We start from the raw sequence: 144,179 nt of genomic DNA, 5'->3' as shown, positions 1-144,179 counted from the left end.
TCCTGAAATGTGCAATATGAATGGATAAATTGTGTTTTCTACTTTAAAAAGGTGAAATGGTCAAGTTTGTAGACATAGAATGTAAATGTGAAATCTAATGTGATATTGATCCTGTGCGTAATCTGGATTAAGTAATTTACACCCTGCCTCAGTTTCTCCATCTATAAAATGGAGATAATATTTCAGGGAGCTGTTGTGAGACTTTATTAACTGATGCATATATAATGTGCTTTGAGATTTTTCAGAAGGGAACTGCTGTGGAAGGGCAAGTTAATTATTATAATAATTAATTTTATTAGGAGTTTAAAAAAAAACTGACAATATTTGTCACTCTAGAGTTTGGGTGCCTGTAACAATGCAGTTATAGTGGTGATTATTCCTTATTCAAGTCAATGACTGAACCCTAAAACCCCTGTGAAAATTTTCCAGATGGTATCAGGCAGCCACACTGCACATGTTATTCTTTATTTATTTATTTGGGTTGGTTTTTTTTTTGCTGTGACTAAATATACTAGGTGCATTCCATTTTACAACACTTGGTGTTCAGTTGTACCAAATTGCTCTCTTTTACAGCTACATTTATTTCAAGAGTTTAACAGAAATATATTAAATGATAAAGCCTGAGATTACTAGCTACTCTCTCAGTAAAGAGGTCTCCCTCATCTTTTTTTGGCACTCCAGTATATATGACTCTTATGGGAAAGCATGGGTCTGACTGTTGGGCCTTTGTTTTGGGATTATTTTATTTTGTTGAAATAACTAGGACTGTTAGATATTTTTAGCTTCCGCCTGCTATCATGGTGGGTATCAAGTGCTTTCGCTGCTATCAAATTAGCAGAATCCCATCCTTATTGGTATTTGCTCCTTGGAGGTGAAAAAAATACATGTTTTATAAAGCTTAAACTGGCTTTAGCAAACAAAACATCTGCTAGATTTGAGAATGACGTGATAGCAGGAGACATCACTGCTGGCCTCACCAATAAAAGTCACTGCAGTTAATGGAAGCTATTATGAAAGAATTCTGGCAAGAATTTTTTTTCAAGCAGATTAAAAAAATTTAAAGAAAAATATATTTGGTTGCTATGGCAACTGTGGTTTGAAAAATATTGTAACAAAAGGGGAGTTGCATATCGAACTACCAAACTGTTAATCTGACTGGATTTTCTTGAAGAGTAACTAATTTAAAGAGATTTCCCCCCTCCTGATCTAATCATACTTTGTGTCTGTGCATGTGAGAGAGAGATTGAGAGAGAGAGAGAGCGCTCAATTGCAAATAATTTTCATTTGGAGAGGTTCACTTACAGAGCTTCAAAGCCCTGGGTATCATACCCTTCTCCTACCCCTCACAAGTTCCTATACATACTATCTTGGAATAATATCTAGGTTTATATGATTAGGTACTCTCACACATACAAATAAACATTGGCCCATGGATTCCACTGGCCAACGTAAGCACATGTTAAAGTAAATAGGGTGTGTTGTATTCCCAGTCTGCACTTTTGGCACACTGAAAACTGAATATTTTGAAGGTTTTATTACTTCCCAGAAGATCCTTGTTTATTTGCAAATGTTTTATCTAGTTAATGAAATAGTTTTGCTTTTGTGTAAACTGAAAAACAAACTGTTGTGTGATAAATATGGTTCCCAAATTATCACAATTGAGCATTAGTACTAAAGAAAATGTGATTGTATACTTTTCCATACCGTCCCAATATTTAGTAATTGATGACTATTTAAACTCCTCTCACCCTTTCAAACATTGCTCACGTCTACTCTTGATCCTCCCCACATTTCAAAAGTTAATCACTGGATTGAAAATTTTAGTGTAGGCCCTAAACAGATATTTGGCCAAGACTCTTAAAAAGGTGCGTTGCTCTTAGGTTGCCTCCTAGGGATAGCAAACATTTGTGTCTCTCCTCACTTAGAATTTATAATCATTTTAGTCAACCCCATTAAAACAGGACTAAAATTCAAGTATAGATTGTGTTGAGCACTCTAAATAAGAGCACGCTCCAGGGAACTGAAAGCAGTGGAAACCAAAGTGTCATTTAAAGACCTAAAGTCATATCATTCTACAGAAGGAAACATCAGATGTTTACAGCATCAGTAATGTTATTCTCAACCCCAATTATGTAGCTCAGAGTAAAATTTGGCATTCCTTCTTAGGCTAGTTCAGATGGAGACAGCAAATTACACATAACCACAAAAAAAGGACATTTTTGACAAGACATTTCACAAAAATAGTTCCATACAGGAGGATTAGCTGTTTCGTGTTAGCCACTGGGTAACAACAACAAATGGCCAGATTTTGCCATCCTTATCCAAATAAAACTCCCATTGTCTTCAATGGGACTTTTACCTGGGTAAGGATGACAGGATCCAACTCTCAGTAATAAAGTAGGAGCACCATAGACATGACATCCCCTCCTGTCCATTCCACAAGCCTTGTTTGAAAAGCCTATTTTACTTCATTTTGCAAAAAGTGAAAACCAGCTAGTTCCCATCTGACTTCCTGACTCAATCTCATCTCGCAGTTAGGATCTGCTGACACTACAGTATAACCAAAAAGAACTAGGAGTACTTGTGGCATCTTAGAGACTTACACATTTATTTGGGCATAAGCTTCATGGGCTAAAACCCACTTCATTTTCTGAATTTGGAAACTGAGTGCAAAGGGTGGAATTTCTCAAAAGCGCCCAAGAACACATCTCACTAAAAGTCCATAGGACTCGTGCTCCTAAATCACTTAGAAGTTTGAGAAATCCCACTGAAAGTGATCCTTTAAGGGGGAACCCACTAACCCCATCTGTCTTATGTTACATAATGTTCTATTGATTGTTTAAGTCTGAAATAGCCAGTGGGGAGACATTTATGTAAATAACCTGAAAGAAGGGTTGCACTGATAGAGAACAGAGAGAAGTTTATAATATTTCCAAAGCAAATATAGTTAAGAGTTGACAATCAGCATTCATGCCTCAGTTCTGTCCTAAAAAGGACCAATTCTCCCTCAATACTGTTTCAGCTAGGTTTTCAGCTGCAGTGGGAAATTCTTCAGTTCACCGCTTTCTTAAGCATAATCAAACAAAAAAGATGATTTCCTGGATGGTCCCAGACCAAGTTCAGCTATGTAGAGAACTGAAACTGTTAGCGAACGCCTAAAAGCCCAGACATGTTCAATATCTGGTGTAGCTGTAAATTATCACCTTTTCCAGGTCAGAAAGGCCAAAATAATTTCCAGCTCTATTTTTCTAAAAGCCATTTTCATTTAATCTGTCCTTTGCAAATGGTAAATTTAATGAGAACTTCAGGCATAACTCAGACTAAAATGTTTTTTTAAAACCTCAGTGTATATTCAAATATATTTCTGTAAGCAACAACTTGCCCTATTGAAACAGTTCTTGAGTACTGTTGAAATAATAGGTGTATTCGCAAAGGAAACCTGCTTTCTTTTAAAATGACTGTATGCATTATTTCAGCTTCTTCTGATAAAAGCACATTTAATGCCAGGGCAAGATGCAGTCAATCTTTTGTGTGGGAAGAAAGTGTTGAGTTGCACTCAGACGCTTACACTCACCTAGCTGTTTCGATCTGTTAAGCAACCTGAAAGTTCAGCTGGGCTGCTGCTTGGCCTCTGTGGCTTTTTCTTTTTTCCTTTTCTCCTCCCTACCCCTCCCATTCCCGTCCTTCCCCCCACCTCCCAGTACAGAGACATTGAATTAGATTGTAGTGAATAGTTGACGTCCTCTGTAATTATACACACATTGAACTCTTTACAGTTGACTTAAGTTACTTTGAGTTGCATTGGTGTGGCCCTCCATATTGATTAAAAGCAGCATCTATTTACCTAAACAATAAATGTGGAGATTAGTAAAAGTTCACTTGATCACAATAAGAAGACTGATCATTACAGGGCAATGCAACCCAGATGTAATATAACTGCCTCAAGAAGCACTTTATGAAGGCATAGGTTGTTTTTTCGCAAGCGAGCATTCAAGTCTGGGTTTAGGCTTGAGCAAAGCACTTTAAGGAGCTATACTTTTTGCACAGAGACAAAGTAAGGGAACGATAGGACCTGTCCAGAGAAGTTGGCACAGTAACTCTCCCGGGAGAGGTATCCAGTACAAAGCTTTGGAGGAAAAAGGAGAGAGAGAGAGAGAGAGAAAGCGCGAGGGGAAAAAACCAAACATTAAAGCTGAATGACTAAATGGACGGTGTGTGGAAAGTCTTTGAACAGGGCCTCCATGTCCTTTATTCTTCTTTCTCCTCTTTTCTAGAAGAAAGGACAACTTTAAGGTAAGCAGGACACTCTGCGGCTTGTGTGTGTTAAGCTCTTGATGGTGTAGGCTCTGTAAGAAAGGGGAAGAACCTAGTTTGGTATTTGTCAGACTCAGCAGAAACACTCCCTCTCTCATTATAGGATCTCCTATTGAGAAGGACAGTTCGCGTCGTCCTATTGCCTCTATTGCTCGGTTTACATGGTAGATGATGCATTTTACTGATCTTTTCTTAAATCAAGAAGAGAAGCCAGTTGATAACTAGATTGGTAAATAAATAGGCTTGAATCTTATAGGAACAAATTGGAAAAACAGATTCTAAACTGATGGTATACAGTCCCTGATTTAAAAAAAAAAAAAGGCTCACATCTCTTGATGGGATTTGACACTCTGTCTCTTTGTACCGATGCTGTTGCACTGTGCTTACCTCCTGCTCGTTCTCATCCAATGATGTGATAAAGGGTTACTTTTGACAAGCTCTGAAGGAATTGCTAGCGATTAGAATGTAGAAAACAACAGACCAGACGGTAACTGGCACATGACAAATTAATGCTTAGAATCTCGTGCTAGTTAACATCGTCACTCCTGTGAGATGTTGGCTTAAATGTCCAGCCGAAGGGCACATACATTGCAATTGCAATTCTTGTGCACACTTTAACAAATATTTCCACTGGTTACGTTGTCCCCAGCGGGGATAACTTGGGATATTTAAAAGAAAAGCTTAGTTAGTTCTTTCTTCTTCCCAGTGTTTTAAATTCAAAGCACTTCATTCAGAGAACTGTGAAAACAACTCATCCAATCACGGTGTGATTAAAATAGAAACATGTCCCCTTGCGCCGAGTTCAGAAGCTAGTTCCGTAAACCAGCTTCTGATCGTTTCGACCTGAATGTAGGCAAAGCCTAACCAGAAGTGTGTTAGCAAGCGTGAAGTGGGTCAGTCCTTTCTCTCAGCCCCCTGGTTTGCAGGCTGTCAGAAACTGGAATGAATTTCCTTGTCGTGAGAAGTTCACTGTGTCTTGTGTTGAACTGCAAACAGACTCAGGCCTATGGGGGGAGGGGGGCTGGGCTGGACTGGCTTTGATCGCCGCAGATATTTAGTCATTTCTTCGTTTTAGGTTAGTTGGAATATTTAGCCATTGTAGGGAACGCTGTGGCATAGCCCTTCCTTCATCTGGTTGGGTCTCAGCTCCTTTACCGTTTTAGAACTTCAATGGCTAATGGGTCTGTGTCCCCGCAGTAATTAAAAGGCTACAAAGCTACCCAAACACTTCGTTAAACAAACATGTAACCCAGTGCTTTTCTCGTTGCATTGCCTCTACACAGCAGATGAGGGGATTGCTTAGGAAGCAGTCAGGAATCTCTTTGTTTCCTTCTTTCAGGTACAAGGTGAATTAACCCGTCTGGAACCCAGCAAATCTCTTCCTCCCACCCACCAATTCTTCTAGCCTACGTCTCTTTACCAATAAAGAGAAAAACAGACAAAGCTCGAATACCTCTCAAGACGAACGAACCGAGCCTGTTTCTTTGCATGTAAGTTTTCTAAATAAATAGCTTTTCTTGTTTAAAGCTATGATGGATAGACTCACGGGGCCAGGTTGGTCTCTGGAACAGTACAACGGATGTAAGAAGGTTTTTTCTTCGCCATATAAATCATTCACATTGTTTAAGGTACATTGATCAATCTAATGGCTTGTAATAGGCTCCTAATTGCCACTAGGAAAGTACTGCAAGCTTGCATTTGAACGTGAAATGGTTCATGATCTCAGCTGAAATTCACCTTAAGCTTGAGATCCAATAATTATAGCACACATAGGAGCACAATGAACGGCTCTCCGTCTTTCATAGTCCTAATACCAGGACAAGGGGAAAGGAGAAAAGGGGAATATCGAGATGGGAGAGAGTCAGTGTATTTTTCCTGATCGAAATCAGCAAATTAATTAATGGGCAAAACCTCCTGTAGGATGTATTGGTCTTTGTGGACTGAAGCGCACTTGGTAATGCCAGTCATCTTGCTTATTACATTCCCATATACCTATCGCTACAGCTAGTTTCCTTAGTCACAACCCAACATACTGAGTCATACCTTGCCATAGATGTTAATAAAAAACTAGTCCAATATCAGAAAAACTGTACATGAAAAGATCAGAGATAAAAAAAGAAGCCTTCCCTTTTCACGTGCACTGTTTGAGCAAACGTGTCTAAATGTCGCGTTTACCTACCTACTTGTGCAAATGCTTGCCCTCACATCTAATGAGCCCTACTAAAGGAAGAAGTGGAAGTTAAGAAATCTGAAAGTAAAGTAATGCTACCGCTGGTATTTAGGCTTGTATATTTAGAAAGCAAAACTAATAAACATGGCCAATCTTTCTCAACTTCGGAAATTTGGTAGCATTTTAAGTAATCAGAGCTTCTTCTTTAACCGACTTATATGCAAAAGGTAGCTATATGCTCTGTAAATATGGATCCAATCGTTTGCTAATTCAATTCCCTTTACTAGAAACCCATTAATTTCAATACAGATAGCGCTAAGAACGCTAGCATTGGCTGAGTTTCAAACCTGCTGCGGTCTGATCTTGTCACGTCTAATCTATATACCATAACAGTATAGTAAGGAATGTGAATCAAGAAGATAATATCCTCATAAAATGTTCCTGAAGCTTTTCTATCGATGCAGTAAACAAATCTATGAAGCTTGTTGAATAATCTTCCAATAATTGTAGTAATTAAAATCATCATGCAGTCTACAGTCACCTTCCTTCCTCTGACACTGCAGTCTTCCCTTTAATTGTTAAGGTGTCTTCGTTTGAGATAAACAGAACGGGGAAGGGGGTTAAAATACATGGGTCAAATAAATTTCGCGGAAGAAAATTAGTTTTATAGGCAAATATTTGCAGAGCACTTAACAGACAATGATTTTTTTCAGTGTATCCTGCAGATTTCACAACTGCAGAGTATATGTGTGTCCCGTTACCTCTAAATAGTGGCACCTGAAAGATAGAGGAAAGATTAAAGCTTCGTCTATCAATTGCTCCATCTTGGGATCTTTATTTATCTGGGTAAGGGTGGGAGTGGGAGTGAGTGAGTTATGTAACAAATATAAAATGAAAGTTCAAGTACAAACTGTCGGAGAGTTCCATAATTTTCACTTAATTTCCATGATCTATTTGATCCCTGTGCTCATTCCCTTTTTATCCAAAAGATGTTCTTCTAATTAAAAGCTACACTTCATCTTTGCCCACGAATGGAAAACTCTACAGCGGAAATAATTCAGGGACTCAACAGGCACCATGGGCTCTCTAGATAGCTTCCCTCCCTTGTTTTAATATATACTCTTGCATAGAATAGTGGGGAAGCCTTTTCTTAACTAAAGTTATTAATTTATCACCTGGTCCCCCTCGGCGCTGCTCTCATAATCAGTAATGGAGTCTGTATCATATAAATGGAAAGTATAATTGAGAGATGTTCCTATAGAAGCACTGATGCTAAAAAATGGCAGCAAGCAATTATTTGTATAAGCGATGGGCATTTTTGCGGGTTTCCCCCCACATGTTTCTTGTTTGGCAGAGAATCTGATTGCTTCTCCTAAACTTGGAAAGGTTTACACCTTCCTCCCTCCCCGCCTCTGTAACATCCGTGTGTAAATTCCGTGTCCGTCCTAGGATTCCCGGGAAATTGTCCAGCAACCTCACATTTTACTGCTGTTAAATCGATGTATTTGGAAAATATTTGGCAGCTCTTTCCCAGAGCCCTGTTTGAACAGAAGAACCATTTCATCTGACGCTCTTGAATGTGAACCCATGAGCCTTCCAATCAGCTTTAATGAACGAATTGTTTCCCAGCTTTACCTCCTGAAGACAGCAACTTCAGTAGTCGCACAGATCAAAAGATCTATGTTAAAGGGAAGGTGGGAAACAATATTTGTTCAAAGGAAGTGAACTGTTTCATTTAATTAGACCATTCTTCTTTATTAGTACTCACACTGAGACTTAAAAAAGATTTATGTTGATTTAGCCATAGTGTATTTATGATGTAAATATATTCCGAGATGAAAACGTCACGGATCAATTGTAAAGGACCCGGATACATAATTCAAAAAAATCAGTTTCAGTTTGTATGAGGTTCTCACCCCACTTTCGCTTCTTAGTCAGATTTGTTTATGCAGAATCGACATTTAATAGTGCTAATTGCACTTCAGTTAAATTGCCCTGATTGCAGAAAGGGAAGCAATTTTCGTGCTCTCTGTCTGGGTTTGGAAGAAATTGTTTTATATTCACCTCTTTATAAAGAAGTGGAGATAAGGCACCGAGCCTTTGCACAAATTGCACTTATGGGCTGACTGGCAGCATTCAGGCGCTATAATAGAGCATTATTTGGCCGTTTTGAATAATGTAAAGCGTTTGCTGAAAGCTATTCTCCTGAAAATTGCTCTAACTTTTAAAAGGGTGGTGATTCACTCCAAACCAGGCCTTTGTTACATTGTCATTATCCCCCCAAATGTTTTAACAGTCAGCTCAACACTTTAGCATAACACATTGATCTTTGTTTAAAAACTAGATTTTTGGCGTATTAAAAAAATCTGTCAGAAAATTCTTGACCCCTTACAGATTTTAGGAGCGTTTCCTATTTCACTGCAATTCGTTTATTTTCTTAAGTATGTCTTCTTTTAGTAGATTTCAGTTAGTTTTGTCATTATCAAATTGATTAAAACTATATGTAACACTCAACCCATGCGTGTATAAAAACAGGGTAAAAAATGTGACTGGATTTGGACACACAAAATGTGAAAAGGCCAGTCGTATGCAGGTGCCTTTACCCTCTGGGTTAAATGGCTGGGTTTTGAACATAATCCCTTTGCAGATTATTTTATTCATTACTTTGTCAGCTTTCCTTACGGGGGGAAGCCTCGCCAGTTCTCCCTGTGCTGCCCCGGGGTTGCTCAGAAACGCCTCGCTGCCACTGAACAATCCCCCCTATTAGTAAATCAACGGCAGATCGTCTAAACAAACAGGAGCGCTGGCTCCCCCCGTAGGAAAGAGTCACCTGTTGGGCGATTGCTCCCGGGTGCCCCTGTCGGACTCCCAGTCTTTCCTGTGCTCCAGGGCTCCCTCCCAGCCCCACCATCGCTTTTCAATCGCCTCCACCCGAGGAGCGCTACAGCCCCCCCGGGTAAAACTGCCGTTTATGATCTGCTCCAGGCAGACCTCTTGGAGATAGGGATTGCAATTCACTCGCTGGCTCTCTGTGTTCAGCGTAAGTCAACGTGCAAAGTATTAGGGGCAGAGCAGTATTTCCCCTGACTTCCACTATTTTAAATATTCACAGCGCTAAAAAGGCAAACACCCTTTGAAAATAGCCGTACATGTTTAAATGAAAGAAAATCTGCACTGACATCCCTGCCCGTTGTGGTATAGTTATTGCAGACTGGATCATGCTTACAATGTACAGCAACGTGCTATCTTGTCTCGTTGGAACATTTAGAAATGAAATAAAGACAAGCGAAAAAGAACCTTAATCCAGCGTTTTCTCCACCTCGTCCTTTCACAATGTGTATTTTTGCATCTAGTGCTGGGGTTTGAGGAAAAGAATATTACTGCAATCCGGAAAAGTAGCTAGGGTTGCCTGAATGCACTCAGATTTCTGGTTCAGAACCGTAACTAGCTGCACCCAGCAAGACAGAGAAAGAGGACACCGTAATAATCTCAGCGCTACAGATACAATCGCAATATTTAAAAAGTTGTCCGTCTACTGATCTTTCGCTACACCGTGCGGGTGAGTTCAATGCAATTACTTAAGACGCTTCTAATAATTACAATCAAAGGGACTAGCCTGCAATACATTTAGGAGCCAAGGTTTGGACTTACATTTCGCACATGCAGAGAGCAGGTAAAGTCTGTCGCTCACTGGGCGTGTGGAGTGTGCACAGCGCAGAGGCCACAGGCGAGTGCTGGGGAGGCTTATTCCAGCGGCGCCCTAGCACTGCTAGGAGGAAGCACGGTTGCTGCCATTAGCAGCTCTTATAGTTTTCATGCCTTTCTATAAAGCTTGAAAAAATGTGCTCCAGGTTGCAAACTTGACATTCAAAGTCTTTAACCAGGGATTGTTATTAAGATAAAAACCCTTCTTCTCCAGCAAAAAAATAAAATTAAATTAATAATAAAAAAATCGCTCATCGGGCTTCTTTTGGCAGTTATCTGAATATAAAAAGAAAGATACATGTCAGTTTAATATCTGGTTTTTTGGGGGGCATATGAAACTAAAAAGCTTCATGTTCTTTCCCCAAAGAAACTAGCAAATATATGTTGCCTCAACATGACGAATCACTTAGTACTTTGACAAAAATATAGAGGAGTAAAATACACTTTGGAATGTGGTTCCTGTTCTCAGACAGAAATTTGTGTAATCACTTTTAGGCATGCATGATGTGCACTGTCTGTGCCTCACCTGCCCAATTTGCCTGATGGGCCAGATTCTAGAATGGCAGTGAAAGGAAGGGCCTGTTGAGCAAATAAACCCTCTTTTTACAAGAAACAGAAATTCATATTTCCTGGATCCAGCTAGTATGTTGGATTGGCTAAGTAATTATGGAGACTATATAATACAGTCGAATAATTTGAATCTAGGGTTAAGCTGGCAAAAGTCAAAGTGAATGCTGACATCCAGCTCCTGCCCTTTTGTGGCTTTCCCCCTTTTCCCACAACCCGTTAGTTACGGAGGAAGTGTCAGCCCTAATTTGGAATTTCCTGGCTTTTGTTGGTTTATGTCACAACCTTAAGGATATTTAAACCCAGGTTTTTTAAAGTTAATTACAGTATAATTTCTTTAGTCCAAAGCACGGAGTTTATCCCTGTGCCTTTGACTGGCACGCGCCCCGAGCCCTGGTTCTTGCACCTCCAAGTGTCTGATTGGCTGAGGGCAGCTCCTGCCTGCTCTTTCTCCGCCCTCATTGGGTGAGAGACCCAACCAGCGGTACTTCAAAGCAGGCGCGCCCCACACTTAGGCTGAGTTTAGCCCTCCAGAGCCAGGAGTGTACTTAGTGCAACTGGAGTAAAGCGGGGAGCTAGGAGGAAACTGAGCAATCTCTCCGGGCTGCGCGCAAGGCAGAGCCCCCCGTTCGACCCCATCACCCAGCCAAGGGACGTGCTATGGCTACGTCTATACTTGGGGTAAGTCAGAGAAACATCTCTATACAAACGGCACGTTTTTCGTTGTGGTTTCTCGGTGGCAGGTTTGTTACCCTGAAAAACTGTTGCTGTTGTACTGCAGTTTCTCGTTATATAAATGACGATGTGCTGCAATTGAAGGACAAACTCGATTAATGTTTCCGAGGCGTGGGGGGCTGATTTTTCAATCGTACCGTTCACATGCAAGACGACATTAATATCAAGTTTATTTTGTTGTGAAAGAAATTAAGTTTTTTTAAAATAAACTTGAGGAGGGTTACGCCTAATTGGAATGGATTTTCCGGACCCAGCTTGGTGCGTGATGCTTGCACCAAAGCCATGTAGCAATATAATTGTTTATGTTTCTGCTGGCTCATTTTGTAAGCTGTAACCCTTGTGCCTTTAGAGCACATCGTTTTTTCGTTTCCCTGGGGATTTTTGCCTTTACAGTCGCACGTCGAAAGAGGAAAGCATTGCCATAAAGTCTCAAACCGCTACAGAACTCTTTTAAGAAATGACGTCTGTGCTATTTTAGAACATCATTGTCGGTCGTCCCCATTATGACTATGGAGAAGTGTATCATTAAATTAAATCGGTTTGTAGCGTTTATTCAAGCACTATAGGTCCCTGAAAACAAGATAGAAATTGCATCAAGTTGGGCAGGGTGGCGTTTTCATCCAAAACGAAGGACAGTGTTACTTTTCGGGCAGAGAGTATTTAGCCACGTTGCTGTGTTTGCGTGTGCGCCTCTCCAGGGCTCCCCGAGGCTCACGGGCTTGCTTTGTGTCTCCCTTAGGAAGAGCCAAGATTTGGAACAACTCCCCTGGCCATGCTGGCTGCGACCTGCAATAAGATCGGGAACACCAGCCCTCTGACCACTTTACCCGAGTCCAGCGCCTTTGCCAAGGGAGGCTTTCACCCCTGGAAACGCTCCACCTCCAGCTGTAACCTGGGCTCCAGTCTCTCGGGCTTCACAGTGGCCACTAGCCGGGGCTCCAACGGACTGGCCAGTGGCACGGGCACCGCCAACAGTGCCTTCTGCCTGGCCTCCACCTCGCCCACCTCCTCGGCCTTCAGCAGCGACTACAGCGGCCTCTTCTCCAACTCGGCGGCGGCGGGCGTGTCCCCGCAGGAGCCCGGCGGCCAGTCGGCCTTCATCTCCAAAGTGCACAGCTCTGCGGCCGAGAGCCTGTATCCACGGGTGGGCATGGCGCACCCCTACGAATCGTGGTACAAGTCGGGCTTCCACTCTACTCTGGCCGCTGGGGAGGTGGCCAACGGAGCGGCCTCTTCGTGGTGGGACGTGCACACCAACCCGGGCTCCTGGCTGGAGGTGCAGAACCCCGCCGGGGGACTCCAGAGCTCGCTGCACTCGGGCGCCCCCCAGGCCTCGCTGCACTCCCAGCTGGGCACCTACAACCCCGATTTCAGCTCGCTCACCCACTCCGCCTTCAGCTCCACGGGCCTGGGCTCCACGGCCGCCTCGCATCTGCTTTCCACCAGCCAGCATCTGCTGACCCAGGAGGGCTTCAAGCCCGTGCTGCCCTCCTACACGGACTCCAGCGCGGCGGTGGCCGCAGCCAGCGCCATGATCACGGGCGCCGCGGCCGCCGCGGCCGCGGGAGGCTCAGCCCGCTCCGCCCGCAGGTACTCGGGCCGAGCCACCTGCGATTGCCCCAACTGCCAAGAGGCAGAGAGGCTGGGGCCGGCCGGGGCCAGCCTGCGGCGCAAGGGGCTGCACAGCTGCCACATCCCGGGCTGCGGCAAGGTCTACGGCAAGACCTCGCACCTGAAGGCGCATCTGCGCTGGCACACGGGCGAGCGGCCCTTCGTCTGCAACTGGCTCTTCTGCGGGAAGCGCTTCACGCGCTCGGACGAGCTGCAGCGGCACCTGCGGACTCACACGGGTGAGAAGCGCTTCGCCTGCCCCGTGTGCAACAAGCGCTTCATGCGCAGCGACCACCTGAGCAAACACATTAAAACGCACAACGGGGGCGGCGGGGGCAAAAAGGGCAGCGACAGCGACACGGACGCCAGCAACCTGGAGACCCCCCGCTCTGAGTCCCCCGATCTCATCCTGCACGAGGGGGTGACCGCTACCCGGGGAGGCGGCGGCAAGGAATCCACCGCGGGGCCAAACGACTCGTAGGGAGCTCGGACGGAACAGCCGCCCTCTTCCCCTGCAAATCCCAGGCCGGGGAGAGGCGAAGGAGCTGCCCCCCCACACTGCGCTCAGACTGCAGGAGCGACTGGACTAAAGCGCAGGGTCCAGGGCCAAGCCCTAGAGACACAGCCCAACCCCTCAGCCCCGCAGGACACTGACACTGACCCAGCTTCCTGATGCAGAGCAATAGCGAGACCCAAACCCGCACAGACTGAGCAGTGGAAACCAACGGGACCTAAAATCGCCCTTGGTGTGGATTACTAGTCTCTAGCTACAGCAGGTTTTGCCTGACGAAATCTAGTTACAGTGACGCTTTTTTTATTTAAAAACAAAAAAGAGCATCCTAAAAGAGGCTTAAGGTGAGACATTAAAGTGGAAGTCTGAGACAGTTCCTCTGTAGTCCATAAACATCTGTATAAATAGGGTTCAAAAAAGATTGTGTTCTTATTTTTCTTGTAAGCGTTGATTCTCATAGGGGGTTTATTTTTGTCTCTCTTTTGTCCTTTTTGGTGAATTCCTGAAATTCAGGAAGGTTTGTTTTTTTTTTAAATTTCTGATGCACTTTGTGGAAGTCGGTATATATGTAAAAGCTATTTAAAATGTTGAGTTAACATTTCACTCAAACACACGTAAGTTAAGGTCATTTAAAGAAATTAAATGCGTTTATCTGTATGAAAAAATCTTGGCTTAATATTTTCATTTTGGTATTATTAAAGAATTCTGAACACTATACTTACGGTTTTTGTTCTTTTCTTCCGAGCCCTTATATGGAGCAGCTTTTAATGCAAACCCTTAGTTCCTCTCCCAACGCTAGTACAGTAATACAAGTGAATGGGATTTAAAAACAAGAAATGCATTTGATGTCAGGGATCCAAATTAATCAAATATTTTAAGGCAAATTTCAGTCGGGTTGTGTCCTATAACTGTGTTTCCTCATTCAAACCCTCATTCCCCGGCCCCCAAGATCTGACCCCACATAAAAATTGTTTAAAACCTATCCACATTTGGAAACGCAATTTATGAAAATGCCCCCCAAATAGATTTAACAAACTGTGCAAAGAAACTGTTTTTAAAAAAGCCTTTAGCCCCACAAGGCTTCCTAGGTTGGGAGATGATCTCAGGGGAATAAACAGCTAGAGTCAATACTCCGGAAAAGACATTTCATGCCTAAATGAAAATCTTGTTAAATGTTATTAATTTTGACTTCGAGCACATAGCAGCCCCCAGTGCCTTGTATTCCCTTATTAGGGATTCATGTCTTATCAAATATCTAATTAATCTCCTAGACATCATTTGTTCTGGCCAACTTTATCTCAGCTGGTCCACGGGGACAACTCCGAATATTCTCGGTGACAAAGCTCCCTTGAAGATCCTTTTAATTGTCTAAATTAACTGCACCAAATTTGCATGTCAAACGGTAAAGGGCAACCTGAGATAAAATGTAAACGTTTTAAAAGCCCCAAACTAAGCACTTGATTTGATAACTAGGCTTTTTAATGTTATGGAAGACAACTGCTCCTTTCCTTTTCAAAGACAGTTGATCTATGCAAATAGTGAATTGGAAATGCTTATGTCCCCATGCAGTCAAATGGTCCTTGCATGTTATTTGAATATCAGTGGCTCTGCTATTGAAAAGGTTCAAGGATGCTCTCTGACTTCTTTGTGATTACTCAGTGCAGCGTCTTATTCTGAAGAAAAAAAACCTCAGGAATAATTAAAGGCTGGGCTAAGGCCTGGGAACACATTTGGGACAGGAATCTCATTTAGACAGGCTCTTTCAAAATAAGGCACAGTTAAATTGACCAGAAGGCAATTATTGAAATGAAAATTATTTTCACTCCCTTTGTCTCCTGACCACCAACTTAACAGCCACAGTGTTGTTGTTTTTTTAAAGAAAATGGTTAAATGAGATAATTGTGCTATTTAAAAAGAAAAAAAGTTAATTTAGTGTAGAGTGGAGGAATAACATTCTAAACCAGTACAAGCTAGAGAGTGCAAATAAAAATCAGAAAAAGGATTGTGCTGTCAGTCACAAATCAAAGATTTGTTTTAATTAAAAAAATCTGTGAATGTTAATAGACAGTATTTCACTTTCCCCAACACTGCTACAAAACACTAGCAGAACGTGTTCCTACATCGGTTGTTTTAAATGCACACAAGTGTAGCTCAGCGGCGGCGCTGACGGAAGGAATCTTTCTGCACTTTCAATTCCTTTTAAAGACAATTTTGAGTTGATTTTTTTTTCCGGCTTAAATTATTCAAAAGCATCGACTATCTCCACTTTCTTTTCTCCTTTCCTGACCTATTTTTGTCTTCCTTATCCCCATGTTTTAAAGTGAGACCGCTCTGTAAGATGAAGGAAAATCCCTCTTGCTTTTCCACACCACTCTTTCCCCGGAGTGGCTAGAGGATCTGTATTAGATGTATTTTATTCTAGGGCAGGCGGGGAGAGAGAGACAATGGGAGCTGGCGAGGATGACACTGGCGGGCAGATGTAAAATAAACAGTGCGCTTGCTGGGCTGCAGGACATGAGTCCCCTGCTTGTCAGTTGTTGGGGTTTCCGAGGAATGCATTCTCCCTGGGTGTTGGGCAGAAGTCAGCTTTGTTTTCAATCCATAATAAAACACATCAAAGGAAGTCATCCAGGTCCAGTTTCTGCCAGGCCAGGGTTACAATTCTCAGCTCAATGATCAAGGACCTCTTTGCATTGCCTTTGCCCCTTGGGGTCAGAAAACGTCCATCATTTACAGACTCCCCAGAAATGAAGAAGGGAGCAACGCTGGGCCGCAGAGCCGGTTCGTTTAACCAAGAAAATAGAAAGCATGTAACCTTTTAAAAAATAAATGGCACCATTCTTTAGTACTTGTTGGTGATAATTATATGGTCTGGGGACTACAGAACTTTTGTAAGACTGGATAAAGAATAGACAGTGTGAGAACCGAAAAATAATTCTGATTCACTCTTTTCAATTACAGTTAAATGGCATTTCTATAGTGGGGGCCTGCAAACCCGGGAGCAAAAATAACATTGGGACATAGAGAAACTTTTTTTTTTTTTTTTTTTACGTGTCACCCTCTAATGGGAAGGGAGCCAGAGAAGTCGAATGATGATTTAGATTCGTTGCTGTTGCGGCCCCGTTCAAACGCGACTTTTATGACTGACTATAAAGTAATTTACATTTTGCCTGCACGGTTACTTCCAACTAGTACACGTTGTGGGACTTAGCTTCCATACACGATCTTGTAGCTAACCCCATGAAACAAGATTTAAAGAAGATTAAAGATAAAATATCAGAGAAAACTATTGCTAAATGTCATTTGATCACTCTGCTCCTGATTCACCGGAGATGTGGCTCCTGCCCCCCGCCCCCGAGTGTATGATAGTCCTTTAAATAAATAAATAAAAAATAATAATAGGAGTAAAGGTAGCATGAATATTTTTGTTTAAGGAGATAATATAGAACTCCATTTTTGCGCATGAACAGTTATTTTTTACCTTTGTTTAAATATTTCAATTGAGAGGGAAACTTTATTTATTGAAGAGCTAATTTATTTGCAGCCATTAGCTGATTTAAGAAGATTTTCTGCCACACTCCCAAAATGCAGATGAAAGAAATTTTACAGAAATCCCGCCCATTTGGGTAATTGGTACACTAAGTGTTTATTTTAAGTGAGAATAATTTAGCTACAAATTTTCTTAAGGAATAACATTCTTAACACATTAACAAAAAAAAAGGAAAACTGATTTGCGTTTATGTTTGACAGTCGCTCTTGATGCCTTTGAAGGACGCTTATAACTGTGGCTCTTTGGCGCCATCTAGAGCTTCAGGAGCACAGGGCGGCACTTGCTTCGCTTCCTATGGCACAAGCCCAGAACCGCTAAGACTTTTGTGCCGGTGCAAGAAAGATCCCTGCTCATTTCGCTTGCCAGGAGGACTCAGCGCCTCGCTACGTGGCGTTCGGGTGAGCCTGGCTGGAGTCAGTTTTTACCTGTGCAAGGCTGGAAATGTTAGACAGGTAAAGCTAAAATAGGCGGCCCTCTGGCAGATACCTGGATTTAAAATGTATTGGAACTTCCTACAAGGCAGATGGAGGTACCGCAGTAACCCTCCTGGCCCTTCATCCCCGAGAGCAAGGGTGAACCACCCCCAGCAGCCTTGGTTGCCGGCGCAGGTCCCTCAAGGCACACGCCCAGTCTTTCTTTAGCAGCCACGGAAGACACAAACGACGCGTGTTCAAGTTAGTCCTATTGTTTCATGAGCAAACTTACCAGATGAGGAGGAAAAAAAATCGAGCTAGGCTGCAGAGATCACCCACCTGAAAAAGGGACCTGGCTCGGGTCTGGGTCATCGCTCCCGCACCCTTCCACCCCCGAACTGGCCCGGCGCCCAAGCTAGGCAACCAACCGACTAGGGAACACAATAGAGCCGCTTGCTCTGATCTGTAGCCCTCCCTAATTCAGTGCAATTACTTTATGGACAGGAGCGGCCCTTTCCAATTAGTTCTAGCCTCAAGTCCATACAGGTGCGGTTTTTAAACGTCCACCTAATGTGCGGTTTGGGGCCTTAATCCCCAATGGGATCTGCACCTTGGTGCTACTCAGCCTTTGACTCAAGTGCAGAGCTAGGCTGGAGTTAGTATCTGGGAACTCGGTCATCCGTGACCAGGCAAGGAGCAAAATATGTTCCTCAGTAGCAGGCAACTACCTTTGCACTGGGTAATGCGGCTGAATTTGTGTTGGTGTTTTAATACAAATCCCCAGCCCTGCCTGTTTCAGAGATGTGCTAATTACTACTTGGATAGCAGGGCGCAAAGTCCTTGTCCATTTGCTAGTACAAAGTAGGTTGCTAGAAAATTTGAAATTGCCTTTCAGCCTAAAGCTGCCTTACCTGAATGTCATAATTACAGTAATTATGTACATCCAAATTACATGCTAATTAAATTAGAATCAAATCGTTCTAAATCGAAATCAAATGAGGTAGCGAGAATTAATCAATGACAACATAAATAGAGAGCTTCCTTCAGGGATATTTATTGTAACGATCCAAGCAGGAATTTGATCTGAGTCACCTGTTTATTTACTTTCCAATTAGTAATAATTTCTTTTCGTTCGCCATAAATTTCAGCGATCAGTTTTCCAAGCGCCAAGAGCTAAAGGAAAATTTGAGCAGCGTGAAAAATAAGATCTAGGTGTCGGTACTCTGAGTTACTCGAACACCAACAATGCGAACTCGATCGTCATCCTAAAATTACAACAAAAATCGACCCATACTAGAGGCTGCGGAGTAGCGCCCTTGCGCCTGTGACTACTTCCCAAGGGCGAGGGCCAATGCTCCATTTTGACCATAATATACATTGGCTAATGGGAGCACAATGGAAAACGCCCTGTTTTCCTGCTGATCACTGGTATTCCGCACCTAATTAACACGTTTCCATGACAAGTTAAGCTCTCCCTTGTTACAGCACAAACAGGAGGAAACGTGCCGAAATTAAAGCGGAAGGCGCCTTTCACCTGTGGAATCCGCCGGGCCGCTCACCTGTTCGCCACGCCCCGCGTGCGGGGCTACGTCTCCAGAATCAGGCCGCACCCCAGGGAAACTCCCCTCCCAGGAGCAAAGACTGTCCAGGGGCTTGAACCGTGGGGCCCGTCTCTGCCCCCGCCCGGCGACTAGGGCTTGCAGTTGACGGTGCGGACGGGGTTGCAGCCCGGGGGGCCTAGTAGGAGGAGACGATTATTCTCTTCCTGGGGCACTTTATTCCCACCTTGGCGGGGGTGCATGGGCCGAGGGGCCGGCCCCGGGCCCGCCTTCGAAGCACAGAGGTGGGCCCAGCAGCTCCAGCCTTGGCCGAGTTCCCTGGGGCGAGGGACTCAGGTCTGACACCCTCCCCCCCCCCACAGCGGCCCCTCCTCTGGCGGCACTGGGGCTGCCCCGCAGTGTTACAGCGGCCCGGGCTCCCGCTCTGGCTGCTGACAAAGGGGCTCCTGCCTGAGCACCGCAGCTCCCATTAGCACCGCGCCCTGCTGGCTCCCCAAGCAGTTCTCCGCTCTGGGGACCTTCCTCTGCACGGGGCCCTGCTGCCAGCAGAGGGGTCCCCCGGCAAGGACTCGCCTGTTCACAGCAGCGCCTCAAGCCGAACTTCCCACAACTTTCCCTGAGGCGTGTCAAGGCGCCGTCTGCTCGCAGCCTGCAGGGAGGGGCCCGGGCTCACCCCGCCCCAGAGATGGGATTTCGGGGGGGGGTCCCAGGCATGACGGGCCCGGCTAACACCCCGCCCCAGAGATGGGATTTCGGAGGGGGGGTCCCAGGCATGACGGGCCCGGCTATCACCCCGCCCCAGAGATGGGATTTCGGGGGGGGGTCCCAGGCATGACGGGCCCGGGCTCACCCCGCCCCAGAGATGGGATTTCGGAGGGGGGGTCCCAGGCATGACGGGCCCGGCTAACACCCCGCCCCAGAGATGGGATTTCGGGGGGGGGGTCCCAGGCATGACGGGCCCGGCTAACACCCCGCCCCAGAGATGGGATTTCGGGGGGGGGGTCCCAGGCATGACGGGCCCGGCTAACACCCCGCCCCAGAGATGGGATTTCGGAGGGGGGGGTCCCAGGCATGACGGGCTCGGCTAACACCCCGCCCCAGAGATGGGATTTCGGAGGGGGGGGGTCCCAGGCATGACGGGCCCGGCTAACACCCCGCCCCAGAGATGGGATTTCGGAGGGGGGGGTCCCAGGCATGACGGGCCCGGCTAACACCCCGCCCAGTCAGGGGCTGCAGAACGCGGGGCGGGGAGACAGCGGGAGACTCGCCCTTTGGCCCATTGCCTGACCTCGGGTCTGGCGAGCCCCCCGGACCCCTGCTCCTACCACGGAGCCGAGTTACTTCCAGCCCATAGTGCACGTGCAGCGGGAGCGGCCCGCAGGCTGCCTAGCCCCTGCCTCACAGGGAGCTGCCTTTCATGTGGCGGGTTAAGCGAATTCGCTGCGGGCTTCTGCACGGGTGGTTCCCGAGGCCTGGGGACTCACCGACCAGCCAGTCATCCGGCGCCAGGGTTAATCCTGTCCCGCGGCAAACGGGAGCTGACATCTCCGGCCATTCGTGAGCCAACAGCACCTCCTCCCGGAGCTGACTCGCTAGTGGCAAATCGGGCCGCTTCCACCAGCGCCTGCGCGCGCAGCAGCCGGGGCCCCCGCGCGGGCCAATGCGCTGCAGCGTTAGGGGCCCCCGCGCGGTGCCTGTCTGGAGCCCCGGGGCGGGAGCAGAAGGTGCTGTGGATGCCCAGGGCAGCCGCACGAGCCCGCTCCCTCCTCCCTCAGCACGAACAATGAAGGTCTCCTCGTGCCTCGCAGGGGTTGGAGGCCAAGCACAAGCTGCTGCCTCCACGCTTTCGGCAATAGGCCGCTCTGGAATCCTGGCCCCTTTGCGCTAGGCTTGAGGCACCCTGGCTGCCCTCCTGGAAAAGCTCCATATCCAGGGGTAAGCAAATCAGGCCCTTCCAAAGAGCAGCCCTGCCAAAGGGAGCTGGGGCTGCTCCCAGACCCTCCCTTGGGTTTTCAGTTCGGACTGGGCAACAAGGCTCTTCCCCTGACCCAGTGTGAATCCTTCCCCACTGCCTCTGCTCGCTGCTGAAGGCAGAAGAGCGGTTAAACTAACAAAAATACCGGATTTATCAGCCTGCCCTATGCTGCCTCTTACCCAGATATTTCCAAGATTGCATTGCTTGTTTCTGTCCCTTCCAGGTTGCAGACAAAACAGCCAGCCAGCAGAACAGATACACACTGCTTAACCACAAACTAATACCTGCTCCATGCATGGACAAAGACAGTGTCAGATGCTCAGGATACACTTTACCAACTGCCTGCAAACAGAAATCAAACACACATAGCATACACAAATGCCTACTACAAAGAGTGGCTGAGCCCGTCCTCGTTCTATCTTCACCAGAAAGTTAGTAGCTGTATTATAGCCAAGCTGCAAGGCTGATAAGCCACTAGTACAGATCCAAGGCACTGTCTGTCATGTGCAACAAAATACACTGTGCATTCATGGAGAGACAGACTGAGCTCTTCATCCTGCTCTTTGTTATTCCTTGTGCCCTTTCAAATTGGGTTCAAAACACACCATTTCAATGATGAATATGTGGTATATCAAAACAGGCCATTTCCCCAACCACCCAAACATTGGAGAGAGCGACCTTGGCTTCTACCTTGTATACAGGCGGCCATGTGTTTTTTTTTTCCAGTCTGGTGATCAGTGTTTTACACACCTTTTGAAACAAAGTAAATGCCACTTGGTAGCAAAGGTGCCCAGTTCTGTTGGTGCCTCACCTCCAATATTTAGGTGGATGTGCTTGAGAGTACTTTGTTAATATGCTGTGTGTCAAATGGAATATGCTTTAAAAGGTTACAACCAGGGCCGGCTTTAGGCCAATTCCACCAATTCCCCCGAATCGGGCTCCGCGCCTAAGAGGGCCCCGCGCCCAGTGGCAGGGCGGCTGGGGGGTGGGGCAAGTGGTCAAGAATCCCTTCCCTGGCTAGAGGCTCCTTTTTAATTTTTACTCACCCGGCAGCACTCTGGGTCTTTGCCAGTGGGTCCTTCACTCTCTCCGGGTCTTCAGCTGCAGTTCAGCGGCAGGTCTTTCAGTACCACCGAAGATCTGGAGCAAGTGAAGGACCCGCCACCAAAGACTAAGAGTGCTGCCCGGCGGGTACAAGCCCCATGTGTTTTTTTTTTTTTTTTTAGTCATCCCTGCTGGGACCCCGTCAAAACTGTTCGAATCGGACCCCGCACTTCCTAAAGCCGGCCCTGGTTACAACCTACCACTGGGCAGTCAGACTGAGTCCAAACATTTCTCCCAACAGTTTGTTTGGTTTATTTGTTAAAGATTCTCCCCTACATTTATCAAATCTTGCCTCTTGTCCCTTTTAAATGACAACTTTTACAAGCAAATACTATGGATTAGTTTAGGGCCTAATCCTTCCACGTGGCGAGTGCCCTCAATTCCCATTTATATCAGCACTGTCAAGGGCCTAAGGGGCAAGCTGGTTCAAAGTATTTAAAGAAGAAAAGCCTGACATGTTTTAAAGGGTGAAAACTTTCAAACCCCAGTGTTTAAAGGTCAAATCACTTTTATAGCATTTTAACTCCATATGATATTAAAAACTTCTGCCTGGCAGTTTTAAGATGTGCAGGTGAGACAGTTAAAGAACCACAACCCTCCATTTGTAGTCAAGAGGGGAAAAACTTGCTTGCCTGAGTCTGATTGCATCATTTTACCATTTCACTGCTAACTAAAGCATTTTCCATGTTCTTAAAAACTGTAAAGACACCATTCTCTTTGCAGCAAAAAAGCATGTGATTTTTTCCTGCCTATGCCTTGAAATGACTTAGGGCTCTGGAAAATTAGGCAATTCATACTGTTTATTGAAAGTAAGTTTATTAAGGTATAATAATTAATCCTCATGGCATATGAGGGGGAAAATCCCACAACTGTTAAGAAAAAATAAAAGTCAAACTGACAACATAAGAATGAGCATTTGCCTTAACTTTCTATTGCACGAGATATCTTGGAAACAGCTGAAAGGGTGAATATTCTTTTCATCTCTTGAGAAATTCTTGAACAATAACAACACTGTACTGGCACATACCTACAGGGGTTCAAGATGCTTAGATAGCCCTGATTAAGTTAGACACTGCAGGAGGTCAAAAAATGTTGGCTATACACTTATGTGGAACTATATCTGTGTTGTTTTAACACGTGAAATTGCCCTCATGTGAAACCTCTGAAAAAGTTTCAGTACAAAAATAGTCTAATCTGAGGTCTGAAGCAGTGATTTTTATCCTGAACTATGTCAAATAATGTTTGGCATCATTATGGAAATCCTGGGACTCTTCCAAAATTACCCCCTGCCCCTCCAAAATTGTTACATCTCATAAGCAAGAAGAAATAATACTCTACAGAATGGTAACACATCATGTACTGGTATTTTACAAATATTTCTGAACAAAGGAAGTATAATTTACAAATAGTCTAGGGCTTGTTACACAAATACAAGAAACCTTCACCAACAAAAATATTTCTACAAAAATACCATAATATTTATACATACAAATATCCCCAAATCATGAATGGAGTTGATGCTGTTTTGTAGGACATGACAATTTATAAGAAATGGAAAATAAAAAGTGACTTCTTAGAAAGAAAGCAATGCACGACTGAGCCTTGGTTAAAAGGTATTCAACGAAAAGGAAGATGTGTTTGCACCTGTCACCCACCACACTATCTATATTTTCTGTCTCTCTCTCTGCTTCTACTTCTGCTGTTTCTGCCTCTTTCCTTATGGTCCACTTTATTGCACTTGTCTCCACAGCTCTCTCTGCATTTCTTCTCTCTGTATACATCTGTGCTGTGGCTTCTGGTTTCATTTTTCCTGTGCCACTCTTCACTGGGGCTTCGACTTGGTTGTCTTCTTATCTGCCTTTGCCTGTAATTGCTGTGACTTGTGCAAGAGCTTCTCCCACTCCTCTCATCCTTGTTTTGGCTTCTGCTATCCCTCTCATTTCTTTCAGTTTCTTTCTTGTCTGTGCTCTGGTTTCTGCTTTGGGACTTTCTTTCACTCTCATAGGAGCTCCATTTGTTGTTCTCCCCCGAACTATCTTGTTTTAAAAGTCTATGCTTTTCCCTGTCTTTGTCCTTGTTACTGTGACTACTGGAGGGTTCATCATAAAGTTTTTCCTTCTTAGTCTTTGCCTTCCCTTCTGAATCACTGCTGTTAGCTTCTGAAAACTTGTCTTTTTTTCCTTTCTTAGAATACATTTTCTTTTGTATGGCTTTGCTGTCAGTCTCACTATCACTGCTGCTTACTGAAGTCTCACTGGAGGAGGAGGAAGAGGAGCTGATTTTATGTTTCTTGTGTTTACGTTTGCTTTTCTTCTTTTGCTGCTTTTTCTTCTTTCTATCTTTCTTCTTTTTCTTCTCCAGACGATCCAATTTCCTTTTATTTTGAAAATAAAAATGAATAATCAAGCATTTAAAAATGTAGCACCACTGCCTTTGTGGGCGGTCAATACTTAAGATGATATTACGCAGTAAACATGCAACAGTTTCTTACAAAGTGTGCTGAACTTTTAATTTTTAAATTTCTGATCTCAAACTAAACTGAGTATTTAAAATGTAGTTCCCCTGTAGCCCTCCCTCAGAATTACTGTACAAAGAAGTAATTTCTAATGGACCAAATTTAGGAAGGTGAGGGTAAGAAATGCGAACTGGGCCTTACAACTGGTAGTGCAACCAGTTTGATTCTGTAATATAACAAGAAAAATTTTCAGTGGCAGAAATAGCAGTTAGCTGCCCAACTGCCAATGACACTCAATGGAAGTTAGGAGCTATCTGCTATATGTGCCTTTAAAAATCTCCCCCAATGTTAACAGCTTTCTAGAGAACTCTATCATCTATTCAGTCATCAATGGAGGGGTAAAATGTCTAGTCAACAGTACACTGTTCTATCAGGCAAGCAAACACACTCATTTTCATTTCAACTGCTTTTGTCCAGTTTTGTAATTTTAAGCCCTTGGTCACTATTTTGCTAATTCTTATCCATGAGTCAGCCACTAAATTTTGACATGCTACCTAGACTGCCTTCATTGGATTTAAAACAAATTAAGAAGTTTAAAATCACTGAGGACATAAACACTTAGCTAAATTGGAGCATTTAAAAATATACGGTAATTTAAACAGTATGCTTGGGACTTTAGAAAACCAAACAAAATTATCCAAGGTTAAATTATTGAATCTCTCTCTCTCTCTCTCTCTATACACACACACACACACACACACACAATTATCCTTCATAAATAGCGTAAACTGTTTTCCTTCCTTAAAGTTAATTACATTTTTGGACCTCACAATGCTCACAGAGTGCTCTTTTAACTTTTCTTTAGATTATTATATTTAAATATGTGTGGTTTTATCAGCCAGTGATTCAAAATTGGTTAATAAGGACAGAGAAAATTAGAGAAGAAATGTAAAACCTCCTTTCCCCTTAAGCATATGAAAGCAACAAGGCAGCAGCAGAGAAAATACAGACTTTGTCTGGGAACCACAAAAATATCCTGCGCTCCCTCTGCTGGCTAACCCTAATCCTAGGGCTATGGTAAACTGTAACACCACCATTGATGCTGATGCACAGAAGACAGGTTAAGTGTAGCCCCTTAGAACAAAGGAAATATGTCAAGCTTTGCCAAGTGCAAAATCAACAAGTAAAGAATTTAATTTTCAATCCTGGAAGAGGGCATGGTAAACTATGGAATGTAAAATAATAATTTAAAATAGCAACTGACATTGTCCTCTATGATCCAATGCATATACAATGTTAGTGTGTGTGTCACAGCATTCACAGTTAAGTAAAATGAAAATGAAAACAAAGCCATTAAAACTGCATTACAATTGGATTACAAAACGATGGATAAACATGCTGCATAATACAAAGTGTAGTAGTCAAGTGTAGATTAATCTAAATTGATTTTTAGTAGATGGAAAACTGTAGTTAAAAGCTATTGGCTATATTGCTAAACTCATAGGAGTAGGTGCCATGCAACTGCAATAAAATTACCTCAGAAGTTTCTGTTTTTGTTTAGTTGACAGTGATTTTAAAAATTCAACTTCTGGGTCATCATCTCCTTCACTTGCGACAAATTCCTATGAAGAGAAAAAGTAATAAGATACCATATCCTTACATAAAAATAAGGTGACATTTCAAATTCATGATTCCTGTATTAAAATATTATGAACATTAAAAGGTGTGTAAGAATTTGATTTTATGTATATAAACACACACACATACACCCCCTATATAGCAACCTTGGGAAGATAAGCAGTTAGCTTGCTACAAAAAGGGAATCTATACTGGGTTTAAAAGGAGTTGGGTGCCAGAGTACAGGAACCATATAGCACCATAACGTGAACACTATAATGTTTCCACAGGCTAAGTCATTTAGGGAAAGCTTTCCTGAGTTCTGTCTAGTGTAAGAGATGGAAGCATTGGTTGGTGGATGGGAGACTGCAAGTCCCACTGAGTCACAAAGAAATTTAGGCAAGTGACTTAGCCTTTTTCTACATTAGCTTACTCATTAACTTACTATCTTGCTTATACCCATCCACCTCACAAGTGTGTCATGATGCTTAAATTATCATCTGTAAAGTGCTATACAAGTACAATATGTTGCAATTGTATTTTCTACCCACAACAACAACAATATTAAAAATTAGGTCAGATTTAAATTAAGAAATTTTAAGACCCCCCCCTTCCTTTCAAATTATATGCATCTGGAATACCCAATTTCTCACTCTTCACATTTTTAATTTTAATAACACATAAGCAATGACAGGGCAGAAACTAGGACAGAAGTTCTCCATATGTGACTTTTCTTAAAAAACTAGTGAGAACTTTGCAACACATTTAACACTAATCCCATAAACTAGACTGTCTCTTGAGTACATAATTTCCTGTAAAGGCAAAGAATGCTGCTTATGTGCATAAAAAAGGACATAAGCAATTGTCTGTTTACTCAGGCTTTTTAGGAAGGATTGCGAGGTAGGGCCCAGTCCCTGCCCTGCAAGTCCCGATCCCCAACCCCTGGTGGTCCAGTTATCTTGCTATATGAGTGAAGTTGCCTTATGGTGGGCTTGCTATTTTGGATAGTGTATATAAATTGCGTATTTTACATTTTTGTTAAAGCACCTACAAATCTGGAATAGGCACTATGTGAAAGTCTAAATAAATACAATTATATATTTAAAGTCTTGTAAATAAAATTATATAATACAAATAAATTAAGATAAAAAGCTTTAAACAGAGAGTTATTTTTTGCATGCTTTCCTCTGGTTTCATCCAAAGCCAGTTCCGGGGTAAGGCTGCAGGCAGCAAGTATCACATCAGACGTATGTTGCAGGTGCCCAAATCATCCCCTCTGAGATGATATTCAATTTCTAGTCATCCGGGGAAGATATTTAATTTATTAAACTGTGGCCTTAAAAAAAATAATTTCAGATTTGTCACTTTGGCTAAAACTAAGCAGCAAAACACAATAAGTTTCAAGATATTTTCCACTGCTGGATCTATCCAGCTTTCCTATGGATATGCATATTGGAAAAATGTTAAGTCGCAATTCACAAGCAATCACATTTAGATTTACAGACATTTTCAGCTTACTGATAAAAAGATCATTACCTGTGATGGATCATTTGCGGTCAAGTTTCTCCCCAGTACATTTTGTTTCAGTGCAAACCCACTGTTTCTCATCTCCGCTATTAGCTCTGAGGGGTGCATTGATGGCCCTGTTCACAAAAATCACAGTTTGAATGTATCATTTATATCTCTCTACCTTTTTTGGACTCCACAGTAGGAATTCAGTTGAAGCTTTGTTAAGTAAAATCACAGCTAAATCAACTCAATAATCTTCTGCTGAGCAAATAATCAGATAGGATTTTCTAAAACAGCAGTCTGGAGATTCAGAATAGAAAATAATTGCATTTTTCTTTAAGTGCAAGGGGATTCTCTTATGTAACTTTGTCATGTTGAAAATAATATATTTAGGTATTGTCTGGTTGTATGCTTTTGACTGTAGTACAAAAAATATAGGAAGCCTAGAACACCCATATTAACTTCAAGATTTTTTAATGCTTCCTCCCTCCAAAAACAATAAGAAACCACACTTTTAAGAGGACATTGTAGCATTTTTCATAATCGTACAATACACATTTTAAAACTTTCCCATATATTTTTATGATTTAGTAATTGGACTTCTCTGAAATAATTTTTAAGGAACGCCCTGTACCAAAGACTGTTTTTCTTCTAAAATATAATCAAGACCAGAGTTACATAATATGCATGTACTGATCACCTTGTTTACTTTTTCTTTGTTTTGTTTTTTAGTTTTAAATACTAACTGTGGAGAGGTGGGAAACATCAGTGTAAATTCTAACTCCTCAGCATTTCTGTGCATACTTGTCACTGTACAGATCAGAGCCAGGGCAACTATGCAATACTAAAAAGGCTATGTACATCCGCAAACAAAACATATAACTATTGCCTGTGAAAGAGCTGTTATAATTTATTTAGGTAAAAGGTAGGTGAATCATACTGATACAGGCCATTCACCAGTAATTCAACATATGTAGCATCTCAGTATGCCATCAAACCTTAAAGAAATTTACTAATAATGTAATATATTTTAATTATACAATCTATAATGCCAGATTAACGATTGGATGCAAAGAGGAAAGATATTACTCTTCAATTTTGTCTGAAATGCTGTCTATGCTGGATACCTTTTGACTGGCATTTTCAGAGAGATGTAATACCTGAAATGGCAGACATACTCTGCAGCATAATTAGGTGCCAGTGAGACAAATGGGCCAGCAGATGATGACCTCAGAGCCAGCCCTAGGAGGGGTAGATGTGAGCAGACCAGAGAGAGCATAATCTGGTCAAGATTCAGAAGGGATTTATAGGTCAAGAGCAGCATCTTGAGTCTAATTCTGAATGTGACAGGCAGGGAGAGTGTTACAGAGTCAAAACTGCTGCTGTAACCTTGCTCTGCTTATCCATATCTGCTTCTGATGCATTATCCTGGTACCTGCTTATACCAGATGGAAACCTAGCAACAGAATTTGGTACCAGCTGAAGTTTTAATGATGCATACAGGGAAACAAACAAAAAGGGCATTACAATAGCCTAAACGGGGCGAAACAGTGACCTCAGAATGAGGGAGAGAAAGGCAGACACACCAGGGCAACGGATGTGAAAAGACAGATGGCAAATTTCATCATAGCAGAGAAATCAAAATGTTTAATCAGACTAAAGCCCAGAAGGACACTTCTAAGCTAGCAAATATGAAATGTTGCTATGGAACAGATACACCAAGTGACAGAATAAAATAGTAAATCTAGAACTCCTGCCTTCTTCAGGATCTCACAACATTTTACACACATTAATGAATTAAAACCAATTATCCCCAGTCAGATGGGAGAAACTGAGGCACAGCAAATATAGGTAACGTGTGCAAATTTTCCCCAAAGGGGGGGTGGGGAGAGAATATATGCACGTGCTATTTTGTTTTTTATTATATAAAAAAGTCTGAAAGATTCTTAAGATTTTTTTCCGTTTCTCTTCTTTTGCTGTAGAAATGTCAGCAATTTCAAATCTTTGTCTTTCCTATTTTTGCTGGAGAACTAATGAGCTAGAGTGGGAGCTCTCTGAGCCATCCATTCATTCACAGGCTACATAGGGCTATTCAGCCTCTTGCAAAGAGCTCTCTTCTCTCAATTCCTCACCTGGTATTTGAAGTTAAATAGGTGTTAAGGGAAAAAAGAAAAAGGGCAAAAAATCCAGTTTTGAACAATCTGACTAAATATCACCGTAATTCTTTTGGTGCTTGTGATATCATGATTTTTTAATTACCTAGCCATCCATAAAGCAGCCTGCTATAGCTCTGTTTTTGTTGGCTCAGTTGCTGTGAAGTGGCCATAGAACTGGTTTACCTGACTCCTCCAAGGAATATCCTTCTTAAGCGGCTTTTCTGGCAGCAGAGACCTGGTAGCATGATGCCTATGGCACAGGGGCATGTCAGAGATGGGGGGCAGAGATGTGGCTGAGCTCAAAGCACTCCAACTATTCTCTAGACTGGCAGAGTGGCCCATAGGAGGTAGTTCAAAATTGTCATTAATCAGAGTAGTCTTTTGGGCGTAGCTATCTTATGCTACAGATATGTTCAGGATCTGAGAAGTGCAACAGAGAATTACAGCCCCCTTTCACTCTGATCTCCTTGATCTCTTTGCGTAGGTTGTGCCTTCTAAGTACTCCTCCTGGGGGACCTTCACACCATTGCACACATGCAGAATTCATGTCTGGTGCAAAAAAAAATTTCCAGCAAAAAATACATTGTGCCCAAGAAGTGCTGAAGTTCTACCTTTCACCCACCACAGGTCGCTGTGGCCCCAGAAGAGCCAGCAGCTGGCTGCTTTCATCACAGCATCCTGCCCGCGGAGCCAAGTTAGGACAGACAGAGTGGGGCACACAGGGCTGCTGGGGGATCCGAGGCTGGGTTTCAGAAGGACTAATGGGGGGGAACAGATGGGGAATGCACTCATGAGCTAATGGGGTGACAGCACTGAGTCAGGCACTGAATGGGAGGGGTGCGACAGGGCCAATAGAGGGTGCAGGGGTTCAGGGACATGTGCAGATGTGCCTGACTGAATGGGAGAGGCTTGGGATGGGGGGAGGCTCCCCAACTACCTAATAATTCCTCCTTTCTCCCCCCAAAAAATCCTGTTCCATACTTCTCCCACCCACACCAAGCAACTCTCCAGGTTCACTCCCACGGTCCTTCCCGCTCCCTCAGCTCCTTCATTACCCCCGACTCCTCCAAGCCTTTGCACTGCTTCTGAGGAGTGCAGGAAATATGTTTCTGTATTATAGTTCAAATGAATTACTCAAAGTCCTGTATTAATATGCCTAGCAAGGAATCTATTTGTCAAAAAAACATTACTTGCATCTTTTTTGTCTGTACTATAACAGACATACATGCTGACAGGTATTTTGAAATAAATTACCAAAATATTTGAAACCAGTGTGATTATATTGTGTTATTTTGCACATAAAAGTGGCAGAATTTTGCAGAGTTTTTCAAATATTGTGCACAGAATTTTGAATGTTTTGGTGCAGAATTCCCCAGGGTGTAGAGAGGTACAGCTGAGAACTGGGGCCAGAGTCTTCCAGGAATAAACTTCTTTAGTTTTAAAATATCTCTCTGGCCTTCTTTGCATATAATAATTGAAAAGAAAGCACACTATTTTCTTCTTCTTTCCATAAAAAGCTTATGGGAATGTATCTTACTACTGATTTTTGTACAAAGCTCCAATTGACTTTGGTTGAAATTTAAGGCCAGATTTGTTACTTCAGTGACTGCTCAGAATCGGACAAACCCCAAACTGTATTTGAACATCTCTGTTCTCCAAAAGCATGAGAAAACTAGTTGTATTCAGCAAGTTATGAAGTTTGCTGGGAAAAATAAGAACCAGCAGAAGGCAAACCTGAAAAGAAAATGAATTAAACTAGTAAGAGATTTAGACAATTTCTTTTTTTGGTTTTTAAAAAAAATTATGGAGACATGGTTATAGCTCCACCAATCTGTAATACTTTAGGTTGGAACCAGGTTTACTATAATTATAAGTGCTTAAAGGAGGTAAGCAACATTAGACCTATAGGTATGTTACATTGAAGTTACATCAAAGGTGCCTACAGCATACGGAAAGGTTCCCTTTTTTAGTCTGTATATATTGAAACATATAAAATAAACATGATCCTTATTTCGAGACGCCACATAATTCTGGTGAGCGAAACTGGTTTGACCTGAAATTGACATGTTTGCTCTGAAGACAAAGGAGAATCTTCTGCAAACTTTGAAGAAAACTGGTCAAATAGTTATAAGTCTGTAAAAAAATTATTCATTTGGAATTTTGACAAGCGTAACAGTGTTCTAGATTCCATTAGCTCAGAAATGTCTGGTTAGTACCCCTTGAAATTTCCCATATATTTAAATCTACTGCAAACTTGTGCTCAGCCTATATTTGAAGAAATTGCTCTAAAACTATAAAATGTTACTAACGATGGTTGTATTTCTAATGAAAGGTTACATAGCATGTGTATGACAGAGTGAAACAGGATGCCAGATGTTATGACCTTGGATGGAAATGCAGAACTATTTTGCTGATTTAGCCGTGTAGCTAGATGAGGTGAATTTCATTAGAACCAACTAAGGAAGAAAAAAAGAAAGCTGAGTTATTCTTAAAAATGACAGAGCTATGAAGAGGACAGGAAATCTTGTAGAGAGAAACCCTGGGGATAAAACAGTGAAAAGAAGCTTGAGTGAGGGTTAATGGAAAACTGTAATTAGCGTCCAGCCTTGAAGTTTTCTTACATATGTTAGGTTTCTAAAGCTGCAGAATAAAAGCATACCCCAGGAACAGGCATAAATTCTCAACAAGCCCCTGCTGTGCATGTTTACTATGTTGTGTGGGGGAATGGTGTAGGTACCTCACCCATTCACAATGAGTATGTCACCCAATAATGGCTGGTTAGAGTGAGTATAAGAATCCTCTCTGTAGTTGCCAGGTAATGGAGAGATTTTTCTGTCTTAAAAAAGGTAGAGACCTATGTTTTTTGGATCTGTAGACTTGGTTCTAGTTCAGGTGCTGGTGGTGTATTTATTTAGTAATTTGTAGCTGTGAGAACCAAAGGCTAATTAAGTGGAGCTTGTCAGGCTTTTGGGTTGACTGGCAGGTATCCAGCCAGGTCCTCAAAGGTTCTGGACACATGTTGCTAATTGAAAGAATTGAGAGACTCAGTATCAGTTTTATAAATTTTACTGAAAACACAAAAATAAAATGTAACCAAAACTAAACTACTATTAATAATATTAAATGAATTAGGACCTATGTTTTTACAGTGCCTAGCACAACGGAGTCCTGGTCCATGACTAGGGGGTTCCTGGGAGCTACAATAATACGTAAGAAAAAAAAAAGCAACACAACTATCAAATCAATATCAAAATCAACAAATTGGCCTCAATAATGGACTGCAATTAAACCATCAATCCTTACAAATTCTAAGACATAATCTGAGAAGGTGGCTGTTTATAGTTATAAATCCCAACTAAATAATTTAACCAATGTCTATCAGGTTTATAATTTGAATGGTTAAGAAGCTTAATGCTGAAAGCAAATTATTCTCTAGTGTCTGGAACACAATCCCAGAGTTAATTAAAAAGCTTCCTCCTTAGATTTTAAATTTCTGTGAGCTGGCTAACCCTTTCTGCCCTTCCCCCTCACACACTCCTGCCTGGAGATATTAGAATACAGACTTTAACAACACACTCTTGATAAGGAAAAGTTTGAAACTACCAGAAGTTACCAGTGACAATCTCAAGTCTCAGGATTTTTAAACTTCAACCACACTTTAATGAGTAATTTCATGAGACAAAAAGTTACGGCTGTTTCCAGACACCTTCCCCATGTGGACTTTATGGGATATCTGACTCTCTGAGTAGGAGCTGAATCTACAGTTAAGGAGCCAAACAGTGATATTTTGCTAGCACAGTGCTTCTCGCTAGGAGACCTTCTTTGGGTGCAGGGAGACTGATCAAAGGCTGGAGTGGCCTCTTTGTTGGTGCTTGTGACTTCCTCTCGTCAAAGTTGCTGGCCTTATAGGATCTGGAACATCACTCTTATCCCTCAGGTAGTTTGCTGACCTGAAAGACTAGGGGTGTCAGCTTTACCCTTGATTCTTATGGTTGGCGAGCTTCGCTCACTCCTCCTTGCAACATCTTCCCCCAAGATCTTTGGACAAGTCCAGTATAAAAGCTATTTTGGAGTCATGCAACTTGATCCAATTACATCTGAATTAGGCCATTCTTAGTGATCATCAACTTGGAAAAGTTGCATTTAAATCAGCAATTTAAAATATATTTGATGTTTGTGTACCAGAGACTGACATCAGCAACTCCTCAAACCACATAAAACAATCTGGATACAAATGAGCACTTTGGAGGAAGTTGGCATGGAAGTTGGGTGTAAAACGTCCTGTGTCACCAGTTTATGGAAAGTTAGACATAAAAATCCTTTTAAAACAGCTGCTTGCTAGGACCCCTTTTCAACAGTCACTCAACATTCATTCATCAGCAAAACTGAAAATAACATCAAACAATGATCTGTTTCATCATTGCCACTTTCTATTCTTCTTGAAACAAGGCAATTACAGTACCTAAACTATTACTGAACTGGGCAAACAGCCTGTTGTCTGGAATCTACATCTTAACAGAGATAAGTTACATACAAACTTTTGAAGACATCCATTTAAGAAATAAAAATTGCAAATTTCTATAAAGGTCTGTATAGCCATAAAGGCGGTTGTCCTCATATAGCAGCAGGTAATTGCAGAATGGTACCAGACTTTTTTCCCCTATATGATGACAATTGGCTAAACTGTTTAGCTTTATGCATAATTAAAATTACATTATGGAATCACACAGAAGAACCTCCATAGTTAAGGATGCATCCAGGGATCCAACACAAGACCCTTATTTTCATGGTCCTAATAAATGTGCAAGGAGAAGCTTTTTCCAGCCAAGTCTCCTGTCAGAGTGACCATGGACTCAGGTACCCAACAACTCTTCAGCGCAAGTCCGACTTATCTTCCATAAAACACCTGCTCTCTATTGCCCTTCTTCCACCTACATCTATTATCCCTCCACTGAATGTCACTGTCCACTTCTGGGATCCCCACAATGCTGTTGTATAAAGCAAAGGGAGACCGGAATAGGTAAAGGGTTACTTAGAGGGGGGAGACCTAGATTGTGAGCATGTCCTTAGATGGGCTCCAAAGCTACATTGACCCCGATAGCTCTGCTTTGCTCTCTGCCCCCGCCAGTGTACCTTAGAATACTTCCCTGGTTGCTCAGCCTGCCTAACTGGTGAATCACAGAGTCAGGCTAGCAGCATCAAAGAATGGAAATAGCTGGTGGAACTCGACAGTTCTATCAGCTTTTCCTTGTAGGGAATCAAGCAATCGGTTATGGCAAATAATAGAAATAATTCTAACATTTTAAATTAAAACATACAGTGTGGCCTACATCTGAGCTGTCATGTGAATGAATGTGCTAAGTTTGGGGCAATTGTGATAAAGTTAGTGCAGCCTGAAAACATTTCAGGTGAAATTTCAAAATGGGCTTATTCAGAAATGTTTCTTCTGCTAAAGTTACTATTTGAGAAAAAAAAAATACAGACATTCAGCTGGCCCAGAAAAAGTTAGAGTATTAAATATGGAAACTGAACTCACTTAATAAAGTGTGAAATGAGGGATTTTAGTCCTGTTTGAAGTACAATCTAAGTGCAACCGTAACAGAGCACTCAGATTTCTCAGGATATTTAATTGCATCAATCTGATGATCTCTATTAAACAAAGGTAAAAAAAATCCTATATTTTACTTGCTACAGGTCTAATTTACAAGTTCTCTCGTTCCTCTTTTAGGCCCCTCCCTTCTCATACACAAGACGACTGGAAGTTATGTCTGAAACTATTTCCTTTTAGGTCCTGTCCACACTCTGGCTGAAGTCACACAGCCAACAACTGTATTTAGCACATCGTAGTTGCTATCATGGTTTCCACTAACAAATGTGGGCAGGGATTTCTTTTTTATTAGAATAATGCTGACTAAAGTGTAAGCCTACATTAAAGTGGTCTAAAGCATGGTTTTCAAATTATCCCCAATGGCAGTGGAAAATTAAATTAAATATAGCTGTTGCTAGAGTAGTTCAAACTGTAGCATGGACAGAATCAGAATCAATCTTATGGTCACTAGTGACCACCAAAATGGCACTTTGTTATTTCTCCTATCTGCTCCTGATGCATTGTCCTGGTAATGCCTAGTTGGTTGATTGACAAAAGCTTTCATTCTGTCAGCACTGCAGAAGACCAAGCTGAGTTATTCTGCTGCATGCAATCAATTAAGTTACCAACTAAGTTTTGATTCTAGACTCCTATGGAAAGTGTTGAGGTAAGAGGCAGTGAAACCACAACTCATTCCCACCAGAGGCAGATTACAGTAACTGATTTTCAGACATCATGTTATGCTTGCATAGTAGCGGCATTTACTGAATCTTGTTTTGAATCATAACAGACAATTTGACAGAGAAGTCACTGATCATAGGCTAACAGGTGTCATTTTTACAGTCACTTTTCTAACATTAGCCACATTTTAGTCCACCCCAGTTGTTTGCATATATTGCAGATTTTACCAAAGCACAAATTGTTTAGATTAGAGATGGATCATGAAATTCAAGTTTGGGGAATGGAAGTTGCACAGATCCAGAGTGCTGAACTAGAAACAGACTGGTGTGGCAATGCTGACTTCACACAGGTGAAGGGAGCTGGAATGGGGGTTCTGGTTTGGGACAGTTTCTAGTTTAAATGTGTGTTATTTTTAATGTAAAAGGAACAACTCTAAGATCCATCATTATAGAGCCTTCATAGATGTATGCTGATAGATCTGATTAAGAACTAATCACCTGCGAAATGGTATTCTTTGAATAATCCACTGTTTTGGGAATAATGCTTGGCAAAAGCAAGCAGTCTACTCTCTCCTATCCAAAGAGTACCTGAGACTACATGCTACTGTAATATTTCCTAATTTGCATTTTTCAGATGGAATAAACCTACAGCACTGTTCTACTTTGCTTCCTATGCAGCAGTGATTCTAGGAACATGCTCTTATATTTCACAGAGGGAAATAGATGACTATCATCAGTCAAGCTTTAGACCTAGTCCCTCTAGCAACTTCTACAGAAAAGAGAAGGATTTACTAGATTACCTATTCAATGCGAACTCTGCAACTTATGTTTACAAACTAGACAATCCTATTGGTCAAAAACTACATAGGCAAGTGTAGGAGTCCCTGAACTGGATTGCAAAGGGAAGAAGTGTTGAGCCGTAGAGGTCACCTGAATGAGTTGTTCATATTATCGTCAGATCTGAAGTCACAAAGTCTTGCTGTTCTGGGTGACTTCATTGACTATGAAGACAAACTCTTCTAGATTGATTCAAGAGCTCTTAACAACTAAGGGCTGTTTCTCTGGTGGGCTTTTGCTGAGTTAGCCCCACACTGGATTTATTTTGGAGTTTGAATAAGAGATCCAGAACACTGCTTCCTATGGTTGGAGGTCAGGGCTCATGGTTTGAGGTGCAAGACCTGTTTTAATTGGTCTGTCCTTGGAGACTAAAGAAAACTAGCTAGACTTTAAAATTCTTGGAGGGAGTATACCGTAAAAACCAATGAATTATTCTACCCAGCAGCTTCTTGGAACACACTTTTTCAGTTTCTACCATTAAATACTCTCAAATGTCCCCCTCCCTTTGCGTCATTGGAGAAAAAAGAAAATTTATCACCAGTGGTGGAAATTACAACCTGAGCTTGATCACAGGACAGAATTTTTGAATTTAGATCATGGCTGTGATGGAGATAAAAGCCGAGCTCTTTTTCACTCCACCACAAGGACAATGAAGTTCCAGTCAGCAGAAACGTTCCAGGTCAAGACAATCTAATGAATCTGGGCTACCTCCACTAATACAGAGTTGAGCATTTCTCACTCAGAATTTTTCTACTACTTCACAGGGAAGACTGATTGAGTTCAGATGAGATATGCACTTTGATAGAGTAATTTTCATACCCACTGTGGGGGAAAATAGTAAGTGCAACATCTTCTATCCTTGACTTTAAATTAGTTTTATCCTTTGTGGTCCTGAAAGTGCTTCATGAACTTCAGTTTACAGCCTCTGTTTGGGTCAGTGTCTCTCATGGGTTGTTAAACTGAGTGGGATGATACTGACTCTATTATTGGTCAGTGCTTCTTTCGGGGAGAGCAGAAAGCCAAAAATTTCTTCAATAAGCAGTTATTAGATGGCTATTGTTTAAGAAACTGGCTCTTGATGCAGAGAATCTTGACAATAATTGCCCTGTATCTAATCTTCTTGTTTTGGGGAAGGTTACTGTGAAGGTTTTAGCCAAACAGCTTTGCCAATACCTTGAGTATTCTGATAACCAAATCTAAAACCAGTTTGAAAGGATTCCAGGGTAAGTTATGGAGGAAACTCTGAGGATTTTCCTCCTGGCAATGGACAAAGATGAAATATCTGTGGGGTCAAGTAGGGACAAGTCAATGGGACATATGTTTCTAACTCACTTCTGAAAATCCCATCCTCTATTCCATTCTCTCAGAGAAGACCCAGACAATACATCGGGCAATAGCTCCTCTGTCCTAAGCATTCTCTTGCATGTGGTGCTGAAGGTTCTAACCTGTTAGGTTTCCGGTTCAATGTGCAAGTAAAATCCCTCATATAGCAAGGACGTTTGGGCTGCGATGACACCAATCTGCTGATTACGCTCAGTTCTTCTTTTTAATATCAGACCTGGATAGGGGAGCGGCTGAGCTCTCCCAGTGTACATCTGAGATTGGGTCCTAGATAAGGCTCAATCCACAGAAGATGGCAGTTGACTGGGGGAATCATCCAGGAGATGATAGAGTTGATTTCTTGAAAGAGGGGATTTGCTCACCTTTTGTCATAAAGACACACAGACTAGGCAGGTGAAGCCCCGCTGGATCTCTGACTGCTTTTACAAGGCCAAGTAACAGCTATGGCCAGAAGTGCTAATTTTCATCTACTTTCTGAGACGGATTTTTCCATTCTGATGCAGACCTTTCCATGATGATCCATGTGTATGTCATCTCTAGAATCGATTACTTATCAGCAAAGCTTCCCTTAACTCCCTCTCTCAGATTTCATCCAATATGAAACATGGCTGCCCACTTAGTGGTTCTTCTCCCTGGCTTCAAATTTGCTTCTGGATGCAATAAACAGCAATAGTTTGGCTAGGAGGATCAATATTTGGTTGTTTTCAAACTGCGATCAGTGTATCACCAGTTATCCAGGGGGCTGACAAATGAAACAGTAACAGAATCAAGCAGTAGAGAATTGTTGGGCTTGGGGAGAGAGAACATTTGCTCTCTTACAAAACAGTAATGAAGATAATGAGAAGGTTAAACCAGTGGTCATGCTTGGCTTGGGTCGGAGTCCTGGTTACCTGAGTGACTACCCATCCTTACTTTATATTATGGCAACTGAGATCAGCTGAGGCACTTGAGCTAACAACCCCCTTGATTTAAATATGAGACAGCTAAAGACATGGTATTTTCAATGAGGGAACCTCTGCATTGCTCACTTCTCCCCCAAGTTGGTCTGACAAGACACAAGGCCAATATAATCAGTCGTGCTTTTGCCAAAGACTATATTTGGGAGGCTATTCAAGGTTTCTCTTTTTTGAGGGACAAGGAAGTGGTCTTACTGACATAAAGATAAACATGTCTTCAGTGAATTAATCCATGCTTTTATAAAATCTAAGTGTATTTAATGCCCATAAACCAAAATATTGAGAATTTTGAAGCATGAATTTGGGATTAATCTAAAATCTGACTGGTGCCGAGGCTAAGTGAAGATTCTGCTGGGATCCTACTGTTTACAATCAAAGTGCTCAACTCCAGATCTTTAAGGAGGGTTTTATTTTCTATGCATTTTCTGATGGTACCTAAATACAGATGACTATTTACATATGGTAGTCACATTAAACAACTTTTTCTTAATAAAAGACTATTCTAGATTAAGTAGAGCACAGAATTAAATTCTGCTTTCCTATTGCATGCTGATTTTTATCTGCTAGGAAACAAAAATTGGTATTAAAAGTACCATATTGTTCACTGTTTTCTGAAGCAATCAGAGCTTCACTTCTCTAGTGATGCTTCTAAGTTTTTAGAAGATATTGAGCCAGTTGTGATTCTTCTGACTATTGCTAACAATTTTCATTCCAAATTTAATATTATTACACTGTTGCAGGTGTGTGAAGGCATCCATTTTCTCCAATGGAATTAAATGCTCATTTATTTTACATGCCATGACCACAGCCTTGAAGTCATCCAAATATGAAACTAACTCTGGTGTTTTATTATAACCTCTTGTTCCTCTAAAAGTAAATTCCATTACCAAACTTATATGGCATATTTTAAATCTGTGTGTACCACTTTCTGTAAGTGACATTTTGGAATGAACAAATATCAAAACATTATGAAATAGTTCCAGGATTATGAACAGATCATTGATGTATTCAGATATTAAAAACTGCTGTTTGAACTCCATAAAGCATCAAAAGAACAAATAATTGACAGATGCTGGTAGCTAATTAGAAAAACAAGGGTTGTATAAAATCAAGCAAACTTTTGGCGGCTAGCTATACTTTTGGGTATAATTATTAAATATAAATACATATACACACAGAATACCAATTTGTAATCACAACTGATGTATAGTATTGCATATAATTTTTACCTTATCTTGATTATGAACCTTAGAAGTTATGCTTGTATCAGTAAAAAACCTTTTAAATCAGCCTAGCCTGAAGAAGCATTTTGATTGCCTAATTTAACTTTGTAAAGGAGTAGTAAATCTTATAGTTGGTCTTTGTAAACCTCACAGCTGGAACATTCTAACACTACCTTGCAGTTTCCAGTGATCAAAGTAAGTTATTTTATATATCAAACTAGGAATTTCATAATGGAAATAATGCAACATCAGGGGGTGCAGTTATCATGAAATAATTACACTCCTGGGAGATTACAGATAAGGCTGTACCCCAGGGGTGTGATTATCCCATGATAACCAACCACATCCACTGAAATTGCCTTATTGCAAAAATAACCTCTATTCACTGGTGAAATATTATTCAATAGGTGGGTTTTTTTAAAAGGTTTTTTTTGTTTTTTTTTAATCTTGAATCACCAACTGAATAAGTATACTGGTCTGCATGCAAAGAAAAATAAAACGAAACTAACGCTGTACTGGGTTGTTATTGTTTTCCTGTTTGCTGCAGCGTAGCCCTACATTTTGGATCTTGAGAAATTGTTGTCTCCTCTCACAGAACAGGACTCTGATTAGGAGACATGTGCTTTAATCTGTGAGGCCTAATCCTGCAGCAATTCCACATGTGGAATTCTCACTGAAGTCAATGGAAGGTCTGTACATGGAGCAGATACAGTATCCAGCCCTGTCATGGCATAATTCCCCAATCTGAACCTTAGAGTCCAAAAGATGGGGTACCAGCATGAATTCCTCTAAACTTAATTACCATCTTAGATCTGATAGGCTGCCACCACCCAAAAATATAGTGTTTTGGGGCACTCTGGTCCCCCCCAAAACCTTCCCTGTGGACCCCAAGACCCAAATTCCTTGAGTCTCACAACAAAGGGGAATTAACCATTTCCCTTCCCCCTCCTTTCTTCCTCCCAGATCTTTCCCGCCCTGGGTACACTAGGAGATCACCGTGATTCAAACTCCTTGAATCACAACACAGAGAAATCAGGTTTCTTCTCCCCCTTCTCTCCCCCTCCCAGGCTTTCCCTCCCTGGGCTATCCTGGAGAGATAGACAGGTTCAAGCTCCGTGAATCTAAAACACAGAGGAAATTCACCTTTCCTCCCCTACTCCTCCTTCCCTTCTCCCACCAATTTCCTGGTGAGTACAGACTCAGTTCCTTTGAGCCTTAATAAGGGGAACAAATTAATCAGGTCTTTTAAAGAGAAAAGCTTTTAATAAAAGAAAGAAAAAAGTAAGAAATCTCTGTAAAATCAAGATGGATTATTACAGGGTCTTCCAGCTTATAAACACTAGAAAGAAGTCTCCCCCCAGCACAAATATCAATTAAAATCCGTCCAGCAAAATACACATTTGCAAATACAGAAAACAATCAAAAGACTATAACCGCCTTTTCTACTTAATACTCACTATTCTGAATATATAGTGACTGTAGCAGGGAGATTGGCAAGAAACCTGGTTGCACGTCTGGTCTCTTTCAGGATCCTGAGAGAACAAAGCAAAACCCAAAAAACACAAACAAAGGCTTCCCTCCACTGAGATTTGAAAGTATTTTGTTTCCTGATTGGTCCTCTGGTCAGGTGTTTCAGGTTCACTGTTTGTTAACCCTTTACAGGTAAGAGAGACATTAACCCTTAACTATCTGTTTATGACAAGCCCGAAAGGGCAATGCAAGTCTGTTTGTATGTAAAGAGGAAGATAATTCCAATGCAGGTTCCTTAACATATCACTACCAAAAGGCCCAAATGCTTTTTTGTTAACTATTAAAACAATTTCAGTTTTTACAGGAATGATAGTTATTGTTGTTGAATTGCAACTTAATATGTCACACTTGCACGGTGCTTTTTATGTACAAAATGTTTTCCAAACATTATTGAATTAGTCCACACAACAACCCTATGAGCTAGGTAATAGGATCACAGTTTTACATAGATGGGGAAACTGAAACAGATTCTAAATGACTTGACCACACAGTCATAATCTCCTTCTCATTCACTTGCAACTCTTTGAGGCTGAAAATAGTTTCAGCTAGAGGAGCTGCATTTTGGGATTTTACTGTGAAGGGGCAGCTGGGGTGAAGGATTGGGGATGAGATGTGAAATTCCCATTCACCTATTTTGGGGATGGGGCTGAGGAAACAACTTTTCCTTTTTTTTTTTTCTTCTCCTTTTTAAACTCCCCTCCCCGAAATTTCTCATTAGTCTTTTTAGACATAAGAATATAAGAATGGCCATACTGGGTCAGACTAGTGGTCCATCTAGCTCAGCCTCTTGTCTTCTAACAGTGGCCGGCACCAGATGCTTGAGGGAATGAACGGAACATGGCAATCATCGAGTGATCCATTCCATCATACAGTCCCATCTAGAGCTCAACAAAAAGCAACATTCTAGAAGAGTTATTTATATACACACACACAATTCAATACAGGCAATTAAAAGTTAAGTGCACTGTTCTTAAACATCTAAAGAACAAAGTGAGTAGAATTTTAAAAAAACTTCTAGCAGTAGGCTACCCTAAAACTGTCAACAAGACATCAGAAATAGCTAAAATGTGAGAAATTATGCTTGACAGCAGATCATCATGAAGTATAGCATTTATAGTTCTGCTCATCCCCTGCCTTAGTCTCTTCAACAAGATCCACCCAGCACCGCCTGAATGAAAACTTTTGCCATATTTAAATTGTAAATAAATAATTTTGGCTTTCAGTGAGATTTAGGAGCCTTAGGACCTTTAAAAAATTTTACTCTTAGACTTTATCAGACATAGAACTAACATTTCAAACAACATGATATTTGAAACAAAAACAGACAGCCCTCCATTAATGCTATGGGGCATCTTAACATGGTAGTCTAGTCATCAAAGATTTGTCCTTACTGGGAAACAAATTAAAGAGGAATATTTGACTAAGTGCAATGTTCAAAATTTCTCTTAAATAAGGCAAGTACCTTCCCTATGTCCATACAGTAAAAGTTTGGTAGTGATAGGTTGCTACCACTTTATTTGACACAATTGGCCTGGAAAGGAAATATTTGTCCTGTGTTCAAGAGCCCTTCTACTCTACAGAACTTTAAAGAAAGACTTTAGAACTAGGTTATAATGGATTGATTCCATACACAGCAACATGGTTATCACATGGTTGCTAACTATATGGGTGTAATATGTTTCAATCCTTCTTCGGAGCAGGCTGCAAACAGGTTAACACTACTGATCTACTCTATAGACAGTACAAGGCAGGGCATTGCTTATCTTCCCATGAACCCAACATATGTTTACATTTGAGCTGGGAGGTGCATTTCCCAGCTCATGTAGATTTACCCAACCTAGCTCTGCTCAAGCTGCTGGAGAGAGGACTTAAACTGGGAGTTTCCTGCCTCCCATGTAACTGCAAAACCACCAGGCTACAGAGTCACTCTGGTATTTTCTCTTTTGCCCAATGATTCTTTCATTATTCATTCAAAGTGGAACAGCTTCAACATGGGGCCAGATAGCCAGCACGACAGTAACTCTAGCTTGGTGGTTAGAGCACTCAGCTGGGAGGTAGGCAACCCAGAATCCACTTTCCCTGCTGCAAATACTTATTTTATGTTTTTAATTATTTACCCAGAAGGGAACAGCTTCTCCAGAAGAGACTGAGAACACCTTATACCCCAGTGGCTAGGACACTCACCTGAGAGGCGGCAGATCCTTGTTCAAATCTCTCCTACCCTTCAGATGGAGGGCAAACTTGCACTGGGAGTCTCCCCATTCCAAGTGTGCACCCTAACCACTAAAAGTTGCGAAGGAGGTCCTCCAACTTCTCCTTCCCTGGCATTTTGTATAAGCTTCTCTGTAGAATCCAATCAGATAGACAAGGTCCGAGCACATTTACTGGATCAGGAATCGCAAGCACATTAGGAAAAGCAATGTGTATCTTCCCCTGGTTCACGTATCACTCTGAGTCCTAGGCACCTGGCATGGGGCTGCAGTGCGCATGCTCAGAGGCAGATGCACAGGTACTGAGGGAACTTTTATTGTAAAAATTTGGGCACCGGGTGAGTTCAGGTGCCTACAGAATTTGAAGGTAGGTAAGTGGAGGCTTTGCGAATCCCAGTGGGGCCTGATTCTAGATTTTAGGCACTTAAAGCAGCGGTTAGGTGTTTAAGTCCTTCTGTGAATCTAGTCCCTAGTGTCTAGAACAATGGTCCTCAACCTATTTACCACTGTGGGCCTGTAGAACTGATAAATGAAATTGTTTTCAACTGTTCACTTTATTAATGTAACTTCTGTTCACCATTCACTACACTTGCCTATACTGTAACTTCTGTTCCATATTGTAATTCAAACCCCATTTTAAAACATTCACTCCATTTTGTAAAAGCTTCCTCCAACCTTCATTTTTGCAAACCCTGCTGTAATCTTATTAGTTTAGTTTAGATGTGTGAATGAGGTATATATGAATGATGGAATCAACCTCCAGCCCCAGCCTGTCCTGATGAGATAAAGTTCAAATACCAGCGGCTGAAGACCTCGACAACAGCCCTAAACAAAGTAAGAAGCATTCACCCTAAAAAGAAAAGGACAACAGAACAACAGAAGGAAGATCAAAGCCAGGTCCAAGGCTGAAAGTCACGCCTGCAATTGATGGGTGATCAATCTAAACCCAGAGGCAGCGTGACACAGCAAGACCTATAGACTTTGAATCCAAACTAAAAGCCTATAAAAAAAGAAAGGTGAGATGAGAGACTCTGGGTAACATTCTGTTGCCAACATGGAAGAACATCGGTGCCTGCCCAACAGAGATCCAGCTCAGCCTTGTGCCCAGCTTTCCTGGCCAGTTAGCTGCCACAAGCTACGAACCCAAGCTGCAAAATCAAGCCATGAACTTAAGCTATCTTCAGGACTGGTAACTATGCAGCAGCTGCAGAACACCTGATGAATGTGGATGTGTGTGTGTGAATGTATGTGTGTGTGTATAGGTATTAGGTATAATGTGAATGTGTGTGTGTGTGTGTGTGTGTATAGGTAATAGGTATAATGTGTGTGTATAAGAATTAAGATATTAGTTATTAGTCATAAATTGTTATCATAATAAATGTGGCATCTTTGCCTTGTCCCCTTTAATAAGATCCTGCTGGTTTTTACTGGTCTAATATAATTGGTATAACAGGCCGCACATGCAGCTCTCTGTGTGTTATGCGGGCTGCATCCACACAATATTATATCTATATCTGTATACACACATAACCTGTATGGCCCTGAGGCTATCACATGTGCCACAGCTGTGTGCGGATTGGGCCGCAAGCAGCCCATGGGTTGAGGACCACTCATCTAGAACGTTACAAAATCTTGGTATTAATCCACCCCCCCCGAATCCCCCCCCCCCCAAAAAAAAACCACATTCCCATAATTCTCATTTAGGGCTTGGGTTAGCAGCCAAAACAATGGAAGTGCTTTGGACTATTTGTGTTTAATATAGATTTCTGCCAGCTTTCTAAAATTAAAGGGAGATAACATTTATTTGCTATGTACTGAAAAGTCACAAGCTCTCACTTGGATTTTTAACTAGTACTCTCTTAATTAATTGTTCAGGTATTATAAAGAAAGTAGTGACAGGATTTATTGAGCACCTGGATTTTGGAGAAGAGGAGTCAAAAATAACACCAAAGTTATGTGCCTGAGCAGCGGGAAAGACAGTACAATTGTCAATGGATGAGCCAGGACTAGCAAAGGGAAAAAAGCAAGCAAGCCAGCCAGCCAATGGGGAAAAACAGCAACTGTCATGGATTCCAGTTTAGCCCATGTGTGTACACTAATAATTAACCATTTAGAGTCTGTATTAAAGCTACAGAGCATATAACTAAAAGACAAGAACTCAAGAATCAGGAAATTCACTGATGCTCATGCACATCAACTAACTTAAGCCCCATTTGCACATGTAGGTGTAAAGCTTTGCTTCTCTATTATGGACAAGGAAAGCCCAGAATGCAGTAGAAACCAGGTGTATTCGTCTGTGGATAGGAGACGGACAAATGTTTCGGACACAGGGAAAAATGCAGGGAACCAATCAGGGGATCTGCAACCCGTGTGTTGCAAAAAATTATGGCTGTCAATTATTCACAGTTAACTTATGCGATTAATTTTTTGAGTTAATCACAATTAATTGCAGTTTTAATTGCACTGTTAAACAATAGAATACCAATTGAAATTTGTTAAATATTTTGGATGTTTTTGCTACATTTTCAAATATATTGAATTCTGTGTTGTAATTGAAATCAAAGTGTATATTACACTGGTCTACAATTTTTGAGAAGTTGTCTGCTTCAGAGATAAAATGTGATCTTGATTATGTATTTTGATGTGCTGAATTCAAATGTGACAATTAAAACAACTGATTGGCTACTGCTTCTAAGATATTTAAGTTTTTACATTTTATGTCTATGTATATTTTGTAGATAGTAGAGTTCTAATCATAAATTGTAAACCTAGGTCTTTTCATGTGTTTATGGTTGCTTTACATGATAATATTTCACCTGTCCTGTTTATGTAACATTTTAAAAATCAGCAAAAGGGTATATAAATAAAATTTATTATGAAACAAAAAGGCAAAAAACTATTATGTACATAGTTTAGTCCTATTCAGTGTCTACTCGGCGCTTCTTGGCTTGTCTCTTGTATTCATTAAATGGAGCATCTCTTGTCACTGTCCAGCAATAGTCTGCAAGCATTGATGGGCTCCATTTGCCCTGATAGCCTGCCAGGAGATTCCACTGCTGTAGTTTGGAGCCCAACAGCTCTGCCTTACTCTTGGGTAGTTACAAATCCCTGACAAGGTCATTCAGTTCACCTTGTGTTATGAGGTGTGCTTCAGAGGAGGAGGATGAGAGAAAATGTGGGTCCTGTGACATTGATGGTTCAGGACCAGAAGTTTCATCCTCTTCCTCGTCTGACTCAAGTGAGAATGATTCTGGTGCATCAGGAACTGGCAGTCCTTCTCCGTGGGGTACTGGGCGTATAGCTGATGGAATGTTTGGATAATGCACAGTCCACTTTTTCTTCTTTGACACACCTTTCCCAACTGGAAGCACCATGCAGAAATAACAATTGCTGGTATGATCTGTTGGCTCTCTCCAAATCATTGGCACTGCAAAAGGCATAGATTTCCATTTCCTGTTCAACCACTGACAAAGATTTGTTGCACAAGTGTTGCAGCATGTGTGTGGGGCCCACCTCTTGTCCTGATCTCCAATTTTGCAGCCAAAAGAAAGGTGATAGGCTCTCTTAACCATAGTGGTTATACTGCGCTTTTGTGATGCAAAAGTCACTTCACCACAAACATAGCAGAAGTTATCTGCACTGTTCACACAAGTACGAGGCATCTCTGCTCACTTTGGCTAAACAGAAATGTGTCCCTTTGCAAAATCAAACACTGACAAATAAGAGAGCACGACACTGTATGATTTCTAGAGCTGATATAGGGCAATTTGTTCAGCAGAATGATGTAAGCTTCGTTATGATTGCATCATCCATGACTTCTAGGAATAACATGATGCAATTCATATCATGTATGACGCAATACCAGCTTCAGATTGCATCATTCATTGTTTTGCCTAAAAAGCAAGCACTGTCCAAACCCAGTCATAGATTTATTCATAGATCCAGTCAAAGATGTATTTTAGTCATTTCTGGTTTAAATTGAGATCCCTTCCCTTTATAACTCACTTATCCTCCGCCATTCCCAAGTCAAGGGTCGTATATACTGACCCAACAGCATATCTTGAAAACTAGAGCCAATTAACAATTTTAAGCATCATTTTCTTTCTCAGTGACTCAGAATTAGTAAAGTTGGACTACATTTATTTCAGAAGCATTTTGGCTGTAGAAGAGTGTTATTTTTGATTAAATATTTGCACTGTAAAAATTATGAACAAAAGAAATAGTATTTTTCAATTTACTTCATACAAGTACTGTAGTGCAATCTGTCATGAAAGTGCAACTTACAAATGTAGATTTTTTTTGTTACACTCAAAAACAAAACAATGTGAAACTTCAAAGCCTACAAGTCCACTCAGCTCTACTTCTTGTTCAGCCAGTCGCTAAGACAAACAAGTTCTTATTAACAATGTCACCAGAAAGTGAGGACAGGTATTTGCATGGCACTTTTGTAGGTGGCATTGCAATGTATTTGCATGCCAGATATGCTAAACATTTATATGCCCTCCTTTATGCTTCGGCCACCATTTCAGAGAACATGCTTCCATGTTGCAGCATGTGCAGATACAGGAAGCAATTCATGATGAAATTCACTGGGCAAGACTGGAAGGCCTTTCCATCCTATCTACTCAGCTGTTTCTAGCCATTGCAAACATTTGAAAAGTCCCTTCTATGTAAAAGGCTAATTCATGCCTACCATCCAGACAGTAGAGAGTCTCTGTTCCTCCTTGTTACCATGTGGTTTTAGATAGAAGACTGGTAGGAAGATATCCTGGTTACTAGGGAATTGCGAGACCACCTTTGGCAGGAAGGCTGGGTGTGGTCACAATTGAAACTTGTCCTTGAAGACGACTGTGTAAGGTGGCTCCAAAGTAAGGGCTCAAATCTCTGAGACCCTTCTGGCAGAAGCGGCCACTAAGAAGGCCACTTTCCAGGATAAATAGAGCAGTGAGCATATTGCCAGCAGTTGAAATGGAGGTCCTACTAGACTTGCAAACACCAAAATGGCGGAGTGGCTGATGGATCTGGGGGTTATACCTGGGGGTATAACTGCACCAAGGCCCTTAAGAAAACGACCACAGATCAATTTTGAGAAGACAGACCAGCCACTCATCCATGATGAAAAGCCGAGATTGCAACTAGATGGATCCTAACAGATGAAACTGTTAGGCAAGGGTTCTCAAACTGGAGGTTGGGACCTCTCAGGGGCGTCACAAGGTTATTACATGGGGGGTTGCGAGCTGTCAACCTTCATCCCAAACCTTGCTTTACCTCCAGCACTTATAATGGCGTTAAATATATAAAAAAGTGGTTTTATTTTATGAGGGGAGGCACAGAGACTTGCTATGTGAAAGGGGTCACCAGTAAAAAAAGGTTTGAGAGCCATTGCTGTTAGGCCTTGCAGTTTCAAGTGGACTAAACAATCTAGAATGAAAGACAGTGTTCCACTTTGCCAGGTAAGTGGCTCTAGTGGATGGTTTTCTGCTCCCTAACAGCACCTTGCAAACAGGCCTGGAGCATACTAGTTGTGCAAGGTTCAGCCATGGAGCTTCCAGACTGTGAGTGAAAGGGACTCTAGGTTCTGTTGATATAGGTGGCCGTGGTCCTGGGAGATCAGTTCTGGAAACAGAGACAGGTGGATTGGCAGTTCCACTGAGAGGTCCAGGAAGGTAGTGAACCAGTGCTGACAGGGCCAAACCTTCACCAGGACCTTGTGTATGAGGGGAAAGGGAGGGAATGCATAGAAGAGATGATCCGTCCAAGGGAGGAGAAAGGCATCTGCAAGTGAGCCCAGGCTGTGACCAAAGAAGGAGCAAAACTGAAGACACTCCTTGTTGTGCTTCATCACACAGAGATCTATCTGGCGAGTCCCCCACTTCTGGAAAATGCCTTTCACGACATCTGGATGGATGGACCCCTCGTGGTGCTTGGAGAAGAATCTGCTGAGATGATCTGTTAGTTTGTTCTGCAACCCTGGGAGATAGGAAGCTTCGAGGTGGAGTGAGTGGGCTATGCAGAATTGCCACAGGCGAAGAGCTTCCTGGCATAGGAGAGAGGAGTGTGCACCACCTTGCCTGTTTATATAAAACATTGCTGTCGTGTTGTCTGTAAGAACTGACACAGGATATGTCTACACTATGGGATTATTCTGATTTTACATAAACCGGTTTTGTAAAACAGATTGTATAAAGTCGAGTGCACGCGGCCACACTAAGCACATTAATTCAGCGGTGTGCGTCCATGTACCGAGGCTAGCATCGATTTCCTGAGCGTTGCACTGTGGGTAGCTATCCCGTAGGTCCCACAGTCTCCCCCGCCCATTGGAATTCTGAGTTGAGATCCCAATGCAAAAAACAGTGTCGCGGGTGATTCTGGGTAAAAGTCGTCACTCAATCCTTCCTCCGTGAAAGCAAAAGCAGACAATCATTTTGCGCCCTTTTTCCCTGGATTGCCCTGGCAGACGCCATAGCATGGCAACCAAGGAGCCCGTTTTGCTTTTTGTCACTGTCACCATATGTGTACTGGATGCTGCTGACAGATGCGGTACTGCAGTGCTACACAGCATCATTCATTTGCCTTTGCAAGGTGGCAGAGATGGTTATCATCCCTATTGCACCGTCTGCCATGCCACTGTGAATTGGAGATGAGATGACGGTTATCAGTCGTTCTGTACCATCTGCTGCTGTCATAGGTGCTCCTGGCTGGCCTCGCTGAGGTCGGCCGGGGGGTGTATGGACAAAAATGGGAATGACTCCCCAGGTCACTCCCTTCTTTATGTGTTGTCTAAAAATAGAGTCAGTCCTGCCTAGAATATGGGGCAAGTGTACTAGAGAACCAGAGAGCACAGCCGCTGTGTGTCAAAGCCCCAGAGATCCTGCAGAAATGATGAGCCGCATGCCATTCTAGGGGGTGCCCCTGCAACAACCCCACCTGTTGCTTCCCTCCTCCCCCAATCCTCCTGGACTACCATGGCAGTATCCCCCCATTTGTGTGATGAAGTAATAAAGAATGCAGAAATAAGAAACACTGACTTTTTAGTGAGATAAAATGAGAGGGAGGAAGCCTCCAACTGCTATGATAGTCCAGGCAGGACATTAAAGGGTGGCGGGGGAGAGGAGCCCAGCCTCCCACTGCTATGATAGTCCAAGCAGTACAGAATCTTTTTTTTAAGACATGAAGGGGGGGGGTTTGGAGCTCAGCCTCCAGTTGCTATGATGAAGATGGTTACCAGCCGTTCTGTACCATCTGCCGGGAATGACCAGAAGTCATTCCCATTTTTACCCAGGCGCCCCCAGCCGACCTCACTGAGGCCAGCCAGGAGCACTCATGGGCTGATGATGATGATGGATAGCAGTCATATTGTACCGTCTGCCACCAGGAAGGGGATGCTGGTGTTCAGCGCTACAGCACCCCGTCTACCAGCAGCATGCAGTAGACATAGGGTGACAATGAAAAAAAGGCAAGAAACGTTTTTTTTCCCTCTTTTCTTTCGGGGGAGGGGAAGGGTGTAAATTGACGACATATACTCTGAAACACCCAGGAAAATGTTTTTGACCCTTCAGGCACTGGGAGCTCAGCCAAGAATGCAAATACTTTTCAGAGACTGCAGGGACTGTGGGATAGCTGGAGTCCTCAGTACCCCCTCCCTCCCTCCATGACCGTCCATTTGATTCTTTGGCTTTCCGTTATGCTTGTCACACAGCACTGTGCTGTGGCCTCTGTCTATCATAGCCTGGAGATTTTTTCAAATGCTTTGTCATTTCGTCTTCTGTTATGGAGCTCTGATAGAACAGATTTGTCTCCCCATACAGCAGTCAGAACCAGTATCTCCCATACGGTCCATGCTGGAGCTCTTTCTGGATTTGGGACTGCATCATCACTCGTGCTGATCAGAGCTCCACGCTGGGCAAACAGGAAATGAAATTCAAAAGTTCGCGGGGCTTTTCCTGTCTACCTGGCCAGTGCATCCAAGTTCAGATTGCTTTCCAGAGCGGTCACAATGGTGCACTGTGGGATACCAGCCGGAGGCCAATACCGTCGATTTGCAGCCACACTAACCCTAATTCGACACGGCAATACCGATTTCAGCGCTACTCCTCTCGTCGGGGAGGATTACAGAAATTGTTTTAAAGATCCCTTTATATTGACATAAAAGGCCTCGTGTGGACAGGTGCAGGGTTAAATCGGTTTAACGCTGCTAAATTTGGTTTAAACATGTAGTGTAGACTAGGCCACACACTTGCCCTGTAAGTGGGGTTGGAACACCTGGCAGGCGAGGTGCAATGATCTGAGTTTCCTCACGCTGATGTATTGTGAGAGCTCTTCTGGAGACCAGAGGACCTGAAGAACCTCAAGTGAGCCCCCCAATCCCATCGCTGACACGTCTATAATGAGACATTGATGGTTGGCGCCTCGAGAATGGGACTCCTGCATATATTGCCCACAGGTCCAGCCACCAAAGAAGGGTGGTGATCACCAAAGGGAGAAGTGAGACCACCATGTCCAAATGGTGTTGGCCCGGCGCATATACTGATGCCAGCCAAGTCTGAAGAACTCTGAACCGCAGTCTCTTGTGTTTCATTACATAGGAACACGATGCCACAAATCCCAGTGCTTCAGGCAGTTTCTTCCCATGATAATGGGGTGATTTTCAGGCTCTCTTTGTGCACCCCTAGAGCTTAGGATTGGGTTTCTGTGAAGAAGGCTCTGGCCTGGACTGAGTCAAAGATCAACCCAATGAATTCTATCCTTTGAACCAGGGAGAAGGTAGACTTCTGCATATTTATCAACAGCCCCAGGTCCTGGAAAGTTGATTAACTTTACAATTGCCTCCACCTAGCCCTTGATCTGACCTCTGATCAGCTAGTCATCGAAGTAAACCCCCTACCTCCTCCGGAAGGCTGTGACGATTGCCATTCACTTTCTGAACATACAAGGGACCGCTGACAGGCCAAATGGGAGGATAGTAAATTGGTAGTGCATATGGGTCAAGATGAATCATAGGAACCTTCTGTGAACCCAAAATACGAAAATGTGAGAATAAGTATCCTTCAAATCAAGGGTAGGATACCAGTTCCCTGGATTCAGAGAAGGGATAATGGAGGCCAAAGAGACCATGCGGAACTTCAGCTTCTTCATGAATCTGTTGAAGTTCTGCATGTCCAGGTTCAGTCTGAGATCGCCATTAGCTTTCAGGATTAGGAAATAATGGGAACAGAACCCCTGGCCCCTTAACTCCAGCAGAACCTTCTCCACTGCTCCCGCCCTTAGGAGCAACTGTACCTCCTGGGCTAGAAGTTGCTCTTGGGAAGGGTGCCTAAAGAGGGACAGGGAAGGAAGGTGGAAAGGAGGGGAACAACTGAATTGAGTATCCCAGTGCTATCATGCATAGAACCAAGCAATCTGAGGTAATGCAAGCCCTCACCTAATAGAAGTGGGACAGCTGGTCCACAAAAATTAGGGATATTGGATCCATACGTCCGGGAACATCATCACCAAGCATCTCATCAAAAGGCCTGCTTAGACCTTGTCAATTACCCTAGAGGGTGCAGGCATGGAGGCTGACAAGGACTGAGATGGAGGCCTCCTTTTATAGCCTCTACTCTTTCTTCTACTGTAGTCTCATCTTGATTGTGGCAGGTAGAAGAAAGCCGCCAGTTGGGACTTATAAAGAAGGAGCCAGAGTATGTAAACTAGGGATTTCAGGGTGGCTCGAGACTTCAGACTATGCAGCTTGGCATCTGTTTGCGCCGAGAAGAGTGATGTGCCTTCAAAGTGAAGATCCTGCAATGTCTGCTGCACCTCTTAGAGTAACAGAGGACTGAAGCCACAAGTTTCTCTTCTTAACTACAGCTGAAGCCATGGATCAGGTTGCAGAATCAGCTGTGTCCAAGGCTGCCTGAAGAGACACCCTTGCCACTGATTTTCCCTTCTCAACTAGGGCCGAGCATCCACCCCTGGACTCCTGTGGCAACAGTTCCTTAAATTTTGCCATTGCGTTTCAGGAATTAAAATCATAATGGTTCAGGAACACTTGTTAGTTCACGATCCTGAGCTGGAGGCCACCAGCTGAATAGATCCTTGCTGCCAAAAAGGTCTAGATTTTTGCATCTTTGGCCTTGGGATTTGGCCCCTGCTGCTCCCACTCATTGGCTGCTGAAACCACCAGCAAACCCGATGAGGGGGTATTTAGGGGTGGGGGTTCCAGGAGGGGGTGGTCAGGGAACAGGGAGGGGGGGGTTGGATAGGGGGTGGGGTTCCAGGGAGCAGGAAGGGTTGGATGGGGTGGGGGTGGGGGTCCCAAGAGGGGGTGGTCTGGGGACAAGGAGCAGGGAGAGTTGGATGGGTCGGGGGTGTCTTCCCTACCCGGCCCTCCATACCGTTTCGCAACCTCAATGTGGCCCTCGGGCCAAAAAGTTTGCCCACCTCTGTGCTAGGAGGTGCTTGGCTTCAGAGCACACAAACTGTGGAATTTATAGTGCTTATGTTTAAATGGAAAGTATGTCAGATGTACTAAATCCCTTTCACTATGCTCCTAGCAGTTGCTTGGGAAGAAGCCCTGGGGACAGATACCTAACTAGAAAAAGGCCTGGCACACTCAGAGTTTACTTAAAAGCAAAGCAGCATGATATACTGTTTCTTGAAGTAAAGCTTTATGGCACTTTTCAATAAAGGAACACCAAATAACTTTTTGAATTAGTCCCTTTAAATAAGACAGGCTGACTATGCAAAAAGAACTAACAGTTATTACATGAAAGCAACATAGTTTAGCTTCTATCCTTGGCCTCTCTGCTCAGAAAGTTAACCAGCTTCCACAGGCACAGAGGTATACCTAGGTAAACAAAGTATCCCGGCGCACCAGCTGCTTACCCTGATGGGCCAGGACAGCAACTGGTGGGGAAATGTTTTGGAGGTGTGGGGGGAGAAGCTGGGAATCAGGGGAGTAACCCCTGTGACCACCCCCCACATGACTCCACCCCTAGCCCAGGACCCCCACATACTCCCCATCCCATCCCTTCCTACCTTATCTGGGGAGGGCCAGGGGAGGATGTCTCTGGCCTGGCTGGAGCTGCTCCGGCAGGCTGGGCAGCGTGGCCACAGTCTGCTCCGGCGGGCCAGACCGGGCAGCATGGCCACAGCGTGCTCCACCAGGCTGGGCAGTGTGGCCACAGCCTGCTCTGAGAGGCGGGGCCAAACAGCATGGCTGCAGCCTGCCAGCCCCGAAGCTGCAGTTGCTTCAGAAGCTGGGGGGACAGCAGCCTAGCCAAAAGCAGAGACTCTGGCCCCGCCTCCTCCCTTCTGGCTCTGCTGCCTCTCCTTGCTCCTTCTGTTGTAGGGAGGAGCTGTGTCCACCTCTCCCTCTCTATACTCGTTCATAAGCCAACCCCCTTTTCTGGTGCTTCCCTTTTTTACTAAAAAAAATTCAGCTTATGAACGAGTATATACGGTATGTCACCAGTATGAACTGGTGTTCCCTACTTCCCATGCCCTTATGGTTTGAGTCTGAATTGTGGTTACACAATTTTGATGGTCCATTTAACTCATTAGTTTATCAACAAAGAAGAATCTTTTTTCCATTCAGAAAGTAGATGTGAAGTAGACATCACAAGGCCGCATCAGAACTAGATGCCTACATAAAGAGGCAAAGCAATGTCACCAGGACAATGTTCATGGGATTTCTTTTTCACGTATTACTAATTAGATAATTAGATTTTTGGAATCTAAGATATGATCTAGAAATTACAATAGATACAACATTTAGAATCAAGGATTCTTGTTTCCTATTTCATCTACCATTTGAAACATGATGTTCCTGTACATTCAATATTTAGATCTAAGAAATGCCTTCAAGATTTATAGTCAGTCCTTTCTGAGATAGACAATTATAAAACATTTTAAATGCATTTCTAGTGCCTACCTGATCCATCACTGGAAACTGAACTTGCATTAATTCCAGAAAGACCAAACAAAGGACATTCTCGGTCAGTGTTTACATGACCCCACTTGTGGCATTTAATACACCTTACATTCCGCACCTGATGAATAAACAGCATAGACATAATTGAGTTAACAATATAATTTCATGTCTTCTAGTAACTTGCTATGTTCTTAAGTCTAAGGAGGTGTTTTAACTTACTGAATAGGATACAATTAATGTGAATGTCACGTAGTTAGACAAACATGTGAAATACACCTAAGACACTCAAAGGTAAATGTAACTTGCCTGGATACCAAATGGCTGATCTCTGATGTTCATGTCATCCTTAGCATATCTGTTACATGCAGAAAGAAACAGATTAAAGTCTTAAGATTAATACAATCAAATAATCAGAAAAGTTTTTTCAAACGATCATATACAAAACTACCAAAGAACATCTCATTGTTAGATGTATAGGATTAATATCTATCCCAAAATCAAAGTATCTCAAACAATACACACAAGTGGGAGGAATTTCAAATAACTTAAAAGCGTACTTAAGTGTGTGCAGTACTAAAACAGGGGTTTTCAAATATGCACCCACAACAAAACCAAGAGAAAAACAGCTGATTGAGGAGTTTTGTGTGTTCTAGTTTTTAAAAGCTTGATTAACCAGACATGACAGAATAAGAGAAACCATCTGCTTGAAAAGTAACAGAAGGAAAGAAAGCACAACAAAATGGAAACTAATTCCAAAAAGAGTGGATTTTATCCAGATAAATAAATAGTTCTTACTTTTCTCGTGGGGCTACTTTCTGCCATTCAAATTTATACTCAGTTTCTCCCTCTTGCTGTAAAACATAAAATACAAGAATGCTGAAAATCTCATATCAGGTTTGAAAGTTATATTAAGTAATTGTAAAGAAAGTGTTAAGAATTGATGTGCTGGATTACCTCTTTGGATTCTTCTTTGAAGTACAGAAAAGCATGAAAAAAAATAAGACAGGACATTAATCACGGACATAGCCTGTTGTGGAGATCTACATTGGAGGCAAAACATTTTAAAGATTTATAATATTGTAATACTGCCTTGAAACATAGGTATAAAACTTCCTCCCCTCAGACTTTTTAAATTAACACAACAAAGGAGAAGGAGGACATAGCTGAAGTTATATAGCATTTTTGCACCTTGGTGTTGAGCTCTGCATTTATTAGTGGTAAATAAAATGAAGTTCAGAGTAACAAAATAACCTAATGGGCCAGTATCTAGGGTCTTGATCCTCCTAACACTTATGCACAAGCTTAACTTCACTACTGTGAGTTGTCTCAGATTTCCACAGGGCTACTTATGCCAGTGAAGTCATACATGTGCTTAAATGCTTACAAGATTGGGGCCTACGTTTTCAATTCTTGAGAAACTACTTAAAATAAGATTTCTTAGTGAAACATTATTACACAAAATGAAATTAATGTTTATCATACAAAGATTTTGATTTAAGGAAAAGTCCAGTGATACATTACAGTGAGTTAGATACAACAGTAATATAGGCACAGATCCTTTAAGACTTAAAGTTTAAGTCAGAGACTCTCAACCTTTCCAGACTACTGTACCCCTTTCAGGAGTCTGATTTGTCTTGCATACCCACAAGTATCCCAAGTTTCACGTCACTTAAAATCTACTTGCTTACAAAATCAGACATAAAAATATGTGTCATAGCATACTATGACTGAAAAATTGCATATTTTCTTATTATCATATAATTATAAAATAAATCAAATTGAACATAAATATTGTACTTACATTTCAGTGTACAGTATATAGAGCATCTGTATGACTTTTAGTTTGTATTGACTTCGCTAGTGCTTTTTATGTAGCCTGTTGCAAAACTTGGCAAAATCTAGATCAGTTGATGTACCCTTTGGAAAATCTCTGCATACTTCCAGGGGTATGCATACCCCTGGTTGAGAACCACTGCATTAAGTAATTATCTGCAAATGCTATAACATTAAGAATTTTTTAGGTTTTTCTAAATACAGTCACTATTCCTGGATAACTATTCACCATCTCTCTACAGGGATGCTTTCTTATGGATACAGTAGAACCTCACTAATTTTCACTTAGCTAACCACAAATCTGATTATTCTTACATAAACTCTACCAGCCTCACTCGACATTGTAGCAATTGAACAATAATGCTGTCGTAGGATCTCATATTACTGGTTATCATTACTTTTCCGCTAAACCCAGGGCTGTGACTTCAATCCTTGAGGGGGCCATTTAGGGATTTGGGGCAAAATCTATGATACTCACCTACATTTACTACTGGACTATGAAATGAAATAAATAATTAAACCTAAACTGTATTTGTCACAAAATTTGTTCATTTATCTTGACAAAGGACTATTTTTACTTGCTAATTTATAAAATGTGGTAATTCACAATCTGTTTCATTAGTAAGATTCTACTGTACTTCCTAGCAGGGACACAGGTTGCTGACATGAAGAGGAACTCAATCAACCAGTTTTCTCATTAGAAACCATTGGAAATCCATTTCATTGTTACTGTAAGGCAAGTTCTAGTTATAGTAATGTCTTTGGTTAAAAGTACCATAAAAACCAACTAGAAATGTAGTCATTAAAACAAAAAAAACAAAACAAAACATTAATTCAGGTACTATGCCAGTTCCTTAATCCCTTGCTAATTTTTGTGGTTTTACAATAACTGTAACTTAAAAAAAAATGTTTCTCACTTCAAGGGAAACTGGAACACAGGGAAAACCTATTGACTATACCGGGAAAGAGACAATCCAATTATACACAAAATGCTGTCAGACACACAAAGTAAACTAACACAAAAACTAGAGGAAAACAATATTCCTGTATTTCAGAGATAGTCATTTTAAGGGCTACTTGTAACAACAGTAAAGTTAAAAGATTACATTTGTATCTAAGATTGTTTAAATTGACAGTCTTTTTAAAAACCCGGTTTAAGAACCTTTAAGTTAAATTATAGAACTTACTTTACAACAAAGAAGCTGTCTCATTTCCAAGGGCTTCTAATGTGGATTCAGATTCTCTCTGGTCATACTGACAAGATGTGGGTTATTTAATTATTCTGATTAAACATTATACGCTTTTTAGCGATGTACTCTCTTGTAATTAGAAGAAATCTTAGCACGTTACATTAGATTTGTTAAAGTACTACCTTATTCATACTACAAACTCACTTAGAAATAGAAAAAAAATCTGCTAGTGTTCTATATATCTACAAAACACTATTGCAGGCAGGTCCTACCATAGAAAGGCTGCCTGACACTTCCCATTATAAGACCCTATTTCAGTCACTTATAACAACTTTCCCAAACTTCAATCATTTGGGTTAACATTTCCCATGAAAGGTTTCTGCCTTAGGCTGAGATTTTTTTAAGTTTCAGCAAAAAAGCTTAGGGTATTTCAGAGAACACTATTAGGGTAAAAAATGTTGTTTTGCCCAGGATTTAAAATAGAAAAAAATCTTTACAACCATTTCAGTGAGAAGCTCTAGCACCACCATGCTTTGGAGTAAAAGCTTGAAATTTGGCAGGGGAAACAGGGACCACCGTTGTCAGGGATCAGCAGAAGGCACATCTTGTAAAAATATTTATACTTAAAAAAAAAAGTTTCTCATTCCAGAGAACATTGGGAAACAGTTTTCTTGTGGAAACAATAGTATGTGATCATGTCATAAAAGATTGCATATCTCATAATGCAAGTGCACAAAGGTTGCCGGGGCAACATTAAGTATGTCATTTCCTAACTTTTGAGCACCTGACTTTACAACCTTAAGGTTATTAACATTTTTTGTGCAAGCGCACAACATAGTTAGATCAAATTTCTCACAAGATGGTAAGAAATCAGAAGTACCTTTCTTTGCTCCTGGTGGGGCCTCATACATAAAATTAAGACCATTCTTCACACGTTCATCACCCATAAGCAATCTAAATTAAAAGAACAGTTTAGGACATATCACAGGAAATACACAAATTTACGTTATTTACTAAAAGAGGTATTTTAAAATAGACATGAAAAGCACACGAGAATTGTGACAACAATTCACGATTTCCCATTTGTTAGGGTAACATTACAGATTAAATATTAAAAGAATATAGAGATTGGTCAATGGCTTTGCAGGCACTGCTACATAACACAATACATGAACGTTTCAGAAGACACCTGTCTCACTTCTGTGCTAGCAGCATTATGAAAAGCAGACTTAGGCTAGTACACTTGTACCACACATATTTGCAGCAATCTCTGGTAACTTGTTGCTTCAAGCAGAGACTGCAGTATTGCATTTATATGAATCAGATAAATACTCATAAAACTTTTGAAGTATTAGTGGAGCAAACAGAAAACTGATGGTCCAAAACAAAAGGAGGGACCAAAATCTATATGACCCCTGCTTACGTAGACTCAAATTTATGAATCACTGTTAAAAATGATGAGAAACATTTAGGACTATGGGACTTATGGAAACCAGGTGGTGATGCAACCACAAGCACCTGAATATGGTCTGTTTCTTAATACCACAGAATACAGAGAGGAAGGAAAATTGAGCTTTTATTAATACTGCGGAAGTTCTCACCTATTATCATAAGATTCCTGTTCTTTAAGGTATTGTTGCATTAGTTCTTCTTGTTTCTTCTTATCATACGATATTTTCTGTTCTGCCATCCATACCTATTTAAAATACACACTAGTTAAAAATTAATCTTAAATGTTCATTACCTATAAGTAAAATCCTGTTATAGCAGAGATGCACATAAAACAATATAGTCTCACAGTCTACTTATATATTAACCAGGGCTGTAAAGCAATTTAAAAAATTAATCACGATTAATCACACTGTTGAACAATAATAGAATACAATTTATTTAAATATTTTTGGATGTTTTCTACATTTTCAAATATATTGATTTCATTTACAACACTGAATACAAAGTGAGCAGTGTTCACTTTATATTTATTTTTTATTACAAACATTAGCACTGTAAAAAAACAAAAGAAATAGTATTTTTCAATTCACCTAATACAAGTACTGTAGTGCAGTCTCTATCATGAAAGTTGAACTTGAAAGTGAGCAGAGATATTTGCATGGCACTGATCTGGCCAGCATTACAAGATATTTATGTGCCAGATGCGCTAAAGATTCATAAGTCTCTCGATGCTTCAATCACTATTCCAGAGAACATGCATCCATGCCGATGATGGGTTCTGCTCAATAACGAGCCGAAGCAGTGCAGACTGACGCATGCTCATTTTCATCATCATGAGTCAGATGCCACCAACAGAAGGCTGATTTCCTTTTTGGTGGTTTGGGTTCTGTAGTTTCCACATCAGAGTGTTGCTCTTTTAAGATTTCTGAAAGCATGCTCCACGCCTCGTTCCTCTCAGATTTTGGAAGACACTTCAGATTCTTAAACCTTGGGTCAAGTGCTGTAGCTATCTTTAGAAATTTCACATTGGTATCATATTTGCATTTTGTCAAATTTGCAGTGAAAATGTTCTTAAAATGAACTACATGTGCTGGGTCATCATTCGAGACTGCTGTAACATGTACTATATGGCAGAATGTGGGTAAAACAGAGCAGGAGACATACAATTCTCCCCCAAAGAGTTCAGTCACTAATTTAATTAATGCATTATTTTTTTAACATGCGTCATCAGCATGGAAGCACGTCCTCTGGAATGATGGCCAAAGCATGAAGAGGCATATGAATATTTAGCACATCTGGCATGTAAATATCTTGTGATGCCAGCTACAACAGTGCCGTGCAAATGCCTGTTCTCACTTTCAGGTGCCATTGTAATTAAGACATGCACAGCATTATCTCCTGTAAATGTAAAAAAACTTGTTTGTCTGAGTGATTTATTGAACAGAAGTAGGACTGAGTGGACTTGTGGGCTCTAAGGTTTTGTTTGTTTTGTTTGAGTGCAGTTATGTAACAACTGCATATTTGTATATATTTGTAAGTTGCACTTTCATAATAAAGAGATTTCACTACAGTACTTGTATGAGGTAAACTGAAAAATACTATTTCTTTTATCATTTTTACAGTGCAAATATTTGTAATAAAAAATAATATGAAGTGAACACTGTACACTTTGTATTGTGTTGTAATTGATATATTTAAAAATGAAGAAAAAACATCCAAAATATTTAATAAATTGCAATTGGTATTCTATTGTTAGTGTGATTAATTGTGATTAATTTTTTTATCACAATTTTTGAGTTAATAGTGTAAGTTAACTGTGATTAATTGACAGCCCTATTATTAATATGATCAGAATTGTGATTTGCTGCTTATGATCAAACATCATCTACAAATTCTTCATATAAACAAAATAGAATAAAAGGATGCCTGTACAAAATTATATCCTATAAAATAATGTCCAACTACGTCTGTATGTGCAGCAAACAATCATTGCACTGCAAAATGATGCAGATAAAAGAGGTATCATCTTGAGGTCATTTTTCTATAGATGTGCACATCATCAAAAATAGCTGAAAGCAAAAGTTGGACTGTAATAAGAGAAGACTTAAGGCGTTTTAACCCACAGAAATGAAGCAAATAATATTAAATAAACCATATAAGAGGATAATAAGATGAAGCAATACTACCATCATCCAACTTTAGGTTATTTTACTCTACAGAGATGCCACAGAAATTATAAAAAATGAATTGTCAAATTATAGCTTTCTTATCTCACATGTGGCAGGAGGAGGAACGTCACCTGGATTGGGATGGGCTGCTGGAAATAAGCATCTCAGCAGGGTAGGAAAAAGAGTTGGCTGCAGCGCTACATCAGCTCTGTGTAGGGGTACTGCTATGCCCTCCCACTTTTTACCAGCCACAAGTGCGAGCAATGGGAAGAGGTGTTGGAGAGGGGCGGCTCGAGGGGGCAGGGCCTTGGGGAATGGGGGCAATGTGAGGGAGCGGGGCCATGGTTTGGGTCCCCATGGCCCTGTCAATTTTAGGGACCTTCCGTCGTCCCTGGTTCTGTGGATCAAGACTGCAGCCTAAAAGTGGGTTTCTGAACAGCAAAATAAATCACACCCATCCTGGATAAGGATAATCGTGTGATAATCACCTAGCAGCACTTGGATCCTTTACAAACTATTAAGTTATTTAATAACAAAAACTGCACATATGCATTTACATGTACAGATATGCACAATGGTGAACTCAAAGCAGTTACTAAATAACAGTCATTGCCTGAGCTCAGTGTTATATTTTCAATGGACACTACCTGGAACACACTTCAACGCTATGGTAAGTAGGGCAGTATAAAAACCTATATAGAATAGAATAAAGCCAAAGTACCCCCCCCCCGCCCCCCCGCCCCATTCTGGCTCCAGGGAAGGTCAGATAGTGTTTCCACCCTTTACCCCAGACTTCTGCCAGTCAGGTAGTGGGGCAGCTCTGACTGAAGCTGATTAAGGGATATAATGAAGCCACATTTTGCCCAACTGCTTTGGCCATACACCTTCTCTCCAGCCAGCACTGCTCACCACCGGAACAGGAAGTCAGGGCTGCCTTGTACTGCCCTGATCCCCTAAACAAACTTTTTCCTGAACAGGCACCTTCTGTCAAGGACTATGCTCACTTTTATCAATGAATTTGTTCCAGAGTCTTCATTTGTTATTGGTGCAATTTTCTATCTTGTGGCTGTAAGCTTTAGTATACAATTGTCTCATGGCTTATGTTGTATATTAGAGGCAAAGTAAGAGGTCACACTTCAGATGGGCTGTTAAATACAGTTATTTTATACTCATCATACATTGATTTTTAGGTGCAGATTAAACAATCTCACAGCACAATCTTGCATACAGTCCTTCTTTCAATGAAGCAATAATTAGCTAGCTATAATTTGTTAACAGAAAATGCAGTTAAGTCACAATCTCATGTTTAAAAATGCAGAAATAAAGAACATATTTCCAACTTCTACATGTCAATGCAAGTGACTCTTAAAATAAGGGACCTGATCATGCAAACAGATGTGCTAATGTGGCCATATCATATCTGCTTCCCGATTACAGCCAAGATTAGGACCTACCCCTTATGTGCTATAACCAGCCCCTCAGGTTTGTCTGCCCTAGCGATTCTCTCCCCCCCCTCCCATTAACTCAAGGTACTTAACATACTTAACACATTAACTACTCTGATACATGTAAAGGTTAGTCTGGATCCTCCCCAAATGTTTATTACAAATATGTTAACTACCTGGAGTTAATTGGCAAACAAGGTAAGGGTTTGTCTACACATAGATTTATTCTGGAATAGCTAGCTATGCCATGTGTGATAACTCTTATGGATTGTCTACACTTAAAAGGCAACGGCAGCTGCATCGCTGTAGTTCAACAGTGAAGACACTACCTATGCTGACTGGAGGGGTTCTCCCATTGGTATAGATAATCCACCTCCCCAAGAGGCAGTAGCTAGGTTGACAGAATTCTCCTGTTGACCTAGCACTGTCTACACCAAAGGTTAGGTTGGATTAACTGCATTGCTCAAGGGTGTGGATTTTTCGCATCCCTGAACGATTTAGTTATGTTGACCTAATTTCCTAGTGTAGACCAGACCTTACTGTGGATTAAGCTAAATCAGGAAAAGGCATTCTTATTCCAGAATACAAGTGGCCATACCTGGAGTTATTCCGCAATATTCTGCTTTAAATTCAAACCCTACCTCAACCCAGAGTAATTTTCATGTACAGAGGAGGCCTAAAAAGCTCTAGCATAGACAAAGCTGGGAAAGGTCTACATTCCAGACTTCTGTCAGCACAACCAAGTCAGTGAGCAGTGTATATTGTAGGCACAGCTACACTGGCAAAGCTGTTTTTACAGTGTAGTTTGTTTCAATCATGAGAGGGTGGTTTTACTAAACAGATACAAAGCACAGCTTTGTCAGTATAAACTGCATTCACCCTAGGAGCACTTTGCCAATTTAGTATACTGGTATCCTCTACTGGTAAAGTGTGCCTACTGTTGACATAGCTGCAGTGTGAAAATCCATCCTGGGCAGCTGCTTGATGTATTGTATCTGCCTCTGATAGCCAGGATGGCTCTCATTCCTTTTTTAATTGTTTTTAAATACTTTGACAATACACTCACTTCTCATGACAATCAAATAATGTGAATCTGGAAAAGTTGAGCAAGAAATTACCCACTTCCTGTCTTTTTAAGAACCAGCCTTAGGGAAAATGGTGCCCTGGGCGAACTTGTATTTTGGTATCCTGTCCTCCCTGGGTGTCACCTCCCCCATTGCCTGGCCCTCGTGGGCTCCCCAACCCCTGCACCCCCATCCTGCACCCCAACCCCTGCATTGTGCCCCCTTTTTCACCTACATAGGGAAATTGACCTGGATGCATGGAGCAGCTGGTTTTGTTGCTCACTCCCCACTCCAATGCTGCTCCTCCAACACACCCCTAGGAGATTGTGAGGGGAGAAGCAAGGTCAGGGCTCCCTGCATCCTGGTCACTTCTGCCACCCAGGGCTGTGTAAGGGGAAGACAACAGAGCAGCAAATCTTGATGCTCACCTCACAGCACAGTTCAGGTGAGGTAAGTGATCTGGATGCACAGAATGCTTGGTGTTGCTCCTCGCTCTCCCCACAGTCCCCTGGGCTCATGGAGGAATGTTGGGGACTGAGCAGCACCTGTGCATCACTGCTCGCTCCTCCCTCATGTTCCTCCACTGGGAGGAAGCAGGGAGAAAACTGGGCACCCCACCACCCAGCGCTTCCCTGCTAACCAGGAAAAGCTTCTGAATCCATACTGACAAGGAGCACCTCTGCACTGCTGCCCGGTGTCCTCTTGACCATGGTGTCCCTGGGCGGTTGCCCGGGTGACCCACCCCTAAGGCCAGCCCTCTTTCTAGGTACTATTAGCTAATATTTTACTGTGCCCAAAGTGTGGTTTGCATCTCATAATACAGACTGAAACCCATTTCTGCCAATGAATCCATGCTGATGGTCCCTAAATCCAGCAACTGGATCAGCATGGAGTCGCATTCAAATACAGGGAACCAGCTCCAAAATGTTTACAATTTAATTTCAGAATTGATGCAAAGCAAAACAAAGCAGTAGACAGGGTATGTGGTGGAATGGCAGAGGTGACATCAGTAAGAGTACATGGTTACTTAGGGCACGCACAAGGAACGTTTAATAAATATTCCGCCGAGTCATGCATCATCCCCTGACTAGTCCCCAAACTCTGAATGCTGTCTCACCACTCTCTACAAGTCATAGCACGTATGACAGCCAGTTTTAGACATTTTGTTTTCTAGAACAAAGTTGTTACACTCTAAAACTGTCAAACCCAAGTTGCTTCAGGTCAATAACCAGCATGATATGGCCAAGCCCCATCAAAATTAGGACTCCTTTTGGAGGAAAAAAATATATGGCCCAAATTTACCAGAGCGGTTACCCAGGGGGTGGGAAGGAATGTACTGGGGGTCAGCGGCTCTGGCCAGGGTGGTATCAGGGGGTAGTACCAGGGGTCAGTGGCTCCACCCTGTGCAGTGTCTCCAGCCGGGGCCGTACCGGGCTGCGGTGTACCAGGGGTCAGTAGCTCCGGCTAGGGCTGTACCAAGGATTAGTATCTTTGGCTGGGGTGGTATCAGGGAGTTCTGCTGGAGATCAGTGTCTCCGGCAGAGGCTGTACTGAGGGTCAGTGTCTCTGGCCAGGGTGGTAGCTGGGGGTTGTACCAGGGGTTAGTGGCTGTACTGGGGTGGAAGGGGCTGTGGCCTGGGCAGTATCGGGGGGATGTACCGGAGGTCAATGTCTCTGGCCGCGGGGGTATCGGAAGCCTGTACCAGGGGGAGAAGGCTGTGGCCAGGGCAGTATCGGGGGGCTGTACTGGAGATCAGTGTCTCCGGCCGCGGGGGCATCAGGGGGCTGTACCGGGGGAGGGGGCTGTGGTCAGGGCAATATCAGAGGGCTGTGGCCTGGGCAGTATCGGGGGGGCTGTACCGGAGGTCAGTGTCTCCGGCCGCAGGAGTATCGGGAGGATGTACTGGGGGAGGGGGCTGTGGCCGGGGCAGTATTGGGGGGATGTATCGGAGGTCAGTGTCTCCGGCCGCAGGGGTATCGGGGGGCTGTACCGAGGGAGGGGGCTGTGGCCAGGGCAGTATCGGGGGGGCTGTACCGGAGATCAGTGTCTCCGGCCGCGGGGGCATCAGGGGGCTGTACCGGGGGAGGGGGCTGTGGCCAGGGCAGTATCGGGGGGCTGTACCGGAGGTCAGTGTCTCCGGCCGCGGGGGTATCGGGGGGCTGTACCGGAGGTCAGTGTCTCCGGCCGCGGGGGTATCGGGGGGCTGTACCGGAGGTCAGTGTCTCCGGCCGCGGGGGTATCGGGGGGCTGTACCGGGGGAGGGGGCTGTGGCCAGGGCAGTATCGGGGGGCTGTACCGGAGGTCAGTGTCTCCGGCCGCGGGGGTATCGGGGGGCTGTACCGGAGGTCAGTGTCTCCGGCCGCGGGGGTATCGGGGGGCTGTACCGGAGGTCAGTGTCTCCGGCCGCGGGGGTATCGGGGGGCTGTACCGGGGGGAGAGGGCTGTGGCCGGGGCAGTATCGGGGAGATGTACCGGAGATCGGTGTCTCCAGCCGCGGGGGTATCAGGGGGATGTACCGGAGGTCAGTGTCTCCGGCCGCGGGAGTATCGCGGAGCTGTACTGGGGGAGGGGGCTGGGGCCGGGGCAGTATCGGGGGGATGTACCGGAGATCAGTGTCTCCAGCCGCAGGGGTATCAGGGGGCTGGACCAGGGGGAGAGGGCTGTGGCCGGGGCAGTATCGGGGGGATGAACCAGAGATCAGTGTCTCCGGCCACGGGGGTATCGGGGGGCTGTACTGGGGGAGGGGGCTGGGACCAGGGCAGTATCGGGGGGCTGTACCGGAGATGAGTGTCTCCGGCCGCGGGGGTATCGGGGGGCTGTACCGGAGATCAGTGTCTCCAGCAGCGGGGGTATCGGGGGACTGTACCAGGGGAGGGGGCTGTGGCCGGGGCAGTATCGGGGGGCTGTACCGGAGGTCAGTGTCTCCGGCCGCGGGGTACTGCGGGGCTGTAGCGAGGGAGGGGGCTGTGGCCGAGGCAGTGTCGGGGGGCTGTACCGGGGGAGGGGGCTGTGGTCAGGGCAATATCAGAGGGCTGTGGCCTGGGCAGTATCGGGGGGGCTGTACCGGAGGTCAGTGTCTCCGGCCGCAGGAGTATCGGGAGGATGTACTGGGGGAGGGGGCTGTGGCCGGGGCAGTATTGGGGGGATGTATCGGAGGTCAGTGTCTCCGGCCGCAGGAGTATCGGGGGGCTGTACCGGAGGGGAGGGGGCTGTGGCCGGGGCAGTGTCGGGGGGGCTGTACCGGGGGGGAGGGGGCTGTGGCCGGGGCAGTGTCGGGGGACTGTACCGGGGGATGGGGCTCTGGCCGGGGCAGTGTCGGGGGGCTGTACCGGGGGATGGGGCTGTGGCCGGGGCAGTGTCGGGGGGCTGTACCGGGGGGGAGGGGGCTCTGGCCGGGGCAATGTCGGGGGACTGTACCGGGGGGGAGGGGGCTCTGGCCGGGGCAGTGTCGGGGGACTGTACCGGGGGATGGGGCTCTGGCCAGGGCAGTGTCGGGGGGCTGTACCGGGGGATGGGGCTGTGGCCGGGGCAGTGTCGGGGGGGCTGTACCGGGGGATGGGGCTCTGGCCGGGGCAGTGTCGGGGGGCTGTACCGGGGGATGGGGCTGTGGCCGGGGCAGTGTCGGGGGGCTGTACCGGGGGGGAGGGGGCAGTGTCGGGGGGGCTGTAGTGGGGGATGGGGCTCTGGCCGGGGCAGTGTCGGGGGGCTGTACCGGGGGATGGGGCTGTGGCCGGGGCAGTGTCGGGGGACTGTACCGGGGGATGGGGCTCTGGCCGGGGCAGTGTCGGGGGGCTGTACCGGGGGATGGGGCTGTGGCCGGGGCAGTGTCGGGGGACTGTACCGGGGGATGGGGCTCTGGCCGGGGCAGTGTCGGGGGGCTGTACCGGGGGATGGGGCTGTGGCCGGGGCAGTGTCGGGGGGCTGTACCGGGGGGGAGGGGGCAGTGTCGGGGGGGCTGTAGTGGGGGATGGGGCTCTGGCCGGGGCAGTGTCGGGGGGCTGTACCGGGGGATGGGGCTGTGGCCGGGGCAGTGTCGGGGGGCTGTACCGGGGGGGAGGGGGCAGTGTCGGGGGGGCTGTAGTGGGGGATGGGGCTCTGGCCGGGGCAGTGTCGGGGGGCTGTACCGGAGGTCAGTGTCTCCGGCCGCGGGGGTATCGGGGGGATGTAGCGGGACTCCGGCCCCGCTCGCTCACCTTTTTGATGTTGGATTTGGAGGCGGGGTGAAAGTCTTTCTTGCACATGAAGTTGGCGAAGGATTTCCCCATGGCGGCGGCGCTGGGCCCGGCTCAGGCCACTCGCTCGAGTCGCTCTGCTGCGCCAGGCCAGGCCCCAGCTTCCGGGGCAGGGGGCGGGGCTTCCTGCCGGGGGCGGGGCTCGGCGACACCTGCCCCCACACGGAGTCGGGCGGCGGGCCGCGTGCGCCAGGTGAGACCAACGCGGAGCCTGCCCGGGCCTGACAGCCCGTAGCCCCGCCCCGCCCCGCCCGCGCGATCCCCCCCCGCCAACTCCAGTTCCCGGGATCACCCCTCCCGCCGCTGACAGTTCCGGGTCCCTACAGGATCCCTGTATTCCCCCCCCCCCCGCCGGCCCTGGGCGCGCCTGGCCCCCGCGGGTCCCGGTTCCCCGCCCCCTCTTGAGGGGAGCAGCGAGACGGGCTCGGGCTGCACTAACGGCCCCGCTGCCAGCTGCGGGGGCCGGGCACGGGGCCTGGAGTCCCGGCTCCCTGGGGGCCATTGCGCACGTCAGCTCTCTCCTAGAGGGGGGTTTCTAGTCTGTGTTTCGGGGACCCAGGCCAGAAAAAAGCAGTCGTTCGGTTAGCGGTGTGATAGCCTCCAGCCCTCGGTGAAACACCTTCCCTGCCCTCGGCTCCTGTTCATGGCTGCGCAGCACCCCCACCTCTGAATTTTATTGTTATTTATTTCAAGGATGGCTTCGAGACCCACCGAACCGCGCTCCTGTGACACATTTGTGGCCCTGCCTCCAGCAACAGCTGGCAGCCGGGTTGTTTTTGGAAAAAATTCAGATAGACCCTGTGATGAAGTGCAAGAGATAGTCTATTTCCCTGCTGCTTCTCATAAGGCTGGAGACAAGCTTGAGGTAAGAGCAAAGTGCTCCTGAACAGAAATTAACCCTGCTTGTCCACCATATAATAAAAATAGTAAAGAATTAAACATTAGTTTAAAAAAATCTCCTATGTTTGGCCAAGCACAAGATGTAAAATAGTGGTCCTGCCATGAGGGCAGGGGACTGGACTCATGCCCTCTCGAGGTCCCTTCCAGTCCTAGAGTCTCTTGAGTCTATGAGTGTAAGTTTTGTATTGCTGTGTAATAGCACAGCAGGATCGGAACCCTCCATCAGAAATACCCACTGACTTAGTGCAGTGAGAGTCAGCTCAGTGCACCCCTTCAGATTCTGCTTTTGAGGACCCTCTTTTATTTAACTCACTCTAAACCCACTTTTTGTGGGTCCTATTCTAAGTCATGCTTGGCCTTTTGTGATGAAGATTGTTAGTAGCATGTTAGTTTATTTATAGATGCCCAACATCTCCTACAGCAGATAATCTAGACTCTTATCTAGCTGCAGCATAGAAGTTAGTTTGTGGGCCTTTTGAAATATGTAGCTAACTACCTCCCTAGCAGTGTTTAACAACCAATGACCTTGACTGGATAACTATTTTAAAATAGATGGAGTTTGGTGATCCAAAGTATGTGCGGGTATCCCTTTAATCATTTGAATAGGAAACCAGATATTATTTTGTCTTCCGATGCAAATTAGGAATGGAGAACCCTTAAAGAGAGCTTGTTTCTATTAATTATACTACTTCACTTACATAGTATATACATATATTTCTATTGAATTTGGGTTTTCTAATGATAGTTTACTATTCTATGGTTTTGTGGGATAAGCAGGGCCAGCTCCAGCGGGGATAAGGAGAAGATACGATTTTGTTGGTTATTGTTGGAAGCTCCTTTCACAAAGGAAATCAGCTGAATGAGAACTTTCAGGGCCTGCATTCATTAAGTAGCATTTTGATTTTTGATTACTCTTCTCATGCCATGGTTTATGTTGCAGTGCACTTATATAGAAATTGAGCAAGCAGCAAAAACATATGCAGTTGTTTTGAGTCGTCCATCTTGGATATGGGGTGCAGAAATGGGAGCCAATGAACATGGAGTTTGCATTGGGAATGAAGCAGTGTGGGGACGAGAAGAAGTCTGTGATAATGAAGCACTCCTAGGCATGGACCTCCTCAGGTTGGTACATACTCTAGTTGTATTTAGATAGATATACTATGTTGAATTTGGTTTTAAGTTATAACCCAGATACATGTTTTTATATAGAAACAAACATATCTCTGAAGGCAAGGACCCTGCCTTTTCTGCTGTTCTGTTCTTGGTTAAAACATGAACACTTCTAGGAAGAAAGGCCTGCTCCAACTTCTGTTAAAGTCATTGTGAATCTTTGACATGGCTGAAGCATTAATGTGGAATGTGCAAATGAAGATATTAGAAATTGTTCTATCAGTACTTCTAGAATTTTTTAAAAGATATAATTATGAATTGAAATTCTCACAAGCACACAATTGCAGTTTGAGGGGTTGGGGTTATGCCTTGTAATGTTCTTCCCCAATTTTTTTTCTGTCACAGTTTTGGCCACAGATCCCCAAATAAAACAAATGTACAAAAACAAAAAAAGTCCAGCTTCTTTTTTTGCCAATTTCCTGTTGGCCAGAAACAAGCAATTAAGAACAAAACTAGTCTTACTATGATAGAAGTCTCTGCCAATAGTTTAACCCTTTTTTCTTAATTCAGACCAGGCAGTAATTCCCACCTGGGAATGGGGGGTGAATGAGGACACTTCCTGTGAACATTCTTCCTCCCTCGCACACTTCCATTTTATTGCATCCTCCTCCATGGAGGAGGCACAGCCAATCAGATATACAGTCCAGCAGCTTAACGAGGAGCTCAGGTAGGTTCCTCCTTTCTTCCCCAGTGAAGGGGTCTGATCCCTTTCTGGTTTAGACAGGGACAGGGTACCCACACCCCACCACAGTATTCACTGTTCAGATTCAACTTTAATCATGTTCAAGAATTCTTCTAAAACAAGATAAATACATAAGATAACATCTTAATTTTGTTTTAGACTTGGACTCGAAAGAGCAGATACAGCTGAAAATGCCCTCACTGTCATGGTTGACTTGCTAGAAAAATATGGACAAGGAGGAAACTGTATGGAGAGTCACATGGCATTTACCTACCATAACAGTTTTCTGATAGCTGATAGAAAGGAGGCTTGGGTACTGGAGACTTCAGGAAAATACTGGGCAGCAGAGAAAATAGAAGGTATGGGTAACATTCTTCATTAGAGTTTTAAATCTTCCCTCTGCAACAGCATTAGTAATTCCCCACTTTTCATATACAAACTGCTTCATTAGGATGTGGGGGATCCAGCTAGCTTCTGGGTATGTGTGTGCCACGCTGCTTTCATGTCAATAGCAGAAATGGGTCTTTAGAAGGGACTTAATTGTAGGCAGAATAGGGGCTTACGGATGAGCTCAGGGAGGTTGTACCATATATAGGGGGCCATAGATGTGACCGTGAAAGCAAACACCGATGGAGGAGAGGACATAGGCAATGTAAAGCATGACAAGAGACTGGCAGAATTATGTAGCGCTTTAAGGGTGGTGACAAGATGTTTAAAAACTGATGTGATAATAGACGTGGAGCCACGGGAAGGATTCAAAGAGGAGTGAGCGGATCAAATTGATGGGCAGAGAAGATAATTGTTTGGGAGGCCAGTAAAGTAGTTGAGCTGGAATATAACGAGGATCTGAACAAAACACTTGGCTGTAGGAATGGAAATAAAAGTGAATATCAGAGCTGCTGAGGATGCAGCAGCAGCAGAATTTGGATATGGCTTGGATGTGTGATGGGGGGAGAGGGAGAGAGAAGCCAAAAATATTCCTATGACTGCAGGGGAACTCAGCAGGTTATATGAGAACTTCAAAAAAGCTTTTAAATATAAAATATGTTTCAGTAAGCTAAATGTAAACAAATAAAATACTGGATAAATCAATGCATAAAGGACACTAAATGATCTCTTTCCCCATTTTATAAATAGAGGGTGTGCGGAATATCTCCAATCAGCTCTCTATAACAACCAAGATCGATCGGGAACATCCCAAAATGAGAGATTATGCTAAGAGCAAAGGCTGGTGGGAAGGTGAAAAAGAATTTGACTTTGCTGCTGTATATTCCTACGTAAATACTGCCAGAATGACAACTTCAAGGGGCAGATACTGTGAAGGCTATAAGCTACTGAATAAACACAAAGGTATCCATTATTATTTGACTATAGCAAATCAAATAAAGTATTTAGTATGGTGTGTGCATTTAATTCAAGCGATTAAAAAGTCTGCTGTGGTAGTAAGTACTACACTGGATTAATTCAATAATAATTCAATTGAAGACAATATTAGAGTGATTGGATTTTTAAGGGCTGTTCACTATTTTTAAGTTTTCTAATATTTTTTGCATCTTTCTCAATTGAGTGGAGAGAAATCATAAACAAATTTTATATATTAAATATTTAATACTGCAGCCGTACCTATAGGCCAGGGCTGAGCAAACTTTTTGGCCGTATCTAGGTATGGAAATTGTATGGCAGGCCATGAATGCTCACGAAATTGGGGTTGGGGTGTGGGAGAGGGCAAGGACTCTGGCTGGGAGTGGAGGCTCTGGGGTGGGGCTAGAAATGAGGAGTTCGGGGTATGGGAAGGGGTTCCGGGCTCAGGCAGGTGGGTTATTTTCCATCCACCTACTTGCCAGAAAAAAAGACTTCCAAAAATTCACTGCTACCCATACAAGCTTGGGAAAGCTTTGCAGCAGGCCTCTATTAGTACAGTGCCTAACTGAACCCACCTCTGAACACTATTTTCATATGAATATGAAGTCATTCTGCCTAATCTAACCTTTTTTTTTTTTTTTGGGTTGGACTTGAAGATACCATATTAAAAACATAATTTAAAAAAGGTTACTGTTAAAATTATATAGTCTAGTAAAACACCCTGTCTGGACACAGGATAAAGGAGTTTACAGCACTATCAGAGGGAATTCTTAATTACTGACTTATTAACATAACTTTTTTCACATTTATGCAGAGAGAAACTACTACTTCTCTTCCAACTGCTTCTATGTGGCAGCTTTTAACTGTGTTACATATACATCAAAATAGCATTTGTATTCACTGTTGCATTTGAAATGATTAAACGGAAATCAAATTGCATCTCTGGGTGCTTTTTGTTTTTTTGAGGCCTGTCACCCCAGCTTTAGCACTTATTCACTGCGTGCTAGGGAATTATCTATAGATAGCTTACTCTGGTGCTCATATAAATCTTGCATCCATTTTGGGAATTGCAGGTTCTGAATATTTAATACCTGTATTATAGCAGTGTTAAGGTTCTATCAGCATTTTCACCTAAATCCCCATTTTCAGGTATTCACGTCAGCCATTTTTAAATCACCCTAGGTGATCAGCCTGATATAGTTTCATTTCCTTTAGATTTTTTTTTTAAATCCATGCCTTAAAAGTGATTTAATTTAGAGCAGCAACAAAGGCATAGTTATCATACTCTACCCTTCCAAGCTTTTTCTCCCAATAGCTTAAAAAAAAAGTCTTCCAGTCTCCTGATCTTTGATGGGTGGAGAAACTTTTAAAATAGCTATGATATTTATATTTGTAAAGTAGCTACTGAGAGACTATATGGGGAACCTAGGAGAATCAAAACCTGATCTAGACAAGAAAAATGTAATACATAGTGCCTGCTGGACAAGCTGCTGACCTGCACTTAGTCTTGGTTTGCAATGACTGACCTTGACCAAATATGAAAACTGCCTCCTCTCTTTAGTGTCCGTCATTTGCCTGTCTGGTTTACTGTGATGAATTCCTCCTGCTGGCTTCCTCCAGCCCGTTGTGCCCATACACTGGAGAAGAGTGCACATGGTTAATTAACCGTGTGCAATTCTTGAAGCGCCGCATGGGTTGCAACTTGCATCATATACAGGGAAACTTCGACAAGTCAACTTAAGTTTTCTCACTGAGCAGCAGTCTTTTCTTAGAAATGGTGAGGCCATTTAAACTAGAAATCCTAATCCACTGAGAGATGGTATGAGGGAAACATAGCAAGTGTAGGAAGTTTCAAGTTGCCAATATCCCTTTAAAATGGAAAAACAAATGAATAGATTAGCTGTTTCTCTCTTTTATATAAGCACTTGTTCACCTGTAATACCAGATTTGGAGAAAAAATATCTGTAGATGCCCTTGTTAAAATATTGGCAGTACATCACTAGGCATTCACATAAACCACTACAGTATATATACAAAACAGAGACAGCATTTGAACACTATCTACTTTAAAATAATTTACTTTTAGAATTTTCACAAGAATAGCCAATACCAATGAAGGGGTTCCATTCACCCCATCTCAGAAAGAAAACTATTTTCACAAGGATGCTGAACTCAAGTTTGCCTTATTTAGTTTGGTGCTTGCTAATCAGTATCACATGTGGCTACGTTAGTGTGGTTCCATTCCATTCAAGATATAAAACTGATTGTTCTCTAGTGCATCATTTCAGCGGGTTATCTTGAAATATAAATTACCTGGGAAGTAAAATAGTAATAGTCTAATCTCTTCAAGGTGCGTTTTCAAAGAAGTGCACGGGAAATCCACATAAAGTTGTCATTAGTTTTACATTTTCAAAGCTGTCTAGTGGGATTTGTACACAGATAATACCAGTAAGCAATACTGTGATTTGTCTGCTTAACTCCCACACAACATTTAGGAAGTTTAGTCTTTAATCTTGAACTATGAATTTTCATCTGAAAAGTTATTTTATCTGAACTATTTGCTAGGGTTATTATTTATCATACACTTTGGAAGTCCAAAATACATTTGTTATAGCACTTGAGTCATAATTGCAATATCTCATTGTCATTTCCTTATCAGAAAAGATAAAAATAAAACAGTAATCTTATTTGCTATTTTAAACATGTGGCTTATTCCAGTATGTATGTGGGCTGAAGGATTGATTGCTTTTATGACAGAGCTAAAGTGTCTCTTTCATGTTTTTAACTACCGTGTAAGAAACTAGTCTTGATATCCCTTGTTTTGCACCAGTTGGCCTTTTTGCCAACATAGCATATTAACATGAACATTATCTTTGAAAAATGTGAGGAGTAAAGCAGGCAGTTCTAGCGTAGCTGATATTTAGTTGCTATTAGTCTTGTATATAAATTCATTGTTTTGTATTTTAAACAAAACAAGGCAATATAACTTCTGAAACAATGATGGAAATTCTTCGGGATAAAGAGAGTGGCATTAATATGGAAGGAGGATTTATGACAACTGGAAGTATGGTCTCTATCCTACCTCAGGAGCCTAATCTCCCTTGTATTCATTTCTTTACGGGAACTCCAGACCCTGACAGGTGATGCAATAACTAATTAAAATGAAAAGTTAGCAAATGTTTTCTAAGTTATAAGATGGTGTCGTTTATTTGCTTATTAGCTTCGTTTTATTATTATTTTAAAACAAGTCCCAAAATGTAGTGAGAGCCAAATGCATAAGTCATAATTTAGGGGTTCATTACCCCTTTACATACATATATAACATTGATGTAAATGTGGGGAGACATCATACACATTTTATCTGAGTAATTACAACAAGGCTAAGAGTTATTTGACACCTTTCTCCAGTGGAAGTAGAGGGGATAAATGGAAGGAAAATACAATGAGGCATTGACTTCTGCTTGGTACTTTTAATAAAACTATATCAATTAAGGATCTGTGTTCTGTTTCCTCTCTCTAGGTCTGTTTTTAAGCCTTTTATTTTTGTGCCAAATATTACTCAGTTACTAAAAACCAGTTCACCAACATTTGGTCATGATGATCCAGTGAAGAAGAAACCACGGTTTCTGACTAAGCCAGATCGAAGACATGAACTCTATAAGCAACATGAAAGTGCTGCTGTGGTTATGGAAACCTTCAAGGTACATTCAGTTTCACTGCAAGGTGGTGATTTGGGTAATTCACTCCACTCGTGGTTTGCAGATGTGATACTATTTAATGCTCCAGTTTGTTGGATGGTAAAGAATATTTATGTAGTGCACTTGTGTGCAATCTGTTCAGTCTCGAGTATGTACACATTACAGAAATGCCCAGAAGCCATCAATCCTTCAACTATTTCCCTAGGCTCTGGCATGGTCAGTCAAACGTCTGTCCTGCTCAGCCTAAGGTTCCCAAAGCCTGAAATGGAGCAGACCAGACTACTCTTTCCATCTCCTGTAATTGCACCAGCCAGACCTTGGTACTACTCAACAGCCCCAGCACGGAAGGAATGGCCCCTGGTCAGAGCACTCCCAGCCATCACAATTGCTGCTCTTGGGTCTAAAGGGAGGGGTTGGGGTGCCCATTATCACTTCCTTGTAGTGACAGGATTGATTCAAACACTTCAGTTTAAAAGTCACAGACTTTTCTTTGTAAGTCTCCCTTCAATGCCCCACGTTGGATACCACTGATTAAGTGCATCAATGTGCTCAGCACTGTTTTGAGTTAATATCATAATAGCTTGCGATGGTAGTGCCTGAGCTCCAGATTGCATGTTGAATTATGAGGATTTTAATTTAAATTAGCTAGTGGTACCAAGGACTTGCTGTAATAAATATTAGTGTATTCTTCTTAAGTTGTTGTGACCAATGGTGTATGTAGGCCAGTATGAGGATCACCAGTTACAAAAAGGCTGAGGTTTGGAGTCTGCGTAGACTCACCAGAAGGATTTCAGTATAAAGCCCTGTAACCAATAGGGCCAGGTCTAAAGTACACTAGGGGTTGGTGCACTCTTTGGAGCAGTGTATATGGGAGCAGCAGCAGGTAGATGGGTGGGAAGGGGGCTTTAAAATTGCAACTGCAGCAATGTAGGGAGATTATGGGAGAAGCTGTAGCTAGGTACCACAGTGGACATAGAGGGTGAAGGGGGAGTGGAGAGGAGCTGCAGGGAGCCCCCGTTTTGTGTAAATACAGGGTTAGAAAGCACCACATTCCTCTGACCACTGATCTTCTAATACCCCACTCAAATTGAAAGCAGGGTAAGTGGGAGGGAGAACATGATTTTAGGGGTTATAGGTGGTCGATGAGTTAGTCCAGCCCCCGCTGTGGGAAGACACTGCAGGTGTTTCTACCTTAGCTAATTCAAACTATAATGATGAAAGGGGAGTAGGGATAAATATTATGGGATGTTTTGACTCTGAGGGAGATGGGGACCTCTGGTTTTCACCAAGTATTATTGGAAAATAGATGCTAAATACAGAAATCCTGGAGTATTTATGACCAAGAGTAGTGTGATTGGCTTCTCTCTGGCTGGGCCCTCCCTATCACTCCTGCCAGCTCCTTTGGTCTAATTGCCAAGGATGTGGCATCAAGCCAGTAATTTTTCTAGATTTCCTGACTCTTCTGTTTTTAACTCCTAAATCCAGTTGTCTTCCCTTCCTTTTCATACCATCTTTAGTCAGGCTCCAGTTGTAGTTCCTGGTGACACCGTCCCACTAATACATCCTCACAAGAAACTTGAAGCAGCGGAGCAGTAAGCACACCAGCCACAGATGAGGATGTCAGAGCATGCTTACTGCATTAGCACAACCTACAGCTCTGCCACACTGTGACTATGTTTACATTAGGAGTAGCGGGAGCCCTAATTTCCATCAGCACAGATAAGCTGATGACAGCAATGGGCAAGGCTGTAGCCTACAGAGGGCTCAGGCTTTTATCACTGTTTTGTTTAAGGCTGCTCAGGGCAGCTCAAGACTATATGATGTGAAACAAGCCCCATTTCCTTTTTGTTACCACCTTAGAGAATTACAGGCCCCCGTTTTCCTCATCAGCATAATTGCCTATTTTTTGTGGAGCAAGGAGGCTAGTTGCTGACTTCTAAAAGGTCACTGGTTTTGTTGAAGTAAAGCCTAGAATTTATTTAAACTTTCAGTCCAAAAATGGATGCCATCCAAAGACAGGGCTATTCAGAATCTAAACACCCCCCCATTTCTAAAAAGGCACTTCTGCACAATTAAGTTTTGCTGCTGAAAGCACTGAAGAACCTTTTATTTTTACCATTCCAGCACCTCACACTAAAAGTTTGCAAGTTGTAGGTAGATGGGACAAAATGCTGTATGAGGGACAGCGCACCTGAGCAAGAACACTATGTAACCTAGACAAACTGGACAGCATTGATTGTTGTTACGGGCACAGGTACAAGAGTCTAAGTAGGAAGATGATTGACTATAGCAAGACTTTGTTTTAAATGGTACAGTGCTGTTAGAGTTTCATTGGGAAATGTATTTTTTTGTTTTTGTAGGAAAAGGGTAAAGAGATGCTGGAACAGATACGGAAGTTGGAGAAAGAGAAAATTAACAAGATGGAATCAATCCTGCAAAATCAATGTCTTGATGTTAACCAAGCTGTTAACCTTTTTTCACAGTGTGTGGAAGAGGAAATCAACACATATTGCCTAAGAGTATAAATCAAATACAGTGGAGTTTGGTCTTGGTGATCATCATCCCTTGTAGTTGTATGGCTCTAGGGATCAAATCTTATTTTCCAAAAGTAATTTTTCATTGATGATTAGGCATTTAGCATCTTATACATGCTGGCCAACAGGCTTTTGATAATGATCAAACAAGAAAGATTTTCAAAGGTAGGGAATAGTTTTGCCTTTAAATGACACTTGGCTAAAGAATGACAACTAGCTGAAATTCCAGTTAGAAGCAACTTGATTAACAACTAAATAATAGGTATTGAAATGCTTGGTTATTTTATTATTAAGATTTTATTCGGTACATCTTTGATTTGAATAACTCACTCTGTGAATATGCATGTAGATTTTATATTCAAGAAGTGTTACTCAAGTTGATCATCACAGCATAATTTCACTGTCTGAATTAAAATGGACAAGTGAGGACTCTCTAAAATGGAGAAGCCACTATTATGCATCATTATCCTTTGAGATTTTATTCCCTGCAAAACAAATGTCGCAGCACCAATACTTATTTTAACTCTCTGTTAATAATCCTCCAGTTGTGCAATTGCCACACTAAGAAAAATATTTTACTTGTCAGCAATAAGTTTTCGTGACAGTTGTACACTAGGATAGACTATAGCTCAATCTAGTATGACTAATAGGATACATGTACTTTACAGTTGCATTGCCACTTCCACAATTATGGATGACAAGTTAACCTTCAAATTAACACACTGAGAATGTGTCTGTCTAAAGTAATCTGCCATTTTAAAACCAAATTACAGTTTCAGCTTGACAATAAGTAAGTTGTATTGAAATATGTTAATATAGCTTAGACTTTCAAGTTGCTTTGAGGTAATGAGTGTTTGGTATCTTAGCAATACAAAATGTCCTGCCAGTTACCACAAAACATTTAAGCTTTAACATCCTTATACATTTGCTAACCTTTATTTAGAAAGAAGGGTTTTGGCTATATGTACTACTCTATGATTACTTTGAAATGAATTTTGCTAGTGCACTTTTCAAGACAGCGCTGGATTGTTTTTCATTATCTTTATTGAATCATTGCCTGTTTAACAAGAACAATGAATAATAGGTCTGAGTATTTAAAGAGCTGAAGTGTGCATACTCTTACAGCATGACAGTTTTAAATAGAGACTCTTCAAACTTTTCTTCTTTAGATGAACACCTTGTTATTTGTAACTTGTCTTGCCAAAGCTGCTAACTTATTAAAGTTTTTATTTCAACAAAGCTAAATCCTTGATCCTGTATTAAAGTCATGATGAATTTGTAACATTACCTTCATATTCTTGGCAAGAGACTGGAAGTACAGATGCAGGATTCTGACTTCATTCATGCAGAATCAAGCAAAAGGTATGGTAGACTTGTAAAGGAGAAAGTACTTAAAAGAATCTGAAGTACAGAATGTATAAAATAACTGGTGATATTACTGGCATACTAAAAATCAGTTTAAATTTTCTGTAACTGGTTAGTAACTGCAATCAGTATTAGCACAGATATCAGAGATAAATTTATACAAGAATTAAAAAAAACAAAAAACAGTTTTCCTGGATAAATTTGAAGAACTTTACCTATTTGTATATTTTCTCCATTTAAAACTGTTGCTTTTCTGTGCCTATAACTAAGCCTGTGTAATAGAAAGAGTGCAGGCCACACTTTCAATTGCAATTATTCATATATATTAAAATTGTATAGAGATAGACTAACATCTGATTATTTAGCAACAAATACCTACTTTAGTCAGCAAAATACTGTGAGAAAACGTTCTTGTAATATTTCTTTGTGTTAGGAGGAACACCCACTAGCAGAGGCATAAAAAATCCAAGCAGAGGAAACCCTCGTATCCCACAGCTACTGTGAATACCACCTGCCAAGTGGGGGGCTCTTGAACTTTCCCCCATAATGTAAAGTATTTGAAATAACACCACTTCCATGGCAAGAAGCTTTTGGAAGTGATCACACTTTTTATAATCCTAAAAATTAAATATACAGTTTAAAATTGTGATCAGGATTCTAGCTATGACAGACCCTCCAGAAAGCCTTATAATAGCTTTGTAGATGCTTTTCTCTGTGTAGGGGCTACATCCGATGTACAATGCATACCGGTCCTGAAAGTAGGTCACCTCTCCCTCCAATGTCTCTATACTGATTTGTTTTATCACACATTAGTAATGTTAACAGAATGAAGTATTGGGTGCATCATCTTACCCTTGTTCCCTCTCTGGTCTCCACACACACACACAAAATTCAAGGCCTTCTGAATTGCCTTTTGTTGAAAAAACTTAGCAGTGTAGACAAAGCCTTAGAGTCCTCACCTATTTATATGAAATCAAGAATCCACTATGTAGTTGTTATACAAAGAGCTACAGAATTCTAGCAACTGTGTATCACCCCTGCCCCCATCAAAGTGATAGTCATCTTTATGTAGTCCATTTCAAGAATTAAGTTATTTTAGATATTCCACCTGCCATTTAGACACCTTGATGATTTGTAGTTTTACAAATCCAGGGTTACTCTTTTGTAAACTGTATCCCTTCCATCATATGTGAAAGAGCCCACAAACAAAAGATGAAATTGAAACTGAGTGGAGTATACAAAGCAAACTGAAAAGATAAGTTTTACATGCAGACTTTTAGGTTTAGTGATCAGAGGCGTTACAAATAATGCCAGTAGGTAAAACATTTTCTATAGAAGTTTGAGTAAGGTGACCGTGACTCTTCTGTGTCTGTGCTAGCAAACACTTAGGACCCCACCCCACCCCAAGATTTCCTGAAGGTTCAGTAATACAAAGAATGTTCATAAACTGTCAAAAGGATATTTTTGAATCAAGTGATTTGCTAAGTTCCATCTCAGCTCCTACTGAATGTGTTTTCGACAGCAAGCCATTTGGCAGTCATACCACTTGGCGGTGATCTTGTAACACCTTCCAGAAAGGCACTCAAATGGACAGCTTGATTTTAAAACTCAGGTAGTGAAAGAAGCTGTTGGGTCAGAACTTAGCTCAAGCCTTAGTCACCAAGACTGTGGTGGGTAGGATTGTGAAGTAAGAACTGTACTTTTCCACATGATAGTGCTTGATTCATCACTACATTACACCAAGTCATAAACTGGACTACCTTACTACCTGCTCATAATGAGTGGGGATGTCCCGTTATGTATGCAGCCTAGATTCCAACATGGCAGTGATATTTTGGCTATTCCCCTGTAGTTTCTATAATGCTTTCCCTTTCCTGGCCTAAAGTGATATGTAGTGTAGATGGTGTGCGAGATTCTGGAGTGTGTGAACTGATGGATATTACTGTATTCTTCTGTCATGCACCCTGGCATTTAGTTTTCAGACAAGACTCTGGCCAAAATATAAGGGAAGGAGAGAAGGAACTATATTAAACTGAAAGCTAAACTGTCCACTAGAGGGCAACCTCTGCACATATTTTGTTTAGAGACCACCCCTCCCCTCAACTTTCAAACATTCGAGGAGGAAGATTTACAAACAATTCACTGAAAAACATTATCTAATATTTTTCTATTGTGAAACCTAATACAAATGCCCTATTTCTCCACTGCTTCCTTTGGAAAGGGCTAGAAACATACAAGAAAAAGTTAGGTATCGGGGTAACCGTGCTAGTCTGTATCCACAAAAACAACAAGGAGTCCAGTGGCACATTAAAGGCTAACAGATTTATTTGGGCATAAGCTTTCGTGGGTAAAAGAACCTTACTTCTTCAGATGCAAAGAAAAATTTAGAGCTCAGTGCTTCATTCTATAGAGTATTTGAATAATCCTTCTGCAATTTGGACAAACTTCTGCCAAATTATACTGCCAAAGCTGATGTTCACTCATAATTAACTAACCTTAAATACAAAAGAGTACAACAGATGCCATGTTATTAAGCTGATAATGGGCATATTCAGTACTTTAACAAGCCAATTTCTTGAATGGAGAACTCACTAAATTTATGAAGCCAATTAACGGGAGTTCAGTCACTTAAAATATTTCACAGCTAGATTGGCCGCTTCATTAACTCAGGTAGGAGAACAGAACAGTAGTCTCCACTTAATTGTTTTCTTTCAACAGTCAACAGCAAGCCTTCCAACCAATTAAAGTGCAGCACTGGGGGAACTAAAAGATGGCAAAAATTAAGATTCTCAAGGCTCTAGTGTTAGGAAGAGAAGTCCCTCACAAAGAGATAAAAGTATTTCCTATAGTGTTTGCCCTCTTGAGCTAACCCATGAAATTACAATACATAAAAATTCAGAACCACAATTTAAAATAACTATAGATTTATTGATAAGTAGCAACATTCAGAAGCCATAGATATTTACTGCTTCTACTCTTAAAACACACACATCTATAATTCATCCAAAATAGCTTGACACATCTGTTTTCAGCTGTTGCAGTGTAACAAACTTATGCCATCCATTTCACTCATGGATTATGCTAATCCACCGCCTGTTACAAATGTCAGTTTCTTTGTTGTGGAAAATGAAAATATCAGTTTGTATAGCATACAGTAGGACACTGTCTGCATCAATGCACACAGCAGACTAACGTGCAATAAGACTATATATTTGACAGCAAAAAGGAATTGCTTTCTCAGTGTCAGTCTTGCATGCATGTGGTGCAACATCCACATTGTAGCTACTGTAAAGTCACTTCTTCTTGTATTGTGGTTTATCCTTTAAAACGACTTTATTCTTACTACTAGCAGATAATGGCCACATAAAAAGTAAAATCTGTGTCTTTAAAAAAAAAGGGGGGGGGGTGGAGAGCTGAGGGAAATTGCTCTATACATGCAGCTACTCCAGATGAGGAAACAAAGCAGGATTTTGTTCCGGTTTTTTCAATTACACTAGTGATTAGAAAGTTTATGGCAACAATTTAGCCCTCTTGTTGTAGTTTTAAAAGGGCAGTAAAAAGGGCTATTCCATACTCCAGGGTTCTGCTTTAGCCATTTCAAATTATTATAGATAACATGAACTCAAACTCTCCTTTCAGTACATTCAAGTTAGATATGAATATAACATACAGTATTCAAGTAACTATTTGAACATTTTAGGGAGGTTACTGGGGTTTACTAGAATTTGATTATCTTGTATCCAAGAAATAAAGCTTTGATAAAGACAATTTTCAGATACTTAGATATTCTAAAACCAAATTCAGAAGTTTAACAAGGATTCTTTGGATCATGCATTTTAAAGACATTTAATCTAGTTTAGAGGTTTTATGCTTTGTTCAAAGTTTTGGGTTTGATTTGGAGAGGTACTAAATATCTACCACCCCACCAAGAGTAGCAATTGCTTCTAGGGTTTGAAGATGAAGGTGTAATTTGCTAATTACTCGGTCTTTGCAGAGTTACTAACACCTAAGAGGACATCTTTGGAAAACAAACTACTTAGAATTCATTATATTCTGTGATGTTTCTAGGGTTTTGTTTGGTTTGTCTGTTTTATTAAAAACATCTCTTTAAGACTTGGTAAACTTGTATAAAACCAGGATCTTTGTTAATTGTTCATCTGCTCATTTCTGAGTTCTAATTCCTTGACATTGTGATCATCTTCACAGCAATTATCATAACCACAAACAGGGGACTGTCTTTTCAAGGGAGGAATAAGCAGCATAAACTGAGAGGTAAAACTCTGAACATAAAGTTCCGGGTTTTATGCAAGGGGCCTAAGTAACAGGGGTGGCAGGGGAGAATCGTGGTCCCATTAAGTCAAAGGAAAAACTCCCATTAACTTAAATGGGAGCTTAGGATTTCACCAGGAGAGGGAAATATTCTTAATATAGAATGTTTTAAAGTTTTTTATGTGCCATCAGCAGCTAAGTGCAGTTTTATTGGGGGTGAGGAATCATTTTATATTGCTTACGTTCAAACTGGAAAAATCACTGAACTGTGAGCGTCTTACTTTGTTTTACAGTTACATTACTTAAAATAATTAAATAAAAGATTTTTTCATTAGTAAGCATTCAAAGCAGGCCATTTACTACAAATTTTCTTTAGGTGGAACAAGAACCACCAGATTTCATCTGCATTACAAGTGAGAAACATTCAATTCAATAATTTGCATAAGAAAGAAAATGCTTTAGACTTCAGTGGGCCCAGTTTAGTGGCTTTTGGTCACTGTGGATCTCTTACGAATAAAACGGTAGTACAAGTACTCATCCTGAAATTCAAATTCGTTGGTAATATGCTGGATGACTCCTCCTTTTGCCAGTCTGTCTCCGTACATCACAGCTTCACCACGGTCAGAAGCAAGGCCAACTTGGATAAGCCAGTTCACCAGCTCACAGCCAAAGAAGATGCCAGTCGAGGTCTTTGCACCACACCTGTATGTCAAAGGAATGATTCACCCATATGTTCTGTAAATCTGCTATCACCACTGCATGATGGGGGAAGGCAAGGAAAAAATATGGGGAAACAAGGAAAGACAGCATGATAGTTAAAAGTATGTTAGAAGAGAACCTATTAATTCTGTATGTTAAGGATATGCACATTTCATTACCTTTTCCTAAACACCTCAATGAAAAGCAAAATGCATGCAAAGTTCTGGTATGCCTGTAAAAAAAAACTTTATAGGACTCTACACAGCAATCCTACAACAACACACATACACATACAAATTATTGGATACTTACTTCAAATGTATTCATTAGCATGACCACTTCTGTAACAGAATACTTGATTTAATTAAATGTAAAATGCCAGAAGCATTAGGTACTCAGGCTGCACTTCAATGCTCACCTTTTCTTCAAGTTTAAATAGCCACTGAATAATTGTGTATATTGTAGATAAGTCATTTAATTTGACTATCTCACTGAATCTTTATTTACTAGAGGGAACAATTGAGAACAATATGACACTGATGCAAGACGGAAGTGTTTTGTTTTGCTTTTTTGACTTAGTGATGAGGCAATACTACTAATATTTTCTAGTCAGTAGTAGGGAACTATCACTCAAATTTACCTGTGGTAATGAATATTTCTGGTTATCTAAAATCTGCTCTATGGAACAGGGTTTCTGAAGTTTAAGCAAACAAAGATGATTAACAGTTACACAAGACAGCAACAACCAAGGAACTTCTTTATATTTTAATTAAAACAAGCAGTAAAAATAAGAGCAAATATTAGCTTATATTAGTGGAGCAACTAAACAAAGAACCAAAATCATAATAGTAGGATATTAGATACAGTATTATTAAATTAAGGAGAAATTAGATGAATATTTAAATAAGGGATAGAGGGATTGCACACATTTTCTCACAAATGGAAATAAAGTGGGAAAGAAATGCACAATATATAATATTCAAATATAAAATGAAATACAAATATTTGATATCAGAAATTGGTATTTTTTAAGTACAGAGACCCAAAATATATGTGCAAGCTTATGTTTCACTCTTAAGTCTGATTAATTCTCAAATGAAACAAACTATAAAAGCAAAGAAATAGTAGGGGGGATAAAATGCCATGCACCACAGGCCTTGACTTTTCATTGTGCCAGGGAGTGCTCAAACCCTGGCTCTGCCCTAGCCCCAGCCCCCACTCCACCCCTTCCCTTAAGGCCACCCCCTTTCTACCCTTGCCCTGTGTTTTCCTGCCCCATTTCACCCCCTCCCCTGAGTGTGCTACATCCTCGCTCCTCTCCTCTCCCCAGAGCCTCCTGCAAGCAGCAAAACAGCTAATCGTGATGGACAGGCGACAAGGATGGGCAGCTGGGCCCGCTGGCGGGCAGGAGGCACTAGGGGGAGAGGGAAATACTGATGGAGGCTGCTGGTGGCTGCTCAATACCCACCATTTTTTCCCCATGGGTGCTCCAGTCGGTGCTTATGCCAGGCACCATGTATGTACAAAGTGCACCCTGTTTACTCTGTAAAAATACTTCCTGATGTGCCATGTTTGCTTGTGTGGTAGGAAGCCTGCTACATGAACTGTGTTAGTCTATAAGGTGCCACAGGATTCTTTGCTGCTTTTACAGATCCAGACTAACACGGCTACCCCTCTGATACTGTACCCCTATGTTCACCCCTTTTACAAGATTATGATAAATTTCTTACAAAATATGCCTTATGAGGTATCATTTGAAAACTCAATTTGCTGACCATTATTGTCCTTGTAAAATGTGTATGGCAACATTGTGTGTAAAGTTCTAAGATTCTACTGTATGATATTATTAAAACATGTTCCAAATTTGGGGGGCCATCAGAAACCAGTTTTCCAGAGACAAAACCTAGCCAATGCCTCAGCCAGGTGTCTACAAAATCAAATGGACCATCATCTGGTTAAGTGGCCATTCTCTGGCAAGAAAAAGGATGAGAGTGAAAAGTCTACATCTTGACAAAGAAACAGCATGGAGTTCCCATACACACAGACTTTCTGTCTCCTGAACCTCAGCTGGAAATGATTCTCGAAGAAGAGAAAAAACTACAAGGGAGAGCAGACACCCCAAATGATCTCTCCCTTTCTCTCTATCCATGGCATCGACAACACTTGAAGAACAAAGGAAGCAGCACTGGACTGGGGGAAGGATCCTGACTGAAAGAAATTCAGCCAGTAAGACTGCTGAACCATGTGGTGAGACAGATCTTTGCTTTGAATTTACTTTAGTTTGTTAAGTTAGGCATTAGTTGTGTTGTACTTTTATTTTCATGTAACCAATTCTGACTTTTACAAGTAATGAGGCATAGTCACTGAAAATCTCTCTTTTTGTAGTTAATAAATTTGTTTTATTGTTTTACCTAAACCAGTGTGTTGGACTGAGGTATTTGGGATCTCCGTTTGGGATAACAGGATTTGTGCATATAATTTTCTAGTAATGAAATAACAAACTTTCTATGAGCCTGTATTGTCCAGAAGAGCACTGGGCAGGACAAGACGTATATTTCTAGGGTAACTCTGGGACTGGGAATTTGCTGGTGTTGCTCTGCAGTGTAATTCACAAGTGGCTGGCTATAGCACTCATACGCTATAACTGAGAGTAAGTTACATGCTGGAAGCTGTGAGAGAGCAGACCAGGAGTGGTTGCTCTCACAGCAAAGCCGTGTAAAAAGGACTCCAGGTTGGAGAACTGAGGGGATAGCACTGTTCATTAGTCCAGGTTATACCCTGGGTAAATGTCACAGATTGCCTTACTTCATCCTTCTTTAAAGAATTACTCATACATCATGGGGAAATCTGAAGCATTCTGATTAGAAAAGTCATTCCTGCCTTTTCTTTATATCATGGGTATTTGCAAAACAAATATTTTTAAGTTATTCTGCTTCTGCTGCTCCTTCTCCCCCACCTTCCACCTCAAACATGGTTTGAGGCATCGATTTGTTTCCGAAAGCTTGTGTGACATCACAAGATGATTATAACTTCATATGAAGAATAAGCAACAAGAATGAACTTGTAAGGGATAAGGACCTACAAATCCAGAATCACATGAGCAATCTTTACAGGCGTAGCCATAGCAAATGCGTGTAAGTATAGGATGCAGGATTAGACCTCCAAAGTTTTTCTCATGCAAATACTTTTAGTCACAACAAAATGAGGTTTGATGTTTCCATTGAAGACAAGTTAACTAAACAAGCTGCTAAATACTCATCTTTCACATTGATGTATACTGCAGTTTGAAGATATTTGCTATGGCTGTAAACACTAATGGAAGTGCTATCTTATTATTCCCAGCCTGTGATCTCTGAACAGTTTACTGCAGTTTAAATGAACCTCTGTAAAGGAACAGAGCCCCACCTTCTGTCTTTGACAATGCTTCTGACACAGACATCTCTGTGATAATGAACAAACTGTTGACATGTCATCCTGATCTCCTCAGGTACAGAAGACTCTGCATGTTCTACTGCTTCTCTACTACCCCAGAGGAATTCAAACCTGAAAAATAATTAAGCAAGAATTCAACAAAGAAACTGGCAATTTAAAATGAAAGCTGGAAAAATATTATAGAACTCGGGGAAATCCTCCACCATTTCTGTCACCAATTCTGTTATAATACAGTGCATAAACTAGCTACCCATGATAGAACTTCCTAACCCATATACTGTTGGCCTTTGAACACTCAAAAGCTTGATTCTAGCTAAGGCAGAGTGGAGGCAAGGAACTAGATATACTTCCATGATTCAGAATTGCCCGGACCCTATGCAATTTAGGATTGCCCATGGGTTGCAGTCCTCTCCCAAGCTCCAGCCACAACCTAAGTTCTTCCCACAGCTTGGGGCAGTGTGGGGCTAGGGAGACCCAACTTCCTCACATAAGTTGAATATTCAGCTTCCCTGTGTTTGGGGAAGCAGCAGTGGCTTTGGCAGTTTCACTTGTACCAGCAGTGAGAGCTCATTTGCAAGCTAAGCTTTAAATGTAATTTCAGCTGAGCTTTTATGTCCCACCAGATTTTCAGTTTGGCACCCACTGACTCTGATTAGCCAGCAGCAGTGACATTAGGGCATGGCCAGAAGATTGCAGCTCACTGCATGCGTCCATGCCAATCTAATCATAGAATCATAGAATGTCAGGGTTGGAAGGGACCTCAGGAGGTCATCTAGTCCAACCCCCTGCTCACAGCAGGACCAATCCCCAACTAAATTCCCAAATCGCCCCTCAGGGATTGAACTCACAACCCTGGGTTTAGCAGGCCAATGCTCAAACCACAATTATGAGAGCCGGAGCATTGTAAATATGGTTGGGGAAATTAGTGCAATAATATGGCGAACTTTTAAGTTAGCTGCTGCCAGTATTGGTAGCATTCCCCCCCCTACAAACCTTTGGCATGCAGTATTACACACCTACATTTTGCATGCCTATTAAATTGTAAGTCAATGGGCATTCAGGAGAGGTACCCTGGAAGGTGCGTGGACAGAAGAGGAGGTAGGAGCGATGGAGGCAGAGGTTTAAAAGATCAATAACATTATTAATAGTTATCCTTAGCATTAAATCTGCCTAGGTAAGTGTTGAAAAATTGGATTTACCTTCTTTTGAATGGCAGAATGATTAAATGTTTATCCAAACCAAAAATACCAAAGGATATGAAGCCCTGGAAAAAAACCACAACACAGAAAAGTATCAGTATTATAAACCTAGAAATGACATTATTTCAGACCCAGGAAAGAAAAGAAAATTAAAATAATCCACTGAATTTAGTGCCATCAGGATTGAATTTTGTGGCCGGGACACTATTACAAAGAATAAATAGGATTAAGGATCCTTTAAATTTTGGACCTAAAGAGACAGACAGAGGCAAGTATGCAATAGGCTGTCAAAGAACTTCTCCAGCAAGGGGTCTGGTAAATTTATTCAGGTAGATCGACATCTCATCTGCTACTACAAACACAACAACATCCTTCCAGAGCTATCTGCATGATAAGACCAGCCAAAATAAAGAGGAGAATAAGTTGATAGCAATTTACTTCTGGAACACTTGTCCATCATACAAAATTTGCAAACAGGAGGCATAGCAGGAACAACCTGTGAAGCAGAAAATGCCATGGTAGGCAGCCAAAGAAAATTGGATGAGTGACCTGTTGAAATTAATCACTGCCCCTTTCTAGAAAACTTGATACACTTCACATTTTATCAACCCTCCACTGAAGGTCTCAGCATGTTCTTTTCTATCACTGCTGATTACCAAGATGTCTGTGTGCGTATACACATACACTGAGCTGACTCCTTTCTTATCAGCCTACTCCATGTTCTCAATACATTCAGTGATGCCACATTCCAGCACATGTGGCCTCAGAATCTCATCCAAGGTGATGAAGTGTGACATAAGGATATACTGATTTGTGACAGCAAATTATCAAAGATGGCTGGAAAGGGGAATTTGTCTGTCAATGGAAAATTCTTCAATTTGTGTGCTAGTAAAATGATGACACACACACAAGTGTAATGTTATTTTGATTACACATTTTAAGAAGCTTGCCAGAAGGCATCAGAGGTTTTTTTATGGGTCTGATCCTGCAAATTGCTAGCTTCTTCTGTGAAGTGCTGACCACCCTCAACTCTCATTGATGTGAAATGCTGACTGGCATCATCAATGAGAGCTGAGGACATTGCAAATCCTAGAAGGAACTAGCACCTCGTAGGATTCGGTTCCATTTTGGCTCCCGGATCACTTCATGTTATTTCAGCAATGTTTGCACCATAATATCTGTTAAACACAAGAAGAAAATATTCCCAATTCAATGCTTGGTGTTTTAGCCAAAGGACACCTACTACAAAGGGGAAGATTTTCAAAGGTAGTATGGTCCCCAAGGGCTTGTCTACCTAAGAAAGTTGCATATATAACCTGATATAACCCAAACCGTCTTTTAAACCGATATGGTTACACTCATACAAAAGGCTTAGTTCAATGGATGGTGGCTTATTTCAGTTTAGTTTAAGATGACTAGGAACAGGTTTAACCAAACTGAAATAAGCCACCGTTATACTGAAATAAGAGTGTGGCTACAAAGCTTTTTGCCTCATTTAACTAGATTGCTGTGAAGTCACACCTTAAGTTAAACTGGGGCAACCTTCTACTGTAGACAAGGCCTAAGCCCCTTTGACTTTCAACAGGCATTGAGAACCCCGCTGCCATTTGTGCCAGTGTAAATCACTCTCTAATGTCCAGAAAACACTGTGCAGTTGAAAAGACTCTCAGGTACGCAGAAGCCAAAACACTGAAAGAAAAGCATGACAGAAATTGGAGGTTTTAGCATAGCAGAGGGACTTCAGCCAACACAAGAGTGCTGTCTGCTACCAAAACATGCAAAGATGGCAGCTACCAGAGTCAGCAGCCAAGAGAAAAAAGTGATTTCAAAGGAAACATTGCTAAGTACCTGACCAAAATTAAATACAGCACAAAAGAACTGCAATTCCACGTAGAGCCTTCCAGGTTCTTGGTTGAACAACCACCACAAACAGCTGGACAGATTCTGTTAAAAATATAAATTAAGTGTTAGAAAATTCTCTCTTCTTCACAGAAGATAACAAAAAAACCTCATTTATTTTCTTCATGCAATAAGTCATCTAGAACAAAAACAGTCACTGAAAAGTAACCTGCTACATTCCTTTTGAGGTTCAGTAGCTGTAAATTGGACCCACATAGTCTGATCGATTTTAAGGGTAAAATGTACCATCACTGCTGAGGGCCTGCACCTCTAGCACCCTAAACAAAGGAGGACCTTGTTCTTTTATGTTAACCTCTATGCATACTTAGGTGATCAATAAGTAGCAAACCTGTCTGAGCCAATATTTATAAGGCAGAAAGCAAACATTCCTACTGAGCTGAACACAAGCATTTTCTACATTGTTTTTTGCTTTTATGGAAGCTCAATAGCAGCTGAAATGGTGCTGGTAGGCACTTCAGCGAACATAATCTGGAAAAACAAATGGTATCTTATGTGGGCATAAAAGTGAAATAATTTTTGAGTAGCAAGGGGCTCATAGTTCATTTAATAGTTTCTGCAACTAAAAATCTGATAATTGATTTATAGATAAAACTGGGGCCAAAACTTCAGGTACCTCTTTATCTTATGGGCTACCACAAAAATGTATTTATAATTATTTGAAATGTCTGATATACGATATTTGGAAAAAAGGAAAACTTGCTTCCAATGACCTAGTTCAGCGGTTCTGAAACTATGGGTCAGGACCCCAATGTGGGCTGTGACCTCATTTTAATGGGGTGCCAATGCTGGCGTTAGACTTGCTGAGGCCCAGGGCTGAAGCCCGAGTCCCACTGCTGAGGGCCAAAGCATGAGCCCCACTGCCTAGGGAAGTGGGGCTCAGGTTATAGGCCCCCCTGAAGCCCAGGGCAGCAGGGCTTCGACCGGCAAAGGCCTCAGTCGCCCCCCTCCCCCCCCGGCACGGGGTTGTGCAGTAATTTTTGTTGTCAGAAGGGGGTCGCGGTGCAATGAACTTTGAGAACCACTAACCTAGTTAAAAAGCAGTTCTGCTCTGACTAATAATGGCACTGTGGGGTTCACTAATTCTTCTTAGTTTCTATATCAAATATACATTTGTACTTGTAAAAAGTGTGTTTTTTGTCAGCCCTACAAACTCTACTTGGGCTCTGAAAGTCAAACTGGGTTGTTTCCTTCTTCTGCATCGCCACCAGCAATAGAGTTTCTGAAGGTCAAATGCTGACTTAGTTACACTCCAGCAAACAGTCTGGAGTCTTCAACAACATCTCACAGGAGTCACTGATTGGCTCTAACTGGAAGGTAGTAAATAATTCTTTTGATGATGCAGCAAAGGAATAGAGTCTAGCTTACTGGGTGGCTGTGTGGAGTCCACAGTGCTAATATAAAACAGCACGAATAGATTTTTCTGTTTTATTTTATACAGGTTCTTATACCATGTTCATCACCATCGTATTTGTCATCGATAAAGCAACCTGAATTCTGAATCCGCACAGATCTGTTCAGCAAGAAGGAGCCATTTTTAGGTTGCCCCTTTTCAAAGAACTACTGCACGTTTAAAAAGCTGACTAGTTGTGTAGTGAAGAAAGATATCCTGAAAAAAGTCTGATGAATTGGCAGACCAATGAGAAGTCAAATTTTGTCCCTCCCCATCCTGTTGTCAGCCCTGACTTGTTCACTGCCATCTGCAGTGTTAATGGTACAGAGTTAGCACAATTAATTTTGTGATGTACTCTTCTAATGAACAGAACGGAGACACACACATTCATTTAATATAGTGCAGACTGAATTGATGTTGACCCAGAAAAATGGGGAACTACAAGCTTTTTACTGGTCTTTCAGGAAACCTATATAGACAAAGTGTCACAAACCACTGATCTAATCAATGTCAGAAAGAGGAAATACTTACAGCAAACAGGCCCACAATGAGAAGTAAACACAGCAACACATGTCTAGCCAGTTGTTTGTCTCCACTCTGCAGACGTTGTTCTTCCTGTGCCAATAGGCAGTTTTCAGAACTGCACTGACTCTCACACTGATTTGCTGCAAAACATTAACCAGAATTTATAATTAGGCCTTTTAACTTAAAACAGTCTGATCATTCTGACCCTGCTGTCAAGAAGTGTACTAGCCAGCTTGTACAACACTCAGTCAAAAGCCACAATCTTACAACAATCCTTTAGAAGCAATGAGGAGGAGGAAGTAATGGGGAGAGATGGTAGAAGGAAGTCAACAACAGGAACGTCCACACACAGCTTTCTTCATTTTTGGGACCTACACATTAGTCAGAGCTGAAATGACTGATTTAATCATTGGTGACACACACTGTAGTCTTGAACAACTCAGGAGTTCCTGGCTCCAAGTCCATGCACAAACTACATTATTACTACTTCTGGAATTTGCATGTATAATATCAATTGTAATTTCTGTGCTGAGGCTGCATGCACAAAAAGGGAAATTTTAATGTTACCATTAACTATAAATTCTTCAGACAGCTGTCCCAAAGCAGACTGCTTGATTTGTGGTGGAGATAGTTACTCTCTCCCTAAGCAAGAAAACCTTACAAAACAAAAACTTTTGCTGCCTAAATTACAGCTCTACACTAGTGAAAAGTTTAGTAGTGGTTAGCTCTGAGAAACTGTTCCTGGCAGTATTAAAGAAATTAACAGTTTTGCGGAACAAGTTTTTACTCCGACAATGAATTTCCAGTATAGTGAAAGTATTTAGAAAAACACTGTCATTTCTAACTTGCTGTATATCCCAGCCTCGTTGAGCTACAGATTAATCAGTTAATTTCTTCCTGTTTTTTCCAGTATCAAAACTCTACACAGTTGTTAGCATACAATTCTAAAGCAATGTACCATAATCCCACAGCATTAAAGACAGCTATTAATACCCTTACCGAATGGATATTCCTTTTGTTTCAAACTGCAAGTTACAGGTAGGTTATTAAAAAGTTCTCCGTACTTGCCACTAGATGGCAACAAAAGAACTGCATGAAGAGGACATTAATATGTACTACACACAAAACAGGATATGTGTCACTGCAATTCGGTAAAACAGTGGGAAGCACGATCAACTGCTGTAATTAAGGTTACATGAGTGTTTCCATTGTAACCCCTATCAGGCTGAAATCATCTCTACTTGATTTGAGCAAATAAGGTTCAGCTATTTGGGGGTAGGAATGAAAGAGGCAACACACATTTACCAACAAAACCCACATCCCTGTGACATTTGTTCGAATGGCCCTACAGCCTAAGTGATTGGGAATAAACTGTGTGGAAATAGCCCTCACTGAAGAGACTTGATTAAGTGTTGCAGTGAGAAATGGTTTGGGTTCCAAAGAGTTCGGACCTGTTGAAAGTTACATGTGCATGCAGTACGTATGGAATGGAGTTGCCTGTAAAGCGTGCAGCTAAGGAAGGCTGCAGTGTGCATGATCACTTTGATGGCTGTTGAGAAGTAAAGATGTGCATGGGCTGGACCAAGGGTTCTCACAGGATGCAGAAAGTTCATTGTGAACTATTCTTCAATTTCCATGGCTCTTTCAGAGCCCTCAAACACTTACTTTCCCAAACTCCAAATACTTGGAAGGGAATGTTCCATATGAGGGCAAAATACAATCTACAGGGCTAGATCCAGAGCCCACTGAAATCAACAGAAATACTTTCATGGACTTTGGATTAGGCCTTTCATGCCAACCCCAACAGTTTAGGACCAGGAATTTATGAACTGATAGAAGTGCCCGATATCTTGAAAGTTCCATCCCTTGTGTGAAGACTAGTACTGAAAGATCTGAGGACAAATCCCCTAAAAGAGTTGCATTCTGTGCAGCTTTCTAAATTGTCTGTTACAAATTAATAGTTCTGGACAATAAAAAATGCTACAGCTGTCTCTGATGGAAGAGTGTAAACTATAAGAAGTTACATGATAGCAAAAGCCTTCTATTTTAATTAGAAGTTCAGGATATCCAAGTAGAACAGTTAAAGTCATGACATCTCCCAATTTAGTTTTTGCTACTATTGCAATCAATAGATAGAATATTATATGAGAATACATTATTATTGTACCTGTCTCGGTGGGAGGAGTACAGCTATCATTAGTGGTGGCATTTGACCCTGGCTCTCCCTCTCCAGAGCAGCATAACTCACCATTTATTGTTTGACATGAACACCAACCTATTAAAAATATTAAGCATTAAAGATAGTTAGTGTTTCCCTGATTTATAGTAATGTGATGGGAAAACAAAATTATTCTATTCTCTTCTAAAAGAAGAACATTGATTGAACATCTGCAAATATCCAAATTACTGACTGCCTAAAGGAGAAGGGTGTGACAATTCTCTTCCAGCTTCCATTCAGAGAGGGTCTTTTTCAGACTCCTAGTATACTAAAGTTTTCAAACACAACATTACATTATGGGAGCAATGTAGGTGCTCTTGGCTACATAAACAACGTAAGGGAGCACTGGCATAACAGAGCACACTAAATCCAAATGAGTAGGACAAGGAATAGTTTGTCCTGAAAGAGATGGGTTAGTGGGCAGGGTGCAGATGAAATGGTCTGAGATGCCTGATCAATGAGATCTATCACATGGATACCACATACACAACACTATATTTTTAAATACATACACCCACAGTATTATGTATAGGGATAACTAAGAAACCTCCCTTAAATCATCATATTAAAGTAACTGAGAGAAAGTGCACTATTAAGGTTATATTTTCATGCATCACCATAGCAGCTTAGCATTTCTCAAGAACTGACAAAGACAAGCTTTTCTCCTCCTCCCGCTCCTCCTTCCAACAGGTAGAGGTTAAACTCATGCACAGAATTATGGTTTATCCCCAGCTCCCCGTTTTTTGCACAGCCAGGCACTGTACCTCTTTCTGCAGATGATTCTACGAAAGGTGGAGAGCCACTGATTGATGTCTGAGTCTCCTCATTCCCTTCCCTTTCAGAGTTCTCCATCTGGCCATTATGTGAATATGGGTTCAATACCTCATAGTCAGTCTCCTGTCCATTTCTGTTCATACACAGAAGTGAGATTCCTGATATCAGAATGCTGATGAATAGGGTCACTGCTGTGGTAACCATCTATCACAGGAAATCAAGAGAAAAGATATGCCTTCTTAACATAAGAAAATGTAAAAGCCTGTTTTTTGACACATTGAATACTAGTACTTTCTAGAATCCAACCCTCCAGGAGCACCTAAATTTGAACAAACCAAAATGTATTTCTATATTTATGCCACAAGACATAATGTAGCTAAAAGTCCACTCAGCATGCTTAGCTGAGCTGATCTTCCTAGCCTGGATAACCTGCAGATGGTTCTTTTTCTTTGGCTTTTGTTCTGTAGGAACCCTTCTCTCCAGGCAATGAGGGCTCTCACTTACTTCCTGTCCTTTCCCCCCATTTCTCCTTCTGTGATTCTTATTCCAAGGACAAGTGCACTCTCTTTTCCTCCATTTGCGGGGCTCCATTTTCCACCCCCTGTCCTTCTGCAAGTCCAATTAGCCTTTCTGTCTGACAGATCTGCCATCAACGCACAGTATCAATTTGGAAATTGTTTTAGTACTTGTGACAAGTACCAGATTGGTAACCCTGCAGACTCATGTTCTCTCTATCCACCAGCAAAGTAAAACTATAGCAAGAGGAGCTTCCTCACATTGCCCCAGCTGTGTACATCATGCCAGAGATGAATGGACAATTTATCAGTAAGAGTGTAGTTCAGACTCCAGGCGCTTTCAGTCCTTGGTTTCTCTGCCAAGACTCCCAACGAGGATGCTAATTATTGCCAGTTGGTGTAATGCTCTAGTAGTGTGGACACCTGTCTATAGGACCTTGACTAAGACAACTGATTAGCCATTAGATGGTAACAACTTTAGCTAACTACCAAGCTTAGCTGGATTCAAACTGGTAACCTAGAGCAGTGTTTCCCGAATGGTGGGTAGCAACCCACCAGAGGATTGCAGGAAAATTGTAGATGGGTTACAGGCCCCATGCAGAGAGGAGGCCTCAGGATCAGGGGTTTAGAAAGCAAGCCTGCCCTGTACGCACTGTGCAGTGGCAGCTCCTGTCCCCTGGGGTGGGGGCAGCTCCCCCATTCCAAGCATTGAGATCTGCCACATGGGATAGCAGTGCCACTCACTCAAATTTGGCTCGACCGCCCTTCCATCATGACAGAAGGATGGCTGTCCAAATCTGCCTGAAGTGGGGAGCCAAGTCCAGTCTCATGGGACAGGAGCCATTGCTACTGGATGACTACAAGGTGGGTTTGGTTTGGCTCATTCTCTAACTTTACCCCCTTTCTGCTTCGGGCTAAGATTAGGGTTGCAGCATCAGGGCAGAGGGTGACGCTGCCCCTTGGCAGGGTAAGGCAGCAGGGGAAGAGAAAAGGATGCTGGCCTATGAGTTTGCCCCTCCCCCCACAAATCTGGACTCCGGGTGGGTTTAAAAAAAAATTACCAAAATGCAGTTGGTGGATTACCTTAGTAAAAATTTGGAAACCACTGACCTAGAGGACGAGGGATTTACAGCCCATTATCACTCCCAGGTTATTCAGTCTCTGCTTTCTTTTTGTCAGTGTTGCCTGTTCAAATAGTCTTTCATAATCGTTGTTACAGAAAAACAATTTACTACCACAGCCTTCAAGCTGAGTAGTGTCTATTTGATCCTTAGTATTTGCATTGCTAGAACTGTACTTGGAAGAAAGCTCTTTAGTTATATGTAAAGCAAAGAGAGAAAACAAACAGTTTCTCAATAATGTAATGTGAAAGGCAGGTGTCAGAAGGGATGAAGAGAAACACATACCTGATATTTTCCATAAAAAAATGCTGAGTCAATGCTATCAGTATTACGTTCACCAGTTATTAGTAAGATTCCCACTAGAAGTGTTGGGATGCTGCAACAGCAAAATACAAAGTTTGTCAGGAAAATAACTATTTTGCACATTCTCATTTATTCTACAGGAAACTTTTGCTAACTTACCCCCATCCAGCTAAGATGATAAAGCCAACAGGGATCTTTATTACGTCTCTTTTCTTTAAAAGGAGTAAAGTCAGAGAGAGGAAACCTAAGAAGACAATAGAAATCTCTGCTTTATTACTTTTCATTAAAACAAAAAGTAACAATTGAAGAGTCTAGATACGCTACAACTGGTATCCAACATCACACAGCTGGTAAGATTTTTTCTTTCTTGCTCCTCAATATATTAAGTCAAAAGCTATAAGCTACAATGTTTTTTCCCTTGAGTTTTACTCTGACAAAATTATACAAAAACTACTACCTTCAAAAGTTACATTATAAATAGGTATTTAAAATTTTAAAGACACTTGGGCTCACTGTGCAGTAATGTTCAATTTACAAATGGTTTCTAATGGATTTATAAACATTTAGTAGAGGTCTTAAGAATTTTAAATATGAGTAGTTTGTTTTTATAGTTGCTAATAAGGACATTAGTAGCAGGTGTTATAGACAGGTCAACGTATTGACCAGTTGGATACTATAACAATTATTGATTAATTAGTAAACTATACATAACCAGAAACTCTGCACATTTTTACATATACATAACAGTGTCTTTGAGCTGGACTTCCAAATTCTATTTTCAGTCCTTCACAACTCAGGAAGTCAGCACACTACATACTTCCATAATTTATGTGAAAAACTGTGGATAAGATTTTTTAAAATGATCAACCAAAGCTGGGGTCCCAAGTGCATAATTAGGTGTCTAAATAAGGGGCTTGATTTTCAACCAGCTACTTCCATTGGGAAATGCCTTGCCTTTATGGAGCCAACCGTACGTGGATATGAGTGAATGAAATGCAAGTGCAAAGAGGCTGACCACTTAAAACTGGTCCTGAGACACATGTATGACTGAGTAGTACAGGAGGGGCAGGAGGCCTTTCAAGCCTGGCTAAAGTTTCCTCACAAGAAACCTTGTCTGTGCCTGTTCATGTTTTCTCATCAAAGGCCAATGAAAAGCTAAAAATCAATCCATGATGTGGAAAATTCAGATAACTACATGGTTCTACATGGTCATCCTCACTGTCATGGAGGGCACTGCGTGTTGAGTGGGGCCATCCTCACTGACCCAGTGCGGGGTTTGTACATCCCATCACACAATCATCGGGACTCCCTGTGGGATCAGGTAAGTACAAGGAAGGCTCGGGACCCCTGGCAGGGCCAAACAGACAACAGACTATGGCTTGTGGGCCTCCTGGCTGGGGTAGGCAATAGCAGTTGGGGTTCTGACCCTCTGGGCAGGTAGAACAAATAGTCAGTCTGTAGCCCCTGGGTGGGCAGAGCAAACAAGCAGTAGCCACACCTACTGGCAGGCAGGACCGGCGCCAGGGTTTCTCGCGCCCTAGGCGCACGGCCATTTCGCCACCCCCTGCGCTGATCCTGCAGCTCAGGTGGAGATGCCGCAGGCATTCCTGCGGAGGGTCCGTTGGTCCGTTGCTCCGGTGGCAGCCGACCATCCGCAGGCATGACTGCGGCAGCTCCACCAGAGCCGTGGACCAACATACCCTCCGCAGGCATGCCTGCGGCAGGTCAACCGGAGTTGCCTGCCGCCCCCCCCCCGGCAAAATGCTGCCCCCTCAATAATCCTGGCACCCTAGGCGATTGCCTAAGCTGCCTAAATGGTAGCACCGGCCCTGCTGGCAGGTGGGGTGGGGGTTGGAGGGGAACCCAGGCAAATTCCCTGTTAAGAGTTTAAGCATCGGCGTCTATCACGTTCCCTGGGTCCTTTGTATCGCAAGGTGCATCTCGGGCCTCTCTCCGGCTGGCAGTGGCTAAGTGTCCCAGTCAGTCTCTGCAATTGGCTGGTCCTCCACGGTGTAGTCCAGATCCACCGTTTAGAGAGTCACAGGCGTCTCTGCAGGAGCCTGCAGCACACATCCTTCCTCCTCCCCAGCCAGCCCAGACTGAGTTGGGTTGCCTCCTTGTATCTGTCCCTTCCACCTTGAGCATGTGCAGCAGGGGCAAGGTTTGTGGTCTCTTGGGCCCACAGTGATTGGGCAGGCCCTCTTGGCCCCATGCAGGATTGGTACACCCCGTCACACTCGCATTAGGCTATACAAGTGTCCTGCCTCATTCCTTCCACCTCTTTTGGTCTGTTTTGTCCACTTTAATTGCACCCCATATGCCTAGCAGAGCTTTGGGGAAGTTATCCTATTAAACAGCAATCTGCCACTGTCTCCATCCTTAAGAACCTACAGAAAACCCACACATTGTTTATGAAATGTTAAAAGGCTATACCCCACTGTTCACTCTGTGTTTGCTTTTGCCTTTAAGGCATATTCCTGCAATTTGTTCAGTACAAGCAGGCTGCTGCATCTATGCAGAACTGCACTCAAGTCAACGGAGCTCTGCATAGGCACAGCAATGTATCCACAAACTACAGGATCAGGGCCTTAGTCTGTAAGCTCCTCAGTGCAGGCATGTATGTTTCCGTTTGGCAATGACCTACCACTGTACAGAACTGTGAACGTTTATATATTACAGAAATGATTAACATACAATGTGAGGAGAGATGACTCTGCAGAGTACAATTACTCTAGAATATTAATTGTACACTACAATACTTATTTTTACCACATGAAAGCAGAAGTTATTCACATTCCAACTTACCTGTCCACAAATAAGTACTATAAAGCGAGCTGTATAACAACATGAACACCAGAATCTGCAGAGTGATGTTTCTCTCTCTAATAATGAAATTCCATATCACCATTCCAATGCACGCAACAACCTGTGAAAGGAGAGTGAAGCTGCAATCATTTTCGTATTGAAATGAAAATATTAGGGGAAAAATACACAGATGGCACAGATACAATAGTTACCAAAAATCCACTCTCCGCAGCCAGACAACTGAATTTTGTTTGAATTTATGGATGCTCAGATATTTGAGAATGAGTTTTCACAGCATTAAAGCAGTGCAATAGAGGCCTCAAGTTAAGGCTACGTCACTGACACAAGCATCTGTTTTTTTAGGGATTTTCTATTTTTGAGAACAAACACACTCTAGAGTTAGGGTTCAGAAAACAAATTTATAAAATGTATTACACACCCTTTTTGTCTAAAGTGTTTTGGGGGCACTGAATAAAACCCGAGATTGATAGAGGTTTGGATATCTGGGAGAATTACCAGGTAAATAATTCACACTTGGGGACACAACCTGTCCAAGGATAATCTTAGTAGTGAAGAGGCCCAGATAAATTATTCTAATAAAATTTTACGAAAAATAACCTTTACAGTTGAAGTTAACTTGCAGTTATAAAAAAAGAAGTGTCCGATTTAAACAAATCATATTTGAAAAGGATGACCCCATAATAGTCAACAGAGCCTTCCTGGTTTTAATATTTTGTACTATATATTTCTATCAATATTATACTTAAGAAAAAGGTCTGCTGCGTATGCACACAACAGGCGCCATCATCATCCCACTGAACTCAATGGGAGTTTTGCAGTTGACTTCCCGGGAAGAAGGTCCTATGTGGTCTTTTCTCCCAATGCTAGGCACATGTAACTCACTTCTACTTGTAACAATGGGAATTCTGTACGTGTATTGAGAGAACAGTCCCGCAACTACGTATGAATGTATGCTGCATGTTTATGATCCTATCTATAAGCCAGGCAAGAGTAATATGTGCAAAGCATGGAAAAAAAGAAGTACACACAAAGATTCCAGTGAGTAAAGGATGGTTCAGTCTGTTCTTGTCTCACACTACATGGAGAATTCTCATGCAATTTACTCCATTTACGCAAATCTTGCAGCAGAGACCTTATAAATCCAAATCTTTTCTGTCAAGTCTGGACCTTAAAGATCCCATGGCTCTTTTGTCAAATACAAGGTTTTGCTCGGTATCCTTGGCCAACATTTCCCTCTCACTGTTGGGCCATCTGCTGGGCACCAGATGTCCTCAAGCAGCTGATATCAACCAAATGAAGATGGCTTCATTTCAATGGTGCTTAATGGATATATAGATTGAGAACACTGGGGGATGAAGATATACGATCTTTAGATATATGATTAACACCACTTAGAATTACACATATAAAACTGAGAAAAGAATGTATTCCAAATCTGAGCTTTCCCTCTGAATTTCCTTTATTTCTCAGTTTGAGACACAGTTCTATCAGAAAGACTTTAATGTCATCATCAATCATTTTATTCCAACAGAATAACAAACAATTGTTCTGTACAGTAAATACTATACAGTCTACTACACAAAATTTCTGAGGCATAGTAACACTGAAGCTATTTAGAAAGTAATGTGTTAGATCTTTTTTCCCTTCATTATATATATTATATAAATAAAGTAATCTCTGTGTGGAAAGCTTTTTCAGAAAAAAATAAAAGCTTGTATCTGAAGTTTTTTATATTCTACATGGTACTGACCTGAGCAATGAGTAAATTTGTTGTCAGCATATGAGGAAGCTGTTTATATTTCTTACTCAAAAGAATAACAGTAAGAGACCAGATCTGAAATACACAAAAGAAGTAAGAGTTCAATTTAGGACTTCTAAAAATTAAGATGAGCACTCAGGCTTACCATCCCGGAATTAAATATCCAACAAGTCATTTCCTTTTGTTTTTAGGTAACAATGCTGGAAGAGTCAGCTCTATGCCACCTGCTCCCAACCCGTTTGCCATAGGCGGCATAACCACAGTGCATTCTGTGTGCTTGCGATGGTGTGACTTCTAGGGGACTGTTGTTGCTGGGGCAAGTTAAGGCTGCTCTATCATGTGCTGAAGGCTGCTTGCCCCTCACAAACAAAGGGGTGGAAAAGATGCTGAAATTAGGGATGCTCAGGATAGGAGGATCTGGCACACGCCCTTCTCTCTAATGCCCTAACCACTGGACCATCCTTATTTACTACTACTTAGTGTTCATGTTAGCTTTATGGTAGCTTTACCCTACACCAGGGAGCCTCTTTCTTCTCTCCTCCCCTTTCCTACAACAGGAGAAGAGTGATGAAATGACAATTTTGTCTTTCAATTACCTGGCCTGTTGTTTGTCACTACCTTAGTGCCACTTAATGTGTATTGGTATTTCCTTCGCCTTACTGTATTATCAATACTTACCAGGGAGACGAGACTGACAATACTTATATCAAAGCTAACGTTTTGGATTGCAGATGCCAGTGGGTTTGGATCCATAGATGGAATGGTCAATAGCCAAGCAGAAACATACATGATAGGAGCAGACACAAATGTGCTTATCACCATTCCTGAGGTAATCTGCAAACAGAAATCAAATTTGTGACAGTGGAAAAGATATCAACTCTCTAGTTAAATTATGTTTTTACGAAATATACTATGGACAAAATTCTACCCTGGTCTTAAATACCATATGGAATTCTACTGAAGTCAATGTATTGCATGGTTAGAAGATCAACTAGAATTTGGGTTATGAATTGTAGGAAATACATCCATTTTTTGCAGACAGTTAAGAATAAGATGAATATCTTGTAATGACCAAAATCAAAAACAATGTCCATTTGGGAGCCCACTCTGCAAATTCTCTTAAATTAACAGTGCATTCTCACAGGAGGAATCCCAATGACTCCAGTACAGGACTGGGCGCACGCAGTACAGTGTGGTGTGTCACAGCTTAGTCTCTCCCTCCAATGCACAGCTTTATGTTTTACATTAACAAAATTTGGTTGCGCAGATGTGCATTTTCTGTCACTCAAATTCAAGGAGGGGAAAAAAAGCCTGGAAGTGTTTATAAGTTACTTATATTTTGGTTTTTCATGGCTTCCTTGCTTTCAGAATTCACACGGTGGAGCAGTGGAGATTCTACACACACCAGCCCTCTGACTAAAAAAGGGACATTGCCAAGGTTGGCAGACACAAAATTCAACCTACAATGCTTCGTTATTGTATCTTTCTTGTACATTTTTGCAAAAATCTGTGTAGTTCTTCTAAAAAATAAAGACAAATGTTTTAATATTATTTTGCCTAGAAGGAACATTGAAAACAATCAAACAGTTATAGATGCACATGTATATAGGGCCAGATTCTGGAACTGTATGAAATGCCACTCCAAAATGCTGCTAAAAAAGCAGCATCAATGTGTGCCCATGTTCAAGGCAGCAACAACTCCATATATAGTCTATTCCCCAGAGTCTCTCTCTCTCTCAGCATCTTGAATAATCTACATGGGAAGCTGTTAATAGGAGCCATTTGCTGGGTCTGGTAATAAACATGATGCACCCTGGCTACTTGGACTTTCCACCCTGAAGTGTATGGGGAATACCTGTAAGAATTTGTCTCACTTCATAAAACATCTCTTTTATTTAAGTTATTTAAATCCAATAGATAAGTTGGAGCAGTGTCCTTTGGATAAGAAACAAAAACTACATGTTTTTATCCTAAGGTTTAACCAGAGGGGAGAGTCACTCAAGGTGGGATTTTCAAAAGCTCATAGCAGTGACCTAATTCAGCTCCCACTGAAGCAAGTGATAAAACTTTCATTGGCTTCAACAGGAGCATGTAGAATTTTCCTTACGCTTTAAGTTATTTCAGTCCAGATAATTTTCTTAATCTAGACTCTAGGAATAGGATCTTAGGTTTAAAAAAAAAAAATCTGTTTTATGTGAACAGTTGAAACAGAAAGCAAAAAAAAAACAAAACAGCATGGTTTAGTTGTTAATTTGAAATGTAATTCATATTTTGATCCCTAGGAAGCATAAGAGACCCAGATGTGTTTATATTATGAAAAGCTAACTTCCTCAAGTGTTTGTATTAAAAATATCAGTTCAGTAAAATTAAAATCAAAATTAGTGCGGAGTTTGCTAAATGTCAGGCACATACAATCTCTACTTCCATATTGAATTGGTTTGCAAAGATAGCCACGCCAGGTGCTGCTGGAAAGACTCCATAGAGAAATGCATAGTTTGATAAACTGGTGTGGTTGACTAAGCTGTCATTCTTGTCCAACAGTTCCACCATCTCTCTACAGAAAAGTGGCATCATCAGTCTGAAAAGGAAAGAAAAAATGAGTACACATTACTCACTTAAGTGACATTTCCCTGCATTGCTTTCACCTCAAAAGGGGAAATTTCAGGCTTTTCTTTGTATATTTAATACTGTTATTCAGACAAGAGGAATCTCACTTTCAGCAACTGGATACAATGGTATGTATACATAAAATCATGTTCAAAGAAATATATAATAGAACTCCAACAGTAAGTGTAGATACCTGCTAACTATTGCAACATGAACTAATACAGACAGAAGTAGATTCCAATCTCAGAGTCACCATATAAATCCTTTAAAATAATTTACTCTGGTTTTCAGGCCAGTCAATACGAGTTTTGTACCCAGCACAACCAAGATCAGAATCCGGTCCAGAATATTGTTTGAGATAACCAAGTCAGAAAAAAATTTCCACGTCAAGCAGCCAGATGGAGCATCTGAAAACAATCTAGCTCCTGGCATTATTTTGGAGATGCTGTGTCACAGAGGCAAGATATAGTGGGAACGCTGCTATTTTTAGCATCCTTGTCATCTCCCAAACAGCCCATAGATCAACAAAATTGCAGTAGGCTCTGAGAAAGCAGAGCAAAGCATGTGTAGGCTAACTGAAGGAAAGATGCCATATGGTGACAACTGCTCCTGAGGGAAATCTGTATTAAAACTGGGGACATCCCACAGGCTGAAGAATAAAGCAGTGGGCATCACACATGTTTGAACAGCTTGCTGTAAGAGTCTAGTGGTGAGCAAAGAATCTTAGCAGAGTTCTTCTTGCAAAACTGAAACAGCATTCATGGACTACACAGTAAACCTTCCTACTTAGTCACCAAACATCAGAGACAATTTAAAACTGACAAACTCTCAAAGAATTTTTTTATAAGTTGCACTGAGAACTAGAATCTCTTTAGGCCAGTGGTCACCAACCGGGTGGATCACGATCAACTGGTCGATCCTAGAGGATCTCCCAGTTGATCGCAATCTCCAGCAACAGTGCAGTGTGGCTGCCACTGAGGCAGACTCCCTGCCTACCCCAGCCCCACATCGCTCACAGAAGCGGCCACTGCAGCCCTGCGGTCTCTCTCCACATGCTGCTCCTGCCTGCAAGCACTGCCCCAACAACTCCCATTGGCCGGGAAAGCTGTGGGGATGGTGCTTGCAGAGAGGGGCAGCACACGAAGCCACGTGCCCTCCTCCTACCACCCCGCTCCAGAGGCCGCAGGGGCACACTGGCCCCTTTTGGGAGTGGTGTGGGGCCGGGGTAGGCAGGGAGCCTGCCTCAGCCTCGCTGTGCCCACCACTGATCGAGAGCCACTGGAGGCAAGTGTTGCCCAGTGGGAGGCCGCACCCCAATCTCCATCTCTGAGCCTCGTCCAGGAGCCAGCACCCCAAACCCTCTCCTGCACCCTAACCCCCAGCCCTGAGCCCCCGTCCAGAGCCAGCACCCCATTCCCCCTTCTGAACCCTGAAACCCCTCCCAGAGCCAGCACCCTGTACCCCCTCCTGCACCCCAACATTCTACCCCAGCCTGGAGCCCCCTCCTGCATGCAAATTCCCTCCTAGAGCTTGCACCCCAACCCCGTCCCAGGCTCACCCCAGAGCCCCTTCTCACACTGCAAACCCCTTGGCCCCAGCCCACAGCCCGCACCCCCTCTGCCCTCCAGCCTGGTGAAAGTGAGTGAGGGTGAAGGGGGAATGGAGTGAGTGGGGCAGGGCAGATCCTGAGTTGCCCTTAGATTCAAAAAGTGATCTTGGGCAGCGGTTGGAGACCACTGCTCTAGGATATAAGCCTATTTTGTCATAATATGCTGAGCTGCTTTTTGTGCCAAGTCAAAGACCAAAAGTGGTTGCCTCAAGTTAGTCTCCTAACTCCTTGTTAAGGTATGTAAATAAAAATGTACTTGATTTTCAGAGGTGCTGAGCATCCATAAATGCTCCATGAAGTCATTGGTAGTTGCAGGTGCTCACTCACTACTTTGAAAGTTAGGCAAGCCCCTAAATATAGAATTCTGAGTCTATCTTTAGGCATCTAGGTTGGGAAATACTGGCCATGATTTCCAAGCAAGGGGGGGGGGAGGAAGTTTCCTTTAACAATGCTGTGTCAAGACATCATCTTTTTTGGATGCGGGGGAGGGTGGGGGAAAGAGAGGGAATGGGGGCAAAAAATCTACACAGATGTATATAGCCCTAGTATTAAACAAAAAATAGCATGGACATCAATTAGTTTTCTTTCATATTCTTTTTATGTGTGTCCAATTCACAACTTCACTATCACTGATCTAGGTTATGCATGTTAATTATTTTTACTCTGCCAATATCTAAGCTCCTCTTCAGATGATATTTATATTTCTTTGACTATGTCAGAGCAGTAATACTGTGATGCAAATTGTAGCTTCACAGCAAGCAAAGAGTCCACAGTTCAACAATAAGAACATTTATTTAGTCAGGGCAGAGAGATGGCAGAAGTTACTTCACTGGCAAATTGGTTAAACTTTAAAGGGAAACTATCATCTACTGAAACTCAAAATTTAGATGTAAATAAATAGTTTTATAGTCTAATGTGAACTGAAGTGGGTTTTAAAAATAATGTAATCCAAAATTATTTGGGAAATTTAAATATTGCAGCACAAGAAGTTAAAATGACTCAAAAGCAAATAGGAACCAATAAAGCTCACCAGTTTAGTTTCATTGTTTAAGCTAAGCAAAATACAAAAACTAACCACGCAGTTTGGAATGAAAAGTAAATTTGTTAAAAATGAAATCTGTTCTAATAATATAAGATATTAGTTGTCAGAGATATGGATAAGTATTAGTAATACTGACCGTCTATTTAATGCTTTTCTAAATGTTGAGATATACAAAAAATATTGAAACATGTAAATACAAAAGTAAACATGTCAAACTTACAGTTTAGCTGTGATGAGAAGAATCAGTGCAACAAATGCATTCTTTGTCAGTTTTTTTATTTGTCCCACCATGCTGAGTCCAAGGTAAAAAAGTGCTGAGCCAGAAAATGAACTAGCTAGTCCATCAAGGAAATTTTCAAGATACACTGGAATCTTCTGGCCAAGAATAAAATTTGAGGCAATTCCTATGAAGACCATGAATACTATTGGGTTCTGCAACACTCGAAGGAGAACGAGTCCCACTATTTTCATTTTGTTGTGCGACATACTGCGATTATCTCGCCATTTCTGGATTTCACAGAAGATAAACCCAATTGGGTTTAGCATCATAAGAGATATTGGAGCCACTAAGTAAATGTACTGGAGATATTCTGGGTAAGTAGTTTGATATAAAGCTTCAACTAGAAAACAGGAAATGGAAAGTGATTAATGACAATACTTTAACAAAAATAAATGATTTAATATTAAAATGAATGATTGTCTCTCAAATATACAAAAAGATGTTCATACTAACCATATTAGCCTAATTAACAGCTGAATACTTACAACTAGCGCAAGATGACAGTGAGGATATAAACAAATACATGGTTAATTGCCATTAGACCATAGATATGCTTTGAAAATAATAAAAATGATAAAAGATTAACTAACCCACGTTGCTTTACTGTACTATGAATGCTCCAAGGGCCAGCTGACAGAATGATTCATTTTGAAACAGAGTTCTAATATTGCTGTACAACACCAAAACAATACCACCATATGCCCTCTACTGTAGATTGTTAAGAATTTCAGATAAAATAAATTGTTTTTCCTGCACATTCCAGAATCATGGGAGAGTCACTGCATATTAATAGCACAGTTTGTGTAAGAGTCCAATTTGCAAATTGTTTTTCTTCTTACAAGTCTTTTAGATCTTTGAAATGGAACCAGTGGATATGACAGGTGTAATTCATCATGGTGTATTTATGCTCACTTTATGGCACTCCACATAATAAATTAAAAGATAAATTAGTTCAAAACAAATAAGCAGTGTTCATGTTCTCAGACTACTCAGGTCAGGAGTGGGGATTTAGGCATTAGGTTCTGTTTCCATTGACAACAATTTGGTGTGGCCTTGGATAAACCACTTAGGGCTCCCACTTCAAAGGTACTGAGCACACACAGTTCTCACTGAATTCTAAAGATCAGGCCATTAGCCACTTTGTGACTCACTTTACACATCAGTAAAAAGGGTGTATGACATGTATCCTCACAGGATTGCTGTCAAATAATTAAAGGTTCATAAACACTGTAGTTTAGCAATCCTTCCAACCCCTTCTATTATGTCACGTCTTCAGAGCAGAGTCTGTAGCTTCTATATATTCTGCAGATGCCTAGCACACTTCTGGGCACTGTAAAATGACCAGTAAAATACTTTCAGAACCTTGGATGAAAGCAGTGAAACAAGTGCAAGTTATTGGGATATGCTGCGCGACTGCTGTAGCCATAGCGTAGACACTTCCTACATCGATGGAAGGATTGTTTCCATCCATGTAGTTACTCCAGCTCTCCAAGAGGTGGTAGCTACACTGATGGAAGAATTCTTCCAACAACCTCGCTGTGTCTACAATGGGGGTTAGGTCAACCTAATTTCAACACACAGGGTTTGAAATTTTTCACATCCCTGAGCAATGTAGATAGGTCAAACAAATGTTAAGTGCAGACCAGTCCTTAGTAACCCTTAGTAAGCCAAAGCAGGGATAACAGAGATTGGTGCAAACTGACACTTCACTAGGGCCAGGTCTACACTACAAACTTTTGCTGGCACAGCTTTGTCAGCCACAGTGTGATGGGGGATGATTTGTGAATGACATAGCTGTGCCACTCAGTCTCTAGTATAGTATAGCACTAAAGCTTTAGAAGCAGAACACTCCTAATACACACCTGGCCTAGGGCTTGATAAACTTTTTAGACATCTGCTAATGGAAGGATTAGACCTGCTAACCAGAAATAGGGTTGGGAGCTCCAAAAATGAGATCCAGGGACACAGCCCCAGTGAGAAGTCCAACCCTGCAAACAAGTGGGAGAGTGCGGTCTTTGGTGCCATCTTGTTCATGAGCCTGCATCATATTTGAAATGCCAGTGCCTCCCTGCAGCAGCCAGAAGCTTGCTCTCTCCCCCCTCCCAACAGCCCCTCAGAACTTCTTAGCTACTGTGAAAGGCAAGAGGGGAGAGGCTCCATTACTATACATTTCCACCAACTTCCTGCCTAGTTCAAAAGCAGTGAGAAGAAACACCAGCTCTCCGAGAGTGCCTCCACTGCTGTTCATAAATTTTACCAAGATGCAGCTGCATAAGTTGACACAACTCTTGACAATTTCACTACTACCTACAGCAGCAATGAAAACAATTAGAGGGTTTTTTAATTTATTCTACTTCTGTTTTGCAAACCTATAAGCCATGAGAACATTTGGAACAAAGACAGTATGTCCTTTTAATCCAGGGGTGAGCAAACTTTTTGGACCGAGGGCCACATCTAGATAGGGAAATTGTATGTAGGGACGGGGCACGGAGTTGGGGTGCGTGAGGGGGTGTGGTGTGCAGGAAGGGGCTCAAGGCAGGGGATTGGGGCAGAGGAGAGGTGCGGGGTATATGAGGGGGCTCAGGGCAGGGGTTGGGGTGAAGGAGGGGTGCAAAGTGCAGGCAGGGGGCTTCGGGCAGGGAGTTGGGGGGTGAGGTGCAGGAGGGCTTCGTGTTCCAGTGTGGCAATGGCGCACACTGGGGCCAGAGAGGCTCCCTGCCTGCCTGCCTGCCCTGTCCTTGGCTCCACACCGCTGCAGGAAGCATTGCTGCCCCTGGGGGTAGGTGGAAGTGGGGTGGGAGGGCTCCATGTGAGCTGCCCTTGCTGCACCTCCAGGTACCTCCCCTGAAGCTCCCATTGGCCGTAGTTCCCTGTCCCCGGCCAATGGGAGCTGCGGAGGGCGGTGCCTGGAGGCAAGAGCAATGCACAGCGCCCTCTACCCCCCTGCCCGGGGGCTAGTCGCTTCTGGAGAGCGGCGCAGGGCCTGTGGCACCATGGGGGGGCAGTCCCGTGGGCCAGATCCAAAGTCCTGAGGGGCTGGATCCAGCCCACAGCCCGTAGTTTGCCCATGCGTTTTAATCCATTCACATTTGGGAAGTTACCAGCACAACTCTAGCCCTTATATATTTTAAGTAAATTACAATTCCAGTTTGTAGACATGAAAGGAACTGGTCCCCTCACTTGCTTGGCAAAGCTTCCCATTTCTTAGAAGCAAGTGGATTTTTTCTTTTTCTTTTCTTTTTTTTGAGGCCTGTACTACACTCCACAGGTGACAACAGCCATACCAACAACACTTTGTTTCCAAAAGTTATAAAACCATGAGGATCCAGTGGTCAGCAATGAGCATTCACAGATACTGTGATATAACTTATTCTTATATCTTACCCCTTTCCTAGTTCCTCCCAACAAGTCCAGGAAAGTTACACCTTCTGAAATAAACATTAATTCTTGTTTCTGTTGGCAGCCTTTTTACCTGTGTCCCATCTGAAAAGGCCAACAAAAGACACCCAGCAATTAGCTAGTACTATTTAATGTGCTAGCCAGAAAGAAGTGCTGAGAGAAGCTGAATTAGTACCAAATATGATAGAGTGAAATCCATTTGCACATTTCATATTTGATATAAAGCAGAATTAGTTTTGCAAGAAATTTATGAATTACATGAACCTCATCTCTTTAGCATCAAGGGCATAGCAGACAACTAGCTGTCTGCTAGGCTATCCCTTTGGTTAGGGAGAGCAAACATTATAATATAGGTCAATTAGTATCTCTAAAAGGGACTTCTAACAACAACAAGAACCAATCCAGAAGGCAGGGGATTGCAAATGTAGACTGAAAGCTCCCAGTTATGTGGATCTACCTTCAAAGTAGTATTTGGAGAAATAAAGGCACAGAGGAGGAAAAAGTGGGAGCCCCAACCTGATTGCTCAATAGCATTGATTATAATAGTAAAACAGTTCAAAATATGCAAAGGGCATTTCATAAGGGATAATGACAACCTCCTGCTCAGAGAGGCTGAGTCAGGGGAGGGAGATGTCTGATTTTATGAACAGACTAGCACCTTCAAGGTCAAAAGGATCAGACGATTGCTGAGGGGGCGTAAGAGGCAATATAAAAAAATTAGGACTTTCTGGCTCTAAATGAATACACACCTGTAAGACTCATTGTTCAGCTATTTACCTCATGGCACTTGGTTAAACACTTCACAATAACTCAGCATACTTAGCATTACTCACAGTACTTATGTAATTAGTAGTGTTTGAAGGGCAAGTTATAAGGACTCCGTTATGACTTATTTCTATATTTTAATAATGAAAGCCAGAAACCATCTGGATTTGCTAAGTCAACATATTATTAGACTGCAACACCTTTAGAGGATCCTTAGTTTACCTGTCCCAGTTGAATACTGAAAATACCACAGGCCAGTCTAACAATGATTTGCTTTCCTGCATCTGCAGTAGAGGCTGCTGATAGCATTGCATCAAAGAACATATTCTTACTTGATTCGCAAACATTTTAATTGTACGTGCTATTAGTTCTTCCATATTTATGGAACTTGAAGTTTTAGGGTTTGGTGAAGAGGGAAGAAAGAAATAGGTACACTAAGACAGAGAGTGAGAGAGAAAGAGACAGAGAGAGAGAGAGATTCCACAATCTCCCTTGGAAGCCTATTCCTGAGTTAGATACCCTTGTAGTTAGAATTTTTTTCCTAATATCTAACCTAAATCTTCCCTGCTGCAGATTAAGTCAACTTCTTCTTGTTCTACCTGCTGTGGACATAAAGTGATCAATTGTTCTCCATAACAGACAGCTCTTAACATATCTGAAGATTTACCAGGTTCCTTCGCAATCTTCTTTTCTCACGAACATGCCCCATTTTTTTAGCCTTTCCTCACAGGTTAGATTTTCTTAACCTTTTCTCATTTTTATTGCTCTGCTCTGGACTCTCCAGTTTGTTCAGCCCTAAAATGTAGTGTCTAGAATTGGACACAGTACTCCAGCTGAGGCCTCACAGTGCCAAGTAGAGTGGGACAATTGCCTTCCATGTCTTACACTCTTCTTAATACACCCCAGAGAGATCAGCTTTTTTAGCAAATATATCACATTGTCATATTCAATTTGTGATCCACTAAAAGCCACAGATGCTTTTCAGCTGTACTACCACCTATCTAGTTTTTCCCCATTTTGGATTTGATTTTTCCTTCCTAAGTGAATTACTTTGCACTTGACCTTTATTGAATTTCATTTTGTTTATTTCAGATCAATTCTCCAATTTGTCAAAGTTGTTTTGAATTCTAATGCTGTCATACAAAGTGCTTGCAAATCCTCCCAGCTAGGTGTCATCCACAAATTTCATAAGCACACTCCCTATTCCATTATCAAAGTTACTAATGACAATACTGAATAGTTCCAGACTCAGGACAGACCCTGTGAGACCACACTAGATATGTCCTCCCAATTTGACAGCAAACCATTGATAGCTATTCTTTAAGTATGGTCTTTCAATCAGTTGCGCCCCGCCATTACAGTAATTTCATCCAGACCACATTTCCCTAATTTGCTCATGAGAATGTCATGTGGGACTGTTCCAAAAGCCTTACTAAAAATCAAGATATATATACACAAACACACACTTCCACAGGTCCAACACATTACTTGCACTAGATGCCCAACTCTGACATTCTGTCAGATTCTCCAATTGTGTGCATGCTTGCAAACTGCTCTGTTAAACTCTTGAACCTATTAATATGAAGAATATCTTTTCCTGTTCAAGAAATGTAAACATTTGGTTTCACTGGCTTTTAAGTAAATAGTGGCAAAACGGATTTCATTTTTTAATTTCAAGCTTATTGTAGAGCACTTCAAGGTATCATAAAAAGGCCCTATGAAAATGTAAGTAGTTACCATTAACTTAAAAACACATACTTACAGTTATGTTGGATTTTTTTAAACTTATTGTTAAAAGAAAGCAACATTTACCATTATTATAAATGAAAGTTTAGGTGGCAAAAATCAGTATGTTTGCATGGTGCATTTTGAAAGCACTTTGTAGCTAGTCAGCTTCACTGTTTCTTCTGTACAGTCTGTCACTTTTTCCCATTTGTGTGGGTCTTTCATACAAAAGCAAGGGAGAGAAAAACATTTAAAAAATAGGAAAACATGGTTATAAAAATAAAAAAAAATATGGAAACTCACAGGTAGCTTTTGATTAATTTTTAAAACTGACCAGAGCTCATGTTGAAGAGGTCCTTTTAAGTAGTTGCTATTGTAAAGTGCAGACATGTCAACTCCTTTTTTTAAAATTAAAAAAACAAAACAAAAAAATCCCTTCATCTGCAAGTGCATGGTTTTTAAATTGTGCGTTTTACCTTTAAAGTGCTGTTTAAATGGCCACAGTTTTTCCTGTTAATTTGAACAACACATTACAGATCACTGTAAGTAAACACACACACACACACACACACTTACTTATTTGTACAGTCCAGTTTTCCAGGTATGTTTGGACTGTGATACGCAGTAAATAGTTTTATAAGTGCACATTAGCAAACAAGCAACAAAAACTACAAAAAGTCTGCCTACCAAAAGTGGAGGAGAAGGAGTGGGCTATGTTTTTATATTGTTTGGAATTTAAAAATAGAGATGCAATTACAAAAAAGTAAACAGAATAAAAGTTGTATTCTTGAAGGAAAAAGGGTTTTTTGTTTTGTTTTTTTTAAGATCCCTACTAGAAGAGAGATTTCTTGTTACACTTGATGCTGAAGGCACAGAATAAGCCCCAAGAAGCTCAGATTTGAAATACATGGCCACTCACTACCATGAGCTGTGCAAAATCTGATGTACGTACAAAGTGAAATTTCCCCCACAGAACATATGACAATGCATGCTTCATGATCACATATCAGAACTGAGTCCAAAAGATGCAACTTTCCTCCATCACCTGCTACAGATGCCAGCATGCAAACAAGTGGATAGTTAAATTCTGATCTGAGCAGATTTAAATCTTCTTGAACAAACTCCACAATAGATGGAAACATGCACATTACATGGTTTCCTTATGTTAGGTCATGAGCTAGAGCCAAGAAGGCACAAGGCAACTCATCTATTGCAGCTCCTGAAATGTTATATAAATGTACAATTAAGCTGCAACATCAGGGTTTTAAAGTTTGCGGAGACTCGAGTAGCCTGGCCTGGAAATCAGCATTTTTGCCAGGGGAGTGGTAAACCCTTAATTAGCCACTTACAAGAAGAATTTTATTCTATACTGAAATTTCTGGAAACACTAAATAGTTTTGAAACAAAAAGAAAACTAATGTTATAAATGATGAGTCTTTAAAGCCACCTATAACTTTGTGACAACAGTGCACCAACACCACAACTACAGGACAGCGACATCTTATTTCAGTCAAGTCTTCTAGAATTGTGCGTGAAGGTTGGAGGGATGTCAGATCTTTGTGGGAGTTTTGTACTGCAATGTATACTGCTTTACATCTCTTACACACACAGTAAATATTCCTAGTTTTAGGACTCTTTTGCAAGTTTTCAATACAGAGCTAACAATTTTGATTATTTAAAAAAATTTAAGGGGCGTTTATTGCTGACAACTGTGATCAGATTGATACCTCTGGAGAATTAAGTCTTCTGTGTACAGAAGGAGTACAGCACAAGCAGCAGCAACACCACAGAATTCCTCAGACTGCCCTGCTAACATGCCTCCACAGAGATTTAGAGGGCTCACTCATGTGCATGACATGTTAGTCCAGTCTATTTATTTCTTGGTTTCTCTGAGGACACTGCCACCATGGATGTGGACACCAGTCCATTGAAAACCAAACTAAGATCACCATCTCATTATATGTAGACCATAGAACAGCTAACAGAAAGTAGCAACTTCTTGTCCCCATAGACCTGGGGTAGATGCAAAGTGACAAATTGCAGCTGAAAGACTCTGCATCCTATTCTCTATTCCCAGCACAGTGGATAAAAATCAATGATTTAAATAAAAAAAAAAATTGTATTTTTTTTGATAAAATATTTTTTGAGGGAAAAAAACCTATCTAAAGGTAGTTTTAATTAAGATACGTTATAGTTCAAAGATATCTCATCATGGAATAGGGATAAATTCTAGAGTATGAGACAACATATTTATGTAATGTCTAAGAAAAACTTTGTAAATGACTTCTAATAGTTCATGGATTAGGGACTCAATTTTAGGGGGTTCCAGGGGCTTCTCTATAGATTATTTAGGTTAATCTTTCTATCTACCCAATGGGACTCATTGCTCAGTCTAGAAGATACCATCAGAGATGCTTAGTTTTGCAGGTCTCAAGAAAGAAAGAAAGAAAGAAAGAAAGAAAGAAAGAAAGAAAGAAAGAAAGAAAGAAAGAAAGAAAGAAGAGAAATAACAGACCTTAACCTTATTGTCCCTCTGCAAATTTGTGTAAACGAAGTCAATCCCTTACCTCTCTCTAAAGTGCAAAGTTTCAAAAAGTTCAATGAATAGAAGATTGTTGGGGGCGGAGTAGATCTGGACAAGGAGAAGTCTGGCGATAAATGTGAGAAGGGAGGGACAGGCAGTAGAAACAAAAGTGAAAATGTTTGAGCAGCATATTCCAGAAGGCTTGAGGTCTGAGTGTAGCCTTCATTGATTTGAGATCTACCACATCATTCTATCACGAGAAGGGAAAATGGATAATGGCAGCAGGCTGTAAAAGAGACCCAGTTTGGGAATATTTTAATGAAGTTCCTCTACCTGTAGATAAGGCAGACGTGTGCAAAATGCAAACACTGCAACAAAGAAATACAAGGCCTGGTTGCCCGAATGAAACAACATCATGAGAAGTGTTCCTTCTCAGGAGGAAGCTGCGTTGAAGACGATGAAAGGAACATGTCTGAACATGCAGGATCTTCAGGTTGGTAAATTTTTTTATTTCATACTTCTTTCTTAAGGACTGCCTGTCTTCCTTCTGGACTATTCTTGAATTCTCATGTCTAAGCAAAAAATATAGTTGTTACTCTATGGTACTATCATTTTAGATGCAGTTGGAATAAAAAATAAATAGCTGAAATATGCAGATTTTCCTTTTATAATTTCACCTTTAAAGTAGTACTGAGTGTCAGTGAATGCAATGAGAAATACTAAATGAGTAGTATGGTAATAATAATTAAATAACTGCATTGACTTATTTTGTTTAGGAGAATCCATCCTCAGCATACAGGATTCTGAAGACTATCCATCTTCAAGATCACCATCATTTTCTACAGTTTCAGAGTTATCTGCCAATGATAGTGTTTTAGTCACATCTTGTATGTCACATAGCCACAGTATATCTATCACCTGTAGCAAGAAGAAAAAAAAAATCTCCATCATCCAGAAACAACCATAGATAAGCTTGTAATAAGAACCAGCAGATTAACAAAAAGAGGTAATTGATGAAAAAATTGCCCTATTTGTTTATGAAACAAACTCTCCTTTCCGTATGATTGAGAACCAACACTTCATTAACATGGTTCAGTCAAGACCAGGATACAGTCCACCCAACAGAGCAGATGTCGCAGGCAAATTGCTGGATAAAAATGTATGAAAGAGAAATTGAGCAGTGTGCAAAAGGTCTAGAGGGTCAAATTGTTAACCTGAGTCTGGATAGGTGGAGCAATGTCCACAATGATCCTGCTGTATGTGCTTGTGTGACAACAGAAGAAGGGAATGTCTTCAGAAACAATTGGTACATCGGGAAATGCACACACAGCAGAATACTTAAAAGTAGTAGCAGCAAAAGCTATAACTGGGGGGAAAAAAATTAAAATGTCAGCATGCAGCTTGGTCACAGACAATGCTGCAAATGTATCCAAGATGAGAAGGAATTTAGAAGAGAGTCCCTAGCTAATACCGTACGGTTGCAGTGCTCATTCGATGCACATCCTAGCCAAAAACGTCACTGTTCCAGAAATAAAGGCTAATGTTGCTGGAACTGCAAAATACTTCCGTAACAACCACTTTGCAGCAGCTGTTCTGAAAAAAGTGGAAGGAACCAAGCTAACTCTCCCACAAGACGTGCGATGGAACTCAGTAGTGGACTGTTTTGAGCACTATATCAAAAACTGGCCTAATCTGATGACAGTTTGTGAACAAAATCACGAAAAAATAGATGGCACTGTCACAGCCAAAGTTCTCAACATTGGGCTTAAGAGAAACGTTGAACACACGCTGAGTACCCTGAAGCCTATTTCTGTAGCCTTGAACAAAATGCAGGAAAATAGCTGTGTTATTGCTGATGCTGTTGAAATATGGAAGGAACTGAGTGAGGTCTTAAAAAGAGAAATATGCAATGATGGAGTTAAATTACAAGCATTAAAAAAACAAATGGGACAAGCACTATCTCCAGCTCATTTTCTTGCAAATATTCTCAATACTTGGTACCAGGGTCAAACCTTAACTGCCAAAGTAGAGGAATTGGCTATGACATGAACATTCAGCAATCATCCCTCCATAATGCCAACTATAATAAAACTTCAGAGCTAACGGTGAACCATTCAAGAAATATAAGTTTGCTGATGATATTTTAAAGAAAGTCACAACAGTGAACTGGTAGAAGTCACTTAAGCACTTGGATTCAGAAACTGTTGAATTGATAATCTCACTTTTAACAGAAGTAGCTTCTTCTGCTGATGTAGAAAGAATAGTTTCTTTCTTTGGACTAATTCATTCCCAGTTGAGATATCGTTTGGGACCTGAAAAAGCAGGAAAGCTTGTTTTTCTTTTCCAGATTATGAACAAACAGGAAAATGAAGATGAAGACGACTGAGTTAGCTGCAGAAGCCAATATGTTAAGTTTCTCATGTTGACCTGGCTGACATAGTTGATTTAATTTTTGTTTTTTTATAAAAAATATTTCATTTAACTATTTTAGTTAAAAAAACAAAAACAAACCTGATTTTAAAAAACTTGAATGTTTAACTAAATTCAAAAATCCATATGCTTGCTTTGTTAAAATATCATATGCCTGCTGCTGAAAAAAAAATCCAGAATACGTAATATTGATGTTTTAAATAAAATAATTTAAATGCCTGTCTGATGATGTTCTCCTTCGAATACAGCATGGCAAGAAAATCCTCCCAATATTAATGATTAACCTGTTTAATTGGAGATAGTTCACCTCTCAATGACTTCATAAATATCTGCTTCAGTTACCTTTGGTAAATGAAATAACCAATCATTCATTTTCTGATATAGCTGTAAAACTAATCTGAAAAGTTTTCAAAATAAATCACTTTAAAAATGTATAGTGTATACCTTCTAAAAATGAAACCTGAGTTGTGAAGAATATGTATTAAGATTATAAGAACCAACAAGAATGCACTATGTAGAAATCCATGATTAAATTGAGTCTTCCTGACAAGTGATTTAAAACAATTTGATTTACATCAAATCCACCTGATTCCCAGAGCCATCCAGTCAACACATTTGAAGTCATAAGAATGTCTCTGTACAAGTAAACATATGTTTGTTCGTTGACAACTGTTTTATACAGCCTAAGATTTCAGTTCAGCAGGATGTAAAACAACTCTAATTTAAAAGCACAAGACTGTATAATTACAGCATATAGTAAATGCCTAGCACAAGGAAAAATAATGTTTAACACAAAAGTTAACAAAAACAAGAAAGCATAAGTGGTTTCTTACCTATAGGATATCCCAGTGCAAAGTCATTGCTTTGTGTAGCAAAAATAGGGAATAGTCCTGCTTTGCTAAATCGACTTTCAGGACTGGCTACCAATAATGTTAAAATACAGACTAAGAAAAATACAGAAGCTTTGGCAACCAGGATGCTGCAAAGGAAGGACCAGTTCACATTGGAAAAATTAAGTACCACCATGTTTTTGAATAGTAAAGCTGGAAGTGCAAAACAGGAGACAAAATTTCCCAGTCCTTTGGCCTGACCTGATGTGATGATGTTGGCTCTTCCGGCTATATATCCACAGAGGATGATGCCGAAGCATTGTAGCAGGGCTGGGAAAAGCCTGCTTATTGACATGGAAGGAGAATGGCTAGTAACATTGAATTGGTAGTCCAAATGGCTGGGCAGGGAATGCGACATATTGGCTGAAGAGGACAGATTCTTTGCGGTGAAGTCTGAGAAAGTATCCATCTTCTCTCACTACTCGTTTTAAAAGTGGAGTATGCAATGTTCTGATCTGTAAAAATAAAAGAGAACGAAACAGTGTTATATGGAAGGAACTTCTGAGTGGGCGTGCGTCTCACTGATTATTTTAAAATGCACTTCCAAATCCCTCCCACAAGTACTTCTATCTGTCACCCGGCCAGATAATGGCAGCTACTGAGAAAGAGAGAAAGAAACAAAACTGATAAAATAGAAAATTGTAAAATCACTTGGGTGGATCCCAAATACACATTCTCCCCTCCTTAGCTAGTTCTCTCTTCTGCTGGTAGTGGAAAGTACACACAACTCACCAATAGCACAGCTGTACAATTAGTACAAATACTAAAATCCACTTGGGTTTCAACTTTAATTCTAGTATATATGTCAAGTGAAACATTAAAGCTAAATGTAACTCATGAGCTGAAACAATGAAAATCTGTTGGCATGGAAAGGGATGCAACTTGAGGATTTTCTGCTGTAGCCTCTGGTATCTAAAATTTATTTAAAATAAATAAAGGCACTTTCAGCTCTTCTGGTTTAAAGAAAAATAAATCGCTAAGCTATCACAGAGTAAAGCTAAGGCATTTGTCTTGTTGGGCCAGGTCTGAAAACTACTTTCACCTAACACGGCCAGCGTACACATTTTTTTTTTAAAACAAACTTTTAAACAAACTTTGTTTCATGTATACCAACTGGCAGCACCATTTTAGCTGAAATGATATTTAAGAGCTTTCTTTAAGAAACTGTTTCCTAACATCATGAAAAGTGAATGCGAGCAGGGCCAAAAAGATGGAAGTTCCATCTATACCAGGGGTTGGCAACATTTCAGAACTGGTGTGCCGAGTCTTCATTTATTCACTCTAATTTAAGGTTTCGCGTGCCAGTAATACGTTTGAACGTTTTTAGAAGGTCTCTTTCTATAAGTCTATAACATATAACTAAACTATTGTTGTATGTAAAGTAAATAAGGTTTTTAAAATGTTTAAGAAGCTTCATTTAAAGTTAAATTAAAATGCAGAGCCCCCTGGACCGGTGGCCAGGACCCCGGCAGTGTGAGTGCCACTGAAAAATCAGCTCGCATGCTGCCTTTGGCACTTGTGCTATAGGTTGCCTACCCCTGATATACACTAAAAAAATCAAGTGGGGAGAGCCTGTTACAACACCATTAGAAGCTGTAGAGTAAAAAGAAGCTCACTGTTACAATACATGCAGTTAGGTCTTGTATATGTTACAACTTGTAATGAGGCTAGGGGAGAAAGGTACCGTATTTGGGTCTGTCACAGGTGGAACTGTTCCGTAGCAACCCAGTTTAGGGCCAAGCGTGGTACTGCAGACACCTCCTGGCTTAGTCCACAAGTTTTGGCTGCCTGCTTGCAGAAGGGTAGTCTGTGCCATAAGCTTGACTTCAGTATCTAAACAGTTAAATAAAAATAAACTCAGAATTTGGCTGCCTGCACCTTTAAATAAATGAACCTCAAAGACAAGCACTTGGTTGCAATGCTTGAAAGCAAGACCCTGAGGTTCTGGGCTAGCAGAGCTCCTTGTCTGTCCCAGTCTCATCCAGAAGTACTGCCCTGAGAAAAAAGGGGGAAGTCTTTTTAACTGGTCTGCTGGCTCCTGATTGGTCAAAGTCTCCTCCTAGCCATTCTAGGCCTCTGGAGGACTGTGTCTTGTTAGTAGTTTGGTCTGGTCACTGGAGCCCTGACATCCCCTGTTCAATGCCTCTAGCAAAGAAAAGAGAAAGACTGATAATGAGACCCTGTCACAGGGTCTCATTACTAAATTATAGTTGTAACGTAGATGGGGGAGGGAGTCTACTTAAAAAAAAACAAAACAAAAACAACAACAACAGTGAGCTTTCCCCATGCATGATACCCTCCTGTCAAATCTGAAATCTAAACCATTTTGAATGAGGAGTTACAAGCAGTTTCAGACACCAAACCTGCTCCCAAGTTCCTCAGTCAATTTTTATTGTTATGCAGGAAAGTCTCATCTTAGGTGAGGGTTTGGTTCCACGATTATCGCGTAAGGCAAAAACTGCATATAGCCAAAATTATATCCCCAAACCCTTTAAACCCCGCCCGCAGCTCCTGCAGCTGGGCTGGGGGGGCATTTAAAGGGAACCACCAGGCTCCCCGCCGCCCTTTAAATGCTGGCCCCAGCCCTGCCGCCGGAGCTGCGGGCGGGATTTAAAGGGTTCTGCCGGGCTTCCCGCCACGGGGGCGAGCCCGGTGGAGCCCTTTAAATGCTGGCCCCGGCCCCGCCGCTGGAGCTGCGAGTGGGGTTTAAAGGGCTCCACCAGGCTTCCCGCCGCGATGCAGAGCCCAGAGGAGCCCTTTAAATCCCACCCGCAGCTTTGGCAACCAGGCTGGGGCTGGCATTTAAAGGGCTCGGAGCTCCACTGTGGCTGGAGCCTCGGGTCCTTTAGTTCACCACAGGGGCTACCAGCCACCTCTGCAACTGGGAGCCCCCGGGTGATTTAAAGGCCCTGGGACTCCCAGCCACAGCTGGTGCCCCAGGACCTTTAAATCTTGAGGCCATGCCCCCCTTGAGGCCACGCCCCCCCCACTCCGGCCCTACGCGTATAATTGAAATTGTGCATATTAAATGCGCGTAAGTTGCGAGAGACCTGTACAACCATACTTATATAAACGATTCCCCTTCACCCATCTCTGATGATGCGTAAGACACCAATCCAAATGGGCAAATGACTGACTCTGATGAGGAAACAGTTTCACTGACTCAACACAGAATGCTATCAAATGCAGAGTGAACAATCTGATTCAGTCTAATCTTATTTGGTTACACCATTGCTTCTGAATGGTGGGTAGTAATATTTTCAGGAAAAAAATGTGATTTTTAAGTTTATGTGCTTCTTTCATGAGATGTCAAATGCCCCCTCTGTGAACCATCTGACTGCTGACTACATGACCAGAAAAACATGTGGGTGTATGTACCCATCACACACCTTGGTGTTCTGTTCATTTGAAAGAACAAATGATATCATCTGATAAGAAGAATGCAAGTTCTGAAAGTAAAAGAGGGAAACTATTCTTTCAGTTATTCAGATAGTTAAAATGTTTTCTACAATCTTTAAGAATTGGCTAAATAGAGCCAGTGGGAAAAGAGAAGAAGCTAGTTCCTTATTTTCTAGTCTGCTTGGTGCTGCTCTTACATTTTAATACCATAAATGTCCGAGAGAAAGCAGCTCACCCCAAAATATGTATTATATATTAAACTGAACTGTGCTTTCCCTGCCTGACCTCTGGGACATTTTGGGGTGGACGGGGCATCTTACCAACTTGCTAATTTAAAAATATAGAAAAAAAGCTCTCTGTATTTCACCACCACTGCCTAATGATACTCAATAAGATGCTACAATAGAGGAGAATTCCTATTCAGATCAAGAATAAATTCCAGTGGCCACAGAAGAAATCATGTCCACTGCTACCACACCAAGCGGGGAAAAAAAAAAAAGTATCAGATCACCATTCTAAGTCAATTATTCTTTCTAACCAACCAGACTTTCTGCATCATTCATCTGCTTAAGAACTCAGGACAGAGTGTTATTTTTATGCTGAGAGGTGATGGTGGCTGCAGGGATCACAGATCTGGTAAGTACCTATGAAGGAACCATTAAAAAAAGGGAACTTTGTTTAGTACTAATAAACAATGAAAACCACTCAGGGGACAGACCAGCATGATAAGCCTGGGCCACGCTGGCCCAGGGGTTTCCCTGAAGAGTAATAATCACAGAGGCTGGCCAGGAACTGGGGCAGGGCAGCTGTGTGCGAGAGAGAGACAGAAGGGAAGCACCAGAGCAGAGACCAAAGTAGCCAAGAACATAGGCTGAGCAAACCCTGCGACCATGGCCCAGGGGAAAAAAAAAGGAGGGAACATTTTGGGCTGAGTGGTGGCCGAAAGGGGCTTGGAACTACAAGCAAAGAAACTCTCTCTTGCTGTTTGATTCCTCCTGTGTTCAAGGAAACAGGACTTTGTACATTCTTGAGAAGCAAACAGGTTTGTATGAAAGACGTGCCTGGCTCCATCATCAATTTCTCCTTCCAACTGAAATCACCTATAGGACTCTGAATTTTGTCTAAGGGCGCGGGTAAAAGAGGGTAACATTCCTCCTCCTCCCTCCCAGAATAACCACAGCAGATGCACTAGAATTGACACAACACAGGCATTCTTTACCTCAGGTAGACAACACAATGGTAAAGATACCAATTGGTCTACACTAGCATTCCCCGTTACAAGCAGTGGTGATGCTGCACTGATGTTGGATTAAGAGTTGGAGAATTTCAGAAAAGAGCTAATGTAGACAAGGCCACAGAGATTGTGCTTTTTTCCTGTGCCCCATTTCAGACTGAGAGGGAGACGACCTTTCTAATTTCTTCAGTTGCTATGGAAGCATGGCCACAAAGCATGGCCAAGAAAGTCACAAATTTGTTACATACTTTTGAAAACAAAAACCACAATTAACAGTTTGTTTCTCCCCTGATTATAAAGACAACCTTCATGCTTTGATTACTTTGTGGCAAGTGTGACATATGCACTAGTATCAACAGCGGAAGGAACTATTCTCCAACTTCTTTTTAAAGACACTGTAATAGAGGCTCAACTTAAATGTATACCCCAATTTAAAAAACATAGTAAGAGAACCAAAAAAGAGCCACTGTGGTTAAACAACAAAGTAAAAGAAGCAGTGAGAGGCAAAAAGGCATCCTTTAAGAAGTGGAAGATAAATCCTAATGAGGAAAATAGAAAAGAGCATAAACTCTGGCAACTTAAGTGTAAAAATATAATTAGAAAAACCAAAACAGAATTTGAAGAATAGCTAGCCAAAGACTCCAAAAGTAATAGAATTTTTTTTTTAAATACATCAGAAGCAGAAAGCCTGCTAAACAACCAGCGGGGCCACTGGACAATCGAGATGCTAAAGGAGCACTCAAAGATGATACGGCCATTGCGGAGAAACTAAATAAATTCTTTGCATCGGTCTTCACTGTTGAAGATGTGAGGGAGATTCCTAAACCTAAGCCATTCTTTTTGGGTGACAAATCTGAGGAACTGTCTCAAATTGAGGTTTCATTACAGGAGGTTTTGGAACAAACTGATAAACTAAACAGTAATAAGTCTCCAGGACCTGATGGTGCTCACCCAAGAACTCTGAAGGTACTCAAATGTGAAATTCTAGGATTACTAACTGTCATCTCTAACCTATCATTTAAATCAGCTTCTGTACCAAATGACTGGAGGATAGCTAATGTGAGGCCAATTTTTAAGAAGGGCTCCAGAGATGACCCTGGCATCTACAGGCCAGTAAGCCTCACTTCAGTACCGGACAAACTGGTTGAAACTATCATAAAGAACAAAACTGTCAGACACATAGATGAACATAATTTGTTGGAAATTGTCAAACTGGTTTTTGTAAAGGGAAATCATATCCCACCAATCTACTAGAATTCTTTGAGGGTGTCAACAAGCATGTGGGCAAAGGAGATCCAGTGAATATAGTGTATTTAGATTTTCTGAAAGCTTTTGACAATGTTCCTCACCAAAGGCTCTGAAGCAAAATAAGCAGTCATGGGATAAGAGGGAAGGTTCACTCATGGATTGGTAACTGTTAAAAGATAGGAAACAAAGGGTAGGAATAAATGGTCAGTTTTCAGAAAGAAGAGAGGTAAATAGTGGTGTCCCCAGGGATCTGTACTGGGCCCAGTCCTGTTTAACATATTCATAAAAGATCTGGAAAAAGGATAAACAGTGAGGTGGCAAAATTTGCAGATGATACAAAACTACTCAAGATAGTTAAGTCCCAGGCAAACTGTGAAGAGCTACAAAAGGATCTCACAAAACTGGGTGACTGGGCAACAAAATGGCAGATGAAATTTAATGTTGATAAATACAAAGTAATGCACATTGGAAAAGATAATCCTGACTGTACATATACAATGATGGGGTCTAAATTAGCTATTACTACTCAAGAAAGAGATCTTGGAGTCATTGTGGATAATTCTCTGAAATCATCCACTCAATGTACAGCGGCAGTCAAAAAAGTGAACAGAATGTTGGGAATCATCAAGAAAGGGATATATAATAAGACAGAAAATATCATATTGCCTCTATATAAATCCACGGTACACCTACACCTTGAATACTGTGTGCAGACGTGGTCACCCCATCTCAAAAAAGATATATTGGAATTGGAAAAGGTTCCGAAAAGGGCAACAGAAATCATTAGGAGTATAGAACTGCTTCCATATGAGGAGAGATTAATAAGACTGGGACTTTTCAGCTTGGAAAAGAGGTGACTAAAGGGGGATATGATAGAGGTCTATAAAAACATGAGTGGTATAGAGAAAGTAAATAAGGACGTGTTATTTACTCCTTCTCAAAACACAAGAACAAGAGGCCACCAAATGAAATTAATAGGTAACAAGTTTAAAACAAACGCAAGGAAGTATTTTTTTCATGCAACGCACTGTCAACCTCTAGAACTCCTTGCCAGAGGGTGTTGTGAAAGCCAATACTACAACAGGGTTCAAAAGGGAGCTAGACAGATTCATGGAAGATAGGTTCATAAATGGCTATTAGCCAGGATGGGCAGAATGGTGTCCCTAGTCTCCGTTTGCCAGAAGCTGGGATTGGGTGACAGGATCACTTGATGATAACCTGTCTGTTCATTCCCTCTGGGGCACCTGCCATTGGCCACTGTCAGAGGACAGGATACTGGGCTTGATGGACCTTTGGTCTGACCCAGTATGGCCGTTCTTATGTTCTTAATGGCACATTAAAAACTTCAAAGCTTTGTTTGGATCATTTAATCGGCTGATTTTTAAAGAAAGTTTTCCTAACCCAATTGAATTATAAAACGTTACACGTTAATCCAGAGTACCAATGTATACTAGTGTTCTTAGAGTGAGCTCCTTCCCTGCCCACAGTTGTTATATTTTATATTGTACATGCATTTAGAATGCAAGTTCTTTGGGACACTGACTCAGTATTTGACATCCTTACCCACCTTGCAGCATTGTGTACACTTACCAAACTTGATCAACTGGGATGAAAACGGCCTATTTTCAAGGCAACCAGTCCATCCTTATCCCATACAATACATTTCCAATGTTGTGCCCACTCTACACTGTAAATCTTCCAAGCAACATGGATTCAGCACTTCTCTTGAGCAAATGCAACACACTTGACTATCAGTTAGTTTTTCCAGATGATCTAACTAAATTTCACCCCATTACTCCAAGTTATTCCCGTGTAATGTGGTCTACAAACCCCATACTGAGCACGGGGGGGGGAAGAACCTCTTCATCTTGATCACACTCCCACACAGCTGCCAGAGCTGCCAATCATGGAGACAGATGCCCACAGCTGCAACTAAGCGAGGAAACAAGGCCTGAGAGTAGAGTAGACAGATGGAAGAGGCGGCAAAAAAGCATGGGACAGCAAAGGACAGACACCAGGATGCTTTCAGGAAAGTAATCAAGAGAGTGAAGTAGACTGTAAGCCCTAAAACTGGAGGACTGATAGCCTTAATTAGAGGTGAAGGTCCAGGAACTCAACTCATTGAAGACTAGCTAAGGAGAGTCAACAGGAGAAACTGGGGCCCCTTGAAAGACCACACAGGCTTCCATGTACCAACTTTTTAAATTCCTCTTTCTCCCTGGTATATTCACCTTTCAAGTATTTGGATGGAGGATATGTTTGTTATGTGCCCTCTGCATTTGTAGCTAGGGATCTGGATCAACATCTTCATTTCCATCAGGGAATACTGGCTTCAAGATTAAGCTTGATAAGTTTATGGAGGGGATGGAATGGTGGGATAGCCTAATTTTGGCAATTAATTGATCTTTGATTATTAGCAGGTAAATATGACCAATGGTCTGTGATGGGATGTTAGATGGGGTGGGATCTGAGTTACTACAGAGAATTCTTTCCTGGGTGCTGGCTGGTGAGTCTTGCCCACATGCTCAGGGTTTAACTGATCACCATACTTGGGGTCGGGAAGGAATTTTCCTCCAGGAAAGATTGGCAGAGGCCCTGGAAGTTTTTTGCCTTCCTCTGCAGCGTGGGGCAAGGATCACTTGCTGGAGGATTTTCTGCACCTTGAGGTCTTTAAACCATGATTTGAGGACTTCAGTAACCCAAACATAGGTTAGGGGTTTGTTACAGGAGTGGCTGAGTGAGATTCTGTGGCCTGCATTGTGCAGGAGGTCAGACTAGATGATAATAATGGTCCCTTCTGACCTTAAGTCTATGAGTCTACTCCTCAGTTTAACTGATGTTTAGCTCAGCCATACACATTTAGCTCTTAAACTTCCATCCAGCCCACAGGTTAATTTTTCTTGCTCACTCAAAGCTTCCAATATCCTTCTGACGATAAGACACCCAGAACTGAACACAATATCTCAGGTATGGTTGCACCAGATCCACACAGAAATTACTACCTCCCTGATCCATAGCACAGCTAGTTGCAGCCCACAGTTCCATTGGCTTTTTCACTGCCATATCACATTGCAAACTCAGGTCTAATTTACTGCTCATTCTCACCCATAAGGCTCTTTCAGCATCGCTGCTTCCCGGGTTTTCCCTTCCAATGAACATCTCTATTTGACTATTTCCCACTAATTTATTAGTGGAGAGCACTTTTCCAAGCTAGTTTTTTAGTGCAATGATAAACTCTCAGTCCTTCCCTCTGCACTCAAACAGCCCCAAAGAGGATACAATTGCATAACCACACCTGAGAAAGGTGTATATTTTGGCCTCTGCAGATAGTAAACTCTAAATGAACATGAGGCAGAGTTACAGAGTCTAGGCTCTCAGCAGCACTCAAAACTTGGCCTGCTTCCTGGCCTACCCTGGGGCCTTCCTAGCAATAACCTCACTATCTGGCTCCTTCACCCAAAGGCTTTGCTCTGATCCACAGCAGCAGCCTGTGTCCCATGCCTTCCTATATAAGACCACATCTACACTAGAAAGCTTTCAATAGTAAACTAATTGTTTAGGGGTGTGATTTCCCTCCCCAAAAACATACTTCTATGCCAGCAAAAGCCCTAATGTAGATATAGTTATACCAGCATAAAAGTGTTCTCGCTGGTGTACTTATTTTGCTCAGGGAATTGGTATAAACTATACTGTCTACAGCTGGGGTGGGGGATGGTGGTAGAGGGTTGTCAGTATAGTTATACCAGCAAACCTTTTCTAGTGTAGACCTGACCTAATATATTTATATGGCCTTCAAGTGACACAGATCTGATCACCTCACAATCTTGAATATATTTATCCTCACAACACCCTTGTGAGGTAGGGAAATACTATTATCCCCATTTTACAGATCACGAACTGAGGCCAGGTCTACACTTGTAAAGACTTGCTGGTATAGCTATATAGTGACAAGGGTGTACTGTGCTGGCAAAGCACTCCTACCATGGACCCAGGTTATGCCAGCAAAACTGTGTTTTTGCTCATGTAGCTTAGTCTAGCACCTCCCTCCCCCACTATATCCACTCAAATGAAATAAGCTATCCGTGCAAAAGCAGTTTTACCAATATAAGTGCAGCTACCTTTTGAGTTTGTCCTAGCACAGATGTCAGTCACAAATGAAGCCCGACTGGCATAGCTACACCATCTGATGTTTGTAGTGTAGGCCTGGCCTCCCACTTTTTCCCCTTATTCCAGAGAAGGGTGAAGGAGAAGTTAGTCACAAATGCACCTATTTTTGAGGACCTGCTGACTAATTTATGACTCTTTGAGAGAGTATTGCCTAGGCTGCCATTTGTGCTAAGGACAGCTGCATTGTAGCCACTGGTCACAAGGAGGGATAGCTCAACAAGAGGAAGTCTGGTCTAGTAGTGGACTAAAAAGCAGCAGAGCATAAGGACCTACTGCATTCTATAACCCTCGCTCTAACACTAACTTAGTACCCTATCTGTAAAACGGAGACAATAAAACTTACTTAGCTACCTATTTCACATGAGTGGTGGGTGTATTGATAAGTATTTGTAAAGCACTAACATTTACCAAAACACAAACCAAACTCTCCAGTTGCTAGTAATTAGAGCAACTCCCAGATCCCTGCTTTGATCACAGTACTGTTTCTTGGGCCTGGTCTACACAGGGAGGGTGTGTGTGTGTGTGTGGGGGGGAGAAATCGATCCAAGATATGCAACTTCAGCTATGAGAATAGCGTAGCTGAAGTCAATGTATCTTAGTTCGACTTACCTTGTGTCCTCACAGCACGGGGTCGATTGCTGCGGCTCCCCCATCAACTTTGCTTCTGCCTCTCGACGAGCTGGAGTTCAGCAGTCAGGAGAGCGACTGGGGATCCATTTATCACGTCTACACTACACGTGATAAATCAATCCCCAATAGATCGATCGCAACCCGCCAATCTGGGTACCCTAAAACACTCTTCTAAATACTGGCAACTATGCCTAAACCCTAGCACAAGCAGCTGGGTTCCACCTCTGGTGCCTGAAGATCCCCTTCACTCTTCCCTCCACTTTTAAAGGAAATGCCCAAAAATTCTTCTTACTGACCCTCCCCAAAATTCCCAGAGGGACTCTCTACCAGAAAAATGCTGATTTTGTTGGAGAGATTCTGTAAATTGTTAATGGATCCTGAGATCATTCTCACAGAGCAGATCACCTCATTTACAACGTGCTGCAATATAATGATGTCCTGATGGTGATGAACACATTATAGTTCTGTTGGACAAACTCATTTAAGTGGAAACCTTGAAAGAAGGGGCAACATCTATCGTGAAAGAGTTCTCATCTCAGGTGCTCACATTAGAAGAATACTGAATAGGTCTGACCACTTTTAAAACTGGCTAGAGTAATAAAATCACCAAAAAGAGGAAGTTAATTGCATCACCGTAGTGCTTTAAATTAAAAGATACTGTAGTGGTGAGAAATGATTGGTACAGATCCCACTCCTGTACATTGCCATTCTGTCTTCTAGCCTGAGGAGAATAAATGAAGAGCAATAGTGTAACCTTGGGCAAATCACTGAAAAGGGACACCATTAGTCTGAAATCTAGTCAATTCTAAAAGTAGTTTCAGGTACCAAACCTTCTCCTTTGTCCCCCTCCACATTGTTTAGGGTTTTAAAATATTTCCTATTTTTAATTTTTTCCCTGCACTGTTACTGTGTGAAAGTGCCTAGATGCTACAGAAACAACTACTAAGAAAACTGACTACACAAAAGAAGCAATGAAATGAAGGCCCTGGTCTACATACAAAATATCACTGATATAACTAAAAGGTGTGGCTTCCAACTAAGTAAGTTAAATGAGTGTAAATTCTGTGTGTAGAAAAGCCCTAACAATATGCAGAAGTGTTGCCAATTGCACAAAGTAAACAAGAAAAGAAAAATATTCCCCCTACTCTCTTTCAGTTATAGTAATTTGATGTTTTATTTGTAGATGTGATCTTTGATGCCATAACAGTCAGTAAAACATTTTCCACACAGAAGTGAGATTTTTAGATTCAGCATCCCTTTAAAAGGAACAAAAAACCTTCAGTGCCTCAGTTTTCCAACTTGTAAGATCTGAGATACAATCACTCACTTTTATTAAATTATTTTAAACATACAGTGAAAAGCAAAGCCTTATTATTGGTACTTCATATTTATTTTCTCTGAGTGCCTACTATGCTCCTTCTGTGTCTGAGTAAGCATATTCATGATCGGGAAATGTTTGTGTTTGAGAAGTACAAAACTAATTGCACTGTGCTGCATGACAACAGACTTGAGGAAAAAGCTGGAAGATGAAAAGGAAAAGGAAGGCTAGATGGGTTTCCTAAGTGTTTAGTTTGGTGGTGTGTTACTTTAAACTAAAACTACTTTAACAGATATACACAGCAGATACATGTCAAAATAGACAAAGTGAAGTATGAAAATAACTGATGCAAAAAAATAAACAAGTCAACGCTAAGACCGATGAAACACCGATTCGGCACCTACACAATCAGCCAGTGGCAAACTGTACCAGAGGTGTTTAGAATAACACTGAAAACACCCTGTAACCAACACTAGTTTTGGAAGGAGATGATGTTTACCAGTAAATACGATGTGTTGGATAGCTCTGAGTGAATATTAACAGGTAAATTACACACACATAATCTCTCTCTCTCGCTCTCTCACACACACACTGCAAAGCGCCTACTGCAGCCACAGTTGTTAGGTGTTGCAGAAGTTAGGCAGCTAAAAACAAGCACAAATTCTCCTTCCTGTGGGCAGGCTGAGCGCCTCTGGGGAGGAAACAGCCCGGGCATCCGCACAGACGATCTCGCTGTGCCCAGCAATGAGATGAAACACCCGCACCGCGTCCAGCGCAGCCTTACGTAAGGCAGAGCACAGTGGCGCAGGGACCGGCTGACCCCCCTCTGCACGCGCCTGACCGCCCCCAAGGACATACTGATTTCGGGAGATCTCCCCGCGACGGTCACAGCCCCAGCGCGGGCCCGCACATGCCGGCTCCGGAGCCCCTGGGTGCTGGGGCCCCCTCAGTGCCCGGCCACTGGCCGCTGCCCCGGGCCTTCTCTGCTCTGCGAGGTGCCCTTCGCTGCCTCTGCCGGGCGCAGGACTTGGCCGCCGCGGCTGGGGCCCGTCTCCAGCTCAGCCCCATGGAGCGCGAGGCGCGGCGCTGCCGCCCCAGCTCCCACGCGCGCCAGGACCCGGCCCCACAGAGGAGGCGCCCGAGTCGAAGTGCCCGCCCTGCGTCGGGTGCAGCCAGGCGCTAGCCCCAGCCGGGGGAGGGGAGCAGGGCGCGCATCGCCGCCAGTCCGCGCCGCTGCTGAGCCGGGAGCGGGGAGGGGGCCGGCAGCCTTCAAGATGGCGGCGCTCGGTGGGCTACTGCCCACGGGACCCAAGCCCCATGCTGGATGCAGCCGCTGGACCTGCCCTCTCTGTCTCAGGGAGCGGCTTCTGGGAGGGGGGACACAGAGCAGCCTCCAGCTCCTCTCTCAGATGGGGGGGGGTGTCACAGACTCACCCCCCAGCTCCTTGGGGGTGTGGGTCTATCTCCCCAGCACGCCTGCTGGAGGGAGGGGTTACAGATTTATCCCCGCCTCCTTATGATGGGGCTGCAGAGCTGTCCCCTCCTATCCTTACTATTGGGTGGCTATGGATGTGTCCCCAAGTTTCCTTAGTCTGGGGGTTGTAGGTTTATCATGCACCTCAACGCCTCTTGGAGAGGGAAAGGGAGGCCTCAGACCTTATCCCTGCATTTCCTTGCACAGGGGGGATGGGAACTATATATCTGATCTCAAGTCTTGGCCCTGACCCACCCCTTCCAAAATCCTATCTCGGGGGGGTGGTGGGGGGGGGAAGGTGGTCAAAGGACCTGCCCTCAGCATCCCCCCCTCATTCCCTGTGACCTCACAGAGCAGAGCAATGACCTCTCCCAAATGAGCCAGAGTCGCTTTTCATTATTAGAAGGAACAGAGCTGCTCACAGCCTTGGGAGGAAAGAAGGGGTTGTAGATTCTGGCCCCCTATTCTCCCAAGGCTGAGAGAGACTCCATCTTTGGGTGTTAGTTCTCAATAGCTTTTGGAATCAATTCTTGGAAGCCTGAAGGAGTAGGGAGTGGGCCTTTCTCTGAGAAACTTGCTGTATCATTCCCTTAATAGTGTCACAGTGGTGCATGAGCAGGTGACACATTTCACATCGTGAACCAGATCTCAGGCCCACAAAGCTTTAGCTCTATAAGCCCACAGAGTCTTGGGACAAAGGCTCCAGGGGCTATATGCCTATGGAATCTATGTATATACAGCCATGGATAGGGCCAGTGTGTATATAAAATTTAGATGCTAGGAGCCCCACCTCTAAATCTTCGAACACTAACAGCAGGGCATAGAGGTGGAAACTTTTAAAGTGAATTTGCTACGTTAGTTCTAGTTTACTTAGAAAAGAAACAAAACTAGAAATTAAACATTACCCATGTAATGTTCCACAATAACAGAAAGAGACAGTTATCATAGAACTAAGAGAGATCAGTCAGGAGGTGATAGTTTTCTATATTTGTTGTCACTTGTTTAGCACATCCTATGAATGTTCTAGTAATTTAACTAGAGTCTTGAGTTTCCAAACTTTGTTAATATATAACCTGCAAAGGCTGGCCTTATAATTAATTATGCCCTACATGATAACTTAAGTTGGGTATTTAGAATCAATAATCGTGATTCTCTTGCTGCTGGAAAGGGGAATCAGACTTTAAGTTGCCTCTTCTTAACCCACTATTGGAGGAAGGAGAAATCAGGTAATGACTTACCCATTTTCCACGCGGCTTGCTGGTGGGTGAGCAGGAAGGAACTAAGTCACGTGTTGCTTCTGCTCTGATATCACTGCCATCTGTCTGAAGGGAACAACAACTTTAAAATGAAAGAGAAGTTATACAAAGAAGGCAATCTCTCTATATATAACTTCCAAAAGCTCAAAGCCCAAAACAGCTTGTTTTCTGTGTTCTGAACACTTGAGACACACATATCTGTGCCATTAGCCCTCCTAACTGGGACAGTGGAACTTAAAGGCAGGGGAGTTTTCATAGTTTCTTCAGAGAGTCAATTAAAAAACCAAACCAAACCTGGGGACTTAAACTAAATAAACAAGAATCTCACACACAAGAAAAAGACTTAATACAAGCTTTTGGCATGTAGCTAAACCAGAGAGGAAAACAAAGAAAGAGACTGAGCACCAGCAATTGCAGAAGTAAAAGGATGGACACATGACAGACAACTTAAAAAGAAACTTTATTTTTTGTCAAAAATTCTCTCCCCCAAATGGGTCAATCTTGGCTCCCTGAACCTATCAAATCCATATGGGAAGTTGAAGGGAACAAATAGGATGTTATATTTTAAGAAGGCGGGAGGGGAGAAATAACATGAACAGAATACTTAGGGCAAGGATAATGAAAAGATTTATGTAAAAAAAGAGATATAAAAGCCCTTAACCAAAACCGAAGGGGGCATTGAAGGAACAAAAATGTTTGGAAAAGGAACTGCAGGAGACTTTAAAGTGGCACTGCATAATCTTTCCCACCTCACCAGTAGCTACCATAAGGGATTGTCTCAGTGGTGGGAGTGTTCCTTCTGTTTTGAGCATGGTAGTCAGATGCACATCCCTAAATCCATGAAAGTGCTCCTATCCTGAGTCTTAACACTTCTGTTTTTGAGGTATTGTGGGGAACACCATTAAAGGAGGAGTGGAGGTAAAAGAAAACATTGATAGTAATATAACTTCAACTTCCATATTTTAAAGTTCAGTAAGAGATCACAAGTTGGTAAAAAGGTTGAAAACAATTCATCTGGGATGTGCCAGTCTTAAGCACCACTGAAAGAAAAAAAAAAGATAATCAAGAGGAGAAAAGAATAAATGAAATGGGAAAAAATCAGATTTCTACTTAGAATACAGACTTATGAAAACAAGTATTTTATGATTGATACTCCTTGAATATCAACGACAGAAAAATAAACAATAAAGACATACAAGAAATAATAATTTGCACTTATAAAACATCTTTCTTCCTGACTGGACTGAAAATCCTTTACAGACTAAATGATGGAAGGACAAATGCACCACTTCTAGGATGAAACATGGTAGATATTCTGGGTCAGTAACACCACACAACAGAAAGAGAAAAGTAGTTTCTCAATTTGAAACTATAGGGGAATTTAGATAGAACATAAATACCAGTGGACAGGACACCAGTGTTAGGACCCTTACTCTTGTGTAAATGGCTGTGAAATCTTCCATTAAGTACAAGTTGTCTCAAAGCAGCACCTTCAGCAACATAGTGCTCTGTTGCACCATGCGAGGTGACGGGTTCAGTACTGATTTTGGGGACACTGCTTGTCTATCTTTCCTCTGTTCCCGGCAGCAGATAATTTTATTGGCCTGTGTCATTGATGCTCCCGCACACAGAGCATATCCAACAGAAGCAGCAGAGTGAAACAGTGTCAGATAACGTCAATTTCATACTGTTCCTTTTGCAATAATGTGCTATGTGTATGATCAGCGTGGGGGAGAAAAAACAAAACAGAAAAGGGGAGAAACAGAAATGGAAGGAGGATAAAAAAAAATGAAGAGGCAGGACAACAAAAAGGAGAAGCTAATGAGAGGACAACAAACTCAGAAGAGATGCTCACAAATGGAAAAAAGTGGGAAGGGAATAACAAAAAAAAATTAGTGGCGGGGAGGGAGGTGAGTTAGCTTCACTAGTGGGAACATTGTTTAAGGACGATCCTCAAACCCGTGCTCCCTAGCATAGGAAGGCCTTGTCTAGACTAGGACTTGGAAGATGTTAGCTAAGCACGTTAACAACCTCATGTACACAAGGCAGCATGCCTTTAACATGTTAAACTAGTTCTTTAACTCAACTAATTATAGACTACACAGTGAGAAAAATAACCACATTGTCCTCAGTACAATACTAATTAAATACTGTACAGATGACCATTGCATCACCGATGTCAATAATGTAGCAGAAAGTACTACCGGACAGAGAATACAGTACTGTTATCCTTTTTTTACTTGAGCTGTTAGCCAAAATTCGAGGGTGTAGTCAGGGCCGGTGCAACCATTTAGGCAGACTAGGCGGTTGCCTAGGGTGCCAAAATTTGGGGGCACCAAAAAGCGCCCCCCAATTTTTTTTTAAGTAGTTGAGTGGTCGCTGCCGCTGGGATCGAGAGGGACTCGGAGCTGCCGGCAGCATCCGCAGCCGGCAGCCCAGGGTGTCCCCTGGGTCAGGGCGCCGCCGCGGCAGCCAGCAGCCCAGGGTTTGTAGGGGGCCGGTTCTATATGTTTGCGGTGCTCGAGCACCAGCAATATTCAGGGCTGGGGGCCCTGCTCCAGCAATATTTGGAGCTCAGTCTCTCCCCCGGCCCTGCCTGGATCGGGCCCGGGCCCCGGCCCCGACCCCCGCGTGTCGCCCCCCGCCCACGCCCCGCCGCGTCCGTGCCTCACAGAAAGCAGCTGCAGCGCCTCTCCCCTGCCTGCTTCTGTTGCTGGAGTGGAGCGGCTTCCGGCAGAACTGCTGTCTGCTGCCCCAGGGTCCTAGTGCCCCTCAGCTCCTCCTGGCAGGGCAGGCTGCCCTTACCCTGTGCTTCCGCCCTCGCCCTGAGTCTCTCCAACACCCCAAACCCCTCAGCCCCCCACACCCTAATCCTCTGCCTCAGCCCTGAGCCCCCCACATCATGAACCCCTCATCCTCAGCCCCAACCCTCATCCTCCTGCACCCTAATGCTCTTCCCCAACCCTGAGCCCCCCTGCAGCATGAACCCCTCATCCTCAGCCCCAACCCTCATCCCCCTGCACTCCCTCCTATCCCCAAACTCCCTCCCAGAGCATGCACTCCCTCCCAGAGTGTGCACCACCTCCCCTTTCCCACACACTCCTTCCCACCCCCAAACTCTCTCCCAGAGTGTGCACCACCTCCCCTTTCCCACACGCTCCTTCCCACCCCCAAACTCCATCCCAGAGCCTGCACCCCTCACCCTTTCCTACACCCCCACCCCCAGCCTGCACCCAAACTCCATCCCAAAGCCTGCACCCCTCACCCCCTCCTGCACACCCACCTCCTGCCCCAGCCCGGAGCCTGCACCCAGCACCCAAACTCCATCCCAAAGCCTGCACCCCTCCTGCACCCTAATCCCCAGCTCAGGGCCTGTACCCCAGAGCTCTCCCCCCAAACTCCTCCCAGAGCCTTAGGCAAGTGGGGGCGGAGTTTGGGGGGCAGGTTCTGGGCACCACCAAAATTTCTACAAACTTGCCACCCATGCCTGGGTCAGCGTGCCACCAGCAGCCCAGGGGTTCCACTGCGCAGTTGCTACTTCACTTCTCCCGCCTCCCAGGCTTGCGGCGCCAATCAGCTGTTTGGCGCCGCAAGCCTGGGAGGAGAATTAGAGCAGGACAGCGTGCTCGGGGAGGACGCGGAGCAGAGGTGAGGTGGGGTGGGGAGGTACTGCAGGGCTTCTCGGGCCAGGGGAAGGGGAGCTGCTGTGGGGGCGGCGGGCACACTTCAGGGCGAGGAGCTGCTGCAGGGCTGGGGGGGCGCAAGATGGAAGTTTCGCCTAGGGCGCGAAACTTCCTTGCACCGGCCGTGGGTGTAGTGGGTTGCTTCAATTAGTTGGAAAAGTTGATTTGGAGTCAGCTATTTCTCTGATGCATTCCTTCTTATTTACAAAGTCCTACTTCCTTGAACACAGCAGACAGTTTATTTGTTCACAGTTCTAGGTGCTTCCTGCCTCCCTCCCCTTGCACACAACTCCATCAAGGGATGCCCAAGCTCATGTGTTTGCTATATAGGCCTCAGGGGAGCCCCCATCGGACAACTTTTTATTAGAGAAGGCGGAGAAAGGGGGAGAGGCTATTCTAGATTTGATTGACAAATAGGAAGGAACTAGTTGAGAATTTGAAGGTGGAAGACACCTTCAGTGAAGGTGATCTTGCAATAATAAGACTTGATCATATTTATCATATTCATCATGACTTGATCACATTTATAATGTGCAAAAAGAATAAAGTCTAGACCAGTATATTATATATATATATACACACAGAGAGAGAGAAATTTAAGAGTACCATATTTCACAAAGGTGAAAACAATTGTAAATCAGAGAAATGTGAATAATTGGGAATTGTTTAAGAACACTTTACTAGATGCCCAAAAATCCACAATCGAGGAATGCGGCTATATTGGTTTAAAAATGAACCTGGTTTAGTGGGGAAGTGAACGTCTCTATAAAAAATAAACATAACAATTGAAGACAAGGGAATTTGATAGTAATGAATATAAAACAGAAGCTAGGAATTGTAGAAAATTGATAGCTAAGGGAAGCAAGGAGAAATCTATGGCCAACAGAGTGAAGGACAAGAAGAGCTTTTATTTTCAATATTAGGGAAAAAATATTCCTAACAATTGCTTTGGTCCATTACTGGATGAAAATGGAAGAATTATCAATAATAATGCAGAAGAAGCAGAAGTATTCAATAAATATTTCTGTTTTGTATTTGGGGGGTGAAATAGGTATAGTCATATCATATGATGTGATAGCACTCTCTGTCCACTACATTGGGACAATATTAAAAAACAGCTACAACACTTAAACATGTTTAAAATCAGTAGGCCCACATACCTTTCATCCAAGAGCTTTAGAAGAGTTGGACCTTAATGTTGATTTTCAATATGTTTTGGAACACTTGGGAAGACTGGAAGAAAGGTAATGTGCCAATATTTAAAAAGGATAAATGAGATGACCTGGGTAACTATAGGTTTGTCAGTAAGACATTGATCTCAGGCAAGATAATGGAGTAGCTGATACAGGGCTTGATAATAAAGAGAGGGTAATATAATTTATGCCAGTCAGCATGAGTTTATGGAAACTAGACGCTGTCAAACTAACAATATGTTTTTTTAGATGAGATTACAAGTTTAGTTAGTAGTGTTGATGTAAAAGACTTCTGTAAAGCATTTGACTTGGTAACAACAATTTGATTAAAAAACTAGAATGATATAAAATTAACATGGCACACATTAAATGGTTTAAAATCTGGCTAACTGATAGGTCTTAAAATGTAATCATCATTGAATGGGTGTGTTTCTAGTGGGGTCCCACAGCCTACACTAGGCAATGTCATCAATTACCTGGAAGAATTAAAAAAAAAAGCCACTAATAAAGTTTTTGGATGATATAAAAATTGGGAGAGTGGTAAATAATTAAGAGGACAGGGCACTACTGGAACTGTTGCCAATACTAATAGAGGGTACTGCCAGACACTAATTTAACCATAAATTCCTTCATTAAATCCAAATATTTATGTAATTGCTCTAAACATGTTTAAAAGCCTAAAAGATAAGCAGTTACTACAGCTATACAACCTATGCTGACTGGCTCCAGTTTGGTCAGCCAGATACTAGTGATGAGCCATCTAAGAGCTCACCCTTTTCTACCCTTTAACAAAAAAGTGATGTCATTGCCAATTACTAATTTTAGCAGGTTAGGGCTAGACTCTGTTCTTAGGCCTGAGGTAGATAAGATTTCTGACTGGGTTCCCTTTTTCCAAGTCTTTTTTTTTCTTCTTTTTAAATCTTTACCATACTTCTTCCTAGCTGCTGACCAATATTCCTTCAGCTGAAGCTTGTGTATAACCAGGTACAGCTTCAAGGTAACATTGGTATGTTAAAGTAATTACTGACTCAAAATACACAACCCTTCTTTATTGTTCAAACTAGTTGGAACCGTCTGTGATAATTAGAGGTCCCTCTTTTCTTATCAGCCACATTCTGAGCTCAGCATTTTTACAACTTCTCTTCAGTTACAGTTTTTTCTAACTTTTAAGCACATTATGTCCAAGGCCTTCCCCTGACTGCTAAAATCCATTTATTTACCTATCTAATCCTACAGTCACTGTGTGACGCAGAGGCCCATTGGTATTTCACTACTCTAAGTGGATTTGTAGGGTCTAAAGTTATACATTGTTTTATTTTTGATTGCAGTTATTTTTTGTACATAATTCTACATTTGTACGTTCAACTTTCATTATAAATAGATTGTACTACAGCACTTGTATGAGGTGAACTGAAAAATACTATTTCTTTTATCATTTTTACAGTGCAAATATTTGTAATAAAAATAATATAAAGTAAGCACTGTACACTTTGTATTCTGTGTTGTAATAGAAATAAATATATTTGAAAATGTAGACAAACATCCAAAAATGTTTAATACATTTCAATTGGTATGCTATTGTTTAACAGTGTGATAAATCATGATTAATGTTTTTAATCACAGTTAATTTTTTTGAATTAATTGCGTGAGTTAACTGTGATTAATCGACAGCCTTAGTTCTTTCACTTACCCACCCATTCACATACACAAAATTGTAATATCCTAAATATTTAAAAAAGCAAAGTGAACTCCCCTCCCCTAAAAATTCTGTCAGCAGATTTAAAACCTTTAGATTCACTGTGTAGACCTCTGCCACTTGAGCCAATGGAATAACTGATAGGCTCTGGAGGAGAGTGTGCTGTAATGGTCACAGACTTTTCTGCCCAGGACTCCAAACTTGACCCCCTCTACTCTGTCTCCTCCAATCTGTCCTTGTCCAAATCCTGCTCTTTTCCCCGTCTCCTCCTGGCTCCTTGTCTCAGTCCCCTTCTCTTGGCCTACTCAGACCCAGTCTCCACTACTCAGGCTTCTCATCCCACTTCCAGTCTCTTTGCACAACCACTCCTAGTCTCTCCCTCCTGCCTCAAATCCTTGTCTCCAGTCTCTTTGCTCAGCTGTAAGTCAAGAGTTCCTCCCTCCTGGCTCCTTGTCTGATCTGTTTCTCACCTTCATCCTGCCATAGTCTCCCTCCCCAATTTCAGTCTCCCTTGCCCCCAGAGTTTTGTTTCAGTCTCTTTGCCCAGCCAGTCTCAGTCTAGTCCTCTCACCCCAGTGCCTCATCTAATCTCAGTATTCCTCCCACAGCTAACTGTCTCCCAGCCATCCCCCTACCCAACTTCTCTCAGTGGCTCCCAACTCCAATCTCCCCCACAGCTCCCAGTCTCCCTGACCTGCTAGTTCCTGGCTCTGCACCCTAACTCCGCATCCCAGTCTCCTTGTCCAACCAATGTCAACCTCTCAGGCACATTTCTTCTCTTCACCCTCCTACCATTCTATTCTCACCAGAAGCCTTATCCAGTCTTCTCCTTTTCCTTTCCTCACACCAGGTCTGGCTTTTGTCCCCTCTGCATCCCAGTCAGACAGCTTCCTCCGCACTGGCTGAGCCTGGGGGTAGGGACGAGAGTGTCATCAAGAGCAAAGGAGAGACAAGCTCTTTGTTATCAGTTCCAGTGCCTGGTTCCACCCCAGCCTGGAGCTGCCATTACAGGGTAGCCCTTTTGAGTCCTGATCCCTTTTGAAGTCCCTTTTGAGTCCTGGTAGCTCAGAGCTGGAGGATGTTGAATCATTCTCTGATGAGGATGTAGCATTCATAAGAGAACATCAGGGTTATATTTACCTGCACCCTGTAAAAGTTTGGAGCTGTGCTGGAGAGGTCAAAGGCCCTAAAACTTTTCAAAGAAAGTTTCAAAAACAAACATTTTAATATGGGCAAAACAATGTATTTTCCCCAAGCCTCATTCTCAGAACTTGCTCAACAGTTTTGGCTGAGATTTTAAAAAATACGAATAAAATTGTAGCCTGAGGCAGACAC

At 42.1% G+C, this 144,179-nt stretch overlaps 4 protein-coding genes across 16 annotated transcripts; 2 read left to right on the top strand and 2 right to left on the bottom strand.

Moving 5' to 3' along the window:
* The first annotated feature begins 11,298 nt into the window (after positions 1-11,298).
* SP9 (Sp9 transcription factor) lies at positions 11,299-14,315 on the top strand. The gene is made up of 2 exons (XM_030580235.1): positions 11,299-11,437; positions 12,231-14,315. Exons 1-2 carry the CDS (start codon positions 11,417-11,419, stop codon positions 13,581-13,583), a joined length of 1,374 nt encoding a protein of 457 aa, XP_030436095.1. The 5' UTR covers positions 11,299-11,416; the 3' UTR covers positions 13,584-14,315.
* Positions 14,316-22,996: 8,681 nt separating this feature from the next.
* CIR1 (corepressor interacting with RBPJ, 1) lies at positions 22,997-69,730 on the bottom strand. 2 transcript variants are annotated; one of them, XM_030580046.1, is made up of 10 exons: positions 69,576-69,730; positions 60,854-60,948; positions 60,133-60,206; positions 57,184-57,197; positions 57,025-57,080; positions 56,536-56,584; positions 56,230-56,347; positions 27,823-27,929; positions 26,206-26,291; positions 22,997-24,588 (listed from the first exon to the last, which is right to left on the bottom strand). In XM_030580046.1, exons 1-10 carry the CDS (start codon positions 69,645-69,647, stop codon positions 23,874-23,876), a joined length of 1,386 nt encoding a protein of 461 aa, XP_030435906.1. In that variant the 5' UTR covers positions 69,648-69,730; the 3' UTR covers positions 22,997-23,873. The 2 variants fall into 2 exon arrangements, with proteins under 2 accessions (XP_030435906.1, XP_030435907.1); XM_030580047.1 differs by having other exon boundaries at positions 57,184-57,194.
* Positions 69,731-69,733: 3 nt separating this feature from the next.
* On the top strand, positions 69,734-81,669 carry SCRN3 (secernin 3). 2 transcript variants are annotated; one of them, XM_030580048.1, is made up of 8 exons: positions 69,734-69,807; positions 70,308-70,479; positions 71,455-71,636; positions 72,526-72,725; positions 73,504-73,716; positions 76,706-76,868; positions 77,249-77,429; positions 79,787-81,669. In XM_030580048.1, the coding sequence occupies exons 2-8, from the start codon at positions 70,309-70,311 to the stop codon at positions 79,949-79,951; spliced, it is 1,275 nt and encodes a 424-aa protein (XP_030435908.1). In that variant the 5' UTR covers positions 69,734-69,807; position 70,308; the 3' UTR covers positions 79,952-81,669. The 2 variants fall into 2 exon arrangements, with proteins under 2 accessions (XP_030435908.1, XP_030435909.1); XM_030580049.1 differs by lacking the exons at positions 69,734-69,807; positions 70,308-70,479 and adding an exon at positions 72,195-72,351 and having other exon boundaries at positions 71,551-71,636.
* Positions 81,670-83,628: 1,959 nt separating this feature from the next.
* On the bottom strand, positions 83,629-139,001 carry GPR155 (G protein-coupled receptor 155). Of its 11 annotated transcripts, XM_030580036.1 has the most exons (19): positions 138,945-139,001; positions 136,255-136,338; positions 132,858-132,945; positions 123,231-123,379; positions 121,490-122,001; positions 109,754-110,153; positions 106,688-106,853; positions 104,954-105,109; positions 104,267-104,350; positions 102,496-102,616; positions 99,850-99,934; positions 99,673-99,763; positions 97,742-97,955; positions 96,927-97,034; positions 94,766-94,899; positions 92,773-92,868; positions 90,925-90,989; positions 89,699-89,836; positions 83,629-86,296 (listed from the first exon to the last, which is right to left on the bottom strand). In XM_030580036.1, the coding sequence occupies exons 5-19, from the start codon at positions 121,953-121,955 to the stop codon at positions 86,074-86,076; spliced, it is 2,547 nt and encodes an 848-aa protein (XP_030435896.1). In that variant the 5' UTR covers positions 121,956-122,001; positions 123,231-123,379; positions 132,858-132,945; positions 136,255-136,338; positions 138,945-139,001; the 3' UTR covers positions 83,629-86,073. The 11 variants fall into 11 exon arrangements, with proteins under 11 accessions (XP_030435896.1, XP_030435894.1, XP_030435902.1 ...); XM_030580034.1 differs by lacking the exon at positions 132,858-132,945; XM_030580042.1 differs by lacking the exon at positions 132,858-132,945 and having other exon boundaries at positions 121,748-122,001.
* Between the last annotated feature and the right edge of the window lie 5,178 nt (positions 139,002-144,179).

This window comes from Gopherus evgoodei, chromosome 11 (assembly GCF_007399415.2).
Source record: "Gopherus evgoodei ecotype Sinaloan lineage chromosome 11, rGopEvg1_v1.p, whole genome shotgun sequence".
Taxonomy (NCBI): domain Eukaryota; kingdom Metazoa; phylum Chordata; order Testudines; family Testudinidae; genus Gopherus; species Gopherus evgoodei.
Note: the sequence above shows the minus strand (reverse complement) of the source record. Positions and strands in the feature narration are given on the sequence as shown.

Bases quoted from the DNA above. Each gene is read 5' to 3' on its own strand.
- SP9 (XM_030580235.1), top strand. From the start codon at position 11,417: ATGGCTACGTCTATACTTGGG. The intron at 11,438-12,230 runs GTAAGTCAGAGA...TGTCTCCCTTAG, and splicing joins TGGCTACGTCTATACTTGGG to GAAGAGCCAAGATTTGGAAC.
- SCRN3 (XM_030580048.1), top strand. From the start codon at position 70,309: ATGGCTTCGAGACCCACCGAACCGCGCTCCTGTGACACATTTGTGGCC. The intron at 73,717-76,705 runs GTATCCATTATT...AAACAAAACAAG, and splicing joins GCTACTGAATAAACACAAAG to GCAATATAACTTCTGAAACA. The intron at 77,430-79,786 runs GTACATTCAGTT...TTGTTTTTGTAG, and splicing joins TGGTTATGGAAACCTTCAAG to GAAAAGGGTAAAGAGATGCT.
- GPR155 (XM_030580036.1), bottom strand. From the start codon at position 121,955: ATGGATACTTTCTCAGACTTCACCGCAAAGAATCTGTCCTCTTCAGCC. The intron at 97,035-97,741 runs GTACAGTGCCTG...TATTTTTAATAG, and splicing joins AGAATCATCTGCAGAAAGAG to GTTGGTGTTCATGTCAAACA. The intron at 90,990-92,772 runs GTACTTAGCAAT...GTTTTTTTCCAG, and splicing joins CTGTATTTAATTTTGGTCAG to GGCTTCATATCCTTTGGTAT.
- CIR1 (XM_030580046.1), bottom strand. From the start codon at position 69,647: ATGGGGAAATCCTTCGCCAACTTCATGTGCAAGAAAGACTTTCACCCC. The intron at 27,930-56,229 runs GTAGGCACTAGA...TTTTGTGAACAG, and splicing joins AGTTTCCAGTGATGGATCAG to GGCCATCAATGCACCCCTCA. The intron at 24,589-26,205 runs GTAATTTTATTG...TCAAAATAAAAG, and splicing joins CAAAAACAGAAACTTCTGAG to GAAATTGGATCGTCTGGAGA.